Raw genomic sequence first — 144179 nt, forward strand, 5'->3', positions numbered from 1 at the left:
GTGAATGGCTGCCCACTCTCCCCAGTCCCGCAAGCTTGACTCTGATCTGTCCTTCAAAAATCAGATCCAAGCCCTTTCCATTTCCTGCTGACTCTAACTGCAAAGTATCTCGGGGATCTGCACATTTCTCAACCATGTATCTAGAAAAACACATTCCCTTATCATCTCCCGCCTCTTTTACTACAAGCTCCTGCTCTGTGGCCTCCCTTCTACCACTCTCGCACCCCTACAATCTATCCTAAATTTTGCTGGCCAATTAATCGATCTGTCACCCCGCTATTCCCAGGCTTCTCCCCTCTGTCAATCCCTGCACGGGCTCCCTGTTGCCCAGACACTCCAGTTAAAAAGCCTAACTTTGGCATACCAAGCCATCGAAAACCTGTTTCCTCCATACATGTGTGACCTATTCTCCCTGTACTAGTTACCTGCATGCAACCTCCCATCTTTCCAAGATCTCCTTCTCTATTTCCCTCTTATCTCTTCTTGTCACAATCACATGTAAGATTTGTCCGGTGCATCTCCACTACTGTGTAACTCTGTACCCCAACACATCAGACTGTCGCCTACCGTGGAAACCTTGAAAAGAAAGCTGAAGACCCACTTCTTGTGACAAGCATACAATCTGCGGTAACCCTCGCTCCAGCATACTGCTGCACGACTAGCTGTACCCTAACCTACTGTATCCTCCCCCCATCCGTTGCAGATTGTTTGTGTGCCCCCGCAGGTAGGGTTCTCTCTCCTCTTGTACCAGTCTGTGACCCCTTTTGACATGCAAAGCACCATAGAATAAATGTGGCTATAATAGTAATAATAATTATAGTACTTATACTCTGGATCAATTGATGGTACTTCCCGGGTGTCTACACCTAATTTGATGTGTTTTGATAGCTTTTAACAGATTTTATTTATATATGCATTTTTTTGGTCCCCCCATAGACTCCTATGTAGTGATGAGCGAGCAGTAAAATGGTCGAGTAGTCGTTGCTTGGGTCGAGTAAATTGGAATGCTCGAGTGCTGGGTTCGATTAACGAGCCCAATGTAAGTCTATGGGAAACTCAAGTATTTTTCCGCTCACCCGGCGGTCTGCAGAGGGCATAAAAATTGCCCAAATTGATGGGAACAGTGCTGAAATGACATGGGAACAGCATAGGGAAGACCCATAGAAGCATTTCTGACTCCCAGGTCACTGCTGTCAACAACGTTGTCAGAGGACTTTTACGGACTCACAATAAAACATTCTAAAGCAAAACCAAAATGCATTTTCCTGGGAAATATGTTAAAGAACATCCTTTCCAGGGGAATGACTTGTATATAAGGCAAAATAAATAACCAAAAACAAAAATGCTTCTCCACACCTTGGGCTATGTTCACACGTAACGTTTTTGATGTGTTTTTGCACATTTGCATTGCTTTCAACCAAGACAAATGTATTCACCGGGAAATGTAATTTTAACATTTTACAACCATATCTGGCCATGTGGTGTGTGACACATCATCAGACACATCCTGTTTCATTTATGATGGAGGGACGCTGAAAGTCACAAAGCCTACTTTTATAGGGCCATCAGGCGGCCCTTACTATTCTTAAAAGGGCCAGCAGTCGGCCGTCGGTATTGTTAGAGGGCCATCAGCAGGTTATGCTTTGTTGTTCCCATTATTAACGAGTGGGTCTCCTACACTGTTATTGTGTATGCAGTGACTGCACGGGCTGCTAAAAATTTGGAGGTACTCCAATGCCCCTTGCAAGAGATGTAGAGGTCACAGAGCCTTCTAAAAACAATGTGCCCATTATTAGGAAGTGGATCTCCCATAGTGTTTGCCTATACAGTGAAGCAAGGGCTGCCAAAAATTTGGAGGAACTCCAATGAACCTTGCAAGAGACGTAGATATCTTGATATGGTACATATGGTGGTGGAGGATGAGGATGCGGAGAAGGAGGACAAGAGCAAATAGACAAAATCAGGAAGCGTAAACCCATGTCTGTGTGTGAAGGTGCATGGGATTAGAGTTAGACCTCCCCCAAAAAAGATACTGTATTTGAGTTTGTTACGCTGCTATTATTCGGTGGTGTTTAGAAGTCTGACCCAATCAAGCTTTTGTTCATTTTTATAAGAGTCAGCATGTCAGCATTTTCTGTTGACAGGCGAATGCGCATATCGGTTATAATTACACCGACGGCACTAAAAACCCTCTCTGACAAAATGCTAGCGGCTGGGCAGGCCAGGACCTCAAAGGCATAGAATGCCAGTTTATACCATGTGTCCAGCTTGGATACCCATTAATTATAATGCACAGAGGAAACACAGAGGACATTGGCATGGTCAGCAAGGTACTCCCTCAACATCTTCCGCAACTTTGCACTACTTGTGAGAGTACCCCCCGCCTCAGAGACTGTGCGATGGGTGGGTCTGAGAGAAAACTGTCCCAGAACTTTTACAGTGTTCCCCTGCCTCTGCTGCATTGCATTTGTGTCTCTCTTACCTGTACTCCTTGGTTGTCCAATGAACTGTGACCTATGCCGCCAGCGTTTTCAGATGGGAATTTTTTCACTAATTCTGCTAGAAGAGCTTTCTCAAACTACCCCTTTTTATTAGGCCTGTCCTGCAAAGGAATAAGAGACATAAAGTTCTCCCTGTAGCGTGGGTCTAGAAGTGACACCAAGCAGTAATGACGGTCAACCAAAATTTGGACAATGCGAGGGTCACTGGAAAGGCAGCGTAACACAAACTCAGCCCACGTGTGCCAGACTGCAAAGAAGCAATATCTTCGTGTCTTCACCAAGAGGACGACTGACCATGCCCTCCTCCACCTCTTTCTCCTCCTCCTTGTCTGGGCTGTGTAATCATCTTGTATGGTTCCTTGCTCCATCTCATCGTGCTCCACCTGCAATGTGTTATGTTCCGCTACCAGAGCTAAGGAAAGAGAGGAGATCTGTCCCTACGATAGAACTCAGCTTGATCCCTACGATGTAACAGGAAACCTGATCCTGTGATCAGACCTGCTAAAGTCCTCAGCTAGTCTGTACGGAGACCTATAGATGTGGGGAAGGAATCCCTACAAGTACTAGGGACTGGGAGCAAAATGGACACCTCCTAACAGAAATAGTAGCAGACAGACGAACAAACAAAATATATAGAACACAGAGGTCCGAAGACCAAGCAAACTAACAGAGTTAGATACAGAGCACAGGCTAGCTAAAGAGTAGTAATACAATGAAGTCCAGCAAAGCCAGAAGGGCGGAGCAGGACTAAATAGGCCAACAAGGTCATGTGACCAGCAATAGAAAAAACCTAAGAGCAAGGTTCTAACACAATGCATCCTCTTTAATTGAGAGCAGAGAGTGTTTCAGAATACAGAGAAACAGGATGGTGAAGATAATTATGGCATTTACGCCGCTCACCATCGTGGTGGAGTTCTCAAAGTTTTGGAGGATGGTACATATGTCAGACATCCATGTCCACTCCTGAGGTTTTATGTGTGTTTTCTGACCTCAATACCGATGGCCTTGTTGATGCAGGTATTCAACAACTGCTCTCTTCTGCCCACAAATTCTTCCCAACATCTGCAATGTAGAGTTCCAATGTGTGGGGACATCACACACCAGTCTGTGAGCCGGAAGCTGCAAACGCTACTGAAGCACGACAAGAGCGGCGGAAGCTGTAGCTGACTTTCTAAAATGGGCACAAAGGCAGCGTACTTTGACAAGCAGGTCCAACAGATCCAGGTATTTTTTGAGAAACCGCTGAACAAGGTTAAGCACATGGGCCAGGCATGGTATGTGTGTGAGCTGTAGGTTCAGCGGTGTCAACCACAGATCTGCCTGATCTTTCAGAGCTGTCCACAACTTTTCAGCTTTGTGTGGTGTGTCACCTAAGCATATTAGCTTCAGCACAGCCTGTTGCTACTTGGCCAAGGCAGTGCTGCAGTGCATCCATCTTGGGACTGATGTGGTTATTTTGGAGATGGATGCTGAAAAGGAGGAGGAGGTGCAGGAGCTGTAGAATGTGGGGGCAACCGTGATTGAGTTAGGGCCAGCAATCCTCAGCGTCGGAAGGACGTGTTCAGTCCCACGCTCTTACTGGGTCCCGGCTTCCACTATGTTAACCCAGTGTGCCATCAGCGAGATGCACCATCCCTGCCCACAAGCACTTGTCCACGTGTCCATGGTTAGGTGGACTTTCCCATTAACTGCGTTGTTGAGGGCACGGCTAATGTTGTGGGACACGTGCTCGTGTAATGTGGGATGGCACAAAGGGAGAAATAATGGAGGCTAGGGACAGAGTACCGAGGGACGGTCGCCGCCATTAGGTTGCGGAAAGCTTCAGTCATTATGAGCCTAAAAGGCAAGCATTTGTGAAATGTGTGAATTTAATAGTGTGACCTGTGGGGCGTTAGCTACGAATTTGTGCCTGCATTCCAAGAACTGGGATAGGGACAAATGAACGCTGCACTGGGACAAGCATGTCGACATGCTTGCTGATGGTCCTAGTTGAGACTGTTCAATGACAGGTGCAGGGCGGGAGGCATCTAGGCATGCGTCATGGACAGTGGATTGGCATGCACGCACAACAGTGGAACATGCAGTGGTGACACCCGCAGACACTGTTGCTGGACCCTGGTGTTCAGCCTACTTAGTCGGGTGCTTTGCTGCCATGTGTCTGATCATGCTGATGGTGGTCAGGCTGGTAGTTTTGTTACCCCCGCTGATGCTGGCCTGGCAGGTGGTGAAAATGGCCATTTTGGGTTTATTGGCAGAGTCTTTAAAAACAACCAGACTCGGAATGACCTAACAGTTGCACTGGCAACTTCCGTTGTTTTGATGTTATGGAGGGAAAGCTCTCCCACCTTGTGTCTGCGGCCACCACACTGTTTGTTCTTGCCTGTTGTGGTGCTACACCTCCCTCCTCCTTGGTGCTGCTGTCCTTGCTCTGCACGTCACCTTGCCAAGTTAAGTCAATGACTTAATCGTCCGCCACCTCATCTTGCACTTCCGCACCCTGGTCCTCCTCCTGACTTTCTGTCAATTGTGTCTCATCCTCATCCACCTCGTGACAGTTTACCACTGTCGCCTTCGTTTGACCGTGGCTGCTCAAATATTTGGGCATCGCTACATGTGATCTCCTCTTGCCCCACTTCAAGTGGACCAGGCGAGAGGCTCGAATCTATAAATGGAAAAGTGAACAGCTCTTCGGAGTGTTCAAGTGTGGGATTAGTTGTCTCCGGGCACTCGGCCTGGTGAGAGGAAGGAGGATCAGGGTGAGGCATATGCGATCCAGACTCACGGCTACTAAGACTTGACCGTGTGGAAGACAATGTGATGGTGGCTAAGTGACTGGAAGCATTATCTGCAATCCAACCAATAACCTTTTGACACTGCTCAGTGTTCAATAGTGGTGTTCTGCGGTTCCCTATTAATTGGGACAGGAAGGTTGAGCGAGAAGATGTGGGTGTTTATTGTGGCAAAATTTCAGCCTGCCAACGGCCTTGTCCTCTGCATGCACCATCACGTCCACTACCCTGTCCCTTGCCACAAGCCTTGCCCATTTTAAATGGAGGACAATATTTTCCACGTTAACTACACATGGCTGAATTTGGAGCGAACTTATATGTGACGCGTGTGACGGAAAAACTCAGTTTTAAATAGCTGGCCAGTAGGTAAATATTTTTCGCAGCGATCTAGTGTCAATAACTTCACTGACACACTGCAACAAAATTTAAACGGAGGCCAGAAATGGCTGAATTTGAAGTGAACTTACATGTGATATGTGTGATGGACAAACCACAGTTTTAAATTGATGGATTTTTAGTTCTATAATATGGAAAGGACAACAAGCAAATGGAGCAGAAAAGGTGTTCGCTGGATTGCTTTTTAAGCAAATAATCAGGATTAAGATCCAAAAAAATTGTTCCTGGCCCTTGAGACCTGAGGCTATTTCTACAAATATCTGTAAAAGCACCAGCAGCAGACAGAACTGAAATGGACCCTCTTGCTATATGCACTGCAGCCTGCCACATACACTGCCTGCCTGCCTAGCACTGATATCTATGCAGCTGGATTAATCCTCAGAAGGACTGTTAGTTGAGATGGATGTGTGTGTATAATATATTGTGGTATACCTACACTAACTAAGAAACAAGCAAATCTCTCCCTAGCTCAGCAGGACCTCTCCCTACACTGTCTGATCCGGAGTGACTGTGACGAGCACAGTGGCGCCAGGTCTGATATAGATCTGATGATGCTGTGCGGCCAGCCAATCACTGTAATGCCACAACCAACATGGCTGCAGTATTACTGTGAGTGGCAGACAATCCCTGCATGTTCATTGGCTCTTTAAAGAGTGGCAAACATGCAGGGAGCGGACCAGAGCTCCCGCCGAGCAACCCGGAAATACCCAGAGAGTAGTGAGATGCTCGGACGAGTACTGAGCAGTAGCGAGCATGCTCGCTCATCACTACTTCTATGGGATTCGGGAATGTCCATCGAATGTTCGACGAATAAATTCGGCGAATGTTTATTTATTCATAAAACTTACCCGAACCGAACATTGAAATGTTCGCTCATCTCTAATCACTACTGTCTGGAGACCAGCACCTTTTTTATATCACACTCCATGGGGCATGGGGGGTGTATTGTTACAGGATGCTATGAATGAATGCCACTACAGACTTCTAAACTGCTACCAGTGGAAACCTGTTTGATTATACATTTTATAGATTTATATCATCAGTGCTGTGAAGTGTATATATACTCACACACTCCTTGGTACTAAAATTGGAACACCAAGTAGGAAATACATACGGTATATGCCACACATAGTATCTATACAGATACAGTATTAATTTTGGTGATATTTATTGTTTGATTTTATTATAAATATTTGCATGTTATCATTTTTATTTTACATTTTTAATTTTAACTTTTTTTTTTTTTTTAGCAATACTAGTCTGTATTATTTGGACTTAAACAATTTAGAAATAGAATGTTCATAAAAGTAATAAAACACCCAGCCTTGTGTAATGCATGTACAGTATCATCCGTAAATAAAATTTCCTTTATTCACCTACAGTTTTCACCACTTACCAGATGTCAAAATGGATGTTAATGAGCTATATTTTCTGACACCATAATAGCATTTGCAAGTGCAAAGTTTTTTTATCCAAAAAATTAAGACCTTTTGACTGTCTGTATAGTTAGAAGTCATCACAATTTAATGATATGAGGATCTTCCAGTGTTAGATTAACTTAGTAGAGTTACAGAGCACCCTGGCAGGTCTAGACTACAGCATAGTAAAGGGTTCCAAAGATCCAGCAGAAGACAACCCCATTAGGAACTCAATTGATGCCAGTCATGTGTCAATTGGGCTTTTTTCTTTGGGGTTTATTCACATTAGACCTTACGAACTAATGATTAGTCCCTTGTGTGAAATAATAATAATGGTACATTCTGTTTAGATGGACCTCGTGATTCCAGAAGTGGACTTCAGACTCATCCCATCTGGTGCACCCAACTATCCTCACTAATAGTGGTATTATCTTTTCAAGTTCCTTAATGATTCTGTAGTCTTTACATGATGATTCATCAAAACCAGATAATAGAGGCAATAGTCTTTGATTCGCCACATATGAATTACTCATGTCAATCTTGTAGGCTAGTCTTCAAATAATTATTCATCAAGACTGGATGTTAGGGTGGGCAAAGTAGACAATCATTAGTGGCCTTCTATTTTTCAATATCATCAGGTACTTGACTTCATGTAAGCATTGAGGAAACGAATACGTGACCATCAAATACAGTAAAACTATTATTATTGCCTCATCTGTTGAAATTAATAACTAAAAGTAATATGGTGGCCACACATTCATAACAATTGCCATAAATGCCTCAGTAGTGGAGATTGTGGCCACTGTGGGCAGATGGAGTGGACAAGACATCATCCAGCATTGCTGTAAACTAGGAATAATGATGAAAGGAAGATCACATTCTCGTGACCACAAATTCACTGGGAAATATAGTCTTCCATCAATTTTTCTCATCAAAGAGGTTCTACCATCTTTGATTTGACCTTGTTACTCATTATGACGAAGCACAGCACATATTTTATGGCTCATGGGAGTGTTGGTGAAACCAAAAACGGGGGTAATGTCCACCTCAGTGTCAGGAGGAGCCTGAAAAGTAAAGGTCTGCAACAGTCTTGTAAAGAAGAGGAACAGCTCGGCTTTAGCCAGCATCTCACCGGTGCACCGTCTTTTACCTAAAAGAAAAAAAAAAGAAAATCTTAGACATGATATTTCTGATCTCACATTGTGTACGAGTGAAGCGGTCCACACTTAAACTCCACCAGTTTTCTACTAATTAGATAGCAGCCTATCAAAATTAGTAGATTGGTGTGGAAAATATAAAATTCTACAAAAGTAACACTAAAATAGCAACAAATCGTTTATTTATTAAAAGTAAAGAAAACAAAAAACAAAACGAAATTGTTAAAAATCAGGGAAATATTAAACTCCTAAGCAGTCATGTAAGTGGTAGGGGTGAAAGTTCATATATTATATATATATATACAGTACAGACCAAAAGTTTGGACACACTTTCTCATTTAAAGATTTTTCTGTATTTTCATGACTATAAAAATTATACATTCACACTGAAGGCATCAAAACTATGAATTAACACATGTGGAATTATATACTCAACAAAAAAGTGTGAAACAACTGAAAATATGTCTTATATTCTAGGTTCTTCAAAGTAGCCACCTTTTGCTTTGATGACTGCTTTGCACACTCTTGGCATTCTCTTGATGAGCTTCAAGAGGTAGTCACCGGAAATGGTCTTCCAACAATCTTGAAGGAGTTCCCAGTGATGCTTAGCACTTGTTGGCCCTTTTGCCTTCACTCTGCGGTCCAGCTCACCCCAAACCATCTCGATTGGGTTTAGGTCTGGTGACTGTGGAGGCCAGGTCGTCTGGCGTAGCACCCCATCACTCTCCTTCTTGGTCAAATAGCCCTTACACAGCCTGGATGTGTGTTTGGGGTCATTGTCCTGTTGAAAAATAAATGATGGTCCAACTAAACGCAAACCAGATAGAATAGCATGCCGCTGCAAGATGCTGTGGTAGCCATGCTGGTTCAGTATGCCTTCAATTTTGAATAAATCCCCAACAGTGTCACCAGCAAAGCACCCCCACACCATCACACCTCTTCCTCCATGCTTCACGTTGGAAACCAGGCATGTAGAGTCCATCCGTTCACCTTTTCTTCGTCGCACAAAGACACGGTGGTTGGAACCAAATATCTCAAATTTGGACTCATCAGACCAAAGCACAGATTTCCACTGGTCTAATGTCCATTCCTTGTGTTCTTTAGCCCAAACAAGTCTCTTCTGCTTGTTGCCTGTCCTTAGCAGCGGTTTCCTATCAGCTAATTTACCATGAAGGCCTACTGCACAAAGTCTCCTCTTAACAGTTGTTGAAGAGCTGTGTCTGCTGCTAGAACTCTGTGTGGCATTGACCTGGTAACTAATCTGAGTTGCTGTTAACCTGCAATTTCTGAGGCTGGTGACTCCGATAAACTTATCCTCAGAAGCAGAGGTGACTCTTGGTCTTCCTTTCCTGGAGCGGTCCTCATGTGAGCCAGTTTCTTTGTAGCGCTTGATGGTTTTTGCAACTGCACTTGGGGACACATGCAAAGTTTTCCCAATTTTTCGGATTGACTGACCTTCATTTCTTAAAGTAATGATGGCCACTAGTTTTTCTTTACTTAGCTGCTTTTTTGTTGCCATAATACAAATTCTAACAGTCTATTCAGTAGGACTATCAGCTGTGTATCCACCAGACTTCTGCACAACACAACTGATGGTCCCAACCCCATTTATAAGGCAAGAAATCCCACTTATTAAACCAGACAGGGCACACCTGTGAAGTGAAAACCATTTCCGGTGACTACCTCTTGAAGCTGATCAAGAGAATGCCAAGAGTGTGCAAAGCAGCTATCAAAGCAAAAGGTGGCTACTTTGAAGAACCTAGAATATAAGACATATTTTCAGTTGTTTCACACTTTTTTGATAACTATATAATTCCACCTGTGTTAATTCATAGTTTTGATGCCTTCAGTGTGAATGTACAATTTTCATAGTCATGAAAATACAGAAAAATCTTTAAATGAGAAAGTGTGTCCAAACTTTTGATCTGTAATATATATACATACATACATACAGTGCAGGCCAAAAGTATTGGCACCCCTGCAATTCTGTCAGATAATACTCAGTTTCTTCCTGAAAATGATTGCAATCACAAATTCTTTGATATTACTCTCTTCTTTTAATTTGCTTGCAAGGAAAAAACACAAAAGAGGATGAAGCAAAAATCAAATCATTGATCATTTCACACAAAACTCCAAAAAAGGGCCGGACAAAAGTTTTAGCATCCTCAGCCTATTACTTGGTTGCACAACTTTTAGCCAAAATAACTGCGAACAACCGCTTCTGGTAACCATCAATGAGTTTCTTAAAATGCTCTGCTGGAATTGTAGACCATTCTTCTTTGGCAAACTGCTCCAGATCCCTGATATTTGAAGGGTGCCTTCTCCAAACTGCCATTTTGAGATCTCTCCACAGGTGTTCTATGGGATTTAGGTCTGGACTCATTGCTGGCCACCTTTTGAAGTCTCCAGTGCTTTCTCTAAAACCATTTTATAGTGCTTTTGGAAGTGTGTTTTGGGTCATTGTCGTGCTGGAAGAACCATGACCTCTGAGGGAGACCCAGCTTTCTCACACTGGGCCCTACATTTTGCTGCAAAATTTGTTGGTAGTCTTCAGATTTCATAATGCCATGCACATGGTCAAGCAGTCCAGTGCCAGAGGCAGCAAAGCAACCCCACAACATCAGGGAACCTCCACCATGTTTGACTGTAGGGACCGTGTTCTTTTCTTTGAATGCCTCTTTTTTTTGCTGTACACTCTATGTTGATGCTTTTTGCCAAAAAGCTCTACTTTTGTCTCATCTGACCAGAGAACATTCTTCCAAAACGTTTTAGGCTTTCTCAGGTAAGTTTTGGCAAACTCCAGCCTGGCTTTTTAATGTCTCGGGGTAAGAAGTGGGGTCTTCCTGGGTATCCTACCATACAGTCCCTATTCATTCAGATGCCGACTGATAGTACGGGTTGAAACTGTTGCACCCTCAGACTGCAGGGCAGCTTGAACTTGTTTGGATGTTAGTCGAGGTTTTTTATCCACCATCCGCACAATCTTGCGTTGAAATCTCTCGTCAATTTTTCTTTTCCGTCCACATATAGGGAGGTTAGCCACAGTACCATTGGCTTTAAACTTCTTGATGACACTGTGCACGGAAGACACAGGAACATTCAGGTCTTTGCAGATGGACTTGTAGCCTTGAGATTGCTCATGCTTCCTCACAATTTGGTTTCTCAAGTCCTCAGACAGTTCTTTGGTCTTCTTTCTTTTCTCCATGCTCAATGTGGTACACACAAGGACACAGGACAGAGGTCGAGTCAACTTTAATCCATGTTAACTGGCTGCAAGTGTGATTTAGTTATCGCCAACACCTGTTAGGTGCGACAGGTAAGTTACAGGTGCTGTTAATTACACGAATTAGAGAAGCATCACATGATTTTTCACAGGGTGCCAATGCTTTTGTCCACCCCCTTTTTTAAGTTTGGTGTGGAATTATATCCAATTTGGAATTAGGAAAATTCTTTTTGTGTTTTTTTCATTGAAGACAAATTAAATGAAGAGAATAATACCAAAGAAATTGTGATTGCAATCATTTTCAGGAAGAAACTGAGTATTATCTGACAGAATTGCAGGGGTGCCAAAACTTTTGGCCAGCACTGTGTGTATATGTGTATATGTGTATATATATAAAAAACTAAAAGATAATCTTAAGAATTGATGTACCTTTATACCACAGTCAGTACAATATATAACAAATAAAGTGTCCATGCATAAATATCAGACATTATTGTATATTTGCCATAAGATGTGAACAATCAATGCATTGACAGTAATTTACCTAAACCAACACTCAATGTCTGTTCCCCGACGCGTGTTTCGCAGATCACTTTCTCAAGTGGACTTCTTACATGTCTTACAGGCGTTTGATATTTCACTGATTTTTAACAATTATTTATGTGTATATTATTTAACTTTAATAAATAAGATTTATTTTATTATTGAGGTGTTACTTTTTTTGGATTTATTACTTTCCACTAATGCAACACTTTTTGTATCTAAGATTTTCAAGATCTCTGCTTGCATAGAAATCTGTCATGATCACGTGATGAACACAGTGACATGGCTCGTTACAGTAAAAGTTATATGATTCCTATTGAATTTTAGTAAGCGGAGTTCTTGAAAACCAAGAGGCATTTATATAAAAAGTAGGATGGACAACTGTAAAATGAGTGTTGTGTTCTGACTGGCTGCTGACCTCTTCTCATCCCTGCAGTCCTCTCCATTCCTCGGTGCCTCCACAGAAAACAACCGGAAGTGAAGTGGAATTTAAAATGCAGGAAGAAGTAGAGGTGAGAATGCATAGAGTCTGGGCGGGGATCGGCACTGGGTCTTTACCTTATTAGTTTGAAGGGTATTGTCTATGATCAATATTTATTCATGGGGTGTGGTGGGTTCTAAAGTAGATATCTGATTTCGCCCAGGGTCTAGATTAGTTTAGAGGGTCTGATCTTGGCTTTGTACAAGTCTAGTGAGTCTGCAGTCAATTATTTAAAAGGTGCCGTAAACTGTAAGATCTGTATTCGTTTAGATGATCACGGATCTGTGTTTATTTAGAGGGTCTGATCTGGGGGTCTGCATATTATCAGCTTGATCGAGAATCAGTATTATTTTAGGAGGATTGGTATGGGTTTGGTATTTAGTATAGGAGGTCTGTTATAAGGGTCTTTATTAGTTTGGATAACTGGTCTGGGAGTGCATTAGTTTAGTGAGCCTAGTCTTGGGTCTATCAGTCTGGTCTGAGTTTTAGATGACTGAAAGGATTTTTACCAAAATTATAAGTTATTACCTATGAACAGAACTTGGAATAACTTAAAGATCACCGGGGCTCTAACACATGGGACCCCCGGCACTCTCCAAACCAGCGTCTCTACAGAGCCTTATATTGAATGGAATGGAGAAGCATATACTCAATCTCTGCTCCATTTATAATCCCTGGCACTGATTAAAAACAGTGGATAACTGTACTTGGCTTTTTCCAGCAGTTACATACTGAATGAAGTGGAATTTGGGCATACACACCTCTGCTCCATTAAGCCTTCTTGGGATTAGTGAGGTCCCATTGGTTGTAACCCTAGATATATGCAATATATCTCCTATCCACAGGGGATATATTGTTTGGTCTTGGGTCCTTAATAATTAGTTTAAGTAACTTGGTCTGAAGTGTGGATTACTTTAAGGGTCTGGTCTGTAATAATTATGGGGCATGTCTGGGATATGTATTCAGTTTAATGTGTGATTAAGGTGTTTTGTCTGATTTTAGCCTTTGCATGAACAACTTTGCTACATTTGTACAGCATATTTTATGATGTCCAGAACAATGACATTATGTCCCAACCACTAACTGGGGAAACAACTTGTTGCCTCCTTATCCGAGAATAACATCCCCATAACATAGACAAACTGGAGCAAGTTCAGAGAAGAGTGACCAGAATGGTGACTGGTCTGCAAACCATGTCCTATGAGGAACGGTTACAGGATTTGGGAATGTTTAGCTTGCAAAAAAGAAGACTGAGAGGAGACTTAATAGCTGTCTACAAATATCTCAAGGGCTGTCACATTGTAGAAGGATCATCTTTATTCTCATTTGCACAAGGAAAGACTAGAAGCAATGGGATGAAACTAAATGGGAGGAGACACAGATTAGATATTAGAAAAAACTTTTTGACAGTTAGGGTGATTAATGAGTGGAACAGGCTGCCACGAGAGGTGGTGAGTTCCCCTTCAATGGACGTCTTCAAACAGAGGCTGGACAGACATCTGTCTGAGATGATCTAGTGAATCCTGCTTTGAGCAGGGGGTTGGACCAGATGACCCAGGAGGTCCCTTCCAACTCTACCATTCTATGATTCTATGATTCTATGATTCTATGAAAAATCTGGAACTAGCAATGGCCAAAAAATATGGGCTCAAATAGTACAGTACCTGCCGAAAATGGTAAAAATGCTTCATTTTTAACAAAGTGTCCTTGAGAATTGAGAAAATGTTCTGGATAAAATTCATCTGGTTTTTCAAAATAATTTTTATCCTTCAGTACAGAACCCAATAATGGAATAACCTGGGTGCCCTGGAAAAACAGAAAAGTGGGAAAGATAAGGTATAGGATTGCGAGTTATGTTAGAGTCATGGCCAGTCACTCTGTTAGGGGGAATCCATTCATCCAGTGAATAGAGATGAGTAAATATAGGAGAATGCATTTAATTGTACTCTAATATTACAAAAAACAGCATTTGCCAAAATGCAGATTTTTTGGTAAATTTGCTTACTGCCAAATTCAGCAAAATGGGCATCAAAAAGGTGAAAAAAAAAGATTAAAAAAAACCCTTATACCCACTGTATCATCCACTTCTCTGGTCCCCTTGCTCCTAACAGTAAATCGTCCGGTCCTCATTGCATCTTATTGTCACCACTGCAAGCACCAAAATCTCAGGTCCTCTCATGCTGACTTTTTACAAGCACTTTACTTAATTAATAAAAATGAGACAACCTTAGACAAACTCTCACCATGACATACAAAACCATCCACACTCTCTCTTCCATGCATCTGTGACCTAGTCTCCCGGTACTTACCTGCACACAACCTCCGATCTCCTTCTCTACTCCCCTCTTATCTCCTCTTCCCACAATTGCATACAAGATTTCTCCCTTGCATCCCCCCTACTCTGGAACTTTCTACTCCAACACCTCATACTCTTGCCTACCATGAAAACTCACCTCTTTCGACAAGCGTACATCCTGCAGTGACCCTTGCTCCACCATACCGCTGCATGACCAGCTCTGCCCTCTCCTACTGTATCCTCCTGCCTTCCCTTCTAGACTGTGAGCCCTCGCGGGCAGGGTCCTCTCTCCTCCTGTATCAGTCGGTGACTTGTATTGTTCATTATTGTACTTGTTTTTTATTATGTATACCCCTTTTCTAATGTAAAGCCCTATGGAATAAATGGTACTATAATAATGAATTATAAACAACCTCTTAAACAGTGGAACTTCATAGTAAAACTTTGTTTTCATCTATGTGACTCATTAGTGCTCTAAATCTATCCACCATTATCACTTTTTCTTATTTTTTGACACGGGAAAACCTGTAACAAAATTTGTGTTCCTAAATGATAAAATAACAAACATAGCAAGCATTTACCTTCCTGGTGCAGTTTCAGAAGTAGCTCTCCATCGTTGAAGCTGTCTGTGTTTTGGTTGTAGTGGTGACATACCTACAGTGCACGTCACCTCTGCAGCCAATCACAGAGTTCAGCTGCTTGTGCCGTCTACATGTAATCCACGGAGAAACCTGGCAGCAATTGTTTATTTTTCTCTTCAGTGCTCTCACATTTCAAATTAAATTTTTCATTGAAAATTTTGCAATGGGTCCTCCAGAGTGAGGAACACTTATGCAGTAGCTTCTCCATCGAGGGAGCATTCCAAAACAGAATCCCTTCAATAAGTTTTAAATTATAATATCTCTTACTTTTGGAATGAAGTAGCCTCTGAACACCATGCCTTGAGTTGTAGCAAGTGGTACAATTGCAGGTATAATATTCCCAAACCTCTGAATTTCATGTATGACAGCATCCGTGTAGGGCATTTGCTTGCGATCTTCAATCTGGGGTTGGCGTTGTCCAATTACTTGCTCAATTTCTCTTTGGACAATTTCTTAAAAAAAAATAAAATAAAAAGTAAAATTTAATTATGAGAAGTCAAGTGATACTTCTTTGACCGATAGGAGATCTCCTTGATCATCAATTTGAAAAATCAAGGGCCCTTATAGTGAATCGGTGAGTGCTTAAATGTTCCTTACTTTGGATGTCTGGATATTTCATCATCAGCAAGACTCCCCATCTTAAAACTGTAGAAGTCGTCTCCAGCCCAGCGACAATCAGATTGGACACAAGTGTGATTAAATTTTCATTATGAAAGTACTGGCGTGATTCTTGATTCTTCTGGAATATTAACAAAGATATCAGTGACTAAAAGCCATCCCTTTTATTGCACTGATTATACAGTGCATAGTCCCCAAAATTTCTGGGGACTTTCATGTCCCACCTCCAGTCTCAATCTAGCCCTGCCTAGAAATGACCCAACCCTGCGGGTAACACTCCCAGACCTCGCCAGAACACAAATTTTTGGGCAGTTTTACATAAGACCTGTCCCCTTTTGACCCAGGAGTACTGAAAAATCTGACAGTTGGCAACTATGACAGTATTTTATATAGCACCGTTGATAGGAATACCCCCGTAATAGAAGGCACAAATGTTTTTTTTTGTTGAAATCCAACAACAAAAAGATACCTATAAAATTACAGACATAAGGAGAAACCATACAATATAGCAGCGGTCCCCAACTTCTTTCCTTAAGAGGCACATTCAGCACACAGAGGGTCACACACAACATCCAGAGCTCTCCACCTAATCTTGACATCCATCAACGCCAGAATCCCTCTTTCCCCAAAAGAGTGACACCTAGAGCCCCTATTGTTGGTAACACAAGGCACATCATAGCTTCAGTCTGGGATACTTACAAAAGAGCAACATAGAAATCTACTGCATGCATGATGTATTACGGCACTCTATTAGCCATCTCATATTAAAACCTGTAGATCTTTATGCAAAAACCGACCACTTCATATGGAACCCTCCTGTAACAGACTTACCACTCTGGTGCTCCTCTCGAGACCACGGCTGTTTTTAATTAGATCCTACCTGTTCTTTCATTTAGTTTATTCCTAGGCCCAGCAAAGGAAAGTCTGCTAGCATGGATTTGAGAGAGGAGTGATTCTGTCATATTTTGGTTCAGCAGAAATTGAAATTTGAAATTCAAATCTAATTTCTTTGATGAGAATTGAGTTTACCAATGAAAGATTGTTATTGTGCTCTGAGGTCTCTTGCATCCAAAGCATACTAAATAATAATCATATTTTATATTATTATATGTAGTGTTTATTATTAGGGTTGAGCGAGTATGTTCTCTCCGAGTATGCTCGGGCCAAGCTCCGAGTATTTACAGCTGCTCGGTGTTATGGTTGAATCGCTCCCGTCTGCATGATTTGCAACTGTTTGACAGCTTTATTACATGGGAGGAATGTGTAAGAAATAGACATTCCTCACATGTAATAAAGCTGTCAAACAGTCACAAATCATACACACGGGAGCGATTCAACCATAACACCGAGCAGCAGTAAATACTCGGAGCTCAACCCGAGCGTACTCAGCGAAAGGGTTAATAGAACATACTCGCTCAACACTATTTATTATACATTATACCCATCTCTCCCCAATCTTCATCTTTCCTCTGGCTCCGCTCCGGTCACTCTTTAGGGGTCTTTGGCAACATAATGATGTTGCGTGGTGATGCACGTTTGAACATTGCTCAAGTCTCATGGCTCATTCCCACTTGCGATTAAGTGGGACGAATGCACTCCGAAGGGGAAAAATATATATATTAAAAAAATAAATAAGTCATCGGATTGCATTCAGTTCAAGGTTAATCAATGATACTATGCTCATATGAGTCTTTTTTCCAGCTCCGATTGAAATCAGACTGAAAAAAATGCAGCATTCTGCAATTGCATGTGGAATTCGGATCGCACACACCCATATTACAAGCCTATGGGGGCATGAAAAACATTGCACTGCACTCGGATATCATCTGAGTGCAGCGAGATTCCAACCGACACCAGCAAAGGAAGAGATGGAGGAATTAATTTCTCAGTATCCTCCGCAGGAGGATACTGAGCAGGAGCTGAGTGTCATTAGCATATCGCATCTGATGCCTTTGCATTTTGCATGACATACACTTCCTAATGAAGCACAATTTATTTTTTTTTTATTATAATTTTATTTATTTTTTTTATTTGAGCTGTATTATTTACTCCAGTGTAAAGGCGTCTCTATGGGTGTGAAATATTAATCATCCAATGCAAATTTAGTTATGTCATTGTGAGACCGTAACTGGTTATATATGTTTCTTCAAATTATTTTTCCCCACATCATCATATGGTATGGCAGATATATTGAGGACCTCCTTATCATTTGAAGGGGTGATATACCAGACTTTGAGAATGATGCGTGAAAGACAAACTATATGGATTGCTATTCAAATAAACAGCAATCTTGTATTTCTTTTTTTAGATCTCAGACTGAAAGGTGTCAATTCTAAAATTGTGACAACTACCTTTTCCAAGTCATGTTCAGGCAATACAATTTTACACATGGCTAGTGGATACCATAAACACACTGTCACAGCAGCACGGGTTGGTGTGTTCACTAGCATCAAGTGGAGTGATGAGCGAGCACTAAAATGCTCGGGTACTCGACCCGAGCAACGAGCACAATGTAAGTCTATGGGAAACTCGAGCATTTTTCAGGCGGCTCCCCCCGGCGGTCTGCAGAGGGCCTAAAAATTGCCCAAATCGATGGGAACAGTGCGCAAATGACATGGGAACAGCATGGGGAAGACCCCTGGAAACATCTCTGAATCCCAGATCAACTATGGTACGACGCCATGGTATTAACACATCCCCCAGTACCAGTAGCGAAGCCAATTTCCTGCTTAGGAATTTTATTTGGTACACTGTGTGGCTGCCCAAATACATTTTCTCACAAAGGAGCTGAAGATAGAGTGGCAGTCGGTGCAAGTTTCTCCAGCCTGTTAGATATTAGAGTGTGAACGGAAGCACATTGGATCAGTGGTTAGCACTGAAGCCTTGGAGCTCTGGGATCCTGGTTTCAAATCCCAGCAAAGACAACATCTGCAAGGACTTTGTATGTTCTCCCCGCGTTTGCATATGTTTCCTCCTCAGTAAAAAAGCAGCCATGGAGTGTCAGGGAACCTTCCCACACACTTTTCTTAGTAAGGACTGCTTCTCGTCAGGGTTGAACGGTCCCGCCAGAAAATCCTCTTGTGTGCTTTGGCTTCTACCTCAGGAGAGTTCATGATAGCGCTAACTACGCAGCTGCTATGGGGCTTTTGAGCGGGAGAGAAAGGTTAGCCCTCAGAATCATATCCTCTGGTGGGCACAATGTTTTTCAATCTGAAACGGCTTCAGAGTGGGAGTTGTATTTCACCACAGCCATATTCTTTAGCTCGGTGAAAGGAGTGGCATAGAGGGAAACTGTATCTACCCCAGCTGTCATTTCTCCATCACCAGGTTACGCCCATTGTCACACCCAACCATGCCTAGCTGTATGTTCAGCGGTGAGAGCCACAGATCAGTCTGCTGTGTTACAGCTTTCAACATCTCTGCAGCGCAGGGCGGTTTGTCAATTAAGCATGTTATCTTCAGCACAGCCTGCTGCCGCTTGGCCAAGGCAGTGCTGCAGTGCTGTCAGCTTGTGACTGATGTAGTCATTTCGGAGATGGAGGAGGAGGTGCATGAGCTGAACAATGTGATTACATTGAGGTTAAATTGGTGATGCAGTTTTTTATACTAAAGAAATATCCTATTGTTTTGTTATTTTTACGTTATATTTTAAGACCAATCAATTCACCGGGAAATGTCATTTTAACGTATTACAACCTTATCTGGCAATGTGGTGTGTGACACATCAGACACATCCTGTTTTATGATGGAGGGACTCTGAAAGTCATAAAGCCTATTTTATAAGGCCATCAGAAGGCCCTTACTATTCTTAAAAGGCCAGCAGTCGGCCCTTGATATTGCTAGAGAGCCATCAGCCGGCTATTCTTTGTTGTTCCCATTGTTAACAAATCACAAATCCTTCCCAACATCTGCAGTGTAGAGTTCCAACGCGTGGGGATATCAGACACCATTATGTGAGCCGGAAGCTGCAAACGCTGCTGATGCATGGCAAGGGCGGCGAAAACTGTAGCTGACTTTCTAAAATGGGCACACAGGGGGCATACTTTAACAAGCAGATCCGTCAGCTCCGGGTAGGATTTGAGAAGCCGCTGAACCATGAAATTAAGCACATGGGCCAGGCATGGTACGTGTGTGAGCTCGCCTCACCTCAGAGCCGCCACCAGGTTCCGGCAATTGTCACACACGACCATGCCTGCCTGTAGGTTCGGCGGTGTGAGCCACAGATCTGCCTGCTCTTTCAGAGCTGTCCACAACTCTTCATCATTGTGCGGTTTTTCAGCTAAGCATATTTGCTTCTGCACAGCCTGTTGCCGCTTGGCCGAGGCTGTGCTGCAGTGCTTCCAGCTTATGACTGATGTGGTCATTTCGGAGATGGAGGCTGAAGAGGAGAAGGAGGCTGAGGAGGCAGAGGTGCAGGAGCTGTAGACCGTGGGGGCAACCCTGATTGCCCTAGGGCCCGCAATCCTTGTCGTCGGGAGGACATGTTCCTTCACAAGGTCCGACTGGGTCCCGACTTCCACTATGTTAACCCAGTGTGCTTTCAGCAAGATGTACCGTCCCTGCCCACAAGCACTTGTCCACGTTTCCGTGGTTAGGTGGACATTACCGGTAACTGCGTTGTTGAGAGCACGGCTAATGTTTTGGGACACTTGCTTGTGTAATGCTGGGACGGCACACCGGGAGAAATAGTAACGGCTGGGGACAGAGTACCTAGGGACAGCTGCCGCCATCAGGTTGTGTAATGCTTCCGTCTCCATGAGCCTAAAAGGCAACATTTCGGGCGCAAGCAGTCGTGAAAAGTGAGAATTTAGCAGTGTGGCCTTTGGGGCGTTGGCTGCATATTTGCGCTTGCGTTCCAAGGACTGGGGTATGGACAATTGAACGCTGCGCTGGGACAAGGACATGGATGTGCTTACTGATGCTGCTACTTGAGAGTGTGCAACCACAGGTGTAGGGCAGTAGGCGTCTTTGCATGCACCATGGACAGGGGATTGGCTTGCATGCACAACAACGGAAGAAGCAATGGTGCCACCCGCAGAAAATGTTCCTGGACCCTGGGGTTCGGCCCACAAAGTCGGGTGCTCTGCTGCCATGGGCCTGATCATGCTGGTGGGTGGCAAAATGACCAGCCTGACCACCCTGCTGATGCTGGCCTGGCAGGTGATGCAAATGGCCTTTTTGGGGTTATCGGCAGAGTCTTTAAAAAACAACGAGACTCGGGAAGACCTAACAATTGTACTGGCAACTTCCTTCGTGTTGGTGTTACGGGGAATGGTTGCATGCTTTCTGTCTGCGGCCATGACACTGCCTGTTGGGGTGCTGCTGTCCTCGCTCTGCATGTCCTCCTGCCAGGTTGGGTCAGTTACTATATCATCCAGCACCTAGTCTTCCACTTCCGCACCCTGGTCCTCCTCCTGACTTTCTGGCAATTGTGTCTCATCATTGTCCACCTCTTGTGACACTTTGCTATCGACTTTGTGTGGCCGTGGCTGCTCAATTATTTGGGCATCGCTACACGCAATCTCCTCTTGCCCTGCTTCAAGTGGACCGGGCGAGAGGCCCGAATCTATAAATGGAAAGGTTAACAGCTCTTCAGAGTGTCCAAGTGTGGGATCACAGTTGTCTCTGGGTACTCGGCATGGTGGGAGGAAGGAGGATCAGGGTGAGGAATATGTGGTCCAGACTCACGGCTACTGAGACTTGAACGTGTGGAAGACAGGGTGGTGGTGGCTAAGTGACTGGAAGCATTATCCGCTATCCAACCAACAACCTTTTGCCACTGCTCTGGATTCAATAGTGGTGTGCTGCGGTCCCCTAGAAATTGGGACAGGAAGGTCAGGCGAGAAGATGTGGGTGTTTGTTGTGGCACAATTTCGGCTTGCCCATGGCCTTGTCCTCTGCCTCTGCATGCACCATTACCATCACGTCCAGTTCCCCGTCCCTTGCCACGTGCCTTGCCCATTTTAAATGGAGGACAGTATTTTCCACGCTCACTACAAATGACTGAGTTTGGAGCGAACTTATATGAGATCCTTGTGATAGAGAAAACAGTTTTAAATACCTGGCCTGTTGGTAAGTAGTTTGAACAGCAAACTCTGGTAAATTGCTTCACTGACACACTGAAGGAAATTTTTAATGGAGGTCAGAAATGGCAGTATTTTCTGACAACGTATATGTGATCCGTTTGACGAAGAGAACATGGTTTTAAATAGCTGGATTTCTAGCACTGTAATATGGAAAGGACCTGGCTGTATTCTGCAGTGCCAACAAGCAAATGGCACAGAAAAAATGGTGTTCTCTGGATTGATTTTTAAGCAAATAATGAGGATTAATATCCAAAGAAAAGTATTCCTAGCCCCTGAGACCTGGGCCTTTGTATAGAAATATCTAACAGCAGCAGAAGGCAGAATTGGAATGGAGCCTCTTGTGCTAAATGCACTGCAGTTTGCTATATTCACTGCCTGCCTATACACCCTGCCTGCCTGATATCTCTGCATATGGATTAGTCCTCAGAAGTAGTGTTTGTTAAATGTATATGTGTAATGTATGTTTTTTCTCCCTACACTACCTAATACACAAGCAAATCTCTCCCTGACACAGCAGCAGCTCTCCCTACACTGTCTGATCTGGAGTGACTGTGACAAGCATGGCGGCGCCAGGTCTGATATAGACCCAATGATGTTGTGCGGCCAGCCAATAACTGTAATGCCCACAACCAACATGGCTACAGCATTACAGTGCATGGCAGGCAATCCCTGCATGTTCATTGGCTCTCTAAAGAGCACCAAACATGCAGGGAGGGGACCAGAGTTCCCGCCCGAGCAACCCGGAAAGACTCGGTGAGCACCGAGCAGTAGCAAGCATGCTCGCTCATCACTAATCAAGTGTAATTGCAATGATGCACTTCTGCAACTCCTCCTCAAGTTTAACCATAAACTTACAAGAAGGGGCTATCCAAATTGACCCCTTGCCAGAGCAAAGAGCATAGTTTGTGAAAAAAAAAATATGCAGATTTAAAATCAGAAGCACCTAAACGCGACAATTTTCCAAATAAACAGGTTCTTTCCCTCCAATTTAGTCCCCAGATTTATGAAATTAAAAATATATTAATATATTGTTACATTATATTGCTGCACTTGGCTTAATTGCAAATGATTTTTTTTGAATGTGGGGATAGTGGTTGTAGAATGTGCCGACATGAACTTGTTATAAAAAAAATAACTTCAATGCGGATGAATCAAATTGACATTATACACTATATTAATTGCATCTGTAAAAATGTAGTCTCTCTCATCAGGTTTTCTTTATGTGACAAAATGTATGTTGGTTGCACGTCGTGAAAACGTAAAAAATAAAAGCATCTGAGCATTTGTCAGACATTCAGAATATATCTGAAACTAACTGTGTGCATTCTCGTGCCTCTATTCACTTTATCCAACAGCAGGACCCCACGACCTGATCTTTTCAAGTGTTTTGGATAGAAAGGGTACTACTACTTACAACACCGAGAGGTGAAGACATCAGGAAAGGCCTACAGAATGTACAACCTGGACACGAGTCGTACAAATGGCATAAACATCAGGAGGGAACTCATGCTCCATTATTGAATTGATAACTAGTATTGGTATCTCATTCCTCATGCCCATATATTTGCTTTGCCTGTATTGTTTTGTACTTGTTTTGATGGTTTTAACGTTTTGATGTCTTGTTTCTTTGCTATGATCAAAGCACCAATGAAGATGCTGCATGAGTCTTTTAAAAAGTCCTGTATTCAGTTTGTCTTTAGCTCTGACTAAATACGCTGCATGCGTTCGAAACGTTTGGCTCTGTATGCAAATACTATGAATTTATCATTTTTTCCAATAAAAACTTTCTGCAATTTTAAGAAGCTGGATTTTGCCATTTTCGCATTGCTAGAGGTCCGCTGGATTCTGTGCTTCTACATGTCTAGAGCCTGGATGAGCTGGTTAATTTCCTTGTTTCGATACTTTAGTGTATCTCCGGCCTTAGTCAAAGAGTCACAAGGAATAATCAAAGCGGAAGGTGTCAAAGCTGCTGGAGCCAGAGCAAGCTGGGCAGTGGGACAGATGAGGAACAATAAAAATATATATATATTACTTTTTTTTAAAAAAAAAGAGGTTGTGTGGTCACTGTAAAATGGGCTCATTTAATTTGATCAAAATCTGCTATAAGCACCTCCTGAATCTCAATTTTAAATATTCCCTTTCTTATATCTTTTAGTCTCACATTTTTCTCATCACACTGTCTTTCTATCTTACATCTTTCATCTCTGCCTCATCTTTTTCTCAAATCACTCCCATCTGTGTCTTGCTCCTTTTCTCTATCCAAATTTACAGAACAAAATTCTTACAGATTATTTTAATTTACAATTGTATCTCATGAAGTTTCCGTTTGTTTTTTTACAGGAGTATTAATATTGCTTACATCTTAAACCAAACATCAAACCTTTGATGGAGACTTTAAGCCATTGTTTATGGATAGATAACCTAAAGTTGATTAAAATGTTCAAGCGGAATGATGGTCAGATGAAATTTAGCAAATAATCTTAGTAATAATTTTAGTTGAGGACACAGTCATTACCTGGAAAGAAGTCGGTCACGTTTAAAAATTGTTTGACAGATATTTGCTACTTCCGGATTACACAAATGATCCTCCTCCCCCCTTCCCACAAAAACTGTTTCTGGATTGATCCCAGACGTTTCACACTTTTCCTCGTGTCATTGGACATTTTAAAGTGACAATTATTTTATTTTAATTTATTTTTTTTATGTTGGAACATCACAAATTAAGGAAACTGTATACTAGGACTAGAGATTTTTTTTCCAAAATTTTGACTATATCCAACATCTTTTTAAATGTTTTTATGCAGTCTTAGTGACATCACTATTAGTGATGAGCGAATATGTTAGATATCCGATCTCCAAACTTAAGTTTGACACGAATGTGGCACATTCAGATTCGTGATCAGAAAGGCGAACAAAATTTGTTAAATTCAGTAAAATCTGTAGAGTTCGGCAAATGGTGGTTACGTGATTGAGGGCCAGCTACGGCTTTTACAGTTTTGCTAGTATAGTGCCTGTGTATGATGAGCGGGGACACGTGGCAGAGGAGTGAGGGGGCTGGTGATTGCGCAGAACAGGTCAGATAAGCGGCATGCTGTTTTTTTTTTTTTTCCCGTACGCAGTAACTTTAAGTCAGGAAAGCACGGCTAGCCAATCAGAGCGCAGGAAGCATCCACAGTGTCCCAGACCCAAGGGCTTTTGCAATTGGCTACTGAAGTCACATGTCCTCTCCATATAAAAACTGGCCATGTTCCATCAGTGCCATTTTATGCATGTCACTCAAGGAGACAGACGCTGCTGAATGTGCTCTGTCCTGTGTAATGAGAGACATTAGCTAGATAGATGCGCTCTTCTGTGGAAGTCAGATAGTGTAGATAAGTCCAGTGCTGTGCACCTGTGCAACAAACCTTGCAGCCCTTTTTTTTTTTATTTTTGTGCAATTACTGAGATTCTGACACAAAAGAGCAGGGCCTATGGCATAGAACAGTGTTGTGCTCCATTCAGACCTTCAATCTATTTATGCACTTGCTAATATGATTGACAAACTGGGCTAACACAGATTGCACTTTTATTTGGTGGGTGAACTTCAGCTGTTTTCAGAGTAAAAAAAAATGTTTTTTTTCTGTTGCTAGCCACTGTCCAAAGATTTTTTTTGTATCGCAGACATGTTACACTCTGATATAAGCCACCTAAGTGATTTTAGTGGCAGTGAAATTAATCTGTTTTCATAGTAAAAAAGTACATTTTTTCTGCTGCTAGCCAGTGACACAGTCCAAAGATTTTTTTTTTTGAGTGGCAAACATGATACACTCTGCTAAACCTCAGCTACTACATAGTGGTGGTGAACTTCAGCTGCCTTCCTAGTAAAAAAATACATTTTTTCTGTTGCTAGACAGAGTGCAAAAAATATTTTTTTCTGTCATAAATGTGTTACACTCTGCTATAAGCCACCCAGTCCTTTTAGTAGCAGTGAAATTCAGCTGTATTCAGAGCTTGTGCAGAGTAAAAAAATCTATTTTTTGCTGTTCCTAACATTATACAGCAGGGACATCTCAGTTTAAAAAAGTTTGGAGAATGTTATACAATCATCATCCACAGTAAAAAAAATACTTTGCTTGGTTAGTAATGTTATACAGCAAGCCATGTTATTTAGTGTCGTTGAAATTCAGGTGTGTGCAGAGCTGTTTCAGAGGAAAAAAAACTGTTTATTTTGCTAATCGCATGCTCCTACCACAGTATCTAAGCAACATGAGTGGGAAAAAGAGGAGGTCGTGGTGGAAGGGGGAACAGGCTTGGTGTTCAAGGTATACGTGGGGTAGGTAGTAATGTTAGTGAAAGCACTAGTGAACCAACACAGTCATGTCCTATCCAAAGACAACTGAAAGCTTCTGTTACTGGCTACTCCACTCCCTTTCTTTGGCAGCCGCACAGCGACAGGCCTTGTTGATAAGGGCCAGAAAGAGCAGGTGCTCCAGTGGATGGCAAGAGCTGCTTCAAGTGGCCTCCTCTCTTCCTCCACCTCAGCATCACACACAGTACAGTCCACAGAGGTGACACCCCAATTACCCTTGCTCCCCCCTGTGTCACAACTGTCCAAGTGCCCAACTGACTGTAGCGAACCACAGATGGGCGAGTCTGTAGAACTGTTCACCCATTCTATACTATGGGCTTCAGAAGTGTACTCCAAACATTCAGAGTGAAGAAGAGGAGGAAAGCATCTGCACAGATGCCCAAAATTTTTTTAAGTTGGATTCGGGGCAGGATGGAGTAGGATCCAAGCAGGTTCTGGACCCTCGTCACCAGACATTAACCACCGGGGAGGGAGGTGATCCTGATGAGACTCAGATACCTGAAGCTCATGCAGACTGTACTGTGCTGTCAGGGCAACAAGAGGAGAAGGGTCACCCTGAGGGCGAGAAATGGGATAACATATTGGATGATGACGATGTTGAAGATCTTACTTGGTTGGAACCCAGAGTCATGCAGCCGAGTAGCTCATCTGACGAGGTGGAGGAGGAAAATGAGGAGTTTAACTTGTGCCCTATGGCACAGACACAGAGTGATGCAAGCACGAGAAGCACTGCATCCTTAGCCACAACTGTGGCCAGCATCAGTCGCAGGTCTGCAGCTGGCAGGGGTGGCAAGGGTTGCCTAGCCTGGGCCTTTTTTGAGACCGCAAAGGATGAGCCTTTTTATCCTATCACCCATGACAGCACCTACAACGAGAGAGGGGATCCGCCCTTCCAGGACAGGAAACCTACAGAATAAAAGGGCGGTGCCTCTCCACCAACTCAGTTGGTTTCCTGTCCTTGAAGGGGAACCTTGTCAAAACGGCGGCAGAAGAAAGAAGAGAAGATTATTCCCAATGGGAGAACCTTAGACAGGCTTACCTGTTGAAGATCTGGATATGACTGAGCAGAAAAGCTGCTGTGGAACTTCACCCCTATCTGGGTTCGGCAGATCCAGCTCTGCACGTCAGTGAGAGAGCAGCTGTGGACATGCGCCCCTATCTGGGGTCAGTAGCTACAGTTCCGTGCATCAGTGGAGAAGCTGCTGTGGAACTGTGCCACTGTCTGGGGTCGGCAGATCCAGCTCTGTACGTCAGTGAGAAAGCAGCTGTGGACCTGCGCCCCTATCTGGGGTCAGTAGCTACAGTTCCGTGCATCAGTGGAGAAGCTGCTGTGGAACTGTGCCACTGTCTGGGGTCGGCAGATGCAGCTCTGCACGTCAGTGAGAAAGCAGCTGTGGACCTGCGCCCCTGTCTGGGGTCGGCAGCTCCAGTTCCGTGCATCAGTGGAGAAGCTGCTGTGGAATTGCGCCCCTGTCTGGGATCAGCAGCTCCAGCTCTGTACATCATTGGGAGCATCTGTTGAGCTGCGCCCCTGCCTGGGGGTAGCAGCTCCAGCTTTGATCGGCGCACTGTTGGAGGCGCCCCTGCCTGGAATTGACCACCCCAGTATTGCTCAGGCATGGACGGATGGAGAGGAACAGGCCTGTGACTCGTTCCAGCCTCCGAATCTGTACAGCTGGTGGTGAGTGATCTTCGTGAATGTTTACCTTGTTTATGGGGCCCTTTCCTTGTTATGGTTACTAGGAAAGGCTGAAGGATGTTAGCGCAAAACTCAAAAATGTGTGTGTGTGTGTGTGTGTGTGTGTGTGTGTGTGCGCTCTGTAAGACCCCATCTGGGCCAAGGGCATCGTGCTTTAAATTTGGCTTCAGGACGGAAGCTGGACCTTAGACCTCTAGGCTAAAGTTAGCCACATGTCTGGGCCGCACAGAGCCTCATGATTGGCCTTCAGAATTTACCACAAAAATGAACCTCAATCTGCTTAGTAAATGTTAAACTAACACTGAGGTTTTTACTGTTCTCCTCCAGTCTGATTACTCCATCCATAGGAGGGCACATGGTGTTAATACAGCACATGGTCTCTGTGAAGGTCTGCTGTCCAGCTGCGTCTCATCAGTTGGCTCCTTCAGGTGGGGCTAGTCTGACAATTGAGATTTACCACCCAAAGGAAAGGTTTATCCTTCATTCAGAGGGATTGCTCTTTTAAATAAAAATCTGAGCGCAGTGCCTCACAGTGCCTTATAAAGCCTCTTTGCGCTTCACAAAGAGCACATCATAGCACTTTATATCACATCATAGAGCCTCACAGCACCTCTGGGCACATCATAGCGCTTCATAGCACATCATAGTGTCTCACAGCGCCTCATGGCACATCATAGTGCGTCATAGCATAGAGTTTCATAGCACATCTTAGTACCTCATAGCGTGGTGCCTCATGGCACATCATAGAGAGGTGCCTCATGGCACATCATAGCGTGGTGCCTCATGGCACAGCGCTTCATGTCACTTAATAGTGCCTCATTATGCCTCGTGGCCCATAGCATAATTCCTCATAGCACATCACAGTGCCTCATAGCACATTATAGTGCCTCATGGCACCTCATAGCGCTTCACAGTGCCTCATGGCACATTATAGTGTCTCAAAGCACATCATAGTGCCGTATAGCATCTCATAGTGCTTTATAGTGCCTCATAGCACTTCATAGCGACTTATGGCTCTTCATAGCAGAACATATCATAGTGACTCATAGCATATCATAGTGCCTTATAGTGCATTCATAGTGCCGTATAGCGCCTGTTAGTACCTCACAGTGCTTCACAGTGCCTTTTAGTACCTAATGGGGCCTCATAGTGTCTCTCAGTGCTTCATGGTGCCCCTGTGCCTTGTAGTGCTTTTATACGGTGTCTGTGCCTCATAGTCCCTCTTTGTAAAGGTACTGGTTCCACAACTAAGTTTATCTCTGACAAAACCAAGTTCAGCGACTGTAAACTGTGCATGGCAAGCTTACAGAATTCAGGGGGAAAAATATCCTAGCCTCTATTTTGAGACAGATGGTAGCAGTATTCCTGGCTGGTGCTCAGCTGGCTCGGTGGAATGCCGATTGGATGCAGGTGACAAGCGCTTCCTTAGTTTTGCAGGTTAATAATAAACCTTGCAGGTTTTCACTCTTAAAGGTAGGAGGCATCATGTAGTGCTCATACAGCCATTGTGGGTTTGGTCGAATCGAGCGCAGTTTTCTTGCTTTTTACAGGTTGCATAGAAGTCGTAAACATTATTTCTGGTCTTGTCCAAGCTCTGACTAAATAGGACAGACCCTGACTACTCATATACAGCTCAGCTAACCCAGCTTGATCAAACAAAACAATATTTATCAAGGGTAACCACTGATACTTGTGGAGTCTGGCCTGTGTCTCTGATTAGCCCCAAGACACATACCATCTGCTCTGCTCTCCAGCAGTCTGACTAAGGTGAATGCCTAGCCTGCTCTGGTGCTTAGCTCTCCAGGGGCCCTAATCAAGACCTATAAAGCTATTATTTAACCCAGTCCTACCTGGGTTTGCTGCAACCTGATGGGGCTGTTGAGATTCCTGAGAGTTAGTTCATTGAAAATGGACTCTAGAAGAACTGCTAGTAAATCTGCAGTTCCAGATTGCTATATAGTAGTATAGGCGTTTAAGGAGGTATACAATCAGGTTCCAATTCACATGAAACATCAAATTTCCTGAGAATAGTTCTTGGCATAAAATGAGGATTTAGGCTTTTGTGTCCTTCTATTCAAATGTTAATGAGCCTTAAGGCTTTATGGAGGATTATAGTAGTAAGGACAACTCTCATATCGAAGGAAGAGGCATTGACAATAGTTTACCTCAACTATTTTGAGATTATTGGCAGATCCATCGAGTGCTGCAGAACTCACTGGGCAGTGAGTAAGAGTTGTGGTCTCCCAAGGTAGAATAAGGAGTCCTGCTAAATGTCAAAATTAATAAGCAGTCTGGCCACAACTCTGAACAAGGCAATTGCTGTTAATAACTCTAATCTCCTACATTCCAGTAGTAGCATGGTCATGGGTACACTCCGGTGGGCTGCTTCTAAAGACCCGGTTCCTCTAACCTAAAGAAGCTTTAGGCAGTATATAAGAAAGCTCCATTCATCTATACATGGCCACCATGTAAAGGTCTTGTCATACAATAGAGTAGCTTTATCTTACATGAACTATTATGGAGGCACTCTGCCAAGATCCCTAATGACACTTATGTCTAATCAGTTCAGATGGCGAAGTCTCACCTTTTATCTTTAACAGCACCTCATATAAAGAGGAAGAGAATTGCAAGTGGACCTTTTTAGCCGTAGACTACTGGAACAGTGTCCAACCTTCATTGAATAAGCAAGGAATGTGAAAGTGAGCTTTGGATCTAGGCCCATTTTCAGTCCAAAGATGGCACCCTGGGATATGAATCCAGTGCTTATGGCTGTAACAAGCCTTCGCTTGAACCCATGGATTCAGGGTCTTCACAATAAAGACTATTATCCCGGTGGCCCTGACTTCCGCATGGTAAGTTAGTGACATTCAAGCTTTTTCGGTTAATCCTTTGTTTATACAGATCCTAGAAGATGGGTCCGTTCCGGAGCTACTTTATCTTCCGAAGATAGTTTCCAATTTCCATAGAAGTCAGTAAATTGTGCACCCTACTTTCTGTGCTAATCTGGGGAATCCCTGGCAGTACAATAAGAAAGCGGATGTCCCCATCAAGCATTATGTAAGGTTGCGATTCAGTCTTCACCTTGCACCTTCTATAGACACTATAGGCTTGATCTGGGATCCTCTGCTGTCCTTTACTTTAGGAAAACTGTTCTACAGGCTGTGCTCCCACCCTAACTTTAAAGTTTTTTTCTCTGTAAATCTCTTGTTGTAGGTGCTGTCATGGGTGACAGGATAACACTAAATTACTTACCGGTAATGTGTTTTTCCTGAACCCATGACAGCACCCTTATATTCCCTCCCATCACTGGTAGAAGTTGATAACTTCATTTCCTTCATGGTGTTTTATTCACGTGGTGTGTAGAAGGAAAAATCATGGGATATATAACTATTAAGTAGTATCCTCTTATGCTCTGTAAACAACTGAGGTGGTGGAGAGGCGCCACCCTTTTATTCTGTAGGTTTCCTGTCCTGGAAGGGCGGATCCCCTCTCTCGTTGTAGGTGCTGTCTTGGGTTCAGGAAAAACACATAACCGGTAAGTAATTTAGTGTTTACACGTTATCTGCACACTTTGCAAGAAAAAACTCAGTTGAGGGAAAAAGTGTAATAATTTGACTACTACATGCATGAACCTTCACATGCGCACACAACCTGTGTTACGCTAGGCATCTCACTGCGCTAAAATGCAGACCAGCGGACCAAAACCATCAGCTGTCCCATCACCCGCATCTGCTGCTTCTTCCGCCTCCGCTGTTGCCGTGCTAAGTATTGGCACTCAGGTCTCCCACCGCAAAACTTCTGGTTCTCTCCCCGCTCCAGTCAGGCTGAGTGAGAGCCCATCAGCTGTAATGGCAGCAGATATGCCAACTGTGTTTGTTTCACCGAGCACACCACATGTTTCTCAATCCACCACAACATCTGCGCCTGCTCCTCATTCACAGTCCAGCATTTTGTCTGTTTCACCCTACTCCGCCCTCTCAGCACCGCAGCCAGCCCTCGGTCCCGCATTTGTGGTCACGTAAAAGATAGTTTTGTCATGTGTAGGATGAAACAAAGAGGTTGAACTCCACAGATACAGACGGTTTCCGAAAGCTGATGGCTGTCACAGTTCCCCAGTACCAGTTGCCCAGTCACCATTACTTCTCTAAGAAAGCTGTGCCTGTGCTACACCAGCATAACGCAGACATCACCCATTCCTTGACTAAATCTTTATCTGCCAGGGTGCATTTCACTACAGACACCTGGATGAGTAAGCATGGCCAAGGGTATTACATCTCACTGACTGTGTGACTCTGGTGGCTATGGGGACAGGCGGGGAAGGGGCTCAGGCTCAGTTTCCGCAATGGCTGTCTCCGCTGAACCTGGAGCGAGGGAAGGCCGTGTGCAATAATGGTGCGAACCTGCTGGCGGCCCTACGCCTAGGCAAACTCAGACGTGCCTTGCATGCATGTCTCACGCCCTCAACCTGGTGGTACAGCAATTTCTCCGCCACTATCCCTGCCTGGATGAGCTGTTTCAGAAGGTGCGGAAGCTGTGTGCTCACTAGAGATGAGCGTTGTTCGACTCGAATTGTTCGCCAATTTCAAATTCGAGCTGTTTTGGGCGGTGTTCGAGCCGTTCGGCGAACACGAACGATTTGAGAAAAATTTGGCTGTTCGAGGTTATGTTCGATAACTGTCCGTGAACCAAAATCATAACTGGATTTTTTCTCAGTAATGATGAAAATTAATGTTAATACGCAGTTTGAGTGTACAGCGGGGCGGGGGGAGGGGCAGGGGATGGATCTCTGCAGGAATAATGAAGATCTCCATTTTTTTTTCTCTTTCCCGCATTTACAGTGGGGAGGTGCAATCTGTCAGCCTATCAGCAGCGCACACACGGAGCGAACTGCTTTTTTTCACACAAGCAAGGGCATGTGTCATTGGCAGTGTATGTCACATGTCCTTGCCCTATAAGACCAAGCCATTTTCCCCGTCGCCACCATTTTCTCACTGCTGCAGCTGCATGTTAGACGGCACCGCTGTTGCTGTGTGCGCTATACCTTGTTAATTTCAAGCCAATTTTCGCACAAATCTACAGATAGCTTGGGAGTAGGGAATAGTTGTGATTGCAGTCCTTTTAAGGACTAGGTTACAGCATTTCCTACGACTTTTATCAGGCAGGTCTGTGCTCTTAAATAGATAGATTGTGGGAGTAAAGACTAATTGTAATTGCAGTCCTTTTCAGGACTAGGTTACATCAGTTCCTATCAGTTTTTGCCAGGCAGGTCTGTGCCAGTGCTGTGCAAGTTTTTTTCACAGCATTTGGCTGAATCTAGCAAAGCTAATCCTTTTTGGCCTATTGCAGAGTGTGTTAGTCAGTGGAGTAACCTATCTGTGTTGCAAGATATACCACCTGTGTATAGAATACCAATTTTTTTACTGCACCTAGTGAAGTAAAATCTTTTGGGCATAGCATCATTCTATTAGTCCATCTATACTGACCTCCATCAGGTTGCAAATTGAATATAATTAATTTCTGCATCTAGCTCTGAAAAAATATTTGGCCTTCTAGCAGTGTGTGGGACTTGTTCTATTAGTCCATCTATACTGACCTCCATCAGGTTGCAAACTGAATATATTTTTTTTCTGCATCTAGCTCTGAAAAAATATTGGGCTTGTAGCTGTGTGTGGGACTTGTTCTATTAATCCATCTATACAGACCTCCATCAGGTTGCAAACTGAATATAATTTTTTTCTGCATCTACCTCTGAAAAAATATTTGGGCTTCTAGCAGTGTGTGGGACTTTCTCTATTAGTCCATCTATACAGACCTCCATCAGGTTGCAAACTGAATATAATTTTTTTCTGCATCTACCTCTGAAAAAATATTTGGCCTTCTAGCAGTGTGTGGGACTTTCTCTATTAGTCCATCTATACTGACCTCCATCAGGTTGCAAATTCAAAATAACTTTTTGTCTGCATCTAGCTCTGAAAAAATATTTGGCCTTCTAGCAGTGTGTGGGACTTTCTCTATTAGTCCATCTATACTGACCTCCATCAGGTTGCAAATTAAAAATAATTTTTATCTGCATCTACCTCTGAAAAATTATTTGGGCTTCTAGCTGTGTGTGGGACTTGTTCTATTAGTCCATCTATACTGACCTCCATCAGGTTGCAAATTCAAAATAATTTTTTGTCTGCATCTAGCTCTGAAAAAATAATTGGCCTTCTAGCAGTGTGTGGGACTTTCTCTATTAGTCCATCTATACTGACCTCCATCAGGTTGCAAACTGAATATATTTTTTTTCTGCATCTACCTCTGAAAAAATATTTGGCCTTCTAGCAGTGTGTGGGACTTTCTCTATTAGTCCATCTATACTGACCTCCATCAGGTTGCAAACTGAATATAATTTTTTTCTGCATCTAGCTCTGAAAAAATATTTGGCCTTCTAGCAGTGTGTGGGACTTTCTCTATTAGTCCATCTATACTGACCTCCATCAGGTTGCAAATTAAAAATAATTTTTTGTCTGCATCTAGCTCTGAAAAACTATTTGGCCTTCTAGCAGTGTGTTGGACTTTCTCTATTAGTCCATCTATACTGACCTCCATCAGGTTGCAAACTGAATATATTTTTTTTCTGCATCTACCTCTGAAAAAATATTGGGCTTGTAGCTGTGTGTGGGACTTGTTCTATTAATCCATCTATACAGACCTCCATCAGGTTGCAAACTGAATATAATTTTTTTCTGCATCTAGCTCTGAAAAAATATTTGGCCTTCAAGCAGTGTGTGGGACTTTCTCTATTAGTCCATCTATACTGACCTCCATCAGGTTGCAAATTAAAAATAATTTTTAACTGCATCTAGCTCTGAAAAAATATTTGGCCTTCTAGCAGTGTGTGGGACTTTCTCTATTAGTCCATCTATACTGACCTCCATCAGGTTGCAAATTAAAATTAATTTTAACTGCATCTACCTCTGAAAAAATATTTGGGCTTCTAGCTGTGTGTGGGACTTGTTCTATTAGTCCATCTATACTGACCTCCATCAGGTTGCAAACTGAATATAATTTTTTTCTGCATCTAGCTCTGAAAAAATATTTGGCCTTCTAGCAGTGTGTGGGACTTTCTCTATTAGTCCATCTATACTGACCTCCATCAGGTTGCAAATTAAAAATAATTTTTATCTGCATCTAGCTCTGAAAAAATATTTGGCCTTCTAGCAGTGTGTGGGACTTTCTCTATTAGTCCAACTATACTGACCTCCATCAGGTTCAAATTAAAAATATTTTTTATCTGCATCTACCTCTGAAAAAATATTTGGGCTTCTAGCAGTGTGTGGAACTTTATCTATTAGTCCATCTATACTGACCTCCATCAGGTTGCAAACTAAATATATATTTTTTTCTGCATCTACCTCTGAAAAAATATTGGGCTTGTAGCTGTGTGTGGGACTTGTTCTATTAATCCATCTATACAGACCTCCATCAGGTTGCAAACTGAATATAATTTTTTTCTGCATCTAGCTCTGAAAAAATATTTGGCCTTCTAGCAGTGTGTGGGACTTTCTCTATTAGTCCATCTATACTGACCTCCATCAGGTTGCAAATTAAAAATAATTTTTTGTATGCATCTAGCTCTGAAAAACTATTTGGCCTTCTAGCAGTGTGTGGGACTTTCTCTATTAGTCCATCTATACTGACCTCCATCAGGTTGCAAACTAAATATATATTTTTTTCTGCATCTACCTCTGAAAAAATATTGGGCTTGTAGCTTTGTGTGGGACTTGTTCTATTAATCCATCTATACAGACCTCCATCAGGTTGCAAACTGAATATAATTTTTTACAGCATCTACCTCTGAAAAAATATTTGGCCTTCTAGCAGTGTGTGGGACTTTCTCTATTAGTCCATCTATACTGACCTCCATCTGGTTGCAAATGAAAAATAATTTTTATCTGCATCTACCTCTGAAAAAATATTTGGGCTTCTAGCTGTGTGTGGGACTTGTTCTATTAGTCCATCTATACTGACCTCCATCAGGTTGCAAATTGAATATAATTTTTTTCTGCTTCTAACCCAGCCAATAGTTTTGGCCTAATACCACAGTTTGGCCACTCAGCTCTGCTCGGTTCCCATCCATTGTTTTTTTGTGCAAACAACTCCAGAGTTGTGAATTAATTAACCACCAAAATGAGTGGAAAAAGGCCTGCTGCTGGTGGAAAGGGGAATAGGCGTGTTGGGAAGGGGAAAAAAGGTTGTGTCCGTGGGGTAGGTGTTAAAGCAACAGTAACATCTGCAGAAGAAAGACCATCTTCCAGCCAAACTAAAATGTCTACTTCTTTTAGCGGACAATGTGATAAGATCCCTTTCTTACGGCCACGCCAATCGCTACAAATTCCAGATGAGGCACAAAAACAGTAGGTGCTTCAACGGATATCAAGTGCTCCTTTAAGTGGGCTCTCCTCCACATCAACTTCAACATCACAAATACTCCAGTCCTCAAAGGTGTCACCCCAATCGCACTTGCTTCCTCACAGCTCCCAAATCTCCAGCTGCCCATCTGAGTATGAGGTAGAACAGATGGTTGAGTCTGCAGAGCTGTTTACTCATACTATAGCTTGGGAATCAGAGGTCGACTCCAGTGCTTCTGTGAATCCAGACGAGGAAATGATCTGCACTGATGCCCAGAATCTTTATGAGTCGGATCCAGGACCAGACGCAGAAGGTTCTGACCATAATGTAGACCCTCATTCCCAAACTGTAACTCCTGTTGGTGGAGACAATGAGGAAGACGATGATGAGACTCAAATACCTGATTTGAGCGACAACTTCAGTTTTTTGTCAGGGCACGAACAGGTTGGCTCTGAGGACGACGGGTGTGATAACGCACAGGGTGATGATGATGAGGTTGGAGATCCCACGTGCTGTCAACCCACAGTCAGCCAAGAGATGAGGTCAGCAGAGGAGGTGGAGGAAGATGCTAGTGACGACGAGGTCAGGTTGCGCCTTTCTGGACAGAGACGTAGTACTGGAAGCACGTCAACAACTGCATCCTCAAACACAACTCTGCCTCTCACCACAAGTCGTGGTGGCTCTTCAGGTCGCATGGGTGCTAAGCCTTGCATAGCCTGGGCATTTTTTCAGATCGATAAAGATGACCCAACTCGTGTTATCTGTAACATTTGTCAGCAAAAGCTAAGTAGAGGCTAAAAATACATAGTTTGAGTACTTCATGCATGAACCGGCACATGGACATGAAGCATAAGTTGCAGTGGGAAGCTCAGTGTGCTACAATGCGGCCTAGCCGGCCGGGCCAACCACCGTCTGCCATATCTTGTGCATCCGCGGCCTCTTCATCCTCTGTGACTGGGGGGACAGCAGTCACACCTGTTTTGGGGCGCAGACCTGCCACCTCTTTACCCGCAACAGCCAGCGTGATTGGCAGGTCATCATTTTCTTTGGAGGTGGTAACACCAGCTGGTGTTGAGCGCTGTCCGACATCGATAGCACCACCTTTGGATCAAGGCAACCTAACATGTCCGCCTGCATCTTCCTCACAGACTGGCAGTTTGCCGGGGACACCCTTATCAACCCCGTCTAAGCACAATAGCCAGCCCTCGGTCCCTCAGATGTGGACAAGTAAAAGACCATTTCCTCCTAGCCATGAGAAAGCTAAGAGGTTGAATTTCACCATCTGCAAGTTCTTGGCTACAGAAATGCTGCCTTTCCGCCTGGTGGACACAGAGGATTTTCGAGACCTTATGTCCGTCGCAGTGCCCCAGTACCAGATGCCCAGTCGGCACTACTTCTCAAAGAAAGGTGTGCCTGCGCTCCACCAGCATGTCGCACACAACATCACCGCTTCTTTGAGAAACTCTGTGTGTGACAGGGTGCATTTCACCACAGACACTTGGACGAGTAGGCATGGACAGGGGCGTTACATGTCGCTGACTGGGCACTGGGTAACTATGGTGACAGCAGGACAAGGGGCTGCTGTCCAAGTCTTGCCGTCCCCACGAGTTGTGCGTCAATCCTCTTTATGTCAAAGTTCCTCCACTGCTTCTGCCTCCTCAACCTCCTCTCGGTCTTCCACCTGCACCCAAAGCCTGTCTGGTCATGCCACAAGCTTTCTAACTGCGCAGAAGGGATCCTGCACACCTCCTTACTATGCTGGCAGTAGGGCTCAACGTCATCAGGCGGTTTTTACTTTGAAATGTCTGGGAAATGTGAGTCACACAGCTGAGGAGTTGTGGTCAGCTCTGGAGAACCAATTTCATGAATGGTTGTCTCCACTGGACCTGAAACCAGGGAAGGCCGTGTGCGACAATGCTGCAAACCTGGGTGCGGCCCTTCGCCGGGGCAATGTCACACACGTGCCTTGTATGGCTCACGTGTTGAACCTGGTTGTCCAGCAATTTTTAGCCCACTATCCCAGACAAGATGGCCTTCTGCAGAGGGCACGGTCGCTGTGTGCTCACTTCCGCCGTTCGCATCCCGCAGCTCAGCGACTTACATCTCTACAGAAGTCGTTGGGCCTGCCACTTCACCGGCTAAAATGCGATGTGCCTACCCGGTGAAATTCAACTCTGCACATGTTGCAGCGACTGTGGCAGCACCGACAAGCCCTGGTGCAATACGTTATGACGTATAGCCTGGGCTAACGAGATCCAGAGGTGGGGCAAATCACGCTGGAGGAGTGGTCTCAGATCAAGGACCTATGCACCCTTCTGCACAGTTTTGAAATGGCGACGAAGATGTTTAGTGCTGACGATGCCATTATCAGCATGACTATTCCGGTGATTTACATGCTGGAGCACATGTTAAACAGAATTCGGAGTCAGGTGGTGGCACAAGAGGAGGTGGAGGAAGTAGAGGAGGAGGAGTTGTATGCGGAAGGGCTAACATCTGCAAGGTCCAGACGGTCGGCAGCACCAAGGCGGCAGGCATGTGAGGGTGGGGGAGATGATTTTACCAGGGCGCATGGTAGCAGCCAAACTAGTGAGGAAGGTGCAGGAGCCCAGGAAGAAGTGGAGGACGAACTGATGGAAGACTCATCAGATGAGGGAGACCTTGATCACATTTCTGTTGTGCGAGGTTGGGGGGAGAGGACAGAGGAAGGAAGCATGATTGTTACCTCGCCACCAACACAACAGGGACTTGGTGCTCCTGGATGCGCAACACACATGAGTGCCTTCTTGCTGCACTACCTGCAACATGACCCTCGAATTGTGAGAATTAGAAATAATTCTGACTACTGGGTTGCCACACTGTTAGATCCCCGGTACAAAAGTAAATTTGCCGAAATTATTCCTGCCATAGAAAGGGATGCACGCATGCAGGAGTATCAGCAGAGACTGTTGCAGAATCTTACATGTGCTTTTCCACAAAACACCAGTGGTGCACGTAGTGAATCTCACAGTTCCAACTTGCCAACCGTGGGACCGTCAAGTGTTCAGCACTCAAACCGTAACAGAACCACAGTATCTGCTGGTAACATCAATTTTGCGGAATCATTTCACCACTTTTTTAGCCCATCCTTTGCAAGGCCACAGGAGACAAGAAGTCTGACACATAGTCAACTACTAGAGACGATGGTACAGGAGTATCTCCAAGTAAACATTGAAGCCATGACTGTGTCACTGGACCCTTGCTCTTTTTGGGCTTCCAATCTGGATAAATGGCCGGAGCTAGCCACTTACGCCTTGGAGATCTTGTCATGCCCCGCAGCCAGCGTTCTGTCTGAACGTGTGTTCAGCGCTGCTGGTGGTGTGCTGACAGATAAGCGCACGCGGCTCTCCACTGATAATGTAGACAGACTCACGTTCATAAAGATGAACAAATCATGGACCTGAAACGACTTTTCTACCCCTGTGTCATCCTGGGGAGAGTAAAAGCTTGATGATTGGTTAAAATCACCCTACCAACCGTTTTAAGCTTTCAAATTACAAATCATGTTTATCTGTATCTTGGCTGGAAAATTATTTGGGCTTTGTAGCAGTGTGCAGCACTGATCCTATTAGGCCATCTATACTAAGCTCCACCAGATTTAAAATTAATAATAATTTTTAGCTGCATCTAGCCCGGAAAATAATTTTGGGGCTCCGAGATGCGCAAGACACATAAGTGCCTTCTTGCTGCACTACCTGCAACATGACCCTCATATTGTCAGAATTCAAAGTAATCATGACTACTGGGTTGCCACACTCTTAGATCCCCCAAACTTTTCGATCAACCTTTTCATTTTAATAAAGACCAAAAAAATGGTCATTTTTGAAATTATAAGCATTAGCAGGTTATTAGAAACTGAAATCAAACAGTTTTCAACTCAAAACTTTATTCTAGGTGATGTTACATTTTCACATAGGACCCCTTGTTCGAAAGGAGCTTCTGAACTCTCTCATCCATTGAATTTGTCAGGTTTTGGATGGTTTCTGCTTCAATTGTTTTGCATGAGGACAGAATACCCTCCCAGAGCTGTTGCTTAGATGTGAACTGCCTCCCGCCATCATAGACACTCCTTTTGATGATGCTCCAGAGGTTCTGAATGGGGTAGAGGTCAGGGGAGCATGGGGGTCACACCATAAGTTTGTCCCCTTTTATGCCCATATCAGCCAGAGATGCAGATGTTTTATGTGCAGCATGAGATGGTGCATTATCATGCAAAAAAATGATCTTGCTGTGAAATACACGGTTCTTCTTCTTGAACCATGGCAGTAAGTGCTGTTTGAGAAAATCCACATACATTATGGAGTTCATCTTTAGCGCCTTCAGGGATCCTAAAGGGGCCGACAATCTCTCTCCCCATGATTCCAGCCCAAAACATTACTCCACCTCCTCCTTGTTGGCGCTGTAGCCGTGTTTGCGTGGGGTGTCCATCAACCAGCCATCCTCCACTCCATCCATCTGGACCATCGAGCGCTGCACGGCACTCATCCGTGAACAAAGCAGTTTTGAAATCAGTCTTCATGTAATGTTTAGCCCACTGGAGCCGTTTCTGCTTGTGTGAAGTGGATAGAGGAGGTCGACAGGATGGCGTATGCACAGCTGCAAACCTCTGAAGGACCCTGCATCTTGTTGTTCGGGGGACGTTGGAGGCACCAGCAGCTTCAAAAACTTGTCTGCTGCTATGACAAGGCTTTTTTGCCGCTGCTCTTTTAACCTGACGTAATTGCCTGTAGGAAAGAGTCCTCAATTTGCCCTTATCAGCACGCACACGTGTGTACTGTGAATCAGCTACATACTTCTTGATTGCCAAGACACTTCATCCTGATCATCGCACAATGTTGATTGTAGTCATGCCTTGACCTAAACACTCCACAATTTGTTGCTTCTCAGCAGCCGACACATCCTTTTTCTTTCCCATTTTGGCAGAAAATGTAGGCTGCTTAATAATGTGAGACAGCCTTCTTAAGTAGTCTTGCCTTTCATTGGACACACCTGCCAAACTAATTAGCACAGGTGTCTGCAATTGCTTACAGTGATATAAAGAGCCCTGACACACATCACCATCAATGAGTTTAACTGACAAACAAACAAATTCTTCCCTTATCACTCCTAAACACTTTTTGCATAATAATTTGGAACACAGTGTACATGTGCTTTTCCACAAAACACCAGTGGTTCACGTAGTGAATCTTACAGTTCTAACTTGCCAACCGTGGTCTGTATGGAGTTGTTCAATAAAGGGCCCAAAATTAAGATAACATAGATGGGAGAGGTCTCTATGAATAGGAATTCCTAAGTATTTGATACCCTGTGAGGGCCAGGCAAAGGGAAAGTTGGACTGGATGGAATCCTATATGGATTTGGGGAGGGAGACATCGAGGGCCTCAGACTTCGCTGCATTGATTTTAAAATTTGACCATGTAACAAAGTGATCTATTTCAGCCATAACAGCATGGATGGATATATGTGATTGAGTGATATATACTAGGACATCATCAGCAAATAGAGAGCACTTGTACTCGGTGCCTCCCACCTCAATCCACCTAATATTGGGGTTATGGCGAATTGATGAGAGCAGGTGCTCCGTCACTAGGATGTATAGGAGAGGGGACAGAGGACATCCCTGCCTTGTCCCATTGGTGATTGTTAAAGGTGATGAAAATGTTCTGATGCACCCCCTGGGCCTTGGGACACCCGGAGCCGGACCCTTTTTGGTGGATGCTGGTGGTTGTAGTCTTCGTGGAGGCGACCCGGTTCCGTGGCTCAGGGTGGTCAAACCAGTGGCGGAACTATTTATGTGGTTTCGATGTTTAAATGTCCGACTACGCCACCCGTGGATTGCGGTCAGAGTGAACCGCCGCTGCAGGGCAGACCGCTGAGGCTGGTGTTGTGGGTGCAGCAGAGCGTAGCATAACTCCCCACGGGAGGAGTATAGCCTCAGGGCAGTGTATGCGGAGGATGGGGGTGATGGTGCAGGGCAGCAGCAGTAACGACACGGAGTCAGTGATGCAGTCCAGGGCCTTTACTCACAGTTCTTATTATCCAGACCACGTCTGCAGGTAACGGCTGCCCACGTCGTACTGTGCTCACCAGGTGAGGGGCTCAGACAACTCCCAGATAACTTTGGAGCGCTTCACAGGACCCCCTTTGTGTGTCCTTTGTCTGGCCTTTCTTACCAACCCTTCTGTCCGGCTGCCTCGGGCCTCCTCTTGGTAAACTTGGCGCCAGTTTCCCTGACCCTATGTGGTGCCTTCCTAGCGGGTGTAGCGAGAGGCTGCACCACATAAAATGTCACAGCCTCCGGTTTCTAGCTGAGGGTCGTTTCCTGCCTCCACTAGTTTCGGGGACCGGTCTCCCCCTTTGGCCTGACCCCTCCACGCAGGTGGATTCGGGCGTGCGGTGGCGACTCGCCCGTCCGCACCCCTGGGATCCCTTCACTCCTCATTCCTGGAGCCTTCTCCGCTCCTCTTCCTTCCTTCTCCCTCTTCCAGGCCTGGGCCTCTGTTACTAGGCCCGCCTCCGGAGCAGAGCTCATGCAGAGCCCCTGCTCCCTGCCACTTCTGCTCAGACTTCTCTGCACTGAACTAAGATGGTGCCCACCTTTGATACTCCCTTCTCAATGCACCCAGGAACTGCTTCCTCCCTGCTCCTGCACTACAGGGTTCCCCTTCCTCATTTTTCCCTCCCCCCACTCCAGCCAGGGACAGGGACTGTCGTGCCCATCTCAGAGGCATATTGGTCGCCCTGCCCCACGGCAATGTGGTGTAATGCATGCAGGTGTCGGGTCCTGATCCACACTCCATCCTTACCTGAGAGTGAGATATCACACCTCTTTGTGAGGTGCAATACCTCTGTAGCAACCGAGCCCTCAGGGTGCTACAGTTCCATTTATCTTCAGCCTAGGTGACGTATTGTGATACAGGGCCGTGATTTTGGCTATAAAAGGGTCCCCTAGACCCCTACCCCAAGCTTTTTAAGAGAATCATATATGGCGTGCCAGGAGACTCTATGGAATGCTTTCTCAGCATCCAACGAGAGTATCTAATTACAAATTTTTAACTGCATCTAGCCCAGGAAATACTTTGTGCCTAGTAGCAGTGTCTGCTAGTCAGCGGATTATCCCGGCTGTTAAGCAAGCTACACCACCTGTAGTTTGGACACTTAATTTTTTGAAAGGAAATGCTTCGGGACCACGGGATACTCAGTGAAGAGCATCAGGAGGCACCCCAAGGCATAGGGGCTGGGACTGGCAGTAGGATGCCTTGCGGTGGACAGCCGAGCTCGATCCTTATAAAAGCTTTTTAACTGCAGCAGCTTTAGTGGACGCTACTGGAGCTGGAATTACGCGGCTGCTGGCATGAGACTTGCCCTCCAATTGATCCTTGTAAATGGATTTAAAGTGTATTCATTCAAATTAGAGAGACAATTTAAATTAAAAAGCTTAGAGCTGCCTCCACCACAGGGGGGCTCGCTCGACCCACCAGCGGACAGGCACCAGTATTGGGAGAGGGGGGCGGGCCGTCAGGGTTCACCACGGCTCTGGCACAAACCCGGCGACACGGAGGTGGCATGGGCAGGAGCGGACTGAACGTGTCGGCTTCTCACTTTTTGGATTTTAGAAGGGCATGACATGCCTATATCTGTGTCTCCCCCTCCTTTTACTCCTCCACTTCTTTTCTTTTCGCATGACTATATGTACTTGTCACTTTTCCATGTGTTAGTTGTGTCTTCTGAGCAGTTTGTCAGCTTTTGGACACCTTTGAAGGTGTTTTCTATGTGTTTCTATGTGTTTTTGTTTGCCTGCCATTGGTTTTAATGGTGTTCGAAGGTGTTCGACGAACAGTTCGACGAACAGTTCGGCGAACACACGGGTGTTCGACGAACCGAGCCAAACTCGAACACTACGGGGGTGGCTCAACACTAGTGCTCACTTCCAATGTTCGCATCCCTCATTTCATCAAGTTGCATCGATGCAGAGGTCTTTCTTCATGCCAGTTTACAGGTTTATATGTGATGTGCTGACGCGTTTGAATTTCACTCTGCACAGGTTGCAGCGACTGTGGCAGCAGCAATGAGCCATGATTCAGTATGCCATGTACTCGAGGGGGTTTGGCAATACCAGACATACTGTTAGTGAAGGTGCAAGAGCCGAGGAACAAATGGAGAAGGAAGAGGTGATGGGCGAGCAACAGTCAGAAGATGAAGAGACTAATCATCCCCTCTTTTGAGCGTGGTTGGCAGGAGAAAACGGGGAAAACCAGCATCATTGTTACCCAGCCACCAACACAGCATGGGCTTGAACCTCAGGAACGAGCCCAATATATGAGTGCTTTTTTGATGCACTATCGGCAACATGATCCCCGTATAGTTAAGATTCAAAATAATGCTGACTACTGGGTTGCCACTCTGTTAGATCCATGTTTTAAAAGTAAAATTTTGCCAGCCGCTTCCCACCCTGGAAAGGGACACACTTATGTTGGAGTATGGAAACAAGCTTTTAAGCAACCTTAATAGAGCTCCCTCCCCAAGATAGGAGTGAGGCACACAGTGTGCATCGCAGCTGTAATCTTTCAACCTCCGACACGTCAGTTAGTCAACGCCAAAACATTAGCCGCAGCAGCAGCAGAGTAAGTGGCAGAAACAACTTCTGTGAGTCACACACATTTTAGACCAGCTCAAGAACCAGCACAACAGAGTACAATTCTGACAGGTGGAGATTGACTGGAGAGGATGTTGGAGGACTATCTAGAGCTCAATACAAATACCATCAGTGAGGATTTTGACCCTTTTACATTTTGGTCTTGGATGAATGTCCTGAGCGCGCCTGTCACGCCTTGGAGGTTTTATCATGCCCGATAGCCAGCGGTCTTTCAGAATGTGTATTCAGCTGCTGGTGGTTTGCTGATGGATAAGCGCACCTGGCTGTGCCATGAAAGTGTTGACTGCCTAACATTCATCAAGATTAACAAGTCATGGATCTCAAAGGACTTTTGCACCCCAATTGCAGACTGTATAGAGTAGGCGATGTTGTAGTTTTTAGCGTGCTGCATTGATCTCACGGAATTGCAGTCTTTGATATGGCTTCTGTGCCTGCTCTTGCTGCTGCAGGTTTTAGGCCCTAATTTTGGGAAATGTGAAAAATCCTGATTAGGTCTCCATCCATTGGGTTGGCTGTAGTGGGAGAGGTTTGGGTCTCCATTAAACTACTTGTAGTCTGATGAAATTGATGCCACTTCGGTGATATTAGGCCCTCATTTAGGGAAATGTGAACACTCCTGGTTAGGTCTCCATCTTCTGTGTTGGCTGCACAGGAAGAGGTGTGGGTCTTATTTACACTATTTCTACTGTAGTGAAATTGCTTACACTTTTCTGGCTTCTGCCACTAATTTTTGGAAGATTGGAGAGTCCTGATTGGGTCTCCATCCATCCATTGAGTTGGCTGTAGTCAGAGCAGACTGCACATCAGCTTAAAATTGTTTGGGGCAGATATTCTTCTCCACACAGGAGGATAAAAAAAAAAAGTTGGGTCCAAGCAGCTTCCTGACCCTCGACTGTTCTGTGCTGTCATGGCAAGAAGAAGAGGAGGGTGATAGGGTGAGGAATGGGATAACACATTGGATGATGGGGTTGTAGATCCCACTTGGTGTGAACCCAGATGCACGCAGCTGCATAGCTCATATGAGGAGGTGGAGGAGGAAGATGATGAGGTTACATTGCATCCTTAGGCACAACCATGGCAGTGACCAGCAGCGGTCACGGGTCTGCAGCTCGCAGGGGTGGCAAGGGTTAGCTAGCCTGTGCCTTTGAGACCGCAAAGGATGAGCCAGCTCACATTGTCTGCAAACTTTGTGACAAACTCAGTAGAGGGAAAAAGTGTAATAATTTGACTACTACATGTATGAACCTTTACATTCACAAACAACATGTGTTACTCTGGCAATCTTACTGCGATAAAATGCAGACCAGCGGACTTCAACTGCTATCTGCTTCCCCATCAACAGCATCCACTGCTTCTTCCTCCTCCGTTACCATGCCAAGTATTGGCACGCAGGTCTCCCACTGCAGAACCTCTGCTTCTTTACCTGCTCCAGTCAGGCTGAGTGAGAGCCCGTCAGCTGTAACGGAAGCAGACAGGCATGCTGTGTTTGTTTCATCGAGCACACCACATCTTTCTCAATCCACCCTAACATGTCCCCCTGCACCTCACTCACGAATCAGAAGTTTGTCCGGTTCGCTGTACTCCTCTCTCTCTCAGCACCGCAGTCAGCCCTCGGTCCCACATTTGTGGTTACGTAAAAGATTCTTTCATCCTACACATGAAAAAGCTAAAGAAGGGGAAATCCACCGTCTCCAAACTATTGGCCACGGAAATGGTGGTGTCAGGCTCTAATTTTTAGAACTGTGAGCACTCCTGTCTGATAACCGGTAACCTGGAGGAAACTCCCACAAACATTGGGAGAACATAACAACTACTTGCAGTTGTTGTCCTCCATCATCATAAAGGAGTTAGCTCGTTGTCTAGGAGACAGACCACCGCTGCGGGCTACCTTGTGAACATTGTGTTGAAGCTTGCAAGATGTCACAGGTTTACCATGACAGAGGAGCCAGAAGACCGCAGCATCTGATTCCTCCCACTCCTACAGTCATTAGAAAGAAGCCTTTCGCCTTCATATTAATTGGTGCAGGGGTTATTCTGCTCAGCTGTGTGCTCCTGAAAACTAAACATGATTTAGGCTCTTGACAGATTTGTCCCATGCATCTTCCCTACTGTGATAACGCTGTAGCCAAACAGACTGTCGCCTACCGAGGAAACCATGAAAAGGAAGCTGAAGACCCACTTCTTGTGACAAGCGTACAATCTTTGGTCCGCCTCGCTCCAGCATACCGCTGCACGACTAGCTGTACCCTGACCTACTGTATCCTCACCCATCCCTTGTAGATTATTTGAGCACCCTCGCAGACAGGGTCCTCTCTCCCCTTGTACCAGTCGATGAGTCAACGACAGTGACTCCTTTTCACATGTAAAGTGCCACGGATTAAATGTCGTTGTAATAGTAATAATTATGGCACTTGTACTCTGGGTCAATTGATGGCACTTTCCAGGTGTCTACCCCTAATTTGATGTGTTTGGGCAGCTTTTGGGCCAGTTTTAAGGTGTTGTAAATGTGTTTTTTTGTCCCCCCTTTGAATCCTATAGCATTCGGTTACGTTAGACTCATAAAACGGCGAATATCGCAAATTCGGCGATCGTAATCCAAATCGAATATAGAAACATTCGCTTATCTCCCATCACCATATAAATGGAAGGTAATTTGGTTGTAGCCAACAACCTGTTTTATTAAGCACTACACCGATAATCTTTTCATGCTTTTTGAAATAAAAAAAAATGGTACAAATATTATCCCTCATAGTCTTATGTGATCTGGTAAACCGTTCTGTAGTTACCAATAAGACCAGGAGAATGAATTAAATATTCGGCACAGAGGTCTACTAAAAATTCACCTGAATAGCCCTGTAGTCCACGCCAAATATAGATAACAATGCATTTTATAAACCATGCATTAAGAGGCAAGCAAATTAGGATTTCCCCTTCTTGTGTTACTGTGTTTTGATTGTGTAGCAACTCACTCAAGCAAATAGCTATCACTAAAAACTGCTTTTGACCCTACCGACTCCTGTACACAGGGGTGGATTAAGAGTAGCAAGGGCCCCGGGCAGTTTAGAAGGCGCACACACACACACCTGATGTATCACATGTCACATGATCCCCTGTGATAGATCATGTGATAGTTCACGTGAAATTAATTTGGCACAATATTAATTATAATAATTTTTTTTAGGCTGTGCGCCCACTATGCGTTTTTTAAGCAATTCCGCTGCAGAAAGGCTTAAAAAATGCTTGATAGAAGGTCTGCCATGTTCCCCAATGATAATCCACATGCTGCGGAAATTTCCACTGCGGATTATCATTTCGGAAAAATCCACAGCATTACCAATTATTTTGCGGAAGCTCGGCGTTTTCGCCGCCATTGACTTGCATTGGAACGCATGTAATCCGCATCACTGCATCTGTACATGCGGATTCCATGCGTTTCAATGTGCGGATGGTACCCGGGTTTGGAGAAGAGGAGACTCTCCTCCGGACCCGGGTACCATAGAACGTGTAAAAAAAAGAATCAAGTAAAAAATAAATATTATACTTACCTTCTGATGGCTCCAGGTGTCTTTTATCCGATGCATGCGTCCTGGCTTGCCGGCAGCTCACGATGGTCGGAAAAGGATCTGCCATGACATCATTTAGTCATGTGATGGGTCACGCGACCGCTGACGTCGGCAGGCCATCAGAAGGAAAGTATATATTTATTTTTTATTTTTTACCATTCTTTTATGATCACACTATATAAATCCATGCCGGTAGCATGGATTTGTATAGTGTGACCAAGTTGTCAAGCACTTTCCAAGTGATGCTAAAATCGCTTGGAAAAGCGCTTTATAACCCGCATGCAGAAATGCATGTGAAGAACGCTTCACTTCCGCTTGTCCCTGGCAGAAAAAATGCATGTAATATCCGCTTGCATTTATTCTGCCAGGGAGATGCAGAAACGCTCAAAAAAATCCAGAGCATTTCTGCATCGTAGGCACAAAGCATTACATTAATTGTATGACTCAATATTGAGCACACGTAGCCATCTATACATGGCGGGAGGCCGCAAGGCGCCATCTATACACAGCGGGAGGCTGCACGGTACCATCAATACACAGCAGGAGGCCACACAGCGCCATCCACACACAGCGGGAGGCCACATGTAGCCATCTATACACAGCGGGAGGCCGCACGTAGCCATCTATATACAGCGGCAGGCCGCACGTAGCCATCTATACACAGCAGGAGGCCATATGTAGCCATCTATACATAGCGGGAGGCCACACGTAGCCATCTATACACAGCAGGAGGCCGCACGGCGCCATCTATACACAGCGGGAGGCCGCACGGCGCACCCCCCAGAGACAGCGCGAGACCGCACACAGTCACGCACACACAAACATATACAGACATATATATACACGCATAAACACATTTGAAACACAAAAACACATATAAACAGACATCACACATTTATATCTGCCTACACACACACACACTCACTCAATCACACATACACGCACACTCACTCAGTCACACACAGACACTCTCACACACAGTCACACCATCCCCCGGCTCGGCTCCAGTCCTCCTGCTTCTTTCCGGTGCAGCACTGCAGGCCGGACGCGCACTGCGTGACGTCACAGCTAGAAGACACGGCTGCGCACAGGGCCGTGTCTCCTAGCAATGACGCTGCTGGGCCAGCACACGGAAGTTAACAGCTGCAGTGCTGGCCCGGCCAGAGAAGAAGCAGCGTCCCTGCTCCGCTGCTGTGGGAGCGATCCGGGGGCCCCCCGCCACTGTCTGCCAGTATGTGCCGCGGCGCCGCACATATAATGAGGGCAATCTGGCCATATACACTCCGGAGCCACGGGCTCCCAGGAGGCCCGAAGCCCCGGGTGGTAGCCCAGATTGCCCTCATTATAATCCGCCTATGCCTGTACACACTTGAGATCCTGACCCTAAGTTCCTAGTGGCTACTGCATGAACTGAGATAGCCCCAACCACAGACTAGACAATGACAACTCGGACCTATACCGCCTAAGAGGCCATCAAGCCCTTCACGTACCTCCTAAAGAACCAGAGGGCAGAGCAGAGAGCAAATTACCCACAGAAGGGAGAGAGTGTGCTGAAAAACAAAAGAACCCAGAGTGAGTAAAACAAACCACAAAATACAAAAAGGAATTAAATATGCACTATTGGAAAATAAGCTACCTACTTCCAAAAGAAGCAAAAGATAGATGCAGGGTAAAGAACATAAACAGCAAAGAGATAAAACCTAGCTGGTCTTTCACCGACTGGCTTAAGCTACAGCAGTATGGCTTGACATCCAAAAGATACCATCAGCAGGAAATATGAGCAGGGGGAAGGAATTTAAAGCCACACCCAAAAGGTGATAGGGCAGACAAACGAGTAAATGAAAACTCCTGTGACCCTAAAAAGAAAGCAACAAGGATAACAGAAACAAAGCACCCGGAGAAAAGATGTGGCTCAGTAGGCAGAGAAGCAGACTACAAATCACAGGATCAAGGGTTCAAACACATGACACCGTCCATCCTATGAAATTTTCATGTTTTCTTTATTTAACATGAAGTCCAGACCACGTAAAATGTGGATTCGGGTTTAAGTCCAGTTTTAAATATGTTACAGATAGAGGAGCAATGAAAAGAGGGGGATATACAAGTGCTAAGTTGCCCTGATAGAAATGAATATATACGTGCACTGGGGAAAAAGTAATTTAGTCAGCCACCAATTGTGCAAGTTCTCCCTCTTTAAAAGGATGAGAGAGGCCTGTAATTGACATCATAGGTAGACCTCAACTATGAGAGACAAAATGAGAAAACAAATCCTGAAAATCTCATTGTCTGATTTGTAATGAATTTTTTTCAAATTTTTTGTGGAAAATAAGTATTTGGTCAATTACTAACAAGCAAGATTTTTGGCTCTCACAGACCTGTAGCTTCTTCAAGAGGCTCCTCTGTCCTCCACTCATTATCTGTAGTACTGGCACCTTTTGAACTTGTTATCAGTATAAAAGACACCAGTCCACAACCACAAACAGTCACACTCCAAACTCCACTATGGTGAAGACCAAAGAGCTGTTGAAGGACACCAGAAACAAAACTATAGCCCAGCACCAGGCTGAGAAGACTGAATCTGCAATAAGCAAGCACCTTCATATGAAGAAATCAACTGTGGGAGCAATAATTAGAAAATGGAAGACATACAAGACCACTGATAATTTCTCTCGATCTGGAGCTCCACACAAGATCTCACCCCGTGGGGTCATAATGATCTCAAGAACAGTGAGCAAAAATTTCAGAACCACACAGGGGGACCTAGTGAATGACTTGCAGAGAGCTGGGACTAACGTTACACAGGCTACCATCAGTAACACTACGCTGCCAGGGACTTAGATCCTGCAGAGCCAGACGTGTCCCCCTGCTTAAGCCATTACATGTCCGGTCCCGTCTGAAGTTTGCTACAGAGCATTTGGATGATCCAGAAGAGTATTGGGAGAATGTCATATGGTCAGATGAAACCAAAGTAGAACTGTTTGGTAGAAACACAACTCGTCGTGTTTGTAGGAGAAAGAATGCCGAGTTGCATACAAAGAACACCATACCTACTGTGAAGCATGGGGGTGGCAACATCATGCTTTGCGGCTGTTTCTCTCCTAAGGGAACGGGATGACTGATCCGTGTACATGAAAAAATGAATCGGGCCATGTATCATGAGATTTTGAGTGCAAACTTCCTTCCATCAGCAAGGGCATTGAAGATGAAACGTGGCTGTGTCTTTCATCATGACAATGATCCCAAACACACTGCCAGGGCAACAAAGGAGTGGCTTCGGAAGAAGCATTTCAAGGTCCTGGAGTGGCCTAGCCAGTCTCCAGATCTAAACCCTATAGAAAACCTTTGGAGGGAGTTGAAAGTCCGTGTTGCCCAGCGACAGCCCCAAAACATCACTGCTCTAGAGGAGATGTGCATGGAGGGATGGGCCAACATACCAGCAACAGTGTGTGCCAACCATGTGAAGACTTACAAAAAACGTTTCAACTCTGTCATTGCCAACAAAGGATATATAACAAAGTATTGAGATGAACTTTTGTAATTGACAAAATACTTATTTTCCACCAAAATTTGAAAAAAAATTCTTTACAAATCAGACAATGTTATTTTCAGGATTTGTTTTCTCATTTTGTCTCTCAAAGTTGAGGTCTACATATGATGTCAGTTACAGGCGCCTCTCATCTTTTTAAGTGCACAATTGGTGGCTGGCTAAATACTTTTTTTCCCCACTGTAATCAAGATCATTAGGGCAACTTAGGATTTGTATATCCCCCTTTTTTCATTCCTCCTCTGCTATCTTTAACATATTACGGATAGGGCATAATATTGTTTCTAAGGGACACAGATGTTGAGAGGGGGCGCCACGCAACATAAATTAGGGCGCCAACCTCTACTGCCAGGAAAGGAAAGATGGCAGGGTTAACCAGGGACCTGTAAAGCCTGTGTTGTGCTCTCCGATTATATGTTGAATATTCTATATTACTTTATTTACCTGCCATTCAAGTGCTCCTTGAATATATGAAACCCTTATTACACTATCTGCACTTATTGGATGCGTTAGCCACTTGTATGTTTTATAAAATTTGTGAGTCCTATATGCTTTCTAAATAAAATTAAGTGAATTTTTAAAAAAGTTATGGTATGTATGTATGTACACACACGAAAATAAGTACTTTTGTGCCCATCCTAGCACAAGAATTCTATGCAGAGTCCTGCAGAGGAACTTTGCTCCAGTTGATGCACTAATCTATTCCAAAAATGAGGATGATGGTAAAGCAAATTCTAGTTATGGAAGCAAATACATTTTTGCTTGAGTTTTTTACACTGTGTCCCTCCCTGTCTAAAGGCCCAAACTTGTGCATGGTCCTAACAAGGAAACTTACCCTAGTTGGTGCCCAAAAACTCATTATGTACATTTAAAATGAGGTTAGTGACAAATAAAATGTTAGTAATATAAGTTCATTAATGGTTTGAACTTTTTTTTGTCTTTTGTGCCCAGACCTGATAAGGGGTCCAATCCTGTGCAGGGTCCTACGGGAAGTTTTCACCTGTTGATTCTCACAAGTTTGTTACAATTTTTTTTTATAACATATATAAATATAATATAATATATATATATGATGCTGGTAAAGAAAATAGCAGTCCCAATTGCTATCGCGCTTTTACCCATTAAGGCATCAATCGCGTTATGTATTAGCATGTATTATAATGTGAATAATGACCTGCGTCTTTTGAAAAAATTGTGTTGTCTGAATTGTAACGTATAGTGTTACAAGATAATGTTTTGTAAGGAAGTTCGGCTCAGCAATAGCAGGGTCAGAAGAAGTTAATGTTTGGGACCAGCCCATAGTGGAAAGGGTTAGTGTTAGGGAGAGTGACTGCTTCCTGTTAGGAACTCAGATAGACTTTGGAGTGTGAAGTGATCAGAGCTACCTTAAAGCGTAACCCTGAGTGCATCAAGTAGATTTTCTCATCTCTGAATATAAAAAACAAGTGAAGGCTTACATCTCATATGTGAATTATAAGTTACCTCGAGTTGTTTTATCAAAAAGGCATCAATGAAGTTCTCCTGGTGATTTACGTCAAACCGACTCTTCTGTCTAGTGAAAGTTTCCATTATAAAATCATCTACCTCTGAATTGTTTTTAAAAATTATCCTATGAGCGCCTGGTAGCCAACCAATTAACTTTGGATACATGTTGTACAACTGGAAGAAGAAAAAACAAAGGATGAATCACAAATAGCAAAAACAACTAAAATGAAGGGTATTGATTAGAGATGAGTAACTCTCCTGAATGTGTCGGGCAGATTTGCTCAAACACGGCATTCAGATTCAAAAACAGACCCAATCGAATTTGCTTGTATTGCCAATAGGAAAGAATTAAAAACACAAGAAAAACACCAGCTTTCTTCACTAGTTTCTAAGCCTCCTCCACTGCTACTCTATCCATGCCAGTCTTCTGTTCTTATGGACTACTACTCTTCCGTCATTCTGGCACGCGAGCTCATGATGTTCAACGCCACCTCAAATCACAGGTGTTAAATTAGTCACAAAAACCAGAATAGAGGAAGAAAGGCAGCAAGAAAAGGAAGCTCAAAATCAGAAGACCGACATGGAGATCCACAGAGCTTCTGCAGTGGAGGAAGGGGCGTAAAAAAAATGGTGAGGAAATATTGCCTAAAAATACCGCAACATCACACCCAACTGGATAATATTTTGCTTGACTCAATTGAAACTAATCACAAAAATGTCAAAATTGGGCATTGATTTGTTTAGGATCAATTCACTCATCTCTAGTAGGGATGGGTCTATTTCCTTCTCTGCGTGATGATTAATTTCTTACAATTCCACGTTGGAACTCTATGTAATCCAGTGATGCAAATCTTGTCTATAGATACACAATTAAATAAATATTCTCATTGCAGGCAGCCACCACTAGGGGGAATGGAAGCACTCACTGCATATGGATTTGCTGTTGAGCAGAATGTGTATTTGGTATTCACCAAGCTCCTGAGACCCCTCTAGAGGATGCTGCAGGGGGACTAAAAATACCTCCTAAAAAAGGAAAAAAAAGCATTTTGGTACCTCCACTAAATATCGAGAGAATTTTATTGGGGTCAGTGGGTTATGCTAGAATATATGTGTTAGTCTCAACACAGTCAACAGGTTAACATACTGTAGCTCTGTAGCTTTATTATATGTCAGGAAATAAAACTCAGCTCTGCTACAATCTGTTTCAAAGGACAATGCTGTTACTTCCTATTTGACTACTGTAGCCCGTGATTGGCTTCAGTGTACACATGGGACAAAATAACACCATAAGGGGCCGGCTTGTATAGAAATAAAAAGTCAGCCAAAAGCTATGGAAATATCAGAGGTGAGGATAGTTTTTTTTTTTTTTCTACTTTTAAAACTTTGGAGAAAAAAAATATTAAATAATTTTTAGATTTTTCTGTTGATCTACAGGTAATTGGTTACAAAACCCTCAACAAATGCAATAAAGTCCAACAGATAATCAGAAGCATATCTGACGCGCCCCCTGGGCCTGTGCTGCTGCTGCTGTGCAGGGGGAATACCCGGAGCCGGATCGCTGGGGGTTGTAGTTCTCCGTGGCGGTGACCCGGTCCGTGCCCAGGGTGGTCAAACCAGTGGCAGTCTATTTGTATGGTAACAAGTGTCCGACTACGCCACCCGTGGATTGCGGTCAGTGGGGACCGCCGCTGCGCTGCAGACCGCTGAGGCTGATGTTGTTTGCGCAGCTGAGTATGGGATGACTCCCCACGGGAGAAGTATTGCCTCAGGGCAGCTAATGTGGAAGATGATGGGAGTGATGGTGTGAGGGTCCCAGTGCTAATGGTGCAGGAGCGGCAAGGAATCACAGAGACGTGAGGTGCAGTTCAGGGTCTTTACTGATGGTACAAGGCAGACCCTCCCGGGAGTACTGGCTAGTATAAGGGGCCTGGTCAGTCTGCGAGCAAGCAGGAGTTCCCCTGGCCAGGTGGAGTTGTAGGCCTCCCCGTTTATCTGCACTCTTCCTGGCTACCTTGCTGTCAGCGGTTACAAGTAGCCCACGTCCCTGAGTATACCGTGTGGTGCTCACCCGTATGGCTGGTGACTTGGGGCCTTCTGTTAGCCTCCGCTCCTGGATGGCGGCGCTGGTCCCTTCTCTGTGACTGAGCCTCCGGGCTTCTATGGCCAGAGGACCTGGAATCCCCTGCCGGCTGGTTTCTGCTGCTGGGTGTATATCAGTCCCCACAGCCTCGGACTCCTGTGTCCGGCTTTAGTATCTTCGTCCAGGGCGAACTCTGCTCAGCTCCAGCCCCTGGACTTCTGCTACTGCTCCTACAGAGCTCCTAGTTCTTCCTTTCCCTGTGTCTGGAACTGAACTCCAGGCTCTGACTCTGCAGCTTCACTCTGACTCCTCTGCTTGTTCTGCAGGCTCTGTCTCCTCTAATCCCGCCCCAGACCCAGTTTAAAAGGGCAGATTCCTCCCCTCCCAGGTCTGGGCGGACCGTGTTGCATGCTTAGGGATCCTGACCAGAGGAACCTCCCACTTGCTCTCAGACATAATATCTCTATTACTGCGGCAACCAGACCCCTGGGGTGTCGCATTCCCCCCTAGTAAATTTTAGTACTCCGGGACTAAACACATTTTTAAAGAAACATAAATACAAGGTATAACAATAACAAGACAACATATTTACAAGAAGCTTTAGTCTGTAGAGGTCACGGCGTTTCCGTGACCGGGTGTCCATATCACCCAACAAGGCGAAGTCTTGGCACAGAATAGGGGACCTGTCCAAAGCAAACCCCTTGCGTTGTCCTTGGGCGTGGCTGCAAGGGTAGACTAACTACTTTGGGCCGCAAGGAGGCCACGCCAGACAGGTTTTCTCTTCCGCGGCCGTCTTCACAAGAGGCACCAAGGTGCAACTATCTACAAAACTGTTCCGGTTATCCAGCGTCCATAACCTGTTAGTCCAAATAAATCTGCAGGGTAACTGAGAAACATAATTAGTAACAGGCAACAAACATAAACCATAAACATTTTTCAATAAACAGTCAACTTTACAGTGCATTGGTTTAGATTCTCCAGCGAGCGGGCATCTGACCTCTAGTGACTCTAGTGGACCTACGGAGCTCACTAACTGGTTCTGCACTACAGGGTGTAGGAGGTGTTATGGGCAAGCTGGGCAGCTTTCTGCGCACTCTTTGGCTCACTAGGGGCACGGCAGGCTCACTACTAGCAGAGGGTTGATCCTCCTGTACTGCTGGTGTGGACTCTTCTGCCCCTTTGGCCGGCTGCTCTTCCAGCTCTACTGGTTCCTCTGTAGGCACTTGTGGGGCTGGCTGGAGAAAGGTGAGGACGGGTACCACGACAGCGCCGTTTACTTGTGTCCAAGACCGGGGGAAGTCTCCGAGTACGGTACTGATCATTTCTTCCCTTTCCTCTGCGGGTTGAGGGTTTTCTTGATCTTCTTCAGGGCTTTGCAGCTGCTCGGGACACTTCTTCAGGTGGTCTCTGGAGACAATGGCTGTGGTTTCTCCTCCATCCTTACTGATTACGCAGATTTTTGGGTTCTCATGGCTTGATGGCAGTACGCTGTACGGGTCCTTCTCCCACTGGTCGTCCAACTTGTGGAGCCGCCTCTTCCTCTTCAAGACCTGCATACTGGTTATAAGCCTTCTCTTGCCTTTCTCTAGCTTGAGACAGACTTCGCTCGACGCTCTCCTGCACTTTCCGATACTGCTGCTGCCGTTCTGTATCCCAGTCTGCCTCTGGCGAGGTGTCCTCAGGTGTCAGGACTCCCATATCCAGGTCGATAGGCAGCTTACCAGGTCTTGCTCTCATTAGGTAAGCCGGGGTACAGTTGGTGAAACCTACAGGGATGTGGTTATACAGGTCCACCAGATCGGGCAGTTTCTCAGGCCACAGACTGCGTTCTTCCAGGGGCAATGTTTTTAGCAGATCTATCACCACCTGGTTCATCTTCTCGCAGAGTCCATTGGTTTGAGGGTGATAGGGCGTTGTTCTTATCTTCTTGCAGCCATACAGGTTGCAGAACTCCTGGAAGACCTCCGCTTCAAAGGCTGGTCCTTGGTCTGTCAGCACTTGGTCCGGGTACCCGTGTGGACGGCAGAAGTGCTGCTGGAAGGCTCTAGCTGCTGTTTGAGCCGTTAAGTCCTTGACCGGGACCACCACCAGGAACCGGGAGTAATGATCTACGATTGTGAGGGCGTAGACATACCCAGATCTGCTTGGAGCCAGTTTCACATGGTCCAGGGCTACCAGTTCCAGTGGCTGTCTGGTGATGATGGGCTGCAGGGGAGTCTTCTGGCTGGCACGGTCTTTTCTTCACAGGTGGCACGGTCCACAGTCTCTGCACCACCTCTCGATGGCTCCTCTCATGCCTACCCAGTAGAACCGTTCACGCAACAAGAACTCCAGCTTCTTCCACCCGAAATGTCCTGCTCCGTTGTGGTATGCCTCCAGAATCATAGCCGCGTCTCGACTTGGGACCACTACCTGCCAGGTCAACTCATGTGTTCGAGAGTTAACCATTCTCCGGCACAGCTTCTCCCTGTAGAGGAACAGCTTACTTTTCTCCTTCCACAGTTGCTTGGTCTCCTCCGGAGCGTCTGGGTCAAGACAGGCATCGGCTTGGGTAAGCATTTCCTTCACCAGACGGACCCAGTTGTAGTGGGGCAAGGGATTGAACGTCACGGAGCGCCTGTCCTTCACACGGTGGGAATACAGGGTAATCCCATGACGGTGGAACGCAGGGAGCTCAACCTCTTCCAGATCTTCTGGATCTTCCCCTACATCCGGTAAGTTCGGCATTCTAGACAGGGCATCCACGTTGGCATTTGAGCGTCCTGCCCGGTATTTGATGGTGAATTCAAAGTTGGACAGGCGGGCCATCCATCTCTGTTCCAGGGCACCGAGCCTTGCAGTGTCCAGGTGTGTCAACGGGTTGTTATCCGTGTACATGGTGAATTTGGAAGAGGCAAGGTAATGCTTGAAACGTTCGGTCACTGCCCACACTACTGCCAGGAACTCCAGCTTGAATGAGCTATAATTCTCAGGGTTCCTCTCCGTGGGCCGTAGCTTTCGGCTGGTGTAAGCGATTACCCGTTCTTTCCCTTGCTGGATCTGGGACAGTACGGCTCCTAGCCCGATGTTGCTTGCGTCCGTGTGGAGGATAAAGGGCTGGCTGTAGTCTGGATATGCCAGGATTTCATCCCCCGTGAGGGCCATCTTCAACTGGCAAAAGGACTCCTCTTCCAGCTTTTCCCACCTGAAGGGCGGCTTCTGGTTCTTGGCTTTCCGAGATTGTCCTATCAGGAGGTCCTGCATAGGGGCTGCCATTTTGGTGAAACCGGGAATGAATCTTCGGTAGTAGCCTACCAACCCGAGGAACTGCCGCACTTCCTTTATGCTGGAGGGTCTTGGCCAGTCCTTAATCACGGTGATCTTATCAGGGTCGGGAGCCACTCCGTCAGCACCCACCACGTGTCCCAGGTACTGCACCTTTGGTTTCAGGAGGTGATACTTGGAGGGTTTCACCTTTAGGCCGTAGTTTGCCAGAGCTTCAAACACTTCTGCCAGGTGTTTCAGGTGGTCCTCGTAGGTCTTGGAATAGACGATGATATCGTCCAGGTATAACAGGACTGTCTCGAAGTTCCGGTGTCCCAGACAGCATTCCATCAACCGTTGGAAGGTTCCTGGTGCGTTGCAGAGCCCGAACGGCATACAGTTAAATTCACTGAGACAAATCGGGGTGGTGAAAGCGGTCTTCTCCCGGTCCGCCTCTGCTACAGGAACCTGCCAGTACCCGCTAGTGAGATCCAAAGTAGAGAAGAAGTTAGCAGATTTTAATGCAGCTAAGGACTCTTCTATCCTTGGTAACGGGTACGCATCTTTGTGTGTGATACGGTTGACCTTCCTGTAGTCTACACACATTCTCATAGTGTTGTCTTTCTTTTTCACTAAGACTAGTGGAGCTGCCCAGGGGCTACAGCTGTCCCTGATTACCCCAGCCTCCTTCATGTCTCTAAGCATCCCCTTGGCGTGTTGGTAGTGTGCAGGGGGTACGGGTCGGTATCTCTCCTTTATGGGAGGATGGTCTCCCATGGGGATGTGGTGTTCTACCCCCTTTACTCGCCCAAAGTCTAGCGGGTGTTTAATAAACACTCTCTCGTACTCTCGAACCACCCGATAGACTCCCTGTTTCTGGTGTGAGGGAGTGGAGTCAGTACCCAAATGCAGTTGCTGACACCAGTCCTCCATTGGTTTCTTAGAGCCGTTACCTTCCTCTGGTTGAGATGGAGGCAAGGGTTCCACGGCCTGTACAGAATTCTGGTTTATGGTGAACAATTTGGCTAGCGTGGCATACCGGGGCAGGTGTACTTCTCTCTCCCCGATATTTATGATGCGAACGGGCACCCTCCCATGGCGTACATCGACCACCCCCCGTGCTGTCAAAATGGTGGGCCTACTGTCTGAGTAGACGGGTTCTACCATTGCTTGGTAGTCTCTACCTCTTAGACCAATAGCTGCCCGGCACCAAATCATCATCTCACTTTTTGGGGGCATGGCAATAGGGAACGGGTCACACATTCTCACGGTACCTATCTCACCACCAGATAGTTCCACCTGTTGCCGCTTCATCAGTGCCCGGATCTCTTTTTGGAGCACACGCTGCTGGCCGGAACTGGCGTTCTTGGCAAGCTGCTGTAAAATGAGAATCACCTCTGCAAGACAATTTTCAATCACATTAGTTCCCAAGGTTATTCTAGGGTGACTCTCATGACGGTCTATGTCCACTATAATCAGTCCTTGTGCCGCCAGTTCGACTTTACCGATCTTAATGGTCACTTCTTTGAATCCCACCTGCGGCACGGGCTGACCATTGCTGGCGATGATACTCAGGTCGTCATCTGGGTAGCGGGTTATGTCCGAGTCATTCCAGTACTGCTTGAAAAGCACGTACGGGATGGTGGTGACCTGTGACCCGGTGTCTAGTAGGGCACTCATAGGAATGCCATCCAGTACCACAGGCAAGATTGGACGTCCCCCTACGTATTTATCACGCCAGTTTGATGGGCCTGATGATCTTATGCCTGGGGGTTGGCCCTCTACCCCAGGTTGTGCCCGTTTAAATGACAGTACCTTGCCACATGTCCGGGTTGATTGCAGCGGCGACAGATGGGTCGTCCGTCCTCGTTGTATCTGTCGCTGGGTCTTCCTCTGGCCAGTGGGGTCCTCCTCAGTCGGCGCCACGGGACGTCCTCCGGTCCGGATGCCAGCTGGATCTTTCCTGGAGAAGAGACCTGTAAAGACTGCACAGTTCTGGTTAGCGCGGCAACGCTCTTAGTCAGCTCTTGGACCTGATGGTGCAGGTCTGTAGCCGGGTCACTGTTTAAAGCCTGCGCATCAGCTCCCACAGGCCCTGCAGACAAGGGCGCCGTCTCCTGGTGGTAAGTGATAGCAGGGCGCCTGTGGGTCGCAGCGCCACCTGGTGCCGGTTCTCGGAGCACCCGGATGGCTCTGTCCTTGAACTGTGCAAAGTCCAGGTCAGGGTCCTGTAAGGCCATTGCCCGCAACTGGGTTCGGTGGGCATTGCACAGTAGACCCTCAATAAATTGTTCAGTCAACAGCTTATCTTCATTTCCCACGCTGTCAGGGTCTGCCTGCTTAATGGCTCTCAGGGCCTCTTGTAAGTTTAAAGCATAGTCTCTTATACTCTCATGTGCTCGCTGTTTGCACCCGTAAAATCTGAGCTTTATTTCGGCTGAGGTGCGGGTGTCAAATGTGTCTTTCAGCCGGGTTAGTATGTCTCTGACAGTCCTCTTCCTCCCAGGTGGCCAGGACTTTACCTCCCTTTGGGCTGCCCCGATTAATTGGGCCACCAGGATGCTCACTTTTTGCTCTTCTGTGAGGGGGTACACCTGGAGGAGGCTATCCAGTCTTTCTCTAAAGTCATTTAGGGTATGTGACTCCCCTGAGTACTGGGGTAGCCAGGCTGCCCCCGGGATATAGGGCATGGTGAAGGGCATGACCGCAGCAGCGGTTGCGCTGGCGGTGGCTGTGGCAGTGGAGCTCCCCTCGGTATCCGGCATCCTCCTCCCCCCTAGTGGACCGTGGCCTACCTTGCGATGCTTTTCTCCCGTAGGCCGCGGCTCCGCAGTCGATCGTCGGGGTTGAGGACCTGGCGTCGCGCTCCGATGACGTCAGCGTCGCTCTTCCTTCCTTCCAGGACCTTGCGCAGCGTCAGAGCGTGGGGCGGAGCTTCGGATCTCGCGCGCTTTCGGCGTCCACGCCCCTCTTCTTCCCGTGCGGCGTCCCGAAGATGGCGTCCGAAGGCGGGAAGCAGCTGCGGATGGCGGGAAGAAGGCAGAAGACGGCGGGAAACAGTCCAAGATGGCGTCTGATGGCGGGAATCGGCTCCGGATGGCGGGAAACGACTCCGGACGGCGGGAAACTTCACCACAGGTAAGTAAAAAAGTCTCTTTTTCAGGCACGCAGTACCCGGTGGTTGCGGGCACGAAATCCTGCCGACTACGCCAAAGTTGACGCGCCCCCTGGGCCTGTGCTGCTGCTGCTGTGCAGGGGGAATACCCGGAGCCGGATCGCTGGGGGTTGTAGTTCTCCGTGGCGGTGACCCGGTCCGTGCCCAGGGTGGTCAAACCAGTGGCAGTCTATTTGTATGGTAACAAGTGTCCGACTACGCCACCCGTGGATTGCGGTCAGTGGGGACCGCCGCTGCGCTGCAGACCGCTGAGGCTGATGTTGTTTGCGCAGCTGAGTATAGGATGACTCCCCACGGGAGAAGTATTGCCTCAGGGCAGCTAATGTGGAAGATGATGGGAGTGATGGTGTGAGGGTCCCAGTGCTAATGGTGCAGGAGCGGCAAGGAATCACAGAGACGTGAGGTGCAGTTCAGGGTCTTTACTGATGGTACAAGGCAGACCCTCCCGGGAGTACTGGCTAGTATAAGGGGCCTGGTCAGTCTGCGAGCAAGCAGGAGTTCCCCTGGCCAGGTGGAGTTGTAGGCCTCCCCGTTTATCTGCACTCTTCCTGGCTACCTTGCTGTCAGCGGTTACAAGTAGCCCACGTCCCTGAGTATACCGTGTGGTGCTCACCCGTATGGCTGGTGATTTGGGGCCTTCTGTTAGCCTCCGCTCCTGGATGGCGGCGCTGGTCCCTTCTCTGTGACTGAGCCTCCGGGCTTCTATGGCCAGAGGACCTGGAATCCCCTGCCGGCTGGTTTCTGCTGCTGGGTGTATATCAGTCCCCACAGCCTCGGACTCCTGTGTCCGGCTTTAGTATCTTCGTCCAGGGCGAACTCTGCTCAGCTCCAGCCCCTGGACTTCTGCTACTGCTCCTACAGAGCTCCTAGTTCTTCCTTTCCCTGTGTCTGGAACTGAACTCCAGGCTCTGACTCTGCAGCTTCACTCTGACTCCTCTGCTTGTTCTGCAGGCTCTGTCTCCTCTAATCCCGCCCCAGACCCAGTTTAAAAGGGCAGATTCCTCCCCTCCCAGGTCTGGGCGGACCGTGTTGCATGCTTAGGGATCCTGACCAGAGGAACCTCCCACTTGCTCTCAGACATAATATCTCTATTACTGCGGCAACCAGACCCCTGGGGTGTCGCATATCCACCCTGTGTGAACACATCAAAAGTAAAAAAAATAAATAAGATACAAAAAAAAGCTGTGTGTCCCTGAAATGATACTTTGGTTAATGTGCACCATATTAAAAGACTAAAGTTATGTTATCTAAAGAAGAGCATATTTCCTAAATCGCAAATCCCGGAGATTTGCTCAAATTCATTTTACATCAAAGTTATTAGTTACAAATCGAATTTGCTATTTAAATACGTTTATTAGGTTGAGGTTTTTCTTTACACTGAAGTTCAATTAATGGTGGTCTTCAGGTGGGTTTCTTAACAAAATTAGTCTGAAAAAGATGTCGTGAGCACTTACCGTAAGGAATCCACGTAAGAAAAATAAAGGGAGAGTACGAAATATAAATTTTTATATATTAAATTTACTGCTTAACCCTTACACATAACTTTTTAAAACAGTACACCAAAATAACAGGTTGCCCGATCACCATTTCTCTATATTCAAGCAAATTGAAATCACCAGAAAATTTTTTTGGGGGAGAATTCAAATTTGATTTGCTACTCTAAATGTTAACCCTTTGCTCTTAACAAGCCTACTGCATCTATAAATACATAGATCACCACAACAGCTACAATCCATACAATTTGTAATGGAAGTAACAAAGATTAATTAGGCCTCAAAATTATCAAAACTGTCTACTAAAATAAGACAGTTGATGCCAAAACCCTTGTAGTCAAGTCAGTTTAGCCCAAAAAAACAACCTAAAACAAATTCCAACAAAAGGTCTCGGAATTTTTGACTCTACTAAGTGTAGTGATCATTAGAAGAAAAGAAGTCTACCAAGGTCTGCCAACCGGAAGTGGGTTATTTTCAAGATGACCATTGAAAAACCGTCAAATATTGGTAAAATTCCTCTAACAATCTAATTTTTACGAGTCTTCTATTTTGTTAACTTTCTTATTTTATCAGACCAAGCATTCTATGGTATTAACTACGTTTTCTTTTGTTCCAGGTTTGAAAAAGGGAGTACTAATCTTAAGGCCCCGTCACACTTAGCAACGCTGCAACGATCCCGACAACGATACGACCTGTCAGGGATCGTTGCTGCATCGCTATGTGGTCGCTGGTGAGTGTCAAACAGGCAGGCTCACCAACGATTAGGGGAGCAGCGACATCGTGGAAAGAATCTTTCCATGATGTCCTGCTCCTGGTTACGAGCCTGCTGAAGCAGGAGCAGGCTGGTAACTATGGTAAACATTGGGTTACTAGGGGCACACGCGCTCCTAGTAACCCGTTGTTTATCATGGTTACCACTCTGCTACAGTGAGCGGGAGGTTACCGCTCACTTTAGCAGGCTCGTAACCATGATAAACAACGGGTTACTAGGTGCGCGTGTGCCCCTAGTAACCCAATGTTTACCATAGTTACCAGCCTGATTGCTGCTACCGCTGGTCACACACAGCGATGTGTGCTGACCAGCAGGAGGGCAACGACCAAAAAATGGTCCTGGACACTTTGCAGCGATCAGCGACCTCACAGCAGGGGCCTGATCGTTGCAAAGTGTCACACATAGCGACATCGCTGGTGAGGTCGCTGTTGCGTCACCAAAACCGTGATACAGCAGCAATCTCGCTAGAGATCTCGCTATGTGAGACAGGGGCTTTAGTGAGAAGTGTCCCGTCTGCAAAGAAAGTTTAACAAACGGCACCATAATTCAAGCTTTTGAGAAGGGGCGCTGATGGCATAAATGCAGCAAGTATTCTGAGAGGTGACTGTGTTGTGGTCACTACTGGCTGTAAAATGCAGACACATCTGCCAGGACCATCAAGGAGTACTGTGATAGTAAGCTAGATGACTATTCATTCAAAGTTAGGGGGAGAATAGAGTACTACGATGGAGATCTTCATGCTGCTTACTGCATATATTATTTTTTTAATAATTTTCACTTTCAATAACTCTTATGGCAACTTAGTGTGAATTTCATTTCTCTATTATAGAACTTACCATGATCATTGGACTTCCCAATAGTTTGAAGTTTTCATTTATTAAACTCATAATTTTAAGGATCGTAGGATCTCCATAATCATATCGGTGGCCAAGTAAGATAGAGAAAATAACATTGGCCACAGCAGTGTTTATGATGGTGGTATTCTCAAATGGTTTTCCTGGAAGGAGAACTGAAGTGTAAGATTATACATCGTCTTCAACCGAAAAAGGCTGCTTTCATGCCAAGAAATGGATCAACTCTTACCAAAACCTTTTATTTTGAATCAAGAGTATTGGTTAAGGGGGAACGAGAGGAAAAATTAACAGTGTCCTTATTGCGGTGTCAAGATTAAGACTCATTTATGTTGCAGCACAACAAACAGCCTTGTATATTCTTTTATTCGGGTTCTCCGGTTTCCTCCCACACTCAAAAGACATACTGATAGGGAATGTATATTGTGAGCCCCAATGGGGACAGTGTCAGTAATGTCTGTAAAGTGCTGCGGAATTAATAGTGCTATATACGCGAGTAAAAATAAATAAATAATTACTCAGTCATAGGTGCAATTAATACAAGTAATGTAGAAGGCAGAGTTGAAGGGCTTTTTAAAGAAAAACTAATAGGTCTGAGACCAGAATTCTTGCTGGTTGGTAGGTGAATAAACTCCATGCAATAAAATACAATTTAATTGTTTAAAAATAATACAATGTGATTTCTGGATTTTTTTTTACGATTCTGTCTCTCACAGTTGAAATGTAATCAAGATAAAAATTACAGACCTCTCCATTCATTGTAGGCGGCAAAACTTGCAAAATCGGCAGTGCATCAAATACTTATTTTGCACACTGTATGGATATATTGCCATATTCTCTTCTAGATGCAACTATTTTTGGAGGCGAATAGCTCCATAAAATGGGATGCCTACCATGGAGGTAGAGTTGACAAGTGCTCCAGGGCCTGTGGAGGAGCTCAGCTTCTGACTGATGCCTTAATTACAGGGACAGACAAGGGCGATATTGTATAACAAGCCCAATCAAGCTGGGGAAAACAGGGAAAATACCCACTTTTGGCTTTGGTTTTGCTAAAATAACTTCTTCTTGGACCAGTTTTCAAAAAAAAAAAATCAGGACTGTTGGTATGCATGCTTGCATGCTTTATAAGCAGGTAGTAATATTTTTTTTCTTTTGATAATCAAAACTTTGATTGTTGGAAAGTCTGTTTGCCCAAGTGAGTGGTGTAATAACATCCACTGGATGAAAGGGAGGAGGAAACAGAACTCTAAACTCCACCTGCAAGGAGCTAGAACAGGAGACTTTTCTGGGCCAACGATTAGCTGGTGTAGATTCACTTGTTGCAATGGAGAGGAGTGGAGAGGGATAGGGATCACAGCTTTAGAAACATTATTTTGGAGGGGAAGAGGAACCTGAGTGATTCTGATGAGGACGGGTGCAAGTATCCTGTGTCTTAAAGTTAGGAGTATTTCCGCTTTTTAAGGCCAGGTCACATGGCCATCAATTCTCTCATGCTATTGAATCAGGATGATTATGCTAATAACACTCGGCTCATATTCTCTCAGAGTGTCCGATTGCACTCAGATGTTTCACACGCACCCATAAACTTGCATGGATGCGCGTGATCCGATTGTCAAATGCATCCACAGCATGCTGCAATTGATTTTCTCATGCAATTTGGCATGAGCAAAAAAAAATTACACAAATCTGCGCTGCCCCATAGTATAACATTATATAGTATATGGCGAGTGTCTTTATGTAGGGGTATTTATGGGCCATATAAACTTTGTAGGGGAACAATTTTTTTGGCCATTTTTTTTTTTTAGAAGTTTTTTGAATTGATACTGGCATACTTTCCCAGGAACTCTTGGAGGAGCAAGAAAGTGTCCTAGACATCACATCCAATCCTGCATTTTGTTAAAAGGGTTAGCAAAGGTTGGTACAAAAATTTCAAGTCACCGTATCATGCAGACTGCAAAATAGTGACAGCGTACAGTTGTGATATGTATACCTGCAGTCACGTGCCGACTAGTTTCAGCCGACTTCTTTCAGTCCACTTCTATTTAGTGTAGCTGAATGAGTCAAGTCTAGTTGGCAAGTTACAGCAAGAATGCAAATTCTTACTTGAACCAGAAATACATGCAAACTTTTCATCAACAAATTTTGCAGTGAATGCACAACATTATTATTGATTACACATGTACGCTATTGACTACACATGTACACAATAATCCCTTACCGACAATGCACATACTGCCATGTTCAATGTTGGCTCCCTTTCTTTCATTTTGTCAAAGACCTGAGGCCGGTGGGGAAAATAAGGAAGGCACAGCAGAGCTAGAAGTGCTTTTTTTCAATTTTCATTAAAAAGGTAAGCAAGATAAAATCCATGACTTTATGTTTTTACAGCCACTACTCATAAAAATGGATAACATATAATGCTACAAAAACTGGCTGCCAGTGTATATGGTGCAGTAGTCAGAAGGCAATATAGTAGTAGCACCTAAATCTGCAGCATGGCATCCAAAGGAGAGGTGACAACCAATGGATTGATGGAGGTGTCTGACTGCTGGGATCATTCACCACTGGTCCTGTGAATAAGGCCCTGAAATGACCTTTTGGAATAGAGCGGTGGCTGAAAATGGTTGATGGTCTCTATTCTTGTCTGATTGGCATACAGGCTCCATGAGCTTTCATGTGGGGAAGACAGAGCATTGGTGTCCAGGGGGTGAACATATAGTCTAGGCATCCAGTGCAGAGAATTACACAGGCACTGCATCTTTCCAGTCAGCCACAGTATCGAACAAATTTGTTCCTTGTCCAAAGAATTTCTTACCTCCATACGATTTAATTATCTGTGCAAGAGAGTCACATTCTTTATTTATCCGTTCTTCTATAGATTTCTTCCCCATCCCAAAGTCTCTCAACGTCGAAATGGTAAATCGTCTCATTACTTTCCAGTTTTCACCATTAGAAAAGACAATGCCTTGATAAAGATTATGGAAATAGTGTTATTCTGGATTATTGGAAAGTGGTTTTATGGGAATTTATTGACAGGGAATATTACAGTATTTTATCATAATACACATATCTCATACATGTCATTCACCCAGTAAGGAGAAAGACTGTTTTGGTTATAAGTAGTGATGAGCAAGCACTAGAATGCTTGGGTGCTCGAAGCTCGGATTGAGCACATTGGAATACTCGGGTGCTCGACCTGAGCAACGAGCCCAATGTAAGTCTATGGGAAACTCGAGCATTTTTCTGGTGGTCCCCCCCCAGTGGTCTGCAGAAGGTCAAAAATTGCCCAAATCGATGAAAACAGTGCTCAATTAAAAGTCAGGCAGGCAGAATATGAAGGCAGGGTATATAGGAGGGTGCATGAAAAACATAGCAGGGCACTTGGAACACACTAGTGCCCTCCGATTTTAAAAAAGCCGGCCGGCAATTCATCAGCGGCATACACCGGTACCCGACAGTTTAGAACAGAAGGAATAGAGCATCACACATAGATTAGACAGATAGAAACCTGTCAGTCGCATATATAATAAGCACAGTGATAGTATTGATTACTGTACTTGTCATTTAGTTTTAAAATAAAGGATTTATTAAAAAAAAAATTGGCGTGGGGTTCCCCATAATTTTAGTCTCTAGCGGAGGTTAAGCAGACGGCTGGGGCAGAGGTTTGAAGCCTGGGAAGGGGGTAATACCCACGGAGCTTCCCAGGCTACTAATATCAGCCCCCAGCTGAATACCTAGCCTTTACCAGCTAATAAAATGGGGGACCCCCCAATAAAATGACATGGGGTCCCCCCTATTTTAATTGCTAGCAAAGGCTAGGCAGACAGCTGGGGGCTGATATTAATAGCCCAGGAAGGGTGGCATGAATATTGGCCCCCTTCCAGGCTAGAAACACCAGCCGTCAGCCGCCCCAGAAATGGTGCATCCATAGGATGCGCCAATTCTGGCACTTAGCCTCGCTTTTCCAACAGCCCTCTAGCGGTGGCAGTGGGGTAATAGGGTTGGGGTTGATGTCAGCTTATAATTCCAGCTGACATCAAGCCCAGGTTAGTAATGGAGAGGCGTATATAAGGCACCCCCATTACTAACCCCATAGTCAAAGTAAAAAAAAAAAAACACCCAGAATAAAGTCCTTTGATTGAAATAAACACACAATTCTTTAATGTTCTAAATTAAACCATACTTACCATCACGCCCATTCCAGCAGATGCCAACGATCTCCTGCAATAAAAATAAAATAAACCAACCTCATCCTTACCTTTCCATGGTTCCCAGGACGGCTCAAGCTCTGCTACATTCACATGACAGGCTGGATCACAGCCGAAAGCTGCCATCCAGCTTACCATGCCTCAGACACTGAGAAGCGCAGGCATGCTTGCGCTCCTCAGTGTCTGGCTGTGACGGCATCCAGATGAGCCGAGTTCTTTTCCAGTGAACTCAGGTAACCTCATCCATGTCACTGACAGCGTGGGAGAATTCTCCTGCCTTCAGCGCTTGAGCAGGAGAATTCTCCCACGCTGGGATGGCATTGAGATGACAGGCTGGATCGCAGTGGAGCGCTGCCATGCAGCATGCCATCCTTCATAGACACTGCAGAGTGCAGGCATGCTTGCGCTCTGCAGTGTCTCTGAAGGATGACAAGTGGATGGCAGTGCTCAGCTGCGATCCAGCCTGTCATCTCAATGCCATACCAGCGTGGGAGAATTTTCCTGGAGTTGGAGTTAGGTGAAGGTTCAGATACTGCAGGAAAAGGGAAGGTACGGACATAGAGACAAACAGGTAACAGGCTAAGATACAGTTCAGACAGGAACTGCCACTGCAATGAGATACAAGAACGAGCCTGGGTATACAGCTTCCAGAGTGGCGGGACAGACTAGAAGTCAGAGATAACAGGCCTGGTTTTACAACCCCCAGAGATGGTGGAAACGGACAAGAAGTCACAGATAACAGGTCTGGGTATGCAGCCCCCAGAGTTGGCGGAAACAGACAAGAAGCAGAGCTGGACCTGGCAACTTCAGAGTCAAGGAACACACTGAATGTTAGTGTTGCTCGGGCACCTCCTACTGGGTGAAGGGGGTTTAAATATCCAGTGACTAACAGCAATAGGCTGGAGACGCATTAGGGGTGCGCCCACAGCAGCTATAAGAATCAGGAAGTAACCGGGCCGCCACCCTAAGCAGTCAGTCAAGAGACATGCACACAGCATTAACTGGAGCATGGTTTGCAGGCTGGACTGACAGGTAAGATTGCAGTCTTGCATAGTGAGAGGTGGTGCACTGTGCAAGGACGCCACCAGGGATGTTACAGGCGCGTTCATTGAAGCGCCATCTTCTGGCGCTGTACCCAACTCATTTAGGGCCCTGGTGCGGTGGCTCACTGTGGAATAAAGGGGTTAGGGCCAGCTTGGTATTATCAGTTCGCCCTAAGCACGAAATTCATGGGGTCATGCCAATATTAGACATGTCCGCCATGAATTTCTAGTAAAGTATTTAAAAAAAAACAACACCCAGAATAAAGTCCTTTAATTGAAATAAACATGCAATTTTTTAATGTTCTAAATTAAACCATACTTACCACCAAGCCCTTTCCAGCTGAAGCCAATGTCTTCTGCAATAAAAGTAAAATAATAAAGCAACCTCATCCTTACCTTTCCATGGTTCCCAGGACAGCTTCAGCTCTGCTAAATTCACATGACAGGCTGGATCGCAGCCGAAAGCTGCCATCCAGTTTGCCATGCCGCAGACACTGAGAAGCGCAGGCATGCTTGCGCTCCTCTGTGTCAGGCTGTGATGGCATCCAGATAAGCAGAGTTCATGTCCAATGAACTCAGCTCACCTCATGCATGTCACTGACAACGTGGGAGTAATCTTCTGTGCTCAGGCTTCAGCAGGAGAATTCTCCCTTGCTGGGTTGGCATTGAGATGACAGTCTGGATCGCAGCTGAGCACTGCCATCCAGCTTGTCATCCTTCAGAGACACTGCAGAGCGCAAGCATGCCTGCGCTCTGCTGTGTCTATGAAGGATGGCATGCTGGATGGCAGCGCTCAGCTGCGATCCAGCCTGTCATCTCAATGTCATCCCAGCATGTGAGAATTGTCCTGCTCAAGCGCTGAGCGCAGGAGAATTCTCCCACGCTGTCAGTGATGTGGATGAGGTGAGCTGAGTTCATTGGACATGAACTCGGCTCATCTTTATGCCGTCTCTGCCAGACACTGAGGAGCTCAAGCATGCCTGCGCTTCTCAGTGTCAGCGGCATGGCAAGCTGGATGGCAGCTTTCGGCTGCGATCCAGCCTGTCATGTGAATGTAGCACTGCTGAAGCCATCCTGGAAACCATGGAAAGGTAAGGATGAGGTGGGTTTATTTATTTTTATTGCAGGAGATCGTTGGCTTCAGCTGGAATGGGCGCGACGGTAAGTATGGTTTAATTTAGAACATTAAAGAATTGTGTGTTTATTTCAACTAAAGGACTTTATTCTGGGTGTTTGTGTTTTTTTTAACTTTGACTATGGTGTTAGTAATGGGGGTGTCTTATAGAAGCCTCTCCATTACTAACCTGGGCTTGATGTCAGCTGGCATCAATCCCAACCCTATTACCCCACTGCCACCACTACAGGGCAGTGGGAAGAGTGAGGCTAAGTGCCAGAATTGGCGCATCCTATGGATGCGCCATTTCTGGGGCGGCTGACGGCTGGTGTTTCTAGCCTGGGAGGTGGCCAATATTCATGGAACCCTTCCTGGGCTATTAATATCAGCCCCCCAGCTGTCTGCCTAGCCTTTGCTACCTATTAAAATAGGGGGAACCCCATGTCATTTCTTTGGGGGGTCCCCCATTTTAATAGCTGGTAAAGCCTAAGTATTCAGCTGGGGGCTGATATTAGTAGCCTGGGAAGCTCCGTGGTTATTACCCCCTTCCCAGACTTCAAACATCTGCCCCAGCCTTCTGCTTAACCTCTGCTAGAGACTAAAATTACTGGGAACCCTACGCCAATTTTTTTTAATAAATCCTTTATTTTAACACTAAATGACAAGTACAGTAATCAACACTGTCACTGTGCTTATTATATATGTGACTGACATGTTTCTATCTATCTAATCTATGTGTGATATTTTCTGTTCTAAATGGTCGGGTACCAATGTAAGCCGCTGATGAATTGCCGGCCGGCTTTTTTAAAGAGACGGGTGCATTGAAAACACTATTATTTTTTTTTTAATAAATCCTTTATTTTAAACACTAAATAACAAGTAGTGTAACCAACACTGTCACTGTACTTCTTATATATGTGACTGACAAGTTTCTATCTATCTAATCTATGTGTGATGCTCTATTCTTTCTTTTCTAAATTGTCGGGTACCGGTGTATGCCGCTGATGAATTGACGGCTTTTCATGTTTCACTGTGAGCACTTTTCCCATCGATTTGGGTAATCACTGTAATGCCAAAACCACCATGGCTGTGACATTACAGTGAGTGGCAGACAATCCCTGCATGATTGGTGCTCTAAATAGTGCCAAACATGCAGGACGGGGACCCGAGCTCCCATCCGAGCATCTCGCAAGTACTCGGCGAGCTCCGAGAATCTTGAGTACTGAGATGCTCGGGCGAGAACCAAGCAGTGGCGAGCATGCTCGCTCATCACTAGTTATAAGTAGTGTTGAGCCACCCCCATAATGTTCGGGTTCGGTTCGGTTCGTCGAACACGGGGATGTTCGAGGAACTGCTCGTCTAACTGTTCGTCGAACACCTTAGAACACCGTCGAACACCGTTAAAACCAATGGCAGGCAAACAAAAACACATAGAAACACATAGAAAACACCTGCAAATGTGTCCAAAAGCTGACAAACTGCTCAGAAGACACTCTCTTTAAAAAAGCCGGCCGGCAAATTCAGCAGCGGCATACACCGGTACCCGACAATTTAGACAAGAAGGAATAGAGCATCACACATAGATTAGATAGATAGAAACATGTCAGTCACACATATAAGAAGCACAGTGACAGTGTTGGTTACTGCACTTGTCATTTAGTGTAAAGGATTTATTAAAAAAAATATTAGTGTTTTCATGCACCGTCTCTTTAAAAAAGCCGGCCGGCAATTCAGCATCTGTACCCGACAATTTATAACAGACAGAATAGAGCTTCACACATAGATTAGATAGATAGAAACATGTCAGTCACATATATAAGAAGTACAGTGACAGTGTTGCTTACTGTACTTGTCATTTAGTGTAAAGGATTTATTTAAAAAAATAATAGTGTTTTCATGCACCGTCTCTTTAAAAAAGCCGGCCGGCAATTCAGCAGCGGTACCCGACAATTTAGAACAGAAAGATAGAGCATCACACATAGATTAGATAGATAGAAACATGTCAGTCACATTTATAATAAGTACAGTGACAGTGTTGGTTACTGTACTTGTCATTTAGTGTTAAAATAAAGGATTTATTAAAATAAAAATTGGCGTGGGTTCCCCCATAATTTTAGGCTCTAGCGGAGGTTAAGCAGACGGCTGGGGCAGATGTTTGAAGCCTCGGAAGGGGGTAATACCCACGGAGCTTCCCAGGCTACTAATATCAGCCCCCAGCTGAATACATAGCCTTTACTAGCTATTAAAATGGGGGACCCCCGAAAAAAAATGACGTGGGGTCCCCCCTAATTTAATAGCTAGCAAAGGCTAGGCAGACAGCTGGGGGCTGATATTAATAGCCCAGGAAGGGAGCCATGAATATTGGCCCCCTCCCAGGCTAGAAACACCAGCCGTCAGCCGCCCCAGAAATGGCGCATTCATAGGATGCGCCAATTCTGGCACTTAGCCTCGCTCTTCCACGCTGCCCTGGTGCGGTGGCAGGGGGTAATAGGGTTGGGGTTGATGTCAGCTTATAATGCCAGCTGACATAAAGCCCAGGTTAGTAATGGAGAGGCGTCTATAAGACACCCCCATTACTAACCCCATAGTCAAAGTTAAAAAAAACACAAACACCCAGAATAAAGTCCTTTAATTGAAATAAAGACACAATCCTTTATTGTTCTAAATTAAACCATACTTACCGTCACGCCCATTCCAGCTGAAGCCAACGATCTCCTGCAATAAAAGAAAAATAATAAAGCAACCTCATCCTTACCTTTCCAGCTTCCCACGACAGCTTCAGCTCTGCTACATCGAGATGACAGGCTGGACCGCAGCAGAACGCTGCCATCCAGCCTGTCATCCCGCAGACACTGAGAAGCGCAGGCTTGCTTGCGCTGCTCAGCGTCTCTCTGTGACGACATCCAGATGAGCCGAGTTCATGTCCAATGAACTCGGCTCACCTCATGCACGTCACTGACAGCGTGGGAAAATTCTCCTGCACTCAGCGCTTCAGCGTGGGAGAATTCTCACACTGAAGCGCTGAGTGCAGGAGAATTCTCCCACGCTGTCAGTGACGTGCAGGAGGTGAGCTGAGTTCATTGGACATGAGCTCACCTTATGCACGTCACTGACAGCGTGGGAAAATTCTCCTGCACTCAGCGCTTCAGCGTGGGAGAATTCTCACGCTGAAGCGCTGAGTGCAGGAGAATTTTCCCACGCTGTCAGTGACGTGCAGGAGGTGAGCTGAGTTCATTGGACATGAGCTCACCTTATGCACGTCACTGACAGCGTGGGAGAATTCTCCTGCACTCAGCGCTTCAGCGTGAGAATTTTCCCACGCTGTCAGTGACGTGCATGAGGTGAGCCGAGTTCATTGGACATGAACTCGGCTCATCTGGATGTCGTCACAGAGAGACGCTGAGCAGCGCAAGCAAGCCTGCGCTTCTCAGTGTCTGCGGGATGACAGGCTGGATGGCAGCGTTCTGCTGCGGTCCAGCCTGTCATCTCGATGTAGCAGAGCTGAAGCTGTCGTGGGAACCATGGAAAGGTAAGGATGAGGTTGCTTTATTATTTTTCTTTTATTGCAGGAGATCGTTGGCTTCAGCTGGAATGGGCGTGACGGTAAGTATGGTTTAATTTAGAACAATAAAGAATTGTGTCTTTATTTCAATTAAAGGACTTTATTCTGGGTGTTTGTGTTTTTTTTAACTTTGACTATGGGGTTAGTAATGGGGGTGTCTTATAGACGCCTCTCCATTACTAACCTGGGCTTGATGTCAGCTGGCATTATAAGCTGACATCAACCCCAACCCTATTACCCCACTGCCACCGCTACAGGGCAGTGGGAAGAGCGAGGCTAAGTGCCAGAAATGGCGCATCCTAAGGGTGCGCCATTTCTGGGGCGGCTGACGGCTGGTGTTCTAGCCTGGGAGGGGGCCAATATTCATGGCACCCTTCCTGGGCTATTAATATCAACCCCCAGCTGTCTGCCTAGCCTTTGCTAGCTATTAAATTAGGGGGGACCCCACGTCATTTTTTTGGGGGGGTCCCCCATTTTAATAGCTAGTAAAGGCTATGTATTCAGCTGGGGGCTGATTTTAGTAGCCTGGGAAGCTCCGTGGGTATTACCCCCTTCCCAGGCTTCAAACATCTGCCCCAGCCATCTGCTTATCCTCCGCTAGAGCCTAAAATTAAGGGGAACCCCACGCCAATTTTTTTAATAATAAATCCTTTATTTTAATACTAAATGACAAGTACAGTAACCAACACTGTCACTGTACTTCATATATATGTGACTGACATGTTTCTATCTATCTAATCTATGTGTGAAGCTCTATTCTGTCTGTTCTAAATTGTCGGGTACCGGTGTATGCCGCTGCTGAATTGCCGGCCGGCTTTTTTTAAGAGACGGTGCATGAAAACACTATTATTTTTTTTGATAAATCCTTTACGCTAAATGACAAGTACAGTAAGCAACACTGTCACTGTACTTCGTATATATGTGGCTGACATGTTTATATCTATCTAATCTATGTGTGAAGCTCTATTCTTTCGGTTCTAAATTGTCGGGTACCGGTGTATGCCGCTGCTGAATTGCCGGCTTTTCATGTTTCACTGTTGGCACTGTTCCCATCGATTTGGGCAATCACTGTAATGCCACAACCACCATGGCTGTGGCATTACAGTGAGTGGCAGACAATCCCTGCATGATTGGTGCTCTAAATAGCGCCAGACATGCAGGACACGCTTTTGGTGCATGAACAGTTATCGAACATAAACTCGAACAGCCGAATTTTTTGCAAATCGTTCGGGTTCGTCGAACAACTCGAACACCGCCCAAAACAGCTGGAATTTGAGATTGGCGAACAGTTCTAGTCGAACACCGCTCATCTCTAGTTATAAGTTGTATTAGTTGGGAATCTATTTCTGATACAAAGCTCCAAATGCCCTGCTTATGACATATTCTGGTGGCATTTGTATACCGGTATTAGCCCGTTAGCATAGGTCTCAAAAGCCGCATGAGATCACTCGTAGGTTTAGTGTTGTGAACAGGAATGGATTTAAGTTATGAGAGATTCTGACATATTTTATCAAATCTGTCCAGCACTGAATGGTCCCATCCTCGAACGATAAACCCAACCAGCTTCATTGAAAGGTAGCCGGAGTGGAGCAAAACTAAAAACAGTGGCACAGGCATGTACCAAAATTTTCATCCTTTGGACAACATCTGTCAGTAGTAGCTGCTATTTCATGGGTGATCATATGGGCACTATTGTGAGCAGGTACATGTTAAGAGGTTACAGGGTTATTTGCCAGTTTTTACCATATCCCTTTGTTGCTTCTCTAAATATCGGTATGTCAGCTCTGTCGGACAATTCTTCAGCGTGGTTCATGAAAGCGTCTTTCACAGCATCATATCCATGCAAAACCACCATCTTCTGCATCCCCAACTGGACACTGAACACTGGGCCAAACTTGTTACTCAGCTGTAGAATAAAATTATGGATTACATAGTGTCAAGTTATATAAAATAGTATACCAAAATAGTATTTTATAATCATAATATATATCAATCATTCTTCTTACTAATTCTCATCATAGACCGAACCCAAGATAAAGACAACATGAGCAAATACTCTGCAGTAAGTATACATAGGGTATTTAGTTAATACTATTTTTATCAAAAGAAAGTAACAGTTAATCCACCGTGACAAGATGTGCCCAACCAAGACAGTTTCTTCTCTAGTATTTCACCTAGCTATGTGCCAGTAGGCCTCAAAAGAGACGGAGGAAGAGCAGGACCTACACCATACTGTTTTAATATCTTCCCGTGGAAAGCTATATAGATAACATGCACAGCCCAAAAGGGGGGAGCCATGGCCCTATATGTACAAAACACTGAAAAGTAAAGCAAAACCAAATAATTGAGCCATAAGAGATGTTGTACAAGTGCTGTGTCCCAGTCTACTTGAGGCCTACTAGCTTGTAGTGAGGTGAACGGCAAGAATTAGGTACCATCTTGATTGAGGTACACCTTGTCACAGTAGGATGACTTTTATGCTCTTTTGATAAAAATAGTATTAACCAAGTATGCCATGTTATTTACATGTACTATTACTATTTATTTACTGCAGAGTATAAGCTCATTTGGTTTAAATCTTAGATTTGATCTGTGAATGTGCACCTACACATTGCACATATTCCAACATGTGTTACGACTCATTTCTTTTATTTTGGCTTGAAAATGAGCCATTCCCACCCACAAGGCTACCAACTGGAAAAATGTGGATTTTTTGACATGTCATTCCAGGCCACAAAAGTGTATTTTCTTGGCTCCAAAGGAGCCAAGGGAATGGCAGAAGACCAAATTATAAGGTGACATCCTTACCTGAGTGAATGTTTTGGAAGGGTTCTTTACATCAAATATGTGCAGATTCCCAATGATGGGTAAACGGTTAGGTCCTGGAGGGAAATTTTTGTTCTTATCTTTCTTCTGATTATAAAATACTTTACTCAAAAGAATGAAAATTACAGCAAGGAGAACAAGTGTGATAATGTCGGGGCCGGACATGATGTTGGTCGAATCTACATGGAGAAGAGAAAAATTATGCATGAAAAATGTAGCAAAAAAATATAGTTTTTTACATGTAGATGTTGATTAGCATGGTGGGTCTATGTTTGGCCTAATATAACCACAAGGACATTAGGTATAGATTCAAACTGGGCAGCAAGGTATCTCCGTGGTTAGCAGTGCAGCACTGTGGTCCTAGGTTCAAATCCCACAAAGGACAACATCTGCTTGTTCTCCAAGTGTTCAGAATGTGTGAGGAAACCCAAGCAAAGACATAGTGATGGGGAATCTAGATTGTGAGCCCCAATGGGTACAGTTCTGATAATGTCTGTAAAGCGCTGTGGAATTAATTGCGCTTTATAAAAGTGAATGCAAATAAATAAAACTTCAAACATTTATTCCATCACTCTCTTGTGATGCCTCTTACTCGAAAAGCCCTTTTCTTTACCCTGGGAGATGGGGGACTCGGAGTCGGGTCCTGTGATGGAAAGATGGGGTGCAGCCATGGCCCGGACCCGACCCGTGCTCAGGGCCGTCACATTAACAAGGATGGTGTGGGCTTATCCGGGTTGAGTGGCTGATTTACGACTATGCCACCTGTTGCACCTGGTGAAAGCCACCAGCGCCGCTGCAGTCCGCTGAGGCATGGTGTTATGGCGGCCAGAGTTATTACTACTCCCCACAGGCGGTGCAAGGCCTCAGCACAGAGGGACAGGATGGAGGGGGTAGTAGTAGAGGAGAACGGACGCAGCGTCGTGCGGTGTAGCGCAGAATAAACAGTCCGGAGGCCATAGGGGTGAACTTCCAAGGCTTTACTCACTTTAGAGATGGCAGAAGGAAGGCGACTCCCTGCTCCCCGTGGAGTCCTGCGGTCACCAGGGACGGGGGTCCGACAACCTCTGAGAAAGTCCAGCATTCAATCGGGACCCTATACCAGAGTGTTCCTGAACTACAGACCGAATCCTTTCCTGTCCGTGTGTGTGCAAATAGGCCTGGACTCCCTCTGAGCTCCTCTCAGAACAAGGGCACGGGTGGCAGCTCCACTCCGTCCGATACCCGGTGGGATCCTCTGGGCCTACCGGGCTTTCCCGACCAGGACATGGAGTAGCAAGGTCGGGTGTCGGGGGCCGGTACCCCTCTTGCAGCCGGACTCCCTCTGAATATATCAGCATGGCGAGGACAGGTGGCGTACACCGCTCCATCTGCATCCTGCCTGGGATTCATTTGCTATGGAGCCACACTCTTAAGCTCCGGGCCTTCTTGGTCCTGGTCCTTGGCCGGGTTGAGACATTCCTGGTCTACAACCTGCCCCTCGTCCCAAGGCCAGAGTACGAGGGCTGTGTCTCCATCCGATGCAGGCCCACGCAGGATCTGCTTTCTGGGAGGGAGATCACAATCAAAGAACTGACTAACTAGGACCAAGAACCAAGATGGCTTTTAATTAAATATGAAATTTAAAGTGTAACTAACTTGTAAGTCCTTCATTCTCACCCACTAACTGGTTCCCCTAACTCTTGGTTCCCCAGTCTCCCTGTAACCAGGGGAGCAGCACCTAGTGCATACTAGCCCACTCTGGTGGAGAAATGTGGTGTTGGATACAAAGGTTGTGTCACGACTATCACACTGTTCTTACCTCAGAGGAGGAACACCACACTCTATTAAAGAAGTGCAGCATCCCTGTGGCGGTAGAACCCTCAGGGGCAACACACTCTCAGTTCCTAATACTCACCCATCTTCCTATCCTTAATCAGCAAGATGCCTTGAGGACCATAATTTATATCTTGATCATCATTAGAGTGGTGTTTCTTGATCACACCAAATAGTTTACAGTCAGCCTTAAGACTGGGTCTACATGTCGACTTTGGCCATAACTAGAGATGAGCAACTGTTTCAAAGTTAGATTCGGTCGGATTTTCTCTAATTCAGCTGGTAAATTCAATTTGGTGCGAAACTGCTGGTGCAATTTGGTGCAAATTGGTGAAAATTAAAAAGTACCCTAAATGCCATCAGGGGAATGAGAAGGTTAAAATTAGAGATAAATGTATCTGATAGAATTCTAATTCACTAAACCGCGTGAATTTTCTTGGGAAATTTGATTTGCAGTGAAGTTATTCTCCTCAAATTGAATGTTTCTTATCATTATCTGGCGTCTCTAGTCTCCAGAGCATAATAATCATAAAAAAAGAAAAGGGGAAACTCATACTCATCTCACTGCTCAACTTTCCGGACCTTCGGCTGCTTGTTTTCCACTGTACGGTCATTAGACCAGCCTCTTTCTTCTGTTGCAGTCTGCATTTACAGGCCTACGAAGAACAAGCCACAGCTACGACGGTAATAGAATGAGTCCCTAGGGACAGGACAGTGGGCAGCGATGCCCGCCATCCAGTCTTCTTTTTTTTGCTGTCGAATTTTTAACATGTTCACTCTATGCCAGGTCTAAGAGGTCACATCTATGTTGTCAAAACTCGCAACATACATTGAAGACTTTGAAGACTAGTCGCGGCTGGAGGTCCCGACTTAGAGTGAACAGGCCAGGAAATGTGTCCTGCAATGAGGGAAAGAGGAGGCAGCACTGAGGACTAGCCTATGGGTAGTGAGCAGCAGAGGGGTTGAAGAGGTTACCGATTTTTTTTTGTTTGTTTTTAAACCTTTTGTCATCTGTCTATAGTTTTGGAAAACAGCAGCTATCCTGCTGCCATTTTGCTGCATCCACTCAAAGCAAATGTACAAAAAAATTCTAAAAAAAAAAAAAAAAATGATGAATTTTGGTGTAGTTGAGTGGAATTCAAATTTTACAACATTTGCTCATCTCTAATTAAAATATAAAAAATTCATGGATTCAACTTTTCTCATCCACCCTTACACGGCACATCATCGCCTCTGCCACATCTCCCCGGACTGTTCTTCCGTCGCTCAATTCACTCCAATCTGGCAGGGTGGTTAATCTGAAGCTTTTGATTGACCTCACTCAGTCTTGTGAAGGGGGATACTTGTGTGTTGCCCCTCCATATGACCATGTGGGGCACATCAGAGGCCTCATATTTGACTAGGTATTGGAATGGAAAGAGCAAATTGACAGAGAAATGGGAGATGCAGAGGCAATGGTGGTAGTGTATTAACAAATGAGTATAAATATATATTTTGCTCATTTTAGTCTCTTCCTTGCTTTCAAGAGAATCTGTAAAAAGGCAGGTCGATAGGATTGTGTGAGGAAAAAGTTGAAAATGTTGGATTCTAGTGAATCCTAATTTTTCAGTAGGACTTGTAACAAATTTGATTGTAATCATGCCAGATTTTCTGCAAACTAGATCATAGCAATTGGCAACTTGATAGACATAATGTGACGACAACATTCACTTACATGGTGTGAAATAGTAGCATTAGTCTGATCTTTGGCATCATAATGTGTGTCGTGGTCAAAGTTGCTGTGTTGACCCATCCTAAAACTATACTTTCCAACTTCTGAGCTTTGCACATTACTAATAAATTTTTCCACAATACTCAACCACATTTTGAGGTCACACCACCTTTGCTCCTTACATAACCCATGTCTCACCCCTGAAGATACCAGGAAACTCCGGAAACAAAGAAGAGAAAAAAGTCAGAAAACATTTGTTTCCAAGGAGGTTTAAACAATGCCTGGGAGATTTGCCAATTCCAGGAATCTTGGAAATCTCTCCTTACTGGACTTCCTTCCATTCCTCCTGGGAGAGTTTGAAAGTATCCAAGATCAGATTAATATTTCACATACAAGCGACAATCATTTGTTTTGTAATTAAATCCCCACAAAATACCAGAGGCAGCAATTGATTATCAAAATCAGTTTTAACAGGGTTGAGGCCCATGATTAGGTTTAGAACCTATTATTGTATCATAACATTACCCAATATTAAAGAACTAGAGGTAGTAGAAATGACGTATAAAAGACCCAAGCACCAATCACTAGTAGGTGGGGGGCCAATGGTATTCTGTTGGGGCAATTTGGCTAACATGGGCAGCAAGTATTAGCAAATTTGACTTAAAGATTAAACATTAAAAGTTCAGATTTGTCTTTGAAACAAAGTGAACATTCTGGATGAAACCCTGGACATTAACATAATAAATTAATCCTTTGTATCCTAAGGAATGAAAGGGGGCTAAGATCAGAGCTGTAAGCTATATACACACACACACACTTTATAAAAACTCAACACTTCAAGGATTAGTTAACATGTCCAGTAGTTATTGCTATTTTTGCATCTGTTGTAATCATATAAAAAATGGAAATAAAATGATCCATTGCTGGATTCATTCATTTGAATGGGGACAGAAATGTCCTCAAATATCTTCAGTTTGGCTAAAGTCCATCTACAATCCGTATATTTAGTGTTATTTGCACAACTTGTGTCTGGCTGAAAAATGGAGCTTAATCATGATAATTAGTGATGAGCGAAAGTGCTCGCCACTACTCGGTACTCGCCCAGCATCTCACTGCTCGAGATGCTCAGCCCTCTGCGAGTATTTCCTGGTTTCTCGGGCGGCAGCTCCCCTCCCTGCTTGTTTGCCGCTCTTTAGAGAGCCAATGCACATTCAGTGATTGCCTGCCATGCACTGTAATACAGTAGCCTTGTTGGCTGTGGGCATTACAGTGATTGGCTGGCCGCACAGCATCATCAGGTCTATATAAGACCTGCCGCCGCCATGCTCGTCACAGTCTACCCCGGAAACAGGCAGTGTAGGGAGAGATGCTGCTGAGCTAGGGAGAGATTTGCTTGTTTATTAGTTGTGCAGGTATACCACAACATCTATATATATCCATCTGAACTAACAGTCCTTCTGAGGACTAATCTAGCTGCATATTTTCAGTGGTGATAGCAGGAATTAGGCAGGCAGGCAGGGTATGTGGCAGACTGCAGTGAATACAGCACAAGAGGCTCCATTCCAGTTCTGGCTGCTGTTGCCGTTACAGATATTACTACAAATAGCCCCAGGTATCAGGAGCCAGGGATAATTATTTTTTTATCTTAATCCTGATTATTTGCTTAAAAACAATCCAGAGAACACCGTTTTTCTGCTTGTTGCCACAGCAGAGCACAGCCAGATTTTTTCTCTATTACAGTAATAAAAATCCAGAAATTAGAAGTGACCGTGGAAAATATTGGCCTCCATTTAAATTTTGTTGCAGTGTGTCAGTGAAGTTATTAACACCAGGTCACTGTGAACAATAGTAACCTACAGGCCAGCTATTTAAAACTGTTGTTTTCCGTCACACGTATCACATATCACTGCGGTTCAAATCCAGCCATTTGTAGTGAACGTGGAAAATATTGTCCTCCATTTATAATGGGCAAGGCGCGTGGCATGGGGCGGGGAAGTGGATGTGATGGTGCATACAGAGGACAAGGCCGAGGCCGTGGTCAAGCTGAAATTGTGCCACAAACACCCACATCTTGTCGCTCAACCTTCCTGTCCCAATTAATAGGGAATTGCAGAACACAGAGCAGTGTGAAAAGCTTATTGGTTGGATAGCAGATAATGCTTCCAGTCACTTAGCCAGCACCACCACCCTGTCTTCCACTCGGTCAAGTCTCAGTTGCCGTGAGTCTGGACTGCATATTCCTCACCCTGATCCTCCTCCTTCCCACCATGCTAGGTGCCAGGAGACAACTGACCCCACACTTGGAAACTCTGAAGAGCTGTTCACTTTTTCCATTTATAGATTCGGGGCTCTCGCCCGGTCCACTTGAAGTAGGGCAAGAGGAGATCACATGTAGCAATGCCCAAATATTTGAGCAGCCACGGTCACACGAAGAAGACGGTGGAAAGTGTCACAAGCGGTGAATGATGATGAGACCCAATTACCAGATAGTCAGGAGGAGGACAAGGGTGCGGAAGTGGAAGATGAGGTGGTGGACGATGAAGTCACTGACCCAACCTGGCAGGGCGATGTCGCGCCCCCGGGGGCCTTACTGTTTGGGGACAGTATATATATATATATATATATATATATATATATATATATATATATATATATATCATGGTGGCTGGCCCAGGGCGGACAGTGCCCAAAAGGGGTAGCAATTACTAATAAAGTTCAGAGAAATTCGTGACGCCACCTGTGGTGTCTGGTGAAGGTCCCCAGTGCTGCAGCAGTCCTGAGGCAGGTGACAAGGCAGTTAAAGATGGTACAGCTCCCCACAGGAGGTGCGGGCCTCAGGGCAGTGTAGATAGATGATGGGTGCGCTGGGCGTTGTTGTGCAGGTAGAGAATGCAGCAGGAGTAACGGACAGAGACAGGGGTTTTTTGCTTCGTTACCTTTACTGGTACAGCTGGTAGATACGGTCCAGGGTACTCTAGGTGAAAGGGGCACTTTTGGACTTCTCCCCAGGGAGCGGGTATAAGGCCTCCTGATCCATGTCTGCCTCTGTGTATGCTCCTGGCCAGCCTGCAACTGTGCCTCACTTATTTGTCTTGCTTTTTCTACTCCACCTGTTGCTCTAAAGTAGGACCTTCGGTTGGTAACCACTTTCCCTGGATGTCGGGGCCTTCGTGGTTCCTGGTCCTGTATGTGTCTAGCTTCTGATTTGCCAGGGACCTGTAGTCCTCCTGGAATTCCGGTTATCCCTACTGGGTGTAAAGAGTCCCTGTAGGCTCGTATCCGGTGTCCGGTAGATATACTGGGGTGAGCCTGGTATGCTCCTCTGCCACCTTGATCACTCCTTTCTTCCACTCGCCTTCGGCCACGCTCGGGGCCCTCACTAGGCTTCAGCACTGCTTGAGGCCTAGCTTGCCTCAAACAGCAGCCTGCGTGCTCCTCTCTGAACACTAACTTTAGACTACTAGAAGCTAACTGAGCTGCCTGGCTCTACCTTCCCTTTATATATCCCTATCAGGGCTCCCTCTGCTGGTATGAGGTGGAAGGTAGAGGTGTTTGCATGTAGTGAGGGCGTCTTGTGGAGAAATCCATCTATGCACCCTTCTGGGTTCTGTGGCACCTTGCGCAGCAGGGCGCCACAGTGACATGCAGAGCGAGGACAGCAGCACACAGGGGGATGGAGGCATAGCACTACAACAGGCAAGAAGAAGCAGTGTGGTGGCCACAGACAGAAGGCGGGCAGCCGTTCCCCATAACATCAACACTACGGAAGTTGCAAGTACAACTGTTAGGTCTTCCAGAGTCTGGTTGTTTCTTAAAGAATATGCCAATAACACAAAAAAGGCCATTTGTACCACCTGCCAGGCCAGCATCAGCAGGGGTAGCAAAAACTAGCAGCCTGACCACCACCAGCATGATCAGGGACATGGCAGCAAAGTGCCCCACAAAGTGAGCTGAACCCCAGGGTCCAGCAACAGTGTCTGTGGGTGACACCACTGCTTGTTCCGCTGTTGTGCGTGCACGCCAATCCCCTGTCCATGGTGCATGCCTCCTGCCCTGCACCTGTCGTTGAACAGTCTCAACTAGCAGCAGCAGCAAGCACGTCCATGTCCTTGTCCCAGCGCAGTGTTCAGTTGTTCCTATACCCGTCCATGGAATGCAAGCGCAAATATGCAGCTAACGCCCCACAGGCCACACTGTTAAGTTCACACATTTCGCGAATGCTTGTGCTCAAAATGTTGCCTTTTAGGCTCGTGGAGACGGAAGCTTTCCGCAACCTGATGGCTGCGGCTGTCCCTCTTTACTCGGCTCCCAGCTGCCATTATTTTGCCCGGTGTGCCATCCTCGAATTACATAAGCAAGTATCCCACAACATTAGATGTGCCCTCAACAAAGCAGTTACTAGGAAAATCCACCTAACCATGGACACATGGACAAGTGCTTGTGGGCAGAGATGGTACATCTCGTTGACGGCACATTGGGTTAACATAGTGGAAGCCGGGACCCAGTCGGACCTTGGGACGGAACACGTCCTCCTGACGCTGTGGACTGTGGGCCCTGGGTCAATCATGGTTGCCACCACGTTCTACAGTTCCTGCACCTCCTCCTCATCCATCTCCGAAATGACCACAACAGTCGCAAGGTGGAAGCACTGCCTCGACCAAGCGGCAACAAGCTGTGCTTAAGCTAATATGCTTAGGTGACAAACCACACAATGCTGAAGAGTTGAGGACAGTTCTGAAAGAGCTAGCAGATATGGGACTGACACCTCTGAACCTACAGCCAGGCATGGTCGTGTGTGACTATGGCCGGAACCTGGTGGCAGCTCTGAGGCGAGCTCACACACCTACCATGCTTGGCCCATGGACTTAACGTCATGATTCAGTGGTTTCACAAAACCTACCCAGATATGTCAAATTTTCTTGTCAAAGTACGCCGCGTGTGTGCCCATTTTAGAAAGTCAGCTACAGCTTCCGCCGCTCTTATTGTGCTTCAGCAGCGTTTGCAGCCTCCGGCTCACTGAATGGTGGTTGGTATTCAGGTCAGACTCCACACATAAGACCTCAGGAGTGTAAATGGATGTCAGACATATGTACCATTCTCCAAAACTTTGAGGACTCCACCAATATGGTGAGCGGCGATGACACCATAATTAGCATCACCATCCCACTTCTCTGTCTTCTGAAACGTTCTCTACTCTCAATTAAAGAGCATGCATTGCAGGCAGAACACAATGAGATGGAACAACGAACCATACAGGTTGATTACACACAGTCCAGCCTCATCTCATCCCAACGTGGATTGGGTGAAAAAGAGGAAGAGGAGAAGGAAGAACAGTAGCCAGTTTCCTGCGCTATAGACGGTACTACATGCACAACTGCCACCGTCTGTTCAGCGTGGATTGCCTGAGGACAGGGAGGAGGAGGAAGAGGAGGAGGATGAGGAGGAGAGCATGGTCAGTCGTCCTCTTGGTGAGGACACGGAAGCCTTGCCTCTTTGCAGTCTGGCACACATGGCTGAGTATATGTTACGCTGCCTTTCCCATGAGCCTCACATTGTCCAAATTTTGGGTGACAGTCATTACTGGTTGGTGACGCTTCTAGACCCACGCTACAGGGAGACTTTATGTCTCTTATTCCTTTGCAGGACAGGCCTAATAAAATGGGGCAGTACCAGAAGGCCCTTGTTGCCGAGCTATTAAAAAAAATTCCCATCTGAAAATGCTGGTGGCAGAGTTCACAGTTCGTTGGACAACCAAGGAGTACAGGCAAGAGAGCCACAAATGCAATCCAGCAGAGGCAGGGGAACACTGTCAAAGTTCTGGGAGAGTTTTCTCAGACCCTCCCATCGCACAGGCACTGAGGCGGGGGTACTCTCACAAGGAGTGCAAAGTTTGGGAAGATACTGAGGGAGTACCTTGCCTGCAGTACCAACATCCTCCGTGATTCCTCTGTGCCTTATAATTATTGGGTATCCAAGCTGGATACGTGGCATGAACTGGCTCTCTACATCTTGGAGGTCCTAGCCTGCCCTGCCGCTAGCAATTTTGTCAGAGCGGGTGTTTAGTGCCGCCAGTGGAATTATAACCGATATGCGCATCCTTCTGTCAACTGAAAATGTTGACAGGCTGACTCTTATAAAAATGAACAAGGGCTGGATTGGGCCTGACTTCTCAACACCACCAAATGATAGCAGCATAACATACTCAAATACAGTGTCTTTTTTTGGGAGGTCTAACTCTATTTCCATTCACCTCAGACATGGGTATATGCTTCCTGATTTTGTCTAATTTCTCTTCTCCTACTCCTTCTCTGCATATTCATCCTCCACCACCATATGTACCATATCAACATATCTACGTCTCTTGCAAGGGGCATTGGAGTGCCTCCAAATTTTTGGCAGCCCTTGCATTCACTGCATACCCAATAACAGCATAGGAGACCCACTCGTTCATAATGGGAACAACAAAGCATACCCGGCTGATGGCTCTTTAACAATAGCGAGGGCCGACTGATGGCCGTATAAAAATAGGCTTTGTGATTTTCAAAGTTCCTCCATAATAAATAAAACAGGATGTGTCTGATGATGTGTCACACACCACATGGCCAGATAAGCTTGTAAAATGTTAAAATGACTTTTCCTGGTGAATGCATTTGTCTTGGTTGAAAGCAATGCAAAAGTTCAAAACCACATCAAAAACGCTACGTGTGGAGGAGTATTTTTGTTTTTGTTTTTTTTTGCCTTATATACAAGTCATTACCCTGGAAAGGATGTTCCTTAACATGTTTCCCAGGAAAATCCATTTTGGTTTAATTTTTTGCATGTTTTATTCTGAGTCCGTAAAAGTGGCGTAATACTTCTGACAACGTTGTTGACAGCAGTGAACTGGGAGTCAGAAATGCTTCCAGGGGGTCTTTCTTCTCCATGCTGTTCCCATGTTATTTGAGCACTATTCCCATCAATTTGGGCAATTTTTAGGCTTTCTGCAGACCGCCTGGGGGAGACGCTGGAAAAATGCTCGAGTTTCCCATAGACTTACATTGGGCTCATTACTTGGACCGAGTACGCCAATTTGCTAGACTCGAGAAACGAGTACCCGAGCATTTTAGTGCTTGCTCATCACTAATGATAATATAAATGATGATCAAAATCAGTTGGAAATAGGATTGAAGACTAATTGACATTTCAGTTGAACTTGCAGTACAATTTGTGTGTCTACTTCCAGTTCCTCCCTCAGCTCTCTACAGGAGGTAGAAAGGGGCCCTCATAACCTCTTGGGCTCCTTTTTGTTTGCATCAATGATATGTCTGCCCCTGTGTTTAAATATTTTTGTAATCAGATTTGTGTATGATGCATCAGAAATATAATCTTAAATTGGTGAAGTGAAAAAATAGGCTTAAATTTATGGGATCAAATCAATAAAAATTGTCATGTATGTATGTATGTGTGTATGTATGTATTCACCTCTTTTACTAAGAAGCCCTTAAACATTTCTGGTACAAGAAATTACCTTCATAAAAGTCACATGTTTACTGCAAGGAAGTACACCTGTGTGCAATCCAAGTGTCACATGGTCTGTCGGTATATACCCATATACCTTTTCAGAGGCTGCCACACCATTAAGCAAAAGGCACCACTAACCAAACAACACCATGGAGATCTCCAAACAAGTCAAGGCAGAGAGCTGCCCACCAAAACTTTCAGACCAGGCAAGGAAGGCATTAAATCAGAGAGGCAGCACACAGCCCCAAAAGGTAACCCTGAAGGAGCTGCAGAGTTCCCAAGCAGAGACAAGAGTATCTGTCCATACGGCCACAATAAGCCGTACACTCCATAGAGGTGGCCTTTATGGAAGAGTGGGCATACAAAAGCCTTTACTCACACACAAAATGTAAGGCTGATTTTCAGTTTGTCTAAAGACACAAGGGAGACTCCCCAAATGTATGGAGGAAGGTGCTGTGTTCAAATGAGACCAAAATTTTAATTTCTGGCCACCAAAGTAAACGCTATGTCAGGCGCCAAAACAACACAGCTCATAACCCCAAGAGCACCATCCCCGCAGTGAAACATGGTGGTGGCAGTATCGTGCTGTGGGCATGTTTTCAAGTAGTAGGGAGAGTGAAAATTATCCAAGTCAAGGGGAAGATGGATGGTGCGAAATACAAGGATATTGTGTAGCAAAATTGATTTCAGTCTGTCAGTGATATGAGACTGGGATGGAGGCTCACCTTCCCACAAGGCAATGACTGAAAGCATACTACTAAAGCAATATTTCAATGGTTTAAGGGGAAACTATTGTAAATATTTTGGAGGGGGTCGAGCCAAAGCCCAGACCTTTATCTGATTGAGAATCTGTGGACACACTTGACGATTTCTGTTCATCAGAAGAAACCATATAACTTGAAGGAGCTGGAGCAGTTTTGTCTTGAGGAATGGGCAACAATGTCTGTGGCAAGATGAGAAAATCTCAGAGACTTATCCAAATTGACTTGCAACTGTAATTACTGCAAAAGGAGACTCTACAAAGTACAGACATTAGAGGGGTGAATACACTGTGTTCCAAATTATTATGCAAATAATATTTTCTCAGATTTTCCCAAATTACTTATATGAATTGCAGTCATTGTAATTTTCCAGTCAAATAACTATTAGAGTACAATTGAAAGGTTTTTGTACAAACTGCCTATGATAACAGTATATTTTTAAAAAAATAAAAAACTCAAACTGCACTCAAAATGCATGTTCCATATTATTATGCACAGCAGAGTTTTCAACCTTTTCATTTTAATAAAGAACAAAAAAATGGTCATTTTTGAAATTATAAGCATTAGCAGGTTATTACAAACTGAAATCAAACAGTTTTCAACTCAAAACTTTATTCTAGGGGATGTTACATTTGCACATAGGACCCCTTGTTCGAAAGGAGCTTCCGAACTCTCTCGTCCATTGAATTTGTCAGGTTTTGGATGGTTTCTTCTTCAATTGTTTTGCATGAGGACAGAATACCCTCCCAGAGCTGTTGCCTAGATGTGAACTGCTTCCCGCCATCATAGACACTCCTTTTGATGATGCTTCAGAGGTTCTCAATGGGGTTGAGGTCAGGGGAGCATGGGTGCCACACCATAAGTTTGTCCCCTTTTATGCCCATAGCAGCCAGAGATGCAGATGTGTTATGTGCAGCATGAGACGGGGCATTATCATGCATGAAAATGATCTTGCTGCGGAATGCACGGTTCTTCTTCTTGAACCATGGAAGGAAGTGATGTTTGAGAAACTCAACATACTTTATGGAGTTCATCTTTACCCCTTCAGGGATCCTAAAAGGGCCGACAATCTCTGTCCCCATGATTCCAGCCCAAAACATTCCTCCACCTCCTCCTTGTTAGCGCCGTAGCCGTGTTTGCATGGAGTGTCCATCAACCAGCCATTCTCCACTCCATCCATCTGAACCATCGAGATCATTTCATGCATGATAATGCCCCGTCTCATGCTGCACATAACATATCTGCATCTCTGGCTGCTATGTGCATAAAAGGTGACAAACTTATGGTGTGGCACCCATGCTCCCCTGACCTCAACCCCATTGAGAACCTCTGAAGCATCATCAAAAGGAGTGTCTATGATGGCGGGAGGCAGTTCACATCTAAGCAACAGCTCTGGGAGGGTATTCTGTGTTCATGCAAAACAATTGAAGCAGAAACCATCCAAAACCTGACAAATTCAATGGACGAGAGAGTTCAGAAGCTCCTTTCAAACAAGCGGTCCTATGTACAAATGTAACATCACCTAGAATAAAGTTTTATGTTGAACACTGTTTGATTTCAGTTTGTAATAACCTGCTAATGCTTATAATTTCAAAAATAGTTTTTTTTTTGTTCTTTATTAAAATGAAAAGGTTGAAAACTCTGCTGTGCATAATAATTTGGAACATGTATTTTGAGTGCAGTTTGAGTTTTTTATTCTTTAAAAAATATACTGTTATCATAGGCAGTTTGTACAAAAACCTTTCAATTGTACTCTAATAGTTATTTGACTGGAAAATTACAATGACTGCAATTCATATAGGTAATTTGGGAAAATCTGAGAAAATATTATTTGCATAATAATTTGGAACACAGTGTAGTTATACACACTGAAGTTTTCAGTTATTTTGTCCTATTTGTTGTTTGCTTCACAATAAAAAGAAATCCAAATGCTCAGTTGTAGGCATCAACTGATGCAAAACCTCAAAAAAAAGACCACAACAACTGTGAAATTCCAGGTTGTAAGGTAGCAAAACAATGAAAAATGCCAAGGGGGGGTTAATACTTTCTCGAGCCACTGTAAATTGACCTGCTGTGAAAAAATGCACATGCATTTTTAGTGTGTTTCTGTGGCCGAAACGCTTACAAGATATGTAATCCACACCTGAGTATGTTAATTAAGTTGTCAAAGCCAAATACCAGGAAGTAGCAAAAAAAGGCAGATATAAAACAAAACATCAGAGACAAAAACAGCAGCATCAAAAACGCATGTTAAAACACACAAGTAACCTAATAGGTGCAGAAAATCGGCAACATGAAGAACTCACCAAAATCTCATCATTGGAACCTAGCCTTAGGCCACATTCACATGTTCAGTATTTTACATCAGAATTTGTAAGCCAATATCAGAAGTGGGTGAAAAATGCAGAAGTGGTGATGGGTTTCTATTACACTTTCCCTCTGATTGTTCCACTCCTGGTATTGGTTTAGAAATACTGATCAAATACTGAACGTGTGCACGTGGCCTTATCCCTTTATGACCTTGGACGTATAGTTACATCTAAGGTCGTCTCTCTCCATTTGATGAGGGCTCCGGCGCTGAGCCTGCATCTTTTCTGACACACGACAGCTGATCTGATCAGCTGTCATATGTCCCCAACAGCCGCGGGTGGAATAGCGATCCACCCGCGGCTGTTAACATGTTAAATGTCACTGTCAAACTCCAACAACGGCATTTAACAAGGCCACGCCAGAAACGAGTCATAAGACCTGCCCATCGGCGACCGTGTCACATGATCGCGGGTCGCTGATGGGTTGGCATGACATCCCGGGGTCTGCAGGAGACCCCTGTAACTGTCACTCCTGAACTGCTATGAGCGCTGCCCTGTGGTCAGCATTCGTAGCAGATGGGCATTTTTGTTACACATAAAAAGGACTGAAGCCTGCTATGTGTAGCACTGGCGATCAGAAAATCCCAGCTTCTAGTCACGCATGGAGACTATTGAAGCATGTAAAAAAAAGTTTTTAAAAATGTAAAAAAATAAAAACGTTCAAATCACCCCCCCCTTTTGCCCCATTCAAAATAACATAATTGAAAAAAATAAAATAAAAAAAAAAACACAGTTGTTATCGCAGCGCTCAGAATCGCTCGATCTATCAATAAAATAAAAATAACTAATCCGATCGGTAAAAAAAAAAATCAAAAGCGCCAGAATTACGTTTTTTTGGTCGTCGCAACATTGCAATAAAGGGCGATCAAAACATATCTACACCAAAATGGTATCAATAAAAACGTCAGCTTGGCATGCAAAGAATAAGCACTCACCCTGCCCCAGATCCTGAAAAAGTGTGCCATTTATTTATTTTTTCTTCCAAACTTTGTATAGGTTCTTTTTTTATTTAACTGCTGAAAAAAAATCCAAACTCGTAATGACCTGGAGAATCAGATCGACAGGTCAGTTTTAGTATTCAATGAACATGGTAAAAAAAAAAAATGACACACACAATTATGGAATTGCAATGTCACCACACTTGGAATTTTCTTCACATTTTCCAGTGCACGATATGGTAAGACCAATGGTTTTGTTCAAAAGTACAACTCATTCTGCAAATAACAAGCCCTCACATGTCCATATTAATGGAAAAATAAAAGTCATAGCTCTGGAAAGAAGGGGGAGCAAAAATGAAGACACAAAAACCTCAGGTGGTAAAGGGGTTAAAGGTTAAAAAAAAAAAAAAAGCATACGCACTAACAACCCGATCACTTCAGAGCCGGTTGTCAGTCAGTACCTAGTCATGGTTACGGCCGCACCAGCTGCTCCTTTACAACTGAAAGCCAGAAGCTGCCGGGGGAAATGAAGTTCATTTTCTCCTTGCAGCCGGAGTCTCAGTGCCGCCGCCGCACTGTTAACTTACAGATTAATCCCATATCTACAGGTTAATAGCATTTTTTGACTTGGCAGATTCCTTCTAGGTTATGAGCACAAGATCCGAAGCCGCTGTGGGTTAGAAGTTGTATGTTTATGCAACGTCAAACCCGCAGCAACCAGATGTTACAGCATAGTGAATAGGATCTCTAGAAATCCCATTTCCACTATGCATTCATCTGTGCACCTGCGGATCACCTGTGGAAACTGACATGCGGCGCGTTTTTCAGAACCGCAGCATGTCAATCTCTCTTGCGGGTCCACATGTGGACTTTTCCCATAGACTGAACATCTATGAGGAAAATCCGCATGTGGAAAAATAAAAAAATTAATAATTTGCCACCACTCATTTGCGTAATGCAGCATCGGGACCGCAGGCGGCTCCGGATTGTGGGCACATACGCTAAAAGATCATTGACAATTGGCAAGTATAGGTTGAATAGACTCACCAGCTCAGGCTGAAGACATCTTTTCCACTCAGATTTTACAGCTTGTGCTGTTCCGATGGGTGTTAATAACTTGTTTTTGCTCCCTCCTTTAACCTTGAATACACCCGCGTCCCATTATTCTGGATTAACTGGTTTCTCCTGTTTGTATAAATCTTAATTGCAGATTGTTTTCCTGTGTTCTTCCGAGCAGATGTTAATCGTTTTCACCTGGTGACTGTCAGCATTTCCATGCATCATCTCATCACAGTCCTAAAATAATAGAAATTCGACATTCCAAATGATCTTTGCGCATCCACATGTGGGTCTAGTTTCCAAGATGGGCCTCATCGTGGACGAAAATCAGAGGGTTCAGGAGTTGCAGTAGTTTGTAAGGCCACGTTCGCACATTCAGTATTTGGTCAGTATTTTAAATCAGTATTTGTAAGCCAAAACCAGGAGTGGAACAATCAAAGGAAAATAATAATAGAAACACGTCACCACTTCTGTATTTTTCACCCATTCCTGGTTTTGGCGTACAAATACTGAGGTAAAAAACTTACCAAATACTCAACGAGTGAACGTGGGCTAAGCTGAAACCACAATACAAGGCCACGTGAACATGTTGAGTATTTGGTCAGTATTTTTTTTGGATGAATGTGCAAACACTCATCTGAACTCCGCCTCACTTACACGATGGCCTTCATTGGGGATTCTCCTATCGGCTTTCAGCCGTACAGACGGGCCAGAAGGACTTCAGTCATTGCTCAGTTCATAGGGTTTTTTATGACTGAGTCAGCAGCTCTCGGGAAGAAATAAGTTAATTTTCTCAAGGTAGATGAGCTTTCAGTGCGGCGGCCACGGTACATCTTTAGAACAACGCTCAGATTAACCCTTTCATGTTCTTACGATTTTCTATTTTTTTCGTTTTCATTTTTCCTCCCCTTCTTACAAGAGCCATAACTTTTTTTTTTCCCATCCACATATCCATATGAGGGTTTGTTTTTGGTGCAGGACAAGTTCTACTTTTGAATAACATCAGTCATTTTATCATGTGATACACTGGAAAACAGGAACACAATTCTATGGGCGTTGAAATTGCAAAAAAAGTGCAATTCCATAATTGTTTTTGCTTATGTACCATGTTCACTATATGGTAAAACTGACCTGACAATATGAGTCTCCAAGTCAATATGAGTATGAAGATACCAAACATGTATAGTTTTTTTTTTTTTTTTTAAATTTAAGTCGTGAAATTTTTTTTCGGAATTTTGTTAGAAAACAATTTTTTTTTTTATCTCCATTTTCTGAGACCTTTAGCATTTTCATTTTTTGGTATATGGGGCTGTGTGAGGGTTTATTTTTTGCGCCCTGAGCTGATACCATTTTATTTACCGTATACCAATTTGAGGTAGATACAATGCTTTGATCGCCTTTTATTGCATTGTTTTGCAATGTTGCGGCAACTAAAAAATGTAATTCTAGAGTTTCAATTTTTTTTTTATAGTTACACAATTTAGCAATTGGAGCCATTTGATTTATATTTTGATATATTGGACTTTTAAGAGTGCGGCGAGAAATATGTATTTTGTATGTTTTTTTAATTGCTTTACTTTTAAATAGGGAAAAAAGGGGGTGTTTAAAACACATTTTTTTTTCCTTTTTTTCAGATATTTAAACGCATTTTTTTCTCTTTTTATGTGATTTCATAGTCCCCATTGGGACTTGAAGCTGCAATCATTTGATCATTTGTGCTGTATATAACAGTGCTACAGCATTGCTATGTATAGCAAAAATCTAAATCTCCTATGAGCTCCTGCTACAAGCTGGCTTTCACAGAAGGATCGTAATGACAAGCACGGCGGTCATCAGTAGTGATGAGCGAATATGTTCAAAAAATGATCACAAATTTCAAAATTTGGCACGAATATGGCACATATGGATTCGTGATTAGAAACCCAAGCATTTTTTTTTAAAATAGGTTAAAATCGGTAAAATTCTGTAAAAATTGCAACTAAAGTATTTTTATCACTTTAGCTAGGATAGTGGTGGTGTATGATTAGCAGGCGGACGTGTTTGATGAGGGGGGGCGCTGGGTGTAGCATCGGCGTCTCTGCCTTCTACCGGACAGAGATGCCGTTCCCCTCACCGCCGAGGTCCCGGTCCGGCATCTTCCTGTTCCCCTGCTGCTATGGAGCGCAGCTTCCCAGGCTCTGTGATTAGCTGGGGGCGCGCGCTCCCTCTTAAAGGGGCCACGCGCACCATCCTAAAGAGTCCCCGGCCAATGGCCGGAGCACTGCCTGTATATTAAGCACCTCCTCCAAAATGGAGGTGCCTGTGCAAGGTTGTTGTTTGTGTGCACACTCACCTCAGCCCTCAGGTTCCTTGCCCGCCAGTCTGTCTACCAGTCCTGCCCACCAGTTTGCCTATCAGCCGTGCCCGCCAGCCTGCCTACCCGGAGCACCTGCCATTTACCCGCTGTGCCCGCCTGCCTACTTACCCGGAGCACCTGCCAGATTACCTGCCATGCCCGCCTGCCTGCTTACCCGGAGCACCTGCTTACCCGGAGCACCTTACCTGTGCTCGCCAGCCTGCCAACCAGGAGCACCTGCCAGTTACCTACCATACCCGCCTTCTCGTTTACTCGGAGTACCTGTCTGGCTATCCGCCGTACCCGCCTGCTTGTCTACCTGGATCACCTGCCAGCCTACCTGCCATGCTCATTTGCTGTACCAGTAAGCTCCAGTCATCTGACCCATTGGAGTCACCTGCTCTCACACAAGGTCGATCCCAGAGTGGCACCTGGTTCACCTGCCCGGTCCTTCCTTGGTTCACGGAGTCGACTAAACCGCCGTGTAACCTGGGTCGGTCCGAGTAGGCACTTAATTACGCCCCTCTGGTCCCTCCTTGCTTGCAAGCACAGAGGTTCCACCACCCGGAACTGGGGAGAGCTTGGAAGAGCTCAGAGGAGCGTCTCTCTTGTAATCTTTCTTTTTCCCCAACTTTATTTGTGCCCATCGCAGCTAGATAATCAGGGCGCAGGAGGCATCCACATCCACACTATCCAAACATAAGGGCTTGTGCCATTGGCTGCTGAAATCACGTCTCTCTCTCTATAAAGAGCAGACATGTTGTGTTAGTGCCATTTTGTGATTATAACAGGTCAAAGAGGCTGCTGCTGACAGTGCTACCGCATACTGAGAGATTTAGCTAGTTAGCTAGGCGGTTGCTTCTAAGTCAGATAGTTTAGGAAGCAAATGTCCTGTGTGGCTGTGAAATTGACCTTACAGCAGATTTTTTTTTCTTGTGCCATTATTGAGGTCCACACAAATACAGCAGGGCACATGTCATAGAAGTCTGTTGTGCACTGCTGCTATTATAAGGTGGTATTTTCAGAAACCCTGCTGGTGCCACATGCGTCACTAGAAAGACAGCGGGAGCTTAGGGAGATAAATAAGCTCAGAAATTGATGCTGGAAGGTAGTGTGACGCCCTGCTGCTGCAGGCTGTCACAGAACTCCTTGGTGTTGCACAGATGGGATTCTCCCCAGTGGCCTCAATACATGCAGACACCTCCACCCAAGTCCACTAGATGGAGCCCTGTCAGGTATATAAATACTGGGGGATGGAGTTCAGGAAGTCAGTCAGTGGGAAGCAGTGTAACATGATGCTGCAGTACCAGACAAGCTGAAGTCTGTGAGGCTGAAAGCCAGGCTAGGCCCAAACTGCGGGCTAGTCTGGCCAGGGAGAGCCTAGAGTGGGCTAGAAGGCAAGAAGGAAGAGAAGAGCCATGAGGGACAGAGGAACAACAGAGGGTTCATCCCCTGTTGCAAGCCGGGCACCGGGCCCGAGCCTATTGGGATTTATATGCCCAGTAGGGAATGCGGCATATTGAGGAGGATATCATATCCCTCAGTCCACCCGTGAATAGCGCACACTCAGAGGACTAGGTGCCACGAAGGCCCCAGTGTCCAGGGATCATGGTAACCTGTGAGAAAGCCCTCGCCGCCAAGCAAGACGGGTGAGAGAAACATCAAGGGAGCTAGACCCTGTTCCAGGCAGGTTAGAAGCTCCAGGTAGAGAGACAGGAAGATACAGAAAGGAGGCCTTACATCCGCTCACTGGGGAGCAAGATCAGAAGTGCACACCACCTACAAGTGCCCCGGACCGTACCTGACTACGATCTGCAGTAAAGGTACTGAAACTAGCCCTGGTGTGTGTGTCTGTTCTTCCTCTGACCTGGCTGGGTCCCATCTCCCCAGCATCCACCATCTACCCCTACGCTGCCCTGGAGCTCTACCTGTGGAGAGCCACACCATCCCTGCTGCCGCAACACCAGCTCCAGAGGACTGCTCCGCAGCGGTGGCATCCCTTGGCCGCATTCCACAGGTGGCATCACGAACACTTTAAATCCCCTATAACTATTCGCCCTTTTACTGACCGCCCTGGGTCATGGACCGGGCAGGCTACTGTGATATCCCCCAGCAACCAGAGGCCCGGCTGCCGAGTACTCCACGGCGGCGAGTTAGAAGGGTTTGGGTTCATGGAGAACTGGGCCGACTTTGCTGTCGGCTACATGCTCTACAGTAGGGATGGGATACATCTGAATGGGAAGGGTGCAGCTCTGCTGGGGGAAAAATGGTCAGACGGATGGAGGAGCTTTTGAAATAGAATCTGGGGGGAAGGAGGGTATTCATGTTTATAAGGGGTTAGATAGAGTAGACAGAGAGATTGGGACAGCAGGGCCTATAGAGAATCTAGGGGAGGCTGGAAAATGCAAGGAAAGTAGGGAGCTAAGTAGGAGTGGGAAATGTGCTAATTGTATTTAATGTCTGCTAGCAAATGCAAGAAGTCTTGCAAACAAAATGGCTGAGCTGGAAACTGTTATGTCGGTCACAGAATACAATGTGGTGGGTATTACGGAATCCTGGCTGGATGAAAGCCATGACTGGGTGCAAACATAGAGGGATAACTATATTTTGAAAGGACAGGAAATACAAAAAAATGGAGGGGTGTGTATTTTTGTTAAATCCAACTTAAAACCTGTACTCAATGACAACATTGGGGGTAGCTGCGACAATGTACAGGGTGGGACATTTATATGGATACACCTAAATTAAATGGGAATGGTTGGTGATATCAACTTCTTGTTTGTGGCACATTAGTATATGGGAGGGGGAAAACTTTTCCAGATGGGTGGTGACCATAGCGGCCATTTTGAAGTTGGCCATTTTGGATCCAACTTTATTTTTGTCAATGGGAAGAATGTCATTTGACACATCAAACTTATCAAGAATTTCATAAGAAAAACAATGGTGTGCTTGGTTTTAACATAACTAAATTCTTTCATGAATTTTTTTACAAGTTTATGACCACTTATAAAATGTGTTCAAAGTGCTGCCCATTGTGTTTGATTGTCAATGAAACAAGAAATGCTAGCACAGGCTTCCAGTATCCGTTGTTTCAGATGCTAATGTAGATAAATGTAGAGTAATGCTCCTAGGACGTAGTAATCTTATTGCTACATATACATTAAATGGGAGCATACTTGGGACTACAGAACTGGAGAAGGATTTGGGTATTCTGGTTAGAAGTAAGCTGAGCAGCAGTACTCAATGTAAAGCAGCAGCTGCAAAAGAAAACAAGATTTTAGGGTGTATAAAAAGAGAAATAAAATCTAGTGATGAGAGAGCACTAAAATGCTTGGGTACTTGTTGATCAGGTTGAGCACATTGGAATACTCAGGTGCTTGACCCGAGCAACGAACCCAATGTAAGTCTATGGGAAACGCAAGTATTTTTCATGTGGCTCCCCCCGGCAGTCTGCAGAGGGCCTAAAAATTGCCCAAATCGATGGGAACAGTGCTCAAATGACATGGGAACAGCATGGGGAAGACCCCTGGAAGCATTTCTGACTCTCAGGTCACTGCTGTCAACAACATTGTCAGAGTATTATGGCACTTTTACGGACATTCAAAAACAAAACCAAAATGGATTTTCCTGGGAAACATGTTAAGGAACATCCTTTCCAGGGTAATGACTGGTATATAAGGCAAAATAAATAACCAAAAACAAAAATACTCCTCTATATCTTGGGCTATGTTCACACATAGCGTTTTTGATGCATTTTTGCACTTTTGCTTTGCTTTCAACCAAGACATATGCATTCACTGGGAAACGTAATTTTAACATTTTACAACCTTATCTGGCCATGTGGAGTGTGACACATAATCAGACACATGCACACAGTGCTGAAAAGACATGGGAACAGCATGGGGAAGACCAATGGAAGCATTTCTGACTCCCAGGTCACTGCCTAAAAGTGTGGCCATCATAAGTGATCCTTGGCACATGCGAAAATTTCTCCCGCCATGCACCTGTCATTGCAGACTTGCAACAATCACCGTCCACATCCTTGTCCCAGTGCAGCGTTTGGTTGTCCCTACCCCATTCCTTGGAAGGCAAGTGCTAGTATGCAGCCATCCACCCACAAACCCACGGGCTGCAATACTATACTGACAAATTTTTGACAGCTGCTTGCACTTGAATTGTGGCCTTTTAGGCTCGTGGAAGTGAAAGCAGTCCACAATCTTATGGCGGCGGCGACTGGGTGTCCATACTTGGTCCTCAGCCGCCACTATATGTCCTGGTGTTGTCTCCGCCTTCCGCAAGCACGGGTCCCACAACATTACCCATGCCCTTCCCAGTGCACTTACTGGGAAGGACCGCCTAACCACAAACACGTGGACAGGTGAATGTGGCCAGGGACGGTATGCAGCCAGTCCACGGCTTTTTTTTGCTGAGTTGTATTTCACCACAGCCATATTCTTTAGCTTGGTGAAAGGATTTGGGAAAACATATCTACCCAGCTGTCATTTCTCCCAGAAAGTCCTTTAAAGCTGCTTTCTCTTGAAATGTGGCCTTTTAGTCTCATTGAGGCAGAAGTGACGCGCCCCCTCTGGCCGTGGGGTACTCGGTAGCTGGGCCTGTTCTGTATTGGGGTAGTCACGGTGGGTGTGACCCTGTCCGTGACCCAGGGCGGTCAAATAAAGATTTGGGGATAATGTTCGTGACTCCACCCGTGGTATGTGGCTATATGGGGCCTCCACTGCCGTGCAGATCCACTGGAGCTGATGGTGACGCAGCAGAGTTGGTTCAGCTCTCCACGGGCAGAGCTAAACTCCAGGGCATTATATGGGTATTTGATGAGGTAGATGTTAGCAGGAAGAGTGTAGAGCAGGGCAGATGACACAGTAATTAGTCAAGGACACAGTGGGGTGCAGTCTTCAGGCTTTACTCACAGTTGTTAAGTTCTCCAAGTTACAGTTACCGGTTTGTAACCCCCCACGTCGTCCTGTGTTCTCCGGGGAAGTGATCCAGCCAACTCTCAGATATCTTGAAAGCACTTAAACGAGACCCCTCTCTGTGTACCTCTCCAGGTCGTCTCACTATGCTGACTCTCGCCCTCCTGCTCTGTGTCTCACACCCAGTTTCCAAAGCCAGTGGCCTCGGGCCTTGTCTGGCGATGTCCGGTCTGTCCCCTTGGTCCTATATTTGCACATTTTCGGCGATTGTGTGTGGAATGTGGTTACAGCACATGAAATACTGCAGCCTCGGTTTGCTAGCTGAGCCCTAAAGTACTCCACTAGGCTGGGGCCAGTCCCCTACTGCAGACTGATCCCTCCACGTCAGCGTGAATTTGGGCGCACGGGTGGCATCCTACACTCAACGTGCCACTGGGATCCCTTCTGTCTCCCTCTGGAGCCTTTCCCACTGTAACGGGTCTGGGAGGCGGAACCTCTGAGCAACTATACAAGGGGGCGGTTCTTGTAAGGAAGCGGGTGGCGCCCAGGGAAGACGGGCAGGTAGTCACAGCAAGTGACAGGGACAGTCTCTGGGTAAACGGGCAGGTGGTCACGGCAAGTGACCGGGACAGTCTCTGGGTAAACGGGCAGGTGGTCACGGCAAGTGACCGGGACAGTCTCTGGGTAAATGGGCAGGTGGTCACGGCAAGTGACCTGGACAGTCTCTGGGTAAACGGGCAGGTGGTCATGGCAAGTGACCGGGACAGTCTCTGGGTAAACGGGCAGGGGGTCACAGCAAGTGACCGGGACAGTCTCTTGACAGGCGGGTGGTCACGGCAAGTGACGGCAGAGCCTCCAGGTAGGCTAGCAGGCTGGTAGCAGGTGGACGCTCCCAGGTGAGCGAGCAAAAGTCTCTGGACAGGCAGGTGGTCACAGCACCTGACGGCAGAGCCTCCAGGTAGGCTAACAGGCAGGTAGCAGGTGAGCGCTCCCAGGTGAGCGGGCAAGAGTCTCTGGACAGGCAGGTGGTCACAGCACGTGACGGCGGAGCCTCCAGGTAGGCTAGCAGACAGGTAGAAGATGAGCGCTCCCAGGTGAGCAGGCAAAAGTCTCTGGACAGGCAGGTGGTCACAGCACGTGAAGGCAGAGCCTCCAGGTAGGCTAACAGGCAGGTAGCAGGTGAGCGCTCCCAGGTGAGCGGGCAAAAGTCTCTGGACAGGCAGGTGGTCAAAGCACGTGACGGCGGAGCCTCCAGGTAGGCTAGCAGGCAGGTAGCAGAAGTGCGCTCCCAGGTGAGCGGGCAGACGGATCCATAGACAGACTGGCAGGGCTGGTAGGCAGACTGTCGGACCGCAGGAATAGTAGCAGGTAGACACGAGTCAGGCAGGTATCAGACAGGAAACTGGCAGGTAACTGGAAGGTAACTGGAAACGGGACCTGAGGGCTGAAGCAGAGTGATGAACTGTGCTACAACATTGCTCGGGCACATCCATTTTGGAGGAGGTGCCTTATATATGGTGAAGTCCTCCGGCCATTGGCCGGGGACTCCTTCGGATGGCGCGCGGGCCCTTCATGAGAGGGGGAGCGCGCGCGCGCGCCCTAAGCACCGTGGCCGGGAAGCAGCGCACGCTGCCAGCAGAGCGGGAGGAAGACGCCGGGCACGGAGCGGAGAGGTGAGGGGAACAGCGTCCCTGCCTAGCAGGAGGCAGGGACGCCGACGCTACAGTACCCCTCCCTTTAGGCCCCCCCTATTTTAGGCCAGAGAGAAATTTATCAAGGATGAGAGGGGCATGGATGTTCTCCCGGGGCTCCCACGTTCTCTCCTCAGGACCAAACCCCTTCCAATCTACCAGAAAAAAGGTCTTCCCTCTTACCCTTTTGGTGGCCAGAATGTTCTCTACCTCAAACTCGTTCTCAGCGGAAACCGGAGCAGGGGGCGTACCTGTAGACTTGGAAAAAGAGTTAAGTACCACGGGTTTGAGGAGAGATAGGGATCCGCAGGTTGGCCGGGAGTTTCAATTTATAGGCCACCGGGTTGATCTGTTTGATAACTTCCAGTGGGCCGATGAACCGAGGCCCTAACTTGTAGGAAGGAATCTTGAGCCGGACATATTTGGACGAGAGCCAGACTTTATCTCCAGGATGGAATTGTGGAGGATCCAGGCGCTTCTTGACAGCGTGTTTTTTCATCCGCTCGGACGACTGAAGGAGTGCGGATCGGGTACTCTCCCAAATGGAGGAGAATTCGCTAACGAGAGATTCCACAGCCGGACTGTCCACCCAGGTGGAGACGGGAAATGGGATCCGAGGATGCTGACCGAAGACTACAAAAAACGGGGATTTGGAGGAAGATTCGCTCTCGTGATTATTGTAAGAGAACTCGGCCCATGGTAGGAGATCCACCCAGTCCGAATGGTGGGCATTAACGAAGTGCCGGAGGTAACTGGTCAGGTTCTGATTGATCCGCTCCACTTGACCATTGGACTGTGGATGGTAAGCGGAGGAGAAGTCCAGAGTGACGTCAAGCAGCTTACATGTGGCTCTCCAGAAGCGTGAGGTGAACTGAACCCCACGATCTGACATGATGTGGAGGGGCAGGCCATGGAGACGGAAGATGTGGCGGATAAAGTGTTTAGCCAGTTCGGGTGCAGACGGGAGACCCGGCAGGGGAATGAAGTGCGCCATCTTGGAAAAGCGATCAGCGACCACCCAAATGACCGTACAACTGGCAGAGACAGGAAGATCCGTTATAAAGTCCATAGCAATATGCTGCCATGGGGCAGCAGGTACTGGAAGAGGAAGAAGGCGACCGGCTGGCAGGTGTCTCGGAACTTTGTTGCGGGCGCAGGACACACAAGCAGAAACAAAATCTATTACATCCTTGTGCAGGGTAGGCCACCAGTAATGCCGGGTAATGAGCTGGAGGGTCTTTTTCTGACCGGCGTGGCCAGCTAGCTTAGACGAGTGACCCCAGTGTAGGACCTTCTTCCGATCAGGTACTGTTACGAACGTCTTACCGGGAGGGAGACGATTTAGATTCACAGGAGCCACTTGCATTACTCTGGCGGAATCAATGATGTGCTTAGGTTCCTCCTCTAGATCAGATACCAGGAAGGATCGGGACAAGGCGTCAGCTTTGATGTTTTTGTCTGCCGGGCAAAAATGAAGAACAAAATCAAAGCGGGCAAAAAACAAGGACCACCGGGCTTGGCGCGGGTTAAGTCTCTGGGCACTCTGAAGGTAAGCCAAGTTCTTGTGGTCCGTGTAAATTATTACTGGGTGAAGAGCCCCCTCGAGCAGGTAACGCCACTCCTCCAGTGCCAGCTTAATGGCTAACAATTCTCGGTCTCCAATAGAATAATTGCGCTCAGAAGAGGTGAAGAGTTTGGAGAAAAAAACGCAGGTTACCATTCTTCCGGAAGATGACTTTTGGGTAAGTACCGCCCCGGCTCCGGAGGAGGAAGCGTCAACCTCTAGGAAGAATTGTTTGTTACCGTCCAGACGATGCAGCACCGGGACAGAGGAGAAGGCCTGTTTTAAGGAAAGAAAGGCCTCCTCAGCTTCGGGCAGCCATCTTTGGGGATTAGTACCCTTACGGGTGAGAGCAGAGATAGGGGCAGTCCGGGAAGAGAAGTGCGGTATGAAGAGGCGGTAATAGTTGGCGAAGCCCAGGAACCGCTGAATAGCCTTCAACCCCTCTGGTCGGGGCCACTTCTGGATGGCAGACAGTTTCTCAGGATCCATTTGTAGGCCGGTCTGAGAGATTATGTAGCCCAGAAATGGAAGAGAGGTCTGCTCAAAGATGCACTTCTCATATTTAGCGTAGAGGTGGTTCTGCCTGAGCCTGAGCAGGACCTGACGAACATCCCTCCAGTGAGGAGGAAGGTCCGGAGAAAAGACCAAGATGTCGTCCAGGTACACCACCACGCAGGAGTAGAGAAGGTCACGGAAGATGTCATTGACCAACTCTTGAAAGACGGCAGGAGCGTTACAGAGACCGAAGGGCATTACAAGGTACTCATAGTGGCCGTCCCGGGTGTTGAATGCCGTCTTCCACTCATCCCCCTGACGGATACGGACCAGGTTATACGCCCCACGGAGATCCAGTTTGGTAAAGATTCTAGCCCCCCTCAGGCGGTCAAATAATTCAGGAATGAGCGGTAGTGGGTATTTATTCTTCACTGTAATCTGGTTAAGGCCTCTATAATCTATACATGGACGGAGTGAGCCGTCCTTCTTTTTGACGAAGAAGAAGCCTGCTCCCACCAGGGAGGTAGATTTCCGGATAAATCCCCGGGCAAGATTCTCCTCAATATATTCAGACATGAACCGGGTCTCTGCTGTGGACAAAGGGTAGATACGCCCACGGGGAAGAGTAGAGCCGGGTATCAGGTCGATTGGACAGTCATATGGTCTATGAGGGGGTGATGTCTCTGCTTCTTTTTTATTGAAGACATCCGCATAAGACCAATAGGGAACCGGTAGACCGGGTAGATTGACTGGGGTAGGAGAAGGACGAGCAGGATGAACGGGAACTAGACAAGTCTTATGGCAGTCCTGTCCCCAGCGAAGGACTTCTCCGGTCTGCCAGTCAAGCACGGGTGCATGTTTCTGGAGCCAAGGTAGGCCCAGCAAGAGTGCGTGAGAGAGTCCAGGCAGAACATGAAAGGAGATGCTCTGAGAATGCAGCATTCCCACCTGCAGAGTTATGGATTCGGTGATGAGTTGGATGGGATGTGGTAAGAGGCCCCCATCCACGGCGGCGACAGATAAAGGTACGGCCAGAGGTTTGGTGGGAATGCGGTACTTCTCTACCAGGGATTGAGAGATGAGATTACCAGCAGCTCCTGAGTCAAGTTGAGCCAGTTCGAAATAGCGGTTCTCTCCGCAGGTGATAGAGACTGACAGCATCAGGGATGGAGAGGGTTTACTTTTGTCTAGGGCGACCTCTCTGAGCGATCCTAGACACAGGCGTTTCCCGATCTCTCAGGGCAGGAACGGATCCGGTGCTACTTACTGCCACAGTAGAAGCAGCTCCCCTCGGCACGGCGTGAGTCTTGACGGGTTTTGACCATCTTGGTCTGGTTGACCTGCATAGGCTCAGGTGAGTGTGCCTGGGGAGTAACGGAGGGAATGACGCATTTCTGGAAGGTGGGGGCTAGATGTGGAAACCTCCTCTCACGGGTGGCCTCTTTGGCGCGCTCTTGGAACCGGATGTCAATCCGAGTGGGAAGTGTTATTAAGTCGTCGAGAGTGGTAGGAATGTCCCGACCGGCGAGTTCATCTTTAATACGGCCGGACAGACCCTCCCAGAAGGCAGACACCAGAGCGTCGTTATCCCAGGCCAGCTCCGAAGCAAGGGAACGGAACCGTATGGCATATTGGCCCACGGTGAGATTTCCTTGACGGAGGCGTAGCAGAGACGATGAGGATGAGGTCTTCCGTCCGGGTTCTTCGAAGACTTTCCGGAAAGCCGTGAGAAAAGCTGGCAGGTCGGACACCAGGGGGTCTCCTCTCTCCTATAGAGGATTTAGCCAAGCCAGTGCCTCCCCCGTGAGATGGGACATGATGAAGGCAACTTTGGCCCGGTCGGAGATAAACTGGTGGGACAGGAGTTCAAAGTGCAGGGTGCACTGGTTTATGAAGCCCCGAGCTTGAGCGGGGTCGCCTCCGAAGCGAGGAGGTGCAGAAAGCCGGGGTCCGGGGCAGGATACCATGGTATTGGTAGGCAGCGGCGCTGCCGGGTTGCGAGTCATGACACTAGCGGTGGTTGCTGGTGGAGCAGTCAGAGTGTCCAGGCGAGAGTTGACATTCCGCAGGTGACTCAGGATGGACTCCTGTTGGGACCTCTGACGGGACAGTTCATGACATAGGTCCGAGAGCGAGGGAGCTTGGGTGCCACCGGGTTTCATGGCCCGAGCAAACTGTAATGGGTCTGGGAGGCGGAACCTCTGAGCAACTATACAAGGGGGCAGTCCTTGTAAGGAAGCGGGTGGCGCCCAGGGAAGATGGGCAGGTAGTCACAGCAAGTGACAGGGACGGTCTCTGGGTAAACGGGCAGGTGGTCACGGCAAGTGACCGGGACAGTCTCTGGGTAAACGGGCAGGTGGTCACGGCAAGTGACTGGGACAGTCTCTGGGTAAACGGGCAGGGGGTCACAGCAAGTGACCGGGACAGTCTCTTGACAGGCGGGTGGTCACGGCAAGTGACGGCAGAGCCTCCAGGTAGGCTAGCAGGCTGGTAGCAGGTGGACGCTCCCAGGTGAGCGAGCAAGAGTCTCTGGACAGGCAGGTGGTCACAGCACGTGACGGCAGAGCCTCCAGGTAGGCTAACATGCAGGTAGCAGGTGAGCGCTCCCAGGTGAGCGGGCAAGAGTCTCTGGACAGGCAGGTGGTCACAGCACGTGATGGCGGAGCCTCCAGGTAGGCTAGCAGACAGGTAGCAGGTGAGCGCTCCCAGGTGAGCAGGCAAGAGTCTCTGGACAGGCAGGTGGTCACAGCACGTGACGGCGGAGCCTCCAGGTAGGCTAGCAGGCAGGTAGCAGATGTGCGCTTCCAGGTGAGCGGGCAGACGGATCCATAGACAGACTGGCAGGGCTGATAGGCAGACTGTCGGACCGCAGGAATAGTAGCAGGTAGACACGAGTCAGGCAGGTATCAGACAGGAAACTGGCAGGTAACTGGCAGGTAACTGGCAGGTAACTGGAAACTGGACCTGAGGGCTGAAGCAGAGTGATGAACTGTGCTACAACATTGCTCGGGCACCTCCATTTTGGAGGAGGTGCCTTATATATGGTGAAGTCCTCCGGCCATTGGCCGGGGACTCCTTAGGATGGCGAGCGCGGCCCCTTTAAGAGAGGTGGAGCGCACGCGCGCCCTAAGCACCGTGGCCGGGAAGCAGCGCACGCTGCCAGCAGAGCGGGAGGAAGACGCCGGGCACGGAGCGGAGAGGTGAGGGGAACAGCGTCCCTGCCTAGCAGGAGGCAGGGACGCCGACGCTACACCCACTGCTCCAGTTTCTCTCTTCACTTTCCTCCTGGCCCTCTCTGGCTGAGCCCTACTCCTCACTCCACTCCTGAACTCTTTCTCCAAGTCCTTGAGCCAGGAAAAATGGACACTACTAGATGTTTCCATCTTCCTTTTATACCGTTCTGTCAGTGCTCCTCTAATATACTTCCTCCACCCACCTCCTCTACTTAGTTCCACCCTCTAGTCAGGGACCAGGGACTGTACTCTCCCTCAGGAGCAATCTCGCCCTTCCCTAATGAAGTGGTGTTATGTTGGATGTGGGTGTGTGGGTACCGGGTAGTGCTCGCTCCTTACCTGAGAGTGCGGTACCACACCTCTGGATGAGATGCAGTACCTTTGTGGCAACCGGACCCGCAGTGGCGCTACAGAAGTTTTTCATAATCTCATGCCAGCGGGGGCCGGGTGTCCATACTCGGCCCCCAGCCACCACTATTTCTCCCGGTATCGTCTCCGCCTTCCACAAGCATGGGTCCCACATCATTACCCATGCACTCCCCAGTGCACTTACTGGGAAGGACCGCCTAACCACAAACATGTGGACAGGTGAATATGGCCAAGGACGGTATGGAGCCAGACCACAGCTTTTTTTGCTGAGTTGTATTTCACCACAGCCATATTCTTAAGCTCGGTGAAAGGACTTGGGAAACCATATGTACCCAGCTGTCATTTCTCCCAGGAAGGCCTCTAAAGCTCCTTTCACTTGAAATGTGGCCTTTTAGGCTTGTGGAGGTGGAAGCTTTTCATAACCTCATGCCGGTTGTCCATACTCGGTCCCCAACTGCCACTATTTCTCCCGGTATCGTCTCTGCCTTCCACAAGCACGGGTCCCTCAACATTACTCGTGCCCTCCCTAGTGCACTTATGGGAAGGACCGCCTAACCACAAACATGTGGATAGATGAATGTGGCCAGGGATGGTACGGAGCCAGTCCACAGCTTTTTTTGCTGAGAGTTGTATTTCACCACAGCCATATTCTTTAACTCGGTGAAGGACTGGCATAGAGGGAAACCATATCTACTCTGGGTGTCATTTCTCCCAGGAAGTCCTCTAATGCAGCTTTCAGCAGAAGCAATGGCAGCCTGTCCAACATCAACTCGCACTTGTCGGTGGTGCTTGACACACAAACATTTTTCTCTGCGCATTTAATGTCATGACTACAGAGGTGGGCAATGGCCTGATCAGTAATGCGGGTGAGAAATAACATGCATAAGCACGTCCGATCCACATTAAAAAAGCAGCAATAGAGTGTCCGGGAACCTTCCACCTCACTTTTGTGAGCCAGGGCTGCTTCTCGGCAGAGTTAGCCGGACCCACCAGAAAACCGGAGACTCTTCCGGTGGGCCCTGGCTTCTCCTTCAGGAGAGTTCATAGTGCCGAGGTGAGGCCATGATGATGATAGAGGCCACCATCTGCTTAGTTTTCTGTTACTTGGAATGCAAGCGCAAGTATGCAGCCAGCCAGCCAGCCACCCACCCATCCACAGGCTGCAACACTAAACTGCCAGATTTCTGGGCAGCTGCTTGCACTTGAAATGTGGCCTTTTAGGCTCGTGGAGACAAAAGCTTCCCACAACCTCATGTCTCATGCCTCATGTCCATACTCGGTCCCCAGCCATCACTATTTCTCCCGGTGTTGTCTCCGCCATCTACAAGCGCTGGTCCCTGAACATTACGGCTGGTACTTTTCTGTGGGAATTTGCTTGCCTCCTACCAGCCTGGAATATTTCCAGTAAACTATGGTATGACGTCATGGTATTAGCACTGTCCCCAGTAACAGTAGCGAAGCCTTCCCCAATTTCCTTCTCAGGAATTTTATTTGGTAGACTGAGTGGCTGCCCACATACATTATTTTCTCACAAAGGAGCTGAAGATAGAGTGGCAGTAGGTGCATGTTTCTCCAGCCTGATAGATATTAGAGGGTAAATGGCAGCACATTGGATCAGTGGTTAGCACTGAAGCCTTGCAGCACTGGGATCCTGGGTTCAAATCCCAGCAAGGACAACATCTGCAAGGACTTGCCTATTCTCCCCATGATTGCGTGGGTTTCCACCTCAGTAAAAAAGCAGCCATAGAGTGTCTGGGAACCTTCCCACACACTTTTCTTAGCCACCACTGCTTCTTGGCAGGGTTGGACTGTCCCACCAGAGAATCCTCAGTGTGCCCTGGTATCTACATAAGGAGAGTTCATGGTAGCGCTAACTTTGCAGCTGCTATGGGGCTCTTGAGCGGGGGAGAAAGATGAGCCCTCAGAATCAAAACCTCTGGTGGGCACAATGTTTTTCAATTTGAAACAGCTTCTTAGTGGGACTTGTATTTCACCACAGCCATATTCTTTAGCTTGTGAAAGGACTGGCATAGAGGGAAACCGAATATACTCCGGCTGTCATTTCTGCTGCTGTGTTACTGCTTTCAATAAATCTGCAGTGCTGGGCAGTTTGTCACCTAAGCATTAAGCATGTTATCTTCAGCACAGCCTGTTGCCGCATGGCCAAGGCAGTGCTGCAGTACTTTCAGCTTGTGACTGATGTGGTCATTTCAGAAATGGAGGAGGAGGTGCAGAAGCTGAACAATGTGATTACATTGAGGTTACATTGGTGACTCTTTTTTTAATACTAAAGAAAGATCCTACCTTTTTTTTCTTTTTACGTTATTTTTTAAGACAAATGCATTCACCGGGAAATGTCATTTTAACATTTTACAATCTTATCTGGCAATGTAATCTGTGACACATCATCTGATGCATCCTGTTTCATTTTTGAAGGAGGGACTCTGAAAGTCACAAAGCCTATTTTTATAGGGTCATCAGGTGGCCCTTACTATTCTCAAAAGGCCAGAAGTCGGCCCTCACTATTGTTAGAGAGCCATCAGCCGGCTATTCTTTGTTTTACCATTATTAACGAGTGGCTCTCCTATACTGTTATTGCGTATGCAGTGACTTCAAGGGCTGCCAAAAATTAGGAAGCAAACCAATACTCCTTTGAAGAGACATAGAGGAGGGTCTCAGTAAAATTAATGTTCCCATTTTAAAGGAGCAGGTCTCCTATAGTGGTAATGCCCTTTCTCTGAGTGCAAGGTCTGCCAAAATTTTGGGAAAAAAACACAATTTAAAGACACATGGACCAGGGCCACAGTAACAAGTACAACATGTTCCTATTAGAAAGGAGATGGCCTGCTATACAGTTATAGGGTATGCAGTGATTCCAAGGGCTGACCAAATTTAGGAAAAACCCCACTAAGAATTTAAAGACACAATGAACAAGGCCACCGTAATGACAAATTCCCATTAGAAAGGATAGAGTCTGCTATACAGTTATAGGGTATGCAGTGAGTCCAACGGCTGACCAAATTTAGGAAAAACCCCACTAAGAATTTAAAGGCACATAGAGCTGGGCCACAGTAACGACAAATTCCCATTAGAAAGGAGAGAGTCTGTTATACAGTTATAGGGTATGCAGTGAGTCCAACGGCTGACCAAATTTAGGAAAAACCCCACTAAGAATTTAAAGACACATAAAGCAGGGCCACAGTAACGACAAATTCCCATTAGAAAGGAGAGGGTCTACCTTAATGTTGGCCTATGCAGTGAATGCAAGGGCTTCCAAAAATTGGGAGGCACTCCAATACCCCTTGGAAGAGATTTAGAGGGCCTCATAAAAAATGTTCCCATTAGAAAGGAGAGGGTCTCCTATACTTGTAATGCCCATGCACTAAGTGTACGGGCTGAAAAATATTTACCCCTGACGGGTATACCTGACAATATTGTATAATTATTATTTTTTTTTTACTAGCATCATAAAAACCTTTAAAAACATTATGTGCGTATTGCATCACGGACCAAGGTCACCCTGGTGATATGGTGGTGGGGGATGAGGATGGGGAGAAGGAGGAGTACAAGAGCAAATAACCAAAATCAGGAAGCGTATACCCATGTGTGGGTGTAAAGAGGTGCATGGGAATACACCTCCCAAAAAAGACACTGGATTTGAAGTTGTTACGCTTAGAGATGAGCGTTGTTCTACTCGAACTGTTCGCCAATCTCAAATTCGAGCTGTTTTGGGCGGTGTTCGAGCCGGTCGGCGAACACGAACAATTTGAGAAAAATTCGGCTGTTCGAGGTTATGTTCGATAACTGTTCGTGCACCAAAATCATAACTGGATTTTTTCTCAGTAATGATGAAAATTAATGTTAATACGCAGTTTGAGTGTACAGCGGGGCGGGGGGAGGGGCAGGGGATGGATCTCTGCAGGAACAATGAAGATCTCCATTTTTTTTTCTCTTTCCCGCATTTGCAGTGGGGAGGTGCAATCTGTCAGCCTATCAGCAGCGCACACACGGAGCGAAGTGCTTTTTTTCACACAAGCAAGGGCATGTGTGATTGGCAGTGTATGTCACATGTCCTTGCCCTATAAGACCAAGCCATTTTCCCCATCGCCACCATTTTCTCACTGCTGCAGCTGCGTGTTAGACGGCACCGCTGTTGCTGTGTGCGCTATACCTTGTTAATTTCAAGCCAATTTTCGCACAAATATACAGATAGCTTGGGAGTAGGGAATAGTTGTGATTGCAGTCCTTTTAAGGACTAGGTTACAGCATTTCCTACGACTTTTATCAGGCAGGTCTGTGCTCTTAAATAGATAGATTGTGGGAGTAAAGACTAATTGTAATTGGAGTCCTTTTCAGGACTAGGTTACATCAGTTCCTATCAGTTTTTGCCAGGCAGGTCTGTGCCAGTGCTGTGCAAGTTTTTTTCACAGCATTTGGCTGAATCTAGCAAAGCTAATCCTTTTTGGCCTATTGCAGAGTGTGTTAGTCAGTGGAGTAGCCTATCTGTGTTGCAAGATATACCACCTGTGTATAGAATACCAATTTTTTTACTGCACCTAGTGAAGTAAAATCTTTTGGGCATAGCATCATTCTATTAGTCCATCTATACTGACCTCCATCAGGTTGCAAACTGAATATAATTTTTTTCTGCATCTAGCTCTGAAAAAATATTTGGGCTTCTAGCAGTGTGTGGGACTTGGTCTATTAGTCCATCTATACTGACCTCCATCAGGTTGCAAATTAAAAATAATTTTTTTCTTCATTTAGCTCTGAAAAAATATTTGGGCTTCTAGCAGTGTGTGGGACTTGTTCTATTAGTCCTTCTATACTGACCTCCAGCAGGTTGCAAATTGAATATAATTTTTTTCTGCATCTAGCTCTGAAAAAATATTTGGGCTTCTAGCGGTGTGTGGGACTTGGTCTATTAGTCCATCTATACTGACCTCCATCAGGTTGCAAATTAAAAATAATTTTTTTCTGCATCTAGCTCTGAAAAAATATTTGGGCTTCTAGCAGTGTGTGGGACTTGGTCTATTAGTCCATCTATACTGACCTCTATCAGGTTGCAAATTAAAAATAATTTTTGTCTTCATTTATCTCTGAAAAAATATTTGGGCTTCTAGCAGCGTGTGGGACTTGTTCTATTAGTCCATCTATACTGACCTCCATCAGGTTGCAAATTAAAAATAATTTTTTTCTGCATCTAGCTCTGAAAAAATATTTGGGCTTCTAGCAGTGTGTGGGACTTGGTCTATTAGTCCATCTATACTGACCTCCATCAGGTTGCAAATTAAAAATAATTTTTTTCTGCATCTAGCTCTGAAAAAATATTTGGGCTTCTAGCAGTGTGTGGGACTTGGTCTATTAGTCCATCTATACTGACCTCCATCAGGTTGCAAATTGAATAAAAAAATTTTCTGCATCTAGCTCTGAAAAAATATTTGGGCTTCTAGCGGTGTGTGGGACTTGGTCTATTAGTCCATCTATACTGACCTCCATCAGGTTGCAAATTAAAAATAATTTTTTTCTGCATCTAGCTCTGAAAAAATATTTGGGCTTCTAGCAGTGTGTGGGACTTGTTCTATTAGTCCTTCTATACTGACGTCCAGCAGGTTGCAAATTGAATATAATTTTTTTCTGCATCTAGCTCTGAAAAAATATTTGGGCTTCTAGCGGTGTGTGGGACTTGGTCTATTAGACCATCTATACTGACCTCCATCAGGTTGCAAATTAAAAATAATTTTTTTCTGCATCTAGCTCTGAAAAAATATTTGGGCTTCTAGCAGTGTGTGGGACTTGGTCTATTAGTCCATCTATACTGACCTCCATCAGGTTGCAAATTAAAAATAATTTTTTTCTGCATCTAGCTCTGAAAAAATATTTGGGCTTCTAGCAGTGTGTGGGACTTGGTCTATTAGTCCATCTATACTGACCTCCATCAGGTTGCAAATTGAATAAAAAAAATTTCTGCATCTAGCTCTGAAAAAATATTTGGGCTTCTAGCGGTGTGTGGGACTTGGTCTATTAGTCCATCTATACTGACCTCCATCAGGTTGCAAATTAAAAATAATTTTTTTCTGCATCTAACCCAGCCAATAGTTTTGGCCTAATACCACAGTTTGGCCACTCAGCTCTGCTCGGTTACCATCCATTGTTTTTTTGTGCAAACAACTCCAGAGTTGTGAATTAGTTAACCACCAAAATGAGTGGAAAAAGGCCTGCTGCTGGTGGAAAGGGGAATAGGCGTGTTGGGAAGGGGAAAAAAGGTTGTGTCCGTGGGGTAGGTGCAGAAGAAAGACCATCTTCCAGCCAAACTAAAATGTCTACTTCTTTTAGCGGACAATGTGATAAGATCCCTTTCTTACGGCCACGCCAATCGCTACAAATTCCAGATGAGGCACAAAAACAGCAGGTGCTTCAACGGATATCAAGTGCTCCTTTAAGTGGGCTCTCCTCCACATCAACTTCAACATCACAAATACTCCAGTCCTCAAAGGTGTCACCCAAATCGCACTTGCTTCCTCACAGCTCCCAAATCTCCAGCTGCCCGTCTGAGTATGAGGTAGAACAGATGGTTGAGTCTGCAGAGCTGTTTACTCATACTATAGCCTGGGAATCAGAGGTCGACTCCAGCGCTTCTGTGAATCCAGACGAGGAAATGATCTGCACTGATGCCCAGAATCTTTATGAGTCGGATCCAGGACCAGACGCAGAAGGTTCTGACCATAATGTAGACCCTCATTCCCAAACTGTAACTCCTGTTGGTGGAGACAATGAGGAAGACGATGATAAGACTCAAATACCTGATTGGAGCGACAACTTTAGTTTTTTGTCAGGGCAGGAACAGGTTGGCTCTGAGGACGACGGGTGTGATAACGCACAGGGTGATGATGATGAGGTCGGAGATCCCACTTACTGTCAACCCACAGTCAGCCAAGAGATGAGGTCAGCAGAGGAGGTGGAGGAAGATGCTAGTGACGACGAGGTCAGGTTGCGCCTTCCTGGACAGAGACGTAGTACTGGAAGCACGTCAACAACTGCATCCTCAAACACAACTCTGCCTCTCACCACAAGTCGTGGTGGCTCTTCAGGTCGCATGGGTGCTAAGCCTTGCATAGCCTGGGCATTTTTTCAGATCGATAAAGATGACCCAACTCGTGTTATCTGTAACATTTGTCAGCAAAAGCTAAGTAGAGGCCAAAAAATACATAGTTTGAGTACTTCATGCATGAACCGGCACATGGACATGAAGCATAAGTTGCAGTGGGAAGCTCAGTGTGCTACAATGCAGTCTAGCCGGCCGGGCCAACCACCGTCTGCCATATCTTGTGCATCCGCGGCCTCTTCATCCTCTGTGACTGGGGGGACAGCAGTCACACCTGTTTTGGGGCGCAGACCTGCCACCTCTTTACCCGCAACAGCCAGCGTGATTGGCAGGTCATCATTTTCTTTGGAGGTGGTAACACCAGCTGGTCTTGAGCGCTGTCCGACATCGATAGCACCACCTTTGGATCAAGGCAACCTAACATGTCCGCCTGCATCTTCCTCACAGACCGGCAGTTTGCCGGGGACACCCTTATCAACCCCGTCTAAGCCCAATAGCCAGCCCTCGGTCCCTCAGATGTGGACAAGTAAAAGACCATTTCCTCCTAGCCATGAGAAAGCTAAGAGGTTGAATTTCACCATCTGCAAGCTCTTGGCTACAGAAATGCTGCCTTTCCGCCTGGTGAACACAGAGGATTTTCGAGACCTTATGTCTGTCGCAGTGCCCCAGTACCAGATGCCCAGTCGGCACTACTTCTCAAAGAAAGGTGTGCCTGCGCTCCACCAGCATGTCGCACACAACATCACCGCTTCTTTGAGAAACTCTGTGTGTGACAGGGTGCATTTCACCACAGACACTTGGACGAGTAGGCATGGACAGGGGCGTTACATGTCGCTGACTGGGCACTGGGTAACTATGGTGACAGCAGGACAAGGGGCTGCTGTCCAAGTCTTGCCGTCCCCACGAGTTGTGCGTCAATCCTCTTTATGTCATTTTTCCTCCACTGCTTCTGCCTCCTCAACCTCCTCTCGGTCTTCCACCTGCACCCAAAGCCTGTCTGGTCATGCCACAAGCTTTCTAACTGCGCAGAAGGGATCCTGCACACCTCCTTACTATGCTGGCAGTAGGGCTCAACGTCATCAGGCGGTTTTTACATTGAAATGTCTGGGAAATGTGAGTCACACAGCTGAGGAGTTGTGGTCAGCTCTGGAGAACCAATTTCATGAATGGTTGTCTCCACTGGACCTGAAACCAGGGAAGGCCGTGTGCGACAATGCTGCAAACCTGGGTGCGGCCCTTCGCCGGGGCAATGTCACACACGTGCCTTGTATGGCTCACGTGTTGAACCTGGTTGTCCAGCAATTTTTAGCCCACTATCCCAGACTAGATGGCCTTCTGCAGAGGGCACGGTCGCTGTGTGCTCACTTCCGCCGTTCGCATCCCGCAGCTCAGCGACTTACATCTCTACAGAAGTCGTTGGGCCTGCCACTTCACCGGCTAAAATGCGATGTGCCTACCCGGTGGAATTCAACTCTGCACATGTTGCAGCGACTGTGGCAGCACCGACAAGCCCTGGTACAATACGTTCTGACGTATAGCCTGGGCCAACGAGATTCAGAGGTGGGGCAAATCACGCTGGAGGAGTGGTCTCAGATCAGGGACCTATGCACCCTTCTGCACAGTTTTGAAATGGCGACGAAGATGTTTAGTGCTGACGATGCCATTATCAGCATGACTATTCCAGTGATTTACATGCTGGAGCACATGTTAAACAGAATTCGGAGTCAGGTGGTGGCACAAGAGGAGGTGGAGGAAGTAGAGGAGGAGGAGTTGTATGCGGAAGGGCTAACATCTGCAAGGTCCAGACGGTCGGCAGCACCAAGGCGGCAGGCATGTGAGGGTGGGGGAGATGATTTTACCAGGGCGCATGGTAGCAGCCAAACTAGTGAGGAAGGTGCAGGAGCCCAGGAAGAAGTGGAGGACGAACTGATGGAAGACTCATCAGATGAGGGAGACCTTGATCACATTTCTGTTGTACGAGGTTGGGGGGAGAGGACAGAGGAAGGAAGCATGATTGCTACCTCGCCACCAACACAACAGGGACTTGGTGCTCCTGGATGCGCAACACACATGAGTGCCTTCTTGCTGCACTACCTGCAACATGACCCTCGAATTGTGAGAATTAGAAATAATCCTGACTACTGGGTTGCCACACTGTTAGATCCCCGGTACAAAAGTAAATTTGCAGAAATTATTCCTGCCATAGAAAGGGATGCACGCATGCAGGAGTATCAGCAGAGACTGCTGCAGAATCTTACATGTGCTTTTCCACAAAATACCAGTGGTGCACGTAGTGAATCTCACAGTTCCAACTTGCCAACCGTGGGACCGTCAAGTGTTCAGCACTCAAACCGTAACAGAACCACAGTATCTGCTGGTAACATCAATTTTGCGGAATCATTTCACCACTTTTTTAGCCCATCCTTTGCAAGGCCACAGGAGACAAGAAGTCTGACACATAGTCAACGCCTAGAGACGATGGTACAGGAGTATCTCCAAGTAAACATTGAAGCCACGACTGTGTCACTGGACCCTTGCTCTTTTTGGGCTTCCAATCTGGATAAATGGCCGGAGCTAGCCACTTACGCCTTGGAGATCTTGTCATGCCCCGCAGCCAGCGTTCTGTCTGAACGTGTGTTCAGCGCTGCTGGTGGTGTGCTGACAGATAAGCGCACGCGGCTCTCCACTGATAATGTAGACAGACTCACGTTCATAAAGATGAACAAATCATGGATCCGAAACGACTTTTCTACCCCTGTGTCATCCTGGGGAGAGTAAAAGCTTGATGATTGGTTAAAATCACCCTACCAACCGTTTTAAGCTTTCAAATTACTAATCATGTTTATCTGTATCTTGACTGGAAAATAATTTGGGCTTTGTAGCAGTGTGCAGCACTGATCCTATTAGGCCATCTATAATAAGCTTCACCAGATTTAAAATTAAAAATAATTTTTAGCTGCATCTAGCCCGGAAAATAATTTTGGGGCTCCGAGATGCGCAAGACACATAAGTGCCTTCTTGCTGCACTACCTGCAGCATGACCCTCATATTGTCAGAATTCGAAGTAATCATGACTACTGGGTTGCCACACTCTTAGATCCCCCAAACTTTTCGATCAACCTTTTCATTTTAATAAAGACCAAAAAAATGGTCATTTTTGAAATTATAAGCATTAGCAGGTTGTTAGAAACTGAAATCAAACAGTTTTCAACTCAAAACTTTATTCTAGGTGATGTTACATTTTCACATAGGACCCCTTGTTCGAAAGGAGCTTCTGAACTCTCTCGTCCATTGAATTTGTCAGGTTTTGGATGGTTTCTGCTTCAGTTGTTTTGCATGAGGACAGAATACCCTCCCAGAGCTGTTGCTTAGATGTGAACTGCCTCCCGCCATCATAGACACTCCTTTTAATGATGCTCCAAAGGTTCTGAATGGGGTAGAGGTCAGGGGAGCATGGGGGTCACACCATAAGTTTGTCCCCTTTTATGCCCATATCAGCCAGAGATGCAAATGTTTTATGTGCAGCATGAGATGGTGCATTATCATGCAGAAAAATGATCTTGCTGTGAAATACACGGTTCTTCTTCTTGAACCATGGCAGGAAGTGCTGTTTGAGAAAATCCACATACATTATGGAGTTCATCTTTAGCGCCTTCAGGGATCCTAAAGGGGCTGACAATCTCTCTCCCCATGATTCCAGCCTAAAACATTACTCCACCTCCTCCTTGTTGGCGCTGTAGCCGTGTTTGCGTGGGGTGTCCATCAACCAGCCATCCTCCACTCCATTCATCTGGACCATCGAGCGCTGCACGGCACTCATCCGTGAACAAAACAGTTTTGAAATCAGTCTTCATGTAATGTTTGGCCCACTGGAGCCGTTTCTGCTTGTGTGAAGTGGATAGAGGAGGTCGACAGGATGGCATATGCACAGCTGCAAACCTCTGAAGGACCCTGCATCTTGTTGTTCGGGGGACGTTGGAGGCACAAGCAGCTTCAAAAACTTGTCTGCTGCTATGACAAGGCTTTTTTGCCGCTGCTGTTTCAACCTGACGTAATTGCCTGTAGGAAAGAGTCCTCAATTTGCCCTTATCAGCACGCACACGTGTGTACTGTGAATCAGCTACATACTTCTTGATTGCCAAGACACTTCATCCTGATCATCGCACAATGTTGATTGTAGTCATGCCTTGACCTAAACACTCCACAATTTGTTGCTTCTCAGCAGCAGACACATCCTTTTTCTTTCCCATTTTGGCAGAAAATGTAGGCTGCTTAATAATGTGAGAGAGCCTTCTTAAGTAGTCTTGCCTTTCATTGGACACACCTGCCAAACTAATTAGCACAGGTGTCTGCAATTGCTTACAGTGATATAAAGAGCCCTGACACACATCACCATCAATGAGTTTAACTGACAAACAAACAAATTCTTCCCTTATCACTCCTAAACACTTTTTGCATAATAATTTGGAACGCGGTGTACATGTGCTTTTCCACAAAACACCAGTGGTTCACGTAGTGAATCTTACAGTTCTAACTTGCCAACCGTGGTCTGTATGGAATTGTTCAATAAAGGGCCCAAAATTAAGATAACATAGATGGGAGAGGTCTCTATGAATAGGAATTCCTAAGTATTTGATACCCTGTGAGGGCCAGGCAAAGGGAAAGTTGGACTGGATGGAATCCTATATGGATTTAGGGAGGGAGACATCGAGGGCCTCAGACTTCGCTGCATTGATTTTAAAATTTTACTATGTAACAAAGTGATCTATTTCAGCCATAACAGCAGGGATGGATATATGTGATTGAGTGATATATACTAGGACATCATCAGCAAATAGAGAGCACTTGTACTCGGTGCCTCCCACCTCAATCCACCTAATATTGGGGTTATGGCGAATTGATGAGAGCAGGTGCTCCGTCACTAGGATGTATAAGAGAGGGGACAGAGGACATCCCTGCCTTGTCCCATTGGTGATTGTGAAAGGTGATGAAAATGTTCTGACGCACCCCCTGGGCCTTGGGACACCCGGAGCCGGACCCTTTTTGGTGGATGCTGGTGGTTGTAGTCTTCGTGGCGGCGATCCGGTTCCGTGGCTCAGGGCGGTCAAACCAGTGGCGGAACTATTTATGTGGTTTTGATGTTTAAATGTCCGACTACGCCACCCGTGGATTGCGGTCAGAGCGAACCGCCGCTACAGGGCAGACCGCTAAGGCTGGTGTTGTGGGTGCAGCAGAGCGTAGCATAACTCCCCACGGGAGGAGTATAGCCTCAGGGCAGTGTATGCGGAGGATGGGGGTGATGGTGCAGGGCAGCAGCAGTAACGACACGGAGTCAGTGATGCAGTTCAGGGCCTTTACTCACAGTTCTTATTATCCAGACCACGTCTGCAGGTAACGGCTGCCCACGTCGTACTGTGCTCACCAGGTGAGGGGCTCAGACAACTCCCAGATAACTTTGGAGCGCTTCACAGGACCCCCTTTGTGTGTCCTTTGTCTGGCCTTTCTTACCAACACTTCTGTCCGGCTGCCTCGGGCCTCCTCTTGGTAAACTTGGCGCCAGTTTCCCTGACCCTATGTGGTGCCTTCCTAGCGGGTGGAGCAAGGGGCTGCGCCACATAAAATTTCAGAGCCTCCGGTTTCTAGCTGAGGGTCGTTTCCTGCCTCCACTAGTTCGGGGACCGGTCTCCCCCTTTGGCCTGACCCCTCCACGCAGGTGGATTCGGGCGTGCGGTGGCGACTCGCCCGTCCGCACCCCTGGGATCCCTTCATTCCTCGTTCCTGGAGCCTTCTCCGCTCCTCTTCCTTCCTTCTCCCTCTTGCAGGCCTGGGCCTCTGTTACTAGGCCCGCCTCCGGAGCAGAGCTCATGCAGAGCCCCTGCTCCCTGCCACTTCTGCTCAGACTTCTCTGCACTGAACTAAGATGGTGCCCACCTTTTATACTCCCTTCTCAATGCACCCAGGAACTGCTTCCTCCCTGCTCCTGCACTGCAGGGTTCCCCTTCCTCAGTGTTCCCTCCCCCCACTCCAGCCAGGGACAGGGACTGTCGTGCCCATCTCAGGGGCATATTGGTCGCCCTGCCCCACGGCAATGTGGTGTAATGCATGCAGGTGTCGGGTCCTGATCCACACTCCATCCTTATCTGAGAGTGAGATATCACACCTCTGGGTGAGGTGCAATACGTCTGTAGCAACCGAGCCCTCGGTGCTACAGTTCCATTTATCTTCAGCCTAGGTGACGTATTGTGATACAGGGCCGTGATTTTGGCTATAAAAGGGTCCCCTAGACCCCTACCCCAAGCTTTTTAAGAGAATCATATATGGCGTGCCAGGAGACTCTATGGAATGCTTTCTCAGCATCCAACGAGAGTATCTACTTACAAATTTTTAACTGCATCTAGCCCAGGAAATACTTTGTGCCTAGTAGCAGTGTCTGCTAGTCAGCGGATTATCCCGGCTGTTAAGCAAGCTACACCACCTGTAGTTTGGACACTTAATTCTTTCAAAGGAAATGCTTCGGGACCACGGGATACTTAGTGAAGAGCATCAGGAGGCACCCCAAGGCATAGGGGCTGGGACTGGCACTAGGATGCCTTGCGGTGGACAGCCGAGCTCGATCCTTATAAAAGCTTTTTAACTGCAGCAGCTTTAGTGGACGCTACTGGAGCTGGAATTACGCGGCTGCTGGCATGAGACTTGCCCTCCAATAGATCCTTGTAAATGGATTTAAAGTGTATTCATTCAAATTAGAGGGACAATTTAAATTAAAAAGCTTAGAGCTGCCTCCACCACAGGGGGGCTCTCTCGACCCACCAGCGGACAGGCACCAGTATTGGGAGAGGGGGGCTGGCCGTCAGGGTTCACCGCGGCTCTGGCACAAACCCGGCGACACGGAGGTGTCACGGGCAGGAGCGGACTGGCCGTCTCGGCTTCTCACTTTTTGGATTTTAGAAGGGCATGACATGCCTATATCTGTGTCTCCCCCTCCTTTTACTCCTCCACCTCTTTTCTTTTCGCATGACTATATGTACTTGTCACTTTTCCATGTGTTAGTTGTGTCTTCTGAGCAGTTTGTCAGCTTTTGGACACCTTTGAAGGTGTTTTCTATGTGTTTCTATGTGTTTTTGTTTGCCTGCCATTGGTTTTAACGGTGTTCGAAGGTGTTCGACGAACAGTTCGACGAACAGTTCGGCGAACACACGGGTGTTCGACGAACCGAACCGAACTCGAACACTACGCGGTGGCTCAACACTAGTTACGCTGCTATCATTCGGTGGTGTTGAGAAGTCTGGCCCAATCCAGCCCTTCATTTTTATAAGAGTCAGCCTGTCAGCATTTTCAGTTGACAGGCGGTTGTGCTTACAATTTATAATTCCACCAGCGGCACTTAAAATCCACACTGATAAAACGCTAGCGGCAGGGCAGCCCAGGAACTCCAAGGCATAGAGAGCCAGTTCATTCCATGTATTCAACTTGGATACCCAATAATTATAAAGCACAGAGGAATCACGGAGGATGTTGGTACGGTAGGCAAGGTACTCCTTCAGCATCTTCCCAAACTTTGCACTCCTTGGGAGAGTACCCCGCACCTCAGGGCCTGTGCGATGGGAGGGTCTAAGTAAACTGTCCCACAACTTTGACAGTGTTCCCCTGCATCTGCTCGATTGCATTTGTGTCTCTCTCGCCTGTACTCCTTGGTTGTCCAACAAACTGTGCCCTCTGCCGCCAGCTTTTTCAGATGGGAATTTTTTTAATAGTTCCACAACAAGGGCCTTCTGGTACGGCCCCATTTTGTAGACCTGTCCGCCTCAGGAATAAGAGATATAAAGTTCTCCTTGTAGCGTGGGTCTAGAAGTGTCACCCAAAATTTTGAGAACGCGAGGGTCATGGGAAAGGCAGCGTAACATAGCAGTCTGGCACGCATAGCTGAGTTTAACAGGCAAGAATTCCGTGTCCTTACCAAGAGGATGACTGACCATGCTCTCCTCCTCCTTCTCTCTGTCCTCTGGCCATACACGCTGAACAGACGGTATAACAGTTGAGCAGGTATTACCATCTATAGTGCATAAAACTAGCTCCTGTTATCCTCCTCCTCCTGCTCTTCCTCATTGTCACCCAAACCACGTTGGGATGAGCTGAGGCTGGGCTGTGTGTAATCACCCTATATGGTTCCTTGCTCCACCTCATCGTGCTCTGCCTGCCATGCATCCTCTTTGATTGTGAGCAGAGAGCATTTCAGAAGACAGAGAATCGGGATGGTGATGCTAATTATGGAGTCATCGTCTCTCACAATCTTGGTGGAGTCCTCAAAGTTTTGAAGGATAGTACATATGTCTGACATCCATGTCCACTCCTGAGGTCTTATTTGTGGAGTCTGAACTGAATACCGATGGCCTTGTTAATGCTGGTACTCAACAACTGCCCTCTGCTGCTCACAAATCCTTCCCAACATCTGTAGTGTTCCGTCAGCGAGATGCACTGTCCCTTCCCACAAGCACTTGTCCACTTGTCCATGTTTAGGTGGACTTTCCCGGTAACTGCGTTGTTGAGAGCACGGCTAATGTTTGGGACACGTGCTTGTGTAATACGGGGACGGCACACCGGGAGAAATATTGGCGGCTGGGGACCAAGTACCCAGGGACATCCGCCGCCATCAAGTTGCGGAATTCATCTATCTCCACCAGCCTAAAAGGCAACATTTTGAGTGCAAGCAGTCGTGAAATGTGGGAATATAGTAGTGTGGCATGTGGGACATTGGCTGCGTATTTGCACTTGCGTTCCAAGGACTGGGGTATGGACAACTGAAGGCTTCATTGGGACAAGGACGTGGACCTGCTTCCTGATGTTGCTACTTGAGAGTGTGTAACGACAGGTGCAGGGCAGGAGGCATCTTCGCATGCACCATGGACAAGGGAATTGGCTTGCATGCACAACAGCAGAAGAAGAAATTGTGCCACCCGCAGACACTGTTCCAGGACCCTGGGGTTCTGACCAAAAAGTCAAGTGCTTTGCTGCCATGTGCCTGATCATGCTGATGGTGGTCAGGCAGGTCGTTTTGCCACCCCTGCTGATGCTGGCCTGGCAGGTGGTGCAAATGGCCTTTTTGGGGTTATCGGCAGAGTCTTTAAAAAACAACCAGACTCAGGAAGACCTAACAGTTGTATTGGCAACTTCCTTCGTGTTAGTGTTACGGGGAATGGTAGCCAGCCTTCTTTCTGAAGCCACCACACTGCTTGCTCCTGCCTGCTTGGGTGCTCTGCCTCCCACCCCCTGTGTGCTGCTGTTCTCGCTCTGCATGTCCTTCTGCCAGGTTGGACCAGTTACTATATCATCCACCACTTCATCTTCCACTTCCGTACTCTGGTTCTCCTCCTGACTTTCTGGCAATTGTGTCTCATAAACGTCCACCTCTTGTGACGCTTTCCCACCGTCGCTTTCCTGTGACCATAGCTGCTCAAATATTTGGACATCGCTACATGTGATCTCCTCTTGCCCCCCTTCAAGTGGACCTGGCGAGAGGCCCAAATCTATAAATGTTAACATGAAGAGCTCTTCGGAGTGTCCAACTGTGGGATCAGTTGTCTCTGGTCACTCGGCATGGTGGGAGTAAGGAGGTTCAGGATTAGGAATATGCGGTCCAGACTCACAGGTACTGAGACTTGACCTTGTGGAAGATAAGGTGGTGGTGTTGGCTAAGTGACTGGAAGCATTATAACCTTTTCACACTGCTCTCTGTTCAATAGTGGTGTTCTGCGGTCCCCTATTAATTGGGACAGGAAGGTCGAGAGAGAAGTTATGGGTGTTTGTGTGGCATAATTTCAGCTTGCCCACGGCCTTGGCCTCTGCATGCACCATCATCACCATCATGTCCAGTTCCCCGTCCCTTGCCACGTGCCTTGCCCATTTTAAATGGAGGACAATATCTTCAACTCTCACTTTAAACGACTGAATTTGGAGCAAACTTATATGTGATCCGTGTGACGGAAAAAACACAGTTTTAAATACCTGGCCTGTAGGTAACTATTTTTAACAGCAAACTGGTGTCAATTGCTTCACTGACACAATGAAACAAGAGGGGATTGTAGGGAGAGAAAATAGGAAGCGCAGGCTTCTAAGTGTAGTAGTTAGATTCCAAGGGTATATACTCAGTGGAAATCCACTCACCTATTTGGTGTCTTGAGGTAAAGCATGTAAATCCAATCAGTGGATCACTCAATTCCTCTTTCCATTCAGTTTGCTGCAGAAATCTGGGAGCTGATGAGAGCACTGGACAGTGCTTTCATGGGCAATACCACTTTGTAAATGTTTTTCCCAGCAATATGCGCTCCTGAAGGATGATGGAACTTGATATTCGAATTCAAAGATAATTTTTATTTCAAACTAAAATACAACTGGTTTCGACATCTTTGAGTCTTCCTCAGGTATAACATGCATGATGTTATACCTGAGGAAGACTCAAAGAAGTCTAAACCGGTTGTATTTTAGCTTGAAATAAAAATTATCTTTGAATCCGAATATCAAGTTCCATCATCCTTCAGGAGCAGAAATTGCTGGGAAAAACTTTCACTGAGACACTGCAACAAATTTTTAATGGAGGTCAGAAATGGCAGTATTTTCTGACAACGTATATGTGATCCGTGTGATGGAGAAAACACAGTTTTAAATACCTGGCCTGTAGATAACTATTTTGAACAGCAAACTGGTGTCAAAAACTTTGCTGACACTGAAAGAAAAATGTAACGGTGGCCATAAATGGCAGTATTTTCTGAAAACGTATATGTGATCCGTGTGACGGAGAATGCAGAGTTTTAATTACCTGGCCTGTAGGTAACTGTTTTGAACAGCAATCTGGTGTGAATAGCTTCACTGACACACTGAAAATTTTTTTAATGGAGGCCAGAAATGGCAGTATTTTCAGCGCAATTATATGTGATCCGTGTGATGGACAAACCACAGTTTTAAATAGCTGGATTTTTAGCGCTGTAATATGGAAAGGACCTGGCCGTATTCTGCAGTGCCAACAAGTAAATGGCGCAGAAAAGCTGTGTTCTCTGGATTGATTTTTAAGCAAATAATGAGGATTAATAGCCCAAAAAAAATTATTCCTGGACCCTGAGACCTAGACCTATTTCTAGAAATATCTAACAGCAGCAGCCGACAGAACTGGAATGGAGCCACTTGTGCTATGTGCACTGCAGTCTGCTATATACCCTGCCTGCCTATATACATTGCCTGCCTGATATCTCTGCAGATCGATTAGTCCTCAGAAGGACTGTTTGTTGAGATGGATTTGTGTCTCTAATATAGTTTGGTACACCTACACTAACTAGAAACCAGCAAATCTCTCCCTAGCTCAGCAGCACCTCTCCCTACACTGTCTAATCCGGAGTGACTGTGGCGAGCATGGCGGCGCCAGGTCTGATATAGACCTGATGATGCTGTGCGGCCAGCCAATCACTGTAATGCCACAACCAACATTGCTATTCTATTACAGTGAGTGGCAGGCAATCCCTGCATGTTCATTGGTGCTTTAAAGAGTGAGATGCTCGGGCGAGCACCGAGCATTAGCGAACATGCTCGCTCATCACTAATAAATTCCTGTGATCCCAATGTATTGTTAGTTTGTTACCCCTTTATAAATCACTGAGGCCACATCTGGAATATGGGATCCAGTGTTAGGCTCCACATTTTAAAAAGAATATTCAGAAGTTAGAATCAGTTCAAATGCGGCAACTAGATTATTATACGGTATGGAAGGCCTCTCATATGATGAGAGGTTGAAAAAGTTGAACTTGTTTAGCTTAGAAAAACGACGCCTCAGAGGGGATCTCATTTACATGTATAAATATATATGTGGTCAGTACAAAGGACAAGCACATGACTTATTCCTTCCAAAGACTATACAAAGGACCAGGGGGCACTCATTACGGGTGGAAGAAAGGTGATTCCTGCACCTAAAACGGAAAGGGTTCTTTACAGTCAGATCAGTTGGGCTGTGGAATTCCCTACCAAAAGAGGTAGTAATGTAAAGAGAGGAGAGAACAAGGCGCAATGGGTGACTCAGTATTGCAATTTGTAGAGGGGTGTGGGGATGGCTACTAACCTTATGAAGTTGTGCACCTCTGCACAACCCCAGTGTAAAGCTCCACAAGCTCCGCTCTGTTGGTGGCTGTCATCTATTTCCAGCGGCATTCACAGATCCTGATCTCTTGGTGGTATATCACGTGGTCAGGTTAGTAGCATGTAACGCCGAGATAGACGCCCAGCTTCACCAACACCCCCGGCAGCGTTCCGGAGGGGTTAGGGCAGCGCAGCTTGGAAGACCAGGTTAGTAATTCTAATTAAATTGCTCCCACAGGTGAAAAAACAATGGATTAAAGGCAGCTCTACCGCACCCCAACAGGGGGAAAAGGACAATCAGTGAATATGAATAGCGGTACCAGAGCACCAATAACAGGGCAAAAATATTAAAAGGACTGATTTATTAATACACACACAACGCGTTTCGGTGGACACAGCCACCTTCATCAGGTGTCCTGATGAAGGTGGCTGTGTCCACCGAAACGCGTTGTGTGTGTATTAATAAATCAGTCCTTTTAATATTTTTGCCCTGTTATTGGCGCTCTGGTATCGCTATTCATATTCACTAAAAGAGGTAGTAATGGCAGACACTATATCAGTTTTCAAAAAAGGGCTGGATAATTTCCTCGATACAGGTAACATTGTGGGTTACAGTTAAATTAGACAAAATGTTACACCTAAAGTAGTACATTTGATCGAGGCTTCTAGGACTGATTGCCTTTTCTCGGGGTCAAGAAGGAGTTTTTCCCCGTGATGCAAATTGGCTGAATGTGTCCTGGGCTTTTTTGCCTTCTTCTGGATCAACAGATTTAGGTACAGGGATTTTAGTAATACCATAAGAGTAATACAAAAAAAAAAGCTAATTAAACAATTATAAACTGATTCATTTGTAATTGTAATAGTGCAGTAATCACAAAAATGAAAATATATTTGTAAGGCCTAGTTTGTGTAAGTTAGTGTGGCGCCCAGCTGCGCTTGGTACCACAGATCCTAGAAGGGTGTATTACTGGAATCCTCCACAAGAGACCCCCATAAACATTCACACATCTCCACCATCCACCTCAGACCAGCAGAGGGAGCCCGTTAGGGATATAAATAGGGAAGGTGGAGCTAGGCAGTCAGTTAGTCTAGCCAGAACAGAGTTCCTGCTCACAGCCAGACAGGGAAAGAGTTCTCAGTTCGGTTCCTGCAGAAGTCTGTCTGCAGAGGTAGGCCAAGCTAGATTCAAGTAGCTCAAATAAGTGAGCCCAAGGTGTGCCGACGCCTGTAAGAGCGGTGAAGAGCGGCAAGCTGCCGTTAGTGTGAGTAGCCTAGTGAGGGCCCGAGCGTGGTAGAAGGTGAGTGAAAAGAGAGTAGCAGTGGGCGCAGAGGAGCTTACCCAGCTCACCTCCAAATACATACCGGACACCGGGTCCGAGCTTACCAGGGTCTCTACGACCCAGTAAGGCATAACCGGAATCCCTGGAGAACTACAGGTCCCAGGTTCACCAGAGAGCTGATACGTAACAGAGCCACGAGACACATAGGCCCCGTAAACTGGGAGCGTGTACTCCATGAGAAGGCCCTACCACAATGTCAGCCGGTGCAGGACAGAGATAAAGTTAGGCCTAGCTTTAGGCAGGTCAGAAACTTACTACGCAGAGGCAAGAAACAGGAGGCCCTACACCCGCTCATTGGGGAGGATCCTGATATGCACCCTTCACCCTACAGTGCTCCGAGATGTGCCTGAATTACCACAAGTAAAAGGTACTGAAGTGACTACTGTGTCCATCCCCGTTCTTGCTCTGTCCTGCATCCCCTTCTCCGTACGCTGCCCTGAGGCCTAGCTCCAACTGTGGGGAGCTATACCATTGAGCTGCCTTATCACCAGCCTCAGTGGACTGCCGCAGCACTGGTGATTCTCACCAGAAACCACAGGTGGCGTCTCGAACTTTCATAAAATTAACAAACAATCCCCTTTTAAAAGCTGACCCCAGGGTACAGGCCCGGAAGCCGACCACCGTGACATGCCCAAGGCCAGGCAAAGGCCCGGGTACCGAGTCGTCCCCATCCCCCTGGGCAAGTAATTAGTAAGTTAGTGTATGGAGTACAATTGGGGGAGAAAGGTTGAACTTGATGGACCTAGGTCTTTATTCAACCTACGTTACTATGTTACTATGTATTGTGCTCCATGCACGAGTACACCTTTAAAAAAATCTATTTTTTTTCAGTTGCTAATATGATACAGCAAGCCATAGTAGCCCACCTTTTCATTTTGTGCCGTTGAATTTCAGCTGTATGCAGAGTAAAGAAATGTATTTTTTTCTGTGAGTAACGTGATGCAGCACTCCATAAGCCACCTTGTCATTTTGTGGCGTTGAAATTCAACTGTATGCAAAGTAAAAAATCTATTATTTTCTGTGAGTAACGTGAATGACCACACCATAGGCCACCTTCTCTTTTTCTGGCGGTAAAATTCAGCTGTATTGCAGAGTAAAAAAAATCTATTTTTTTTTGTGACTAATGTGATACAGCAAGCCATATCTCACCTTTTCATATACTGATGGTGAAATTCAGCTGTGTGCAGAGCTGTTGCAGAGTAAAAAAAATATTTTTTTAGGTTGCTAACTAGAGATGAGCGGTGTTCGACTAGAACTGTTCGCCAATCTCAAATTCGAGCTGTTTTGGGCGGTGTTCGAGTTGTTCGACGAACCCGAACGATTTGCAAAAAATTCGGCTGTTCGAGGTTATGTTCGATAACTGTTCGTGCACCAAAAGCTTGTCCTGCATGTCTGGCGCTATTTAGAGCACCAATCATGCAGGGATTGTCTGCCACTCACTGTAATGCCACAGCCATGGTGGTTGTGGCATTACAGTGATTGCCCAAATCGATGGGAACAGTGCCAACAGTGAAACATGAAAAGCCGGCAATTCAGCAGCGGCATACACCGGTACCCGACAATTTAGAACCGAAAGAATAGAGCTTCACACATAGATTAGATAGATATAAACATGTCAGCCACATATATACGAAGTACAGTGAAAGTGCTGCTTACTGTACTTGTCATTTAGCGTAAAGGATTTATCAAAAAAAATAATAGTGTTTTCATGCACCGTCTCTTTAAAAAAGCCGGCCGGCAATTCAGTACCCGACAATTTAGAATAGAAGGAATAGAGAATCACATATAGATTAGATAGATAGAAACATGTCAGCCACATATATACGAAGTACAGTGACAGTGTTGCTTACTGTACTTGTCATTTAGTGTAAAGGATTTATCAAAAAAAATAATAGTGTTTTCATGCACCGTCTCTTTAAGAAAGCCGGCCGGCAATTCAGCATCTGTACCCGACAATTTATAACAGACAGAATAGAGCTTCACACATAGATTAGATAGATAGAAACATGTCAGTCACATATATATGAAGTAGAGTGACAGTGTTGGTTACTGTACTTGTCATTTAGTATTAAAATAAAGGATTTATTATTAAAAAAATTGGCGTGGGGTTCCCCTTAATTTTAGGCTCTAGCGGAGGTTAAGCAGACAGCTGGGGCAGATGTTTGAAGCCTGGGAAGGGGGTAATACCCACGGAGCTTCCCAGGCTACTAATATCAGCCCCCAGCTGAATACCTAGCCTTTACTAGCTATTAAAATGGGGGACCCCCCCCAAAAAATGACGTGGGGTCCCCCCTAATTTAATAGCTAGCAAAGGCTAGGCAGACAGCTGGGGGCTGATATTAATAGCCCAGGAAGGGAGCCATGAATATTGGCCCCCTCCCAGGCTAGACACACCAGCCGTCAGCCGCCCCAGAAATGGCGCATTCATAGGATGCGCCAATTCTGGCACTTAGCCTCGCTCTTCCACGCTGCCCTGGTGCGGTGGCAGGGGGTAATAGGGCTGGGGTTGATGTCAGCTTATAATGCCAGCTGACATCAAGCCCAGGTTAGTAATGGAGAGGCGTCTATAAGACACCCCCATTACTAACCCCATAGTCAAAGTTAAAAAAAACACAAACACCCAGAATAAAGTCCTTTAATTGAAATAAAGACACAATTCTTTATTGTTCTAAATTAAACCATACTTACCATCACGCCCATTCCAGCTGAAGCCAACGATCTCCTGTAATAAAAATAAAATAATAAAGCAACCTCATCCTTACCTTTCCATGGTTCCCACGACAGCTTCAGCTCTGCTACATCGAGATGACAGGCTGGACCGCAGCAGAACGCCGCCATCCAGCCTGTCATCCCGCAGACACTGAGAAGCGCAGGCATGCTTGCGCTCCACATTGTCTCTCTGTGACGGCATAAAGATGAGCCGAGGTCATGTCCAATGAACTCGGCTCACCTCATGCACGTCACTGACAGCGTGGGAAAATTCTCCTGCACTCAGCGCTTCAGCGTGAGAATTTTCCCACGCTGTCAGTGACGTGCATGAGGTGCGCCGAGTTCATTGGACATGAACTCGTCTCATCTTTATGCCGTCACAGCCAGACACTGCAGATCGCAAGCATGCCTGCGCTTCTCAGTGTCTGCGGGATGACAGGCTGGATGGCGGCGTTCTGCTGCGGTCCAGCCTGTCATCTCGATGTAGCAGAGCTGAAGCTGTCGTGGGAACCAGGGAAAGGTAAGGATGAGGTTGCTTTATTATTTTTCTTTTATTGCAGGAGATCGTTGGCTTCAGCTGGAATGGGCGTGACGGTAAGTATGGTTTAATTTAGAACAATAAAGGAATGTGTCTTTATTTCAATTAAAGGACTTTATTCTGGGTGTTTGTGTTTTCTTTTAACTTTGACTATGGGGTTAGTAATGGGGGTGTCTTATAGACGCCTCTCCATTACGAACCTGGGCTTGATGTCAGCTGGCATTATAAGCTGACATCAACCCCAGTCCCATTACCCCACTGCCACCGCACCAGGGCAGCGTGGAAGAGCGAGGCTAAGTGCCAGAATTGGCGCATCCTATGAATGCGCCATTTCTGGGGCGGCTGACGGCTGGTGTTTCTAGCCTGGGAGGGGGCCAATATTCATGGCTCCCTTCCTGGGCTATTAATATCAGCCCCCAGCTGTCTGCCTAGCCTTTGCTAGCTATTAAATTAGGGGGGACCGCACGTCATTTTTTTGGGAGGGTCCCCCATTTTAATAGCTAGTAAAGGCTATGTATTCAGCTGGGGGCTCATATTAGTAGCCTGGGAAGCTCCGTGGGTATTACCCCCTTCCCAGGCTTCAAACATCTGCCCCAGCTGTCTGCTTAACCTCCGCTAGAGACTAAAATTAAGGGGAACCCCACGCCAAATTTTTTTAATAATAAATCCTTTATTTTAATACTAAATGACAAGTACAGTAACCAACACTATCACTGTACATCATATATATGTGACTGACATGTTTCTATCTATCTAATCTATGTGTGAAGCTCTATTCTGTCTGTTATAAATTGTCGGGTACAGATGCTGAATTGCCGGCCGGCTTTTTTAAAGAGACAGTGCATGAAAACACTATTATATTTTTTAATAAATCCTTTACACTAAATGACAAGTACAGTAAGCAACACTGTCACTGTACTTCATATATATGTGACTGACATGTTTCTATCTATCTAATCTATGTGTGATGCTCTATTCCTTCTTGTCTAAATTGTCAGGTACCAGTGTATGCCGCTGCTGAATTGCCGGCCGGCTTTTTTAAAGAAAGCGTCTTCTGAGCAGTTTGTCAGCTTTTGGACACCTTTGAAGGTGTTTTCTATGTGTTTCTATGTGTTTTTGTTTGCCTGCCATTGGTTTTAACGGTGTTCGACGGTGTTCTAAGGTGTTCGACGAACAGTTCGACGAACAGTTCCTCGAACATCCCGGTGTTCGACGAACCGAACCGAACCCGAGCACTACGGGGGTGGCTCAACACTATTGCTAACATGATACAGCAAGCCATATATCAGCTTGTCATTTTGTTTTGGTGAAATTCAGCTGTATGCACTGCTCGTGCAGAGTAAAAAAAATCTATATTTTTTCTGTGACAAACGTGATACAGCAGGCTAGATCTGAGTTTGAAATTGTTTGCAGCATATATTCTCTGTTATACAGGCCTCATCCACACTAAAAAAAAATGTTTCTGTTACTAACGTCATACAGTAGAGGAGATCTCAGTTGGAAATTGTTTGGAGCATGTCTAGTATGTTATTCAGGGCCTCATCCACACTAAAAAAGGTTTTCTTCTTTTATTAACATGATGTAGTAAGGGAGATCTCAGTTTAAAATTGTTTGGAGCATATCTTCTCTGATATACAGGCCTCTTCCACACTAAAAAAAATTCTTTCTTCTGCTACTAACTAGCGATGAGCGAATATGATCGAAATCCCATCTCAAAAGTTAAAAAGGAAAAATCTGTAACGTTCAGCAAATAAGTGCGTGAAAATTATTGTGGGCATCTAAACTGTTTTTAACAGTTTGGATAGTATAGTGCTTGTGTATGATGAGCGGGGAGACGTGTGTGATGAGTGGAGGGGCTGGGGAGAGCTCTGAAGAGGTAAGAGGAGCGGCACACTTGTAATCTTTTTTTTTTTCTGTTACTTTAAGTGAGCATAGCGCAGCTAGCCAATGAGAGCGCAGGAAGCATCCACACTGTCCAGACACAAGGGCTTCTGCCATTGGCTGCAGAAATCTAATTTCTTCTCTATTTAAAGAGCGTCTATGTTCCCTCAGCGCAATTTTATGCATGTGTTTGCTTTTAGAGGCTGCTGCTGAGTGTTGTCATGTTTAATGAGAGATATTTGATAGATAGATAGATAGATAGATAGATAGATAGATAGATAGATAGATAGATAAGCTGTTGTTTGCAAGTAGTCTGCTGTGTGCATGTTAAATTGACCTTGGAGCACTTTTTTTTTTCTTGTGCAACTACTCAGGTTCAGACAGCAGGGCCCATGGTATAGAACTCTGTTGTGCACTGCTAGTATTGTGCTCTATGCACCAGTATCCCTTCAATCTATTTTTTCACTTGCAAATGTGATACAGCAAGCAAGTAAACCCTTGTATCCCACCTTTTTATTTTGTGGAGTTGAAACTCAGCTGTATGCAGACTCTGAAGAGTTTCTGAGTAGAGATGAGCGTTGTTCTACTCGAACTGTTCGCAAATCTCAAATTCGAGCTGTTTTGGGCGGTGTTCGAGCCGTTCGGCGAACACGAACAATTTGAGAAAAATTCGGCTGTTCGAGGTTATGTTCGATAACTGTTCGTGCACCAAAATCATAACTGGATTTTTTCTCAGTAATGATGAAAATTAATGTTAATACGCAGTTTGATTGTACAGCGGGGTGGGGGGAGGGGCAGGGGATGGATCTCTGCAGGAACAATGAAGATCTCCATTTTTTTTCCTCTTTCCCGCATTTACAGTGGGGAGGTGCAATCTGTCAGCCTATCAGCAGCGCACACACGGAGCAAAGTGCTTTTTTTCACACAAGCAAGGGCATGTGTCATTGGCAGTGTATGTCACATGTCCTTGCCCTATAAGACCAAGCCATTTTCCCCGTCGCCACCATTTTCTCACTGCTGCAGCTACGTGTTAGACGGCACCGCTGTTGCTGTGTGCGCTATACCTTGTTAATTTCAAGCCAATTTTCGCACAAATCTACAGATAGCTTGGGAGTAGGGAATAGTTGTGATTGCAGTCCTTTTAAGGACTAGGTTACAGCATTTCCTACGACTTTTATCAGGCAGGTCTGTGCTCTTAAATAGATAGATTGTGGGAGTAAAGACTAATTGTAATTGGAGTCCTTTTCAGGACTAGGTTACATCAGTTCCTATCAGTTTTTGCCAGGCAGGTCTGTGCCAGTGCTGTGCAAGTTTTTTTCACAGCATTTGGCTGAATCTAGCAAAGCTAATCCTTTTTGGCCTATTGCAGAGTGTGTTAGTCAGTGGAGTAGCCTATCTGTGTTGCAAGATATACCACCTGTGTATAGAATACCAATTTTTTTACTGCACCTAGTGAAGTAAAATCTTTTGGGCATAGCATCATTCTATTAGTCCATCTATACTGACCTCCATCAGGTTGCAAATTGAATATAATTTTTTTCTGCATCTAGCTCTGAAAAAATATTGGGCTTCTAGCTGTGTGTGGGACTTGTTGTATTAGTCCATCTATACTGACCTCCATCAGGTTGCAAACTGCATATATTTTTTTCTTCATCTACCTCTGAAAAAATATTGGGCTTCTAGCTGTGTGTGGGACTTGTTCTATTAATCCATCTATACAGACCTCCATCAGGTTGCAAACTGAATATATTTTTTTCTGCATCTACCTCTGAAAAAATATTGGGCTTCTAGCTGTGTGTGGGACTTGTTCTATTAATCCATCTATACAGACCTCCATCAGGTTGCAACCTGAATATATTTTTTTCTGCATCTACCTCTGAAAAAATATTGGGCTTCTAGCTGTGTGTGGGACTTGTTCTATTAATCCATCTATACAGACCTCCATTAGGTTGCAAACTGAATATATTTTTTTCTGCATCTACCTCTGAAAAAATATTGGGCTTCTAGCTGTGTGTGGGACTTGTTGTATTAGTCCATCTATACTGACCTCCATCAGGTTGCAAACTGAATATATTTTTTTCTGCATCTACCTCTGAAAAAATATTGGGCTTCTAGCTGTGTGTGGGACTTGTTCTATTAATCCATCTATACAGACCTCCATCAGGTTGCAAACTGAATATATTTTTTTCTGCATCTACCTCTGAAAAAATATTGGGCTTCTAGCTGTGTGTGGGACTTGTTCTATTAATCCATCTATACAGACCTCCATCAGGTTGCAAACTGAATATATTTTTTTCTGCATCTACCTCTGAAAAAATATTGGGCTTCTAGCTGTGTGTGGGACTTGTTCTATTAATCCATCTATACAGACCTCCATCAGGTTGCAAACTGAATATATTTTTTTCTCCATCTACCTCTGAAAAAATATTGGGCTTCTCGGTGTTTGTGTGACTTGTTCTATTAATCCATCTATACAGACCTCCATCAGGTTGCAAACTGAATATATTTTTTTCTGCATCTACCTCTGAAAAAATATTGGGCTTCTAGCTGTGTGTGGGAATTGTTGTATTAGTCCATCTATACTGACCTCCATCAGGTTGCAAACTGAATATATTTTTTTCTGCATCTACCTCTGAAAAAATATTGGGCTTCTAGCTGTGTGTGGGACTTGATCTATTAATCCATCTATACAGACCTCCATCAGGTTGCAAACTGAATATATTTTTTTCTGCATCTACCTCTGAAAAAATATTTGGCCTTCTAGCAGTGTGTGGGACTTTCTCTATTAGTCTATCTATACTGACCTCCATCAGGTTGCAAATTGAATATAATTTTTTTCTGCATCTAACCCAGCCAATAGTTTTGGCCTAATACCACAGTTTGGCCACTCAGCTCTGCTCGGTTGCCATCCATTGTTTTTTTGTGCAAACAACTCCAGAGTTGTTAATTAGTTAACCACCAAAATGAGTGGAAAAAGGCCTGCTGCTGGTGGAAAGGGGAATAGGCGTGTTGGGAAGGGGAAAAAAGGTTGTGTCCGTGGGTTAGGTGTTAAAGCAACAGTAACATCTGCAGAACAAAGACCATCTTCCAACCACACTAAAATGTCTACTTCTTTTAGCCGACAATGTGATAAGATCCCTTTCTTACGGCCACGCCAATCGCTACAAATTCCAGATGAGGCACAAAAACAGCAGGTGCTTCAACGGATATCAAGTGCTCCTTTAAGTGGGCTCTCCTCCACATCAACTTCAACATCACAAATACTCCAGTCCTCAAAGGTGTCACCCCAATCGCACTTGCTTCCTCACAGCTCCCAAATCTCCAGCTGCCCGTCTGAGTATGAGGTAGAACAGATGGTTGAGTCTGCAGAGCTGTTTACTCATACTATAGCCTGGGAATCAGAGGTCGACTCCAGCGCTTCTGTGAATCCAGACGAGGAAATGATCTGCACTGATGCCCAGAATCTTTATGAGTCGGATCCAGGACCAGACGCAGAAGGTTCTGACCATAATGTAGACCCTCATTCCCAAACTGTAACTCCTGTTGGTGGAGACAATGAGGAAGACGATGATAAGACTCAAATACCTGATTGGAGCGACAACTTTAGTTTTTTGTCAGGGCAGGAACAGGTTGGCTCTGAGGACGACGGGTGTGATAACGCACAGGGTGATGATGATGAGGTTGGAGATCCCACTTACTGTCAACCCACAGTCAGCCAAGAGATGAGGTCAGCAGAGTAGGTGGAGGAAGATGCTAGTGACGACGAGGTCAGGTTGCGCCTTCCTGGACAGAGACGTAGTACTGGAAGCACGTCAACAACTGCATCCTCAAACACAACTCTGCCTCTCACCACAAGTCGTGGTGGCTCTTCAGGTCGCATGGGTGCTAAGCCTTGCATAGCCTGGGCATTTTTTCAGATCGATAAAGATGACCCAACTCGTGTTATCTGTAACATTTGTCAGCAAAAGCTAAGTAGAGGCCAAAAAATACATAGTTTGAGTACTTCATGCATGAACCGGCACATGGACATGAAGCATAAGTTGCAGTGGGAAGCTCAGTGTGCTACAATGCGGCCTAGCCGGCCGGGCCAACCACCGTCTGCCATATCTTGTGCATCCGCGGCCTCTTCATCCTCTGTGACTGGGGGGACAGCAGTCACACCTGTTTTGGGGCGCAGACCTGCCACCTCTTTACCCGCAACAGCCAGCGTGATTGGCAGGTCATCATTTTCTTTGGAGGTGGTAACACCAGCTTGTGTTGAGCGCTGTCCAACATCGATAGCACCACCTTTGGATCAAGGCAACCTAACATGTCCGCCTGCATCTTCCTCACAGACCGGCAGTTTGCCGGGGACACCCTTATCAACCCCGTCTAAGCACAATAGCCAGCCCTCGGTCCCTCAGATGTGGACAAGTAAAAGACCATTTCCTCCTAGCCATGAGAAAGCTAAGAGGTTGAATTTCACCATCTGCAAGTTCTTGGCTACAGAAATGCTGCCTTTCCGCCTGGTGGACACAGAGGATTTTCGAGACCTTATGTCCGTCGCAGTGCCCCAGTACCAGATGCCCAGTCGGCATTACTTCTCAAAGAAAGGTGTGCCTGCGCTCCACCAGCATGTCGCACACAACATCACCGCTTCTTTGAGAAATTCTGTGTGTGACAGGGTGCATTTCACCACAGACACTTGGACGAGTAGGCATGGACAGGGGCGTTACATGTCGCTGACTGGGCACTGGGTAACTATGGTGACAGCAGGACAAGGGGCTGCTGTCCAAGTCTTGCCGTCCCCACGAGTTGTGCGTCAATCCTCTTTATGTCAAAGTTCCTCCACTGCTTCTGCCTCCTCAACCTCCTCTCGGTCTTCCACCTGCACCCAAAGACTGTCTGGTCATGCCACAAGCTTTCTAACTGCGCAGAAGGGATCCTGCACACCTCCTTACTATGCTGGCAGTAGGGCTCAACGTCATCAGGCGGTTTTTACATTGAAATGTCTGGGAAATGTGAGTCCCACAGCTGAGGAGTTGTGGTCAGCTCTGGAGAACCAATTTCATGAATGGTTGTCTCCACTGGACCTGAAACCAGGGAAGGCCATGTGCGACAATGCTGCAAACCTGGGTGCGGCCCTTCGCCGGGGCATTGTCACACACGTGCCTTGTATGTCTCACGTGTTGAACCTGGTTGTCCAGCAATTTTTAGCCCACTATCCCAGACTAGATGGCCTTCTGCAGAGGGCACGGTCGCTGTGTGCTCACTTTCGCCGTTCGCATCCCGCAGCTCAGCGACTTACATCTCTACAGAAGTTGTTGGGCCTGCCACTTCACTGGCTAAAATGCGATGTGCCTACCCGGTGGAATTCAACTCTGCACATGTTGCAGCGACTGTGGCAGCACCGACAAGCCCTGGTGCAATACGTTCTGATGTATAGCCTGGGCCAACGAGATCCAGAGGTGGGGCAAATCACGCTGGAGGAGTGGTCTCAGATCAGGGACCTATGCACCCTTCTGCACAGTTTTGAAATGGCGACGAAGATGTTTAGTGCTGACGATGCCATTATCAGCATGACTATTCCGGTGATTTACATGCTGGAGCACATGTTAAACAGAATTCGGAGTCAGGTGGTGGCACAAGAGGAGGTGGAGGAAGTAGAGGAGGAGGAGTTGTATGCGGAAGGGCTAACATCTGCAAGGTCCAGACGGTCGGCAGCACCAAGGCAGCAGGCATGTGAGGGTGGGGGAGATGGTTTTACCAGGGCGCATGGTAGCAGCCAAACTAGTGAGGAAGGTGCAGGAGCCCAGGAAGAAGTGGAGGACGAACTGATGGAAGACTCATCAGATGAGGGAGACCTTGATCACATTTCTGTTGTGCGAGGTTGGGGGGAGAGGACAGAGGAAGGAAGCATGATTGTTACCTCGCCACCAACACAACAGGAACTTGGTGCTCCTGGATGCGCAACACACATGAGTGCCTTCTTGCTGCACTACCTGCAACATGACCCTCGAATTGTGAGAATTAGAAATAATCCTGACTACTGGGTTGCCACACTGTTAGATCCCCGGTACAAAAGTAAATTTGCAGAAATTATTCCTGCCATAGAAAGGGATGCACGCATGCAGGAGTATCAGCAGAGACTGTTGCAGAATCTTACATGTGCTTTTCCACAAAATACCAGTGGTGCACGTAGTGAATCTCACAGTTCCAACTTGCCAACCGTGGGACCGTCAAGTGTTCAGCACTCAAACCGTAACAGAACCACAGTATCTGCTGGTAACATCAATTTTGCGGAATCATTTCACCACTTTTTTTAGCCCATCCTTTGCAAGGCCACAGGAGACAAGAAGTCTGACACATAGTCAACGCCTAGAGACGATGGTACAGGAGTATCTCCAAGTAAACATTGAAGCCATGACTGTGTCACTGGATCCTTGCTCTTTTTGGGCTTCCAATCTGGATAAATGGCCGGAGCTTGCCACTTACGGCTTGGAGATCTTGTCATGCCCCGCAGCCAGCGTTCTGCCTGAACGTGTGTTCAGCGCTGCTGGTGGTGTGCTGACAGATAAGCGCACGCGGCTCTCCACTGATAATGTAGACAGACTCATGTTCATAAAGATGAACAAATCATGGATCCGAAACGACTTTTCTACCCCTGTGTCATCCTGGGGAGAGTAAAAGCTTGATGATTGGTTAAAATCACCCTACCAACCGTTTTAAGCTTTCAAATTACTAATCATGTTTATCTGTATCTTGGCTGGAAAATAATTTGGGCTTTGTAGCAGTGTGCAGCACTGATTCTATTAGGCCATCTATAATAAGCTCCACCAGATTTAATATTACTAATCATGTTTATCTGTATCTTGACTGGAAAATAATTTGGGCTTTGTAGCAGTGTGCAGCACTGATTCTATTAGGCCATCTCTAATAAGCTCCACCAGATTTAATATTACTAATCATGTTTATCTGTATCTTGACTGGAAAATAATTTGGGCTTTGTAGCAGTGTGCAGCACTGATCCTATTAGGCCATCTATACTAAAGCTTCACCAGATTTAAAATTAATAATAATTTTTAGCTGCATCTAGCCCGGAAAATAATTTTGGGGCTCCGAGATGCGCAAGACACATAAGTGCCTTCTTGCTGCACTACCTGCAGCATGACCCTCATATTGTCAGAATTCGAAGTAATCATGACTACTGGGTTGCCACACTCTTAGATCACCCAAACTTTTCGATCAACCTTTTCATTTTAATAAAGACCAAACAAATGGTCATTTTTGAAATTATAAGCATTAGCAGGTTGTTAGAAACTGAAATCAAACAGTTTTCAACTCAAAACTTTATTCTAGGTGATGTTACATTTTCACATAGGACCCCTTGTTCAAAAGGAGCTTCTGAACTCTCTCGTCCATTGAATTTGTCAGGTTTTGGATGGTTTCTGCTTCAATTGTTTTGCATGAGGACAGAATACCCTCCCAGAGCTATTGCTTAGATGTGATCTGCCTCCCGCCATCATAGACACTCCTTTTAATGATGCTCCAAAGGTTCTGAATGGGGTAGAGGTCAGGGGAGCATGGGGGTCACACCATAAGTTTGTCCCCTTTTATGCCCATATCAGCCAGAGATGCAGATGTTTTATGTGCAGCATGAGATGGTGCATTATCATGCAGAAAAATGATCTTGCTGTGAAATACACGGTTCTTCTTCTGGAACCATGGCAGGAAGTGCTGTTTGAGAAAATCCACATACATTATGGAGTTCATCTTTAGCGCCTTCAGGGATCCTAAAGGGGCCGACAATCTCTCTCCCCATGATTCCAGCCCAAAACATTACTCCACCTCCTCCTTGTTGGCGCTGTAGCCGTGTTTGCGTGGGGTGTCCATCAACCAGCCATCCTCCACTCCATCCATCTGGACCATCGAGCGCTGCACGGCACTCATCCGTGAACAAAACAGTTTTGAAATCAGTCTTCATGTAATGTTTGGCCCACAGGAGCCGTTTCTGCTTGTGTGAAGTGGATAGAGGAGGTCGACAGGATGGCGTATGCACAGCTGCAAACCTCTGAAGGACCCTGCATCTTGTTGTTCGGGGGACGTTGGAGGCACAAGCAGCTTCAAAAACTTGTCTGCTGCTATGACAAGGCTTTTTTGCCGCTGCTCTTTCAACCTGACGTAATTGCCTGTAGGAAAGAGTCCTCAATTTGCCCTTATCAGCACGCACACGTGTGTACTGTGAATCAGCTACATACTTCTTGATTGCCAAGACACTTCATCCTGATCATCGCACAATGTTGATTGTAGTCATGCCTTGACCTAAACACTCCACAATTTGTTGCTTCTCAGCAGCCGACACATCCTTTTTCTTTCCCATTTTGGCAGAAAATGTATGCTGCTTAATAATGTGAGACAGCCTTCTTAAGTAGTCTTGCCTTTCATTGGACACACCTGCCAAACTAATTAGCACAAGTGTCTGCAATTGCTTACAGTGATATAAAGAGCCCTGACACACATCACCATCAATGAGTTTAACTGACAAACAAACAAATTCTTCCCTTATCACTCCTAAACACTTTTTGCATAATAATTTGGAACACAGTGTCCATGTGCTTTTCCACAAAACACCAGTGGTTCACGTAGTGAATCTTACAGTTCTAACTTGCCAACCGTGGTCTGTATGGAGTTGATCAATAAAGGGCCCAAAATTAAGATAACATAGATGGGAGAGGTCTCTATGAATAGGAATTCCTAAGTATTTGATACCCTGTGAGGGCCAGGCAAAGGGAAAGTTGGACTGGATGGAATCCTATATGGATTTGGGGAGGGAGACATCGAGGGCCTCAGACTTCGCTGCATTGATTTTAAAATTTGACCATGTAACAAAGTGATCTATTTCAGCCATAACAGCATGGATGGATATATGTGATTGAGTGATATATACTAGGACATCATCAGCAAATAGAGAGCACTTGTACTCGGTGCCTCCCACCTCAATCCACCTAATATTGGGGTTATGGCGAATTGATGAGAGCAGGTGCTCCGTCACTAGGATGTATAAGAGAGGGGACAGAGAACATTCCTGCCTTGTCCCATTGGTGATTGTGAAAGGTGATGAAAATGTTCTGACGCGCCCCCTGGGCCTTGGGACACCCGGAGCCGGACCCTTTTTGGTGAATGCTGGTGGTTGTTGTGTCCGTGGCGGCGACCCGGTTCCGTGGCTCAGGGCGGTCAAACCAGTGGCGGAACTATTTATGTGGTTTTGATGTTTAAATGTCCGACTACGCCACCTGTGGATTGCGGTCAGAGTGAACCGCCGCTCCAGGGCAGACCGCTGAGGCTGGTGTTGTGGGTGCAGCAGAGCGTAGCATAACTCCCCACGGGAGGAGTATAGCCTCAGGGCAGTGTATGCGGAGGATGGGGGTGATGGTGCAGGGCAGCAGCAGTAATGACACGGAGTCAGTGATGCAGTCCAGGGCCTTTACTCACAGTTCTTAT

The 144179-nt window shown here is 45.9% G+C and overlaps 1 protein-coding gene across 3 annotated transcripts; it reads right to left on the reverse strand.

Annotated features, from left to right (window-relative positions):
- Nucleotides 1-6876: 6876 nt before the first annotated feature.
- On the reverse strand, nucleotides 6877-94528 carry LOC141258817 (cytochrome P450 2K4-like). 3 transcript variants are annotated; one of them, XM_073673972.1, is made up of 11 exons: nucleotides 94380-94454; nucleotides 93330-93438; nucleotides 78224-78420; nucleotides 77159-77321; nucleotides 68304-68453; nucleotides 65474-65634; nucleotides 53872-54048; nucleotides 16043-16184; nucleotides 15713-15897; nucleotides 14173-14314; nucleotides 6877-8254 (listed from the first exon to the last, which is right to left on the reverse strand). In XM_073673972.1, the coding sequence occupies exons 3-11, from the start codon at nucleotides 78404-78406 to the stop codon at nucleotides 8070-8072; spliced, it is 1488 nt and encodes a 495-aa protein (XP_073530073.1). In that variant the 5' UTR covers nucleotides 78407-78420; nucleotides 93330-93438; nucleotides 94380-94454; the 3' UTR covers nucleotides 6877-8069. The 3 variants fall into 3 exon arrangements, with proteins under 3 accessions (XP_073530073.1, XP_073530072.1, XP_073530074.1); XM_073673971.1 differs by lacking the exon at nucleotides 93330-93438 and having other exon boundaries at nucleotides 6879-8254; nucleotides 94380-94528; XM_073673973.1 differs by lacking the exons at nucleotides 14173-14314; nucleotides 93330-93438 and having other exon boundaries at nucleotides 6879-8254; nucleotides 94380-94528.
- Nucleotides 94529-144179: the final 49651 nt, after the last annotated feature.

This window comes from Phyllobates terribilis, unplaced genomic scaffold, assembly GCF_046119375.1.
Source record: "Phyllobates terribilis strain yellow unplaced genomic scaffold, ASM4611937v1 Scaffold_3__8_contigs__length_932513732, whole genome shotgun sequence".
NCBI lineage: Eukaryota > Metazoa > Chordata > Amphibia > Anura > Dendrobatidae > Phyllobates > Phyllobates terribilis.

Bases quoted from the DNA above. Each gene is read 5' to 3' on its own strand.
- LOC141258817 (XM_073673972.1), bottom strand. From the start codon at position 78,406: ATGTCCGGCCCCGACATTATCACACTTGTTCTCCTTGCTGTAATTTTC. The intron at 68,454-77,158 runs GTAAAAACTGGC...ATCTTTATCAAG, and splicing joins AGAAGCAACAAAGGGATATG to GCATTGTCTTTTCTAATGGT. The intron at 8,255-14,172 runs GTACTGTACTAT...TTTTTCTTTTAG, and splicing joins ATTTTTACCATTTTCGGCAG to GTAAAAGACGGTGCACCGGT.